Source organism: Castor canadensis, chromosome 8 (genome assembly GCF_047511655.1).
Source record: "Castor canadensis chromosome 8, mCasCan1.hap1v2, whole genome shotgun sequence".
Classification (NCBI taxonomy): Eukaryota; Metazoa; Chordata; class Mammalia; order Rodentia; family Castoridae; genus Castor; species Castor canadensis.
Genome location: NC_133393.1, coordinates 55,004,987 through 55,149,165, shown reverse-complemented (window position 1 = coordinate 55,149,165; position 144,179 = coordinate 55,004,987).

The following is a 144,179-nucleotide window of genomic DNA, read 5'->3' as shown; positions in this document are numbered from 1 at the left end:
ATTTGAATGTCCTTCCTGAGAGTTTCATGCTTATTCCATAGGTTGTGGTGTTCCTGAAATGTGCCGTTCTCCCGAGAGGTGGTAAGCATTTCAGTGACTAGAGAAACCTAAGCATTGGTTGGCTATAGCGTGTGTGTGCCTGTGTAGTTCTCAGATCAAAGTGAAGTAATTTCTGTGTCGAGAGGGCGTGAATTCATGTGGTCACGTTGAGGGTCTTGGCAGCCAGTGTGTGTGTTTGCGTGTTTTGTTCAAGTTAGGAACACTGTAGTCTGGAAGACAGCTCCAGGTTCTCACTCTGTGATATTTTGGGTCAAATAGGGGAATACCCTCCCAGATGATGGGAGATGTAGTTCTGAGAAGGAAGTTGCCTCATCCAAGGTTCAGGGAGTTTTCCTGGCTGATTTACCTTGAGAGGGCTTGAGGTGTTTGTGTACTCACCAGGTGAAAGCCTTCCTGTCCTCCACAGTGTGGGGTCCAGATGGGAGTACTTTGGAACAAGACAGAAGTGTCATGCCAGTTGAACCTTGAATGATCTGAGGAGGGAACATGGAGGAGACAAGCAATCCCCAGATCAGAAGTTCTTGCCAGGAAACTGCCACACAAGTGGCTGGAGACTGGAGGGAGAGGAGCCGTAGAGGCAGTGCTTACGTGGTCTGACCAATCAGGACAGACTTGGTTCTGATGTCACAGTGGGATCAGAGCCCCTGGAACATATACATTCCTGAGGCAGCTCCTGCCTGGCCTGTTGCTATGGTAGTGCAGCCAGCCAAGCATGAAGAAGCTGGAGGTAGGTGCCACTGTCTTGTGTGGAAGACTTCTCTTTAAATTGGGTCCTAGGTATACGGGGCATGCGTGGCGGGAGCACACGGGTGACCTGAGCACACCAGGATCGGGTGATTCCATTCGTCACAGCTAGCATAACCTTCCGTGCCACACAGCTTTTAGTGTCCATAGTCCTCTGTGTCATTTCGCAGGGAACTCACCAAGCAGAGTAGGCCTCCTGGTTGTCCCTGTGGTCACAGGAAGCCTTGGTTTCTGCTTCTAGTCCTGACCACGTGATCTCACGGTGTGGTTCTAGTGGACTGGCAAGGGAGGAAAAGGCTACATGGAGGTCCAGCACAGGCACTTGTTGATCTAACATAATTTCTTCTCTGGTCTGCAGGGTCCATTAAACCAAGGGCAGTGAAGGTTTCAAGAACATCACCTCATCACCAGTGTTTCCAGGTACCCATAAGTATGGGTTTGGCTGAAGGGTACTTTTCTTAGATGAAAGTCCAGAAATTCACTTACTCCAAAATAGTTAATATTCATGGATCATAGCTTATCTGTGGGTGTGTTTATGTGTGGGGGCGCATGTGTGGTTAAAAATGTTTCCTGGAACAGTGTCCTTTAGATGCTCAGATGCTAATAATGCCAGTGAGGAATACTACTCGGAAGACAGTGATTTCGGGGTTTTCTCTACGTTGTTATTCCCTAGATTAACTGTAATCGATTGTCTGAGGAGGAAAGATTCAGTATTCCTTCAGTATGGCCAGTGTATGTCAGGCTATCGTGATACATGTATATCCATGCGTCGTTACCCTGCTAGAATTGATTTCAATTCAAGTGATGGCTTCAGGCACTGACTCTGGATTAGTCTTACTCATTCCTTGACATAAAGGTGGTAGTATATCTTCCTTCCAAGGACATTGGTGGAACGGATGTCACTTCATGAGTTTTTCTAAGTTTGATCCTTTCTCAAGTGCTGAAAGTGTCCACTCAATAGGATAACGCAAGGATTTCCGCCTTTGCAGATAACATTCGACATGCCTTGAATACAGGCTGGGCTCCTGGGAGTGGGTTTGTGTGTGTGTGTGTATATGTGTGTGGGGGGGTCAGGCGTGCTGGTGCGTCAGGCGGAGGTGGTCCGGCTGCAGGCAGCGTGGGTCAGGCGGGAGGTGCGCCAGGATGCGGGCGGAGGTGGCTCAAGGAGTTAGAGTGCCTGAGTACCATGCATGAGGCTCTGAGTTCAAATTTCATTACCACTGCAAAAAGAAATAGAGTAAGGCTAGCCAGATGTAAAAGTTCAGGGTCTTAAAGAAACTCCTGTAGCTAGAAAGGAGATTTCAGACAAAGATATTTCAAAAGATGAAATACTTTTCTTCTCTATGAGTAGTATGTACTTATTTTAGCAAACTTGGAAAAGTATAAAAATTATAGTAAAGAATATATATACACACTCACATACTTTTGTCCCCTCTGTGCTGAGGATTAAACCCAGGACCTTTGCACATACTGGGCAAGTGTTCTACAACTGAGCTACATGTCTGACCCAAGAAGTAGTATTTTAAAGCCATCAATCAAAATAGTTGTGAGAATGATTAGTGATATAATTTGGCAAGAGGAATGGTAGTGGAAGAGAAGCATTTTGAGCAGGAAAAGAATGCAGTCTGATGCAAGTATGCAAGTGGAATCTAGATGTGAATAAACTGGGATTATACAGTTTTTTGTATCACTGGTTTTCAGACGTTCTTTTCTCTTTTTCACACACGAAAAGCCTGCCCTTTAAAAATACTTAGATGATATCACAAAAAGCAGAACAGCTGATGAGCTTCAGAAGCATATCAATGCCTGAGAGCCCTGACGTTGAAGATTATATTCACCTGGGTTATACTTTGTTGCAAAATATGAAAAAAGATTGGCAGGTAAAAGTGACGGCTCCTGAGGCCAAGTGATACAGCCTTGTTCAAAATGGTATTTATAATTCTATTTTTTGACAGCTTTTTGACATACTGAGCAAATTGACAGACAAAAAGCTTGATCTGGATTTGATGTCATCACATGTTTACTTAATGAACAAATTCATATTGTGTCTGCCTGGGTCACTGGGTCAGGTGCTGTTGGAAAGTCAATAATTTGAAGTCATCTCTTTCCATTGACATAATTGTGCTGTTACCGTTCCTCTGGATTATTAATGAATACATTAGAAGCCAGTCAATCAAATAGTAGTATTTGAGGAATGTATCCTTTGAGGCGGTTATGTTTTCATTTCTCCAAAGATTGTTAGAATTGTTTTGGAATTTCCTTTAGTGCACCTGATCATTGTTTTGAGTATCCTTAGTTTTGTTTCCTAATGAGTTGGTTTACAAAATAATGAGTTTGAAATTAAAAATTAAGTGTACGTGCATGTATTATCAATGTCAGAAGAGTTTTTCATTGAATGTTTGTTTTTTTTCCAGTGCTGGGGATTGAACCCAGTTCCTTGACTACGCTAGGCAAGTAATGCATTCTCAGATTCTGTTCATTTTACAAACTTTTGATAATAATGGTGTTTGAAGTCAGGGTCTCTTACTTGCTTGGTAGGTGCTCTAGCACTTGAGCCATACCCCTAGGCCGCTTTTCTTTCAGTAATTTTTCAGATATGGTCTTTTGAGTTTTCACCCAGGGTGGGCCCTCAGACCTTGATCCTCCTGCCTATGCCACGTCACACAGATTGGATTATTTTTGGGGTGGTGGGACTTGGGACACACATAAGGATACAGGCACACAATAACATGCTCAGCTTACTGGTTGAGATGGGGTCTTGCTAAGTTTGGGGATTTTATTTTGTAGTATTGGGGTTTGATCTCAGGGCGTTGTAATTGCTAGGCAGGCAGTCTACCATTTGAGCCGTATCACCAGCCTAGGTCTCATTAACTTTTTGCCTTCCCTGGATTAGAACTGTGATCCTCCTGATTTCTGCCTACCGAGTAGCTGGTATTGCTACAAGCATGAATCACTCTGCCCAGCCTCTATTCTTAACTATGGTTTTCATGACTTCTCAGCACTGTCTTAATGAGGAGTGTTCTTAACCATTTTATGAGCTCTAAAATTATATTGTGAAGCATGAATGTGTGGGCTCCATATTTAATTATTTTGAAGAAAATTAGTGGTGTTCGCTAATTTTGTTAACAATATACTCAATGCGTAAATTCTTTTTCTAAATTTCCTGAAGACTAGGGAGCTTCATAGACTTTTTTGTTTTTGGTGGGACGGTTGGGAGTGGTAATACTGGGGTTGGATGTCAGGGCTTTGCACTTGCAAAGCAGTTGCTCTTCCCCTTAGCAACACCACCTGTCCAATTCTACAAATCTTTAGGTTAAAGAAGTACAGTGAACCCCTAAAAGAATAAACAGAGCCAAACCATCCAAAACCAATCGCTATATTGTTTAGGAATGGATACATATGTGATAAAAAAACCAATAGTAATATATTGAAATTTGGGCTGTTTGCCTGTGATGTATACCTGCATTTCTCTCTACTCAGCAGGAAGAAACAGGAGGATCACAGTTCAAAGCCAGCTCTGGCAAATAGTTTCCACAACCCTATATTGAAAATACTCAAGGCACAAAAGGTCTGCTGGAGTGCTATGGTTTTTCTTTTTTTTAATATTTTTTATTGAGTACTGTTGTACTGGGTATATGTTGTTACATTTACAAAAGATTGTTACAATATGTCACAGTTAAATTCATCCCCTCCGTCATTTACTTTATTCCCTCTCTCCCTATTCCTGGAATAGTTTAACAGGTTTCATGTTTCCATTTTCATACATGAGTACATAATATTTCCGTCATATTCACCCTCACAACCCTTTCCTAATAATGCTCCCTGCTCCCAATGTAACTAACCCCCAGACAAGACCAGTTTTACTTTCTTGTGTTGTGTTTTTTATTAGTTTATTTCTTTGTTTTTGGTGGGACTGGGCCTGTTCTCTTTTTTTGAAAAAAAAATGATTTTTTTTGTTTAAGATAGCTCTCTGGGGCGGTTCACTGGGACATTTCCAGGTACATATGTATTATAATCCTACTTGTTTCATCCCTTCGTTTTGTCCTTTGTACTTTGTTCCCCTTCCATTCTTGATGTGTAGAAAATACATCCACCATATTCACATTATTAAGTTCATTCTTTTAAATGTTCTCCCTCCCATTAGGGACTTCCCGTCAGATTGAGTTGTTTTACATAATATTCTTTTTATTTTTACTGGGCCTATATTCTACATCTGAGAGGCAATACGCAGTGTTTGGTTTTCAGAACCTGGCTAATTTCACTTAAGATAATCTCCATTTCCATCCATTTCCCTGCAAAGGATAAAATCTCATTCTTTATTGTGGCTGAATAAAATTCCATTGAAAATTCTTGTTTTTGTAATTTTCAGATGTAAAGAATGTTATACAGTGACACGGATTATCAGGAAATTACCACATGGTTACTTTTCAACTTGAATTTCAGATTCTACAAATTCAGGTGAGTTAAGAAGCATGTTTGATCAGAGATCTTGCTTCTATGAGATAAACAACTCCCATACCTCAGCCTCTAGCAGTGACTGAGTTGAGGACGAGTTCATGAGCCCTGGGTCCCTTAGCATGTATGTATCATTGAAGAATTTTTTTGTCAGCACCCCACCCAATGCACTGGTAGGAGTTTTGCAGAGGCCCTAGATGCTTTATTGCAGTTCAGATGTGAAGATGCCCCTGGGCTTTCAGTGCAAGCCCCTCAGGTTGTGGAGCACTCTTGGATGCCACCAGTAGTTAGCAGATGGGCCTGTCATCTTCCATCTATTAGTTACATATATCTGTGTAACACATTTCTCCAACGTTTAGCATAGTAAAGAAGAAAAAATAATTCACTCATTTTCTGTGGGTCAGGCATTTGGGAACTGCCCAGTTGAGCAAAAGTGACCCAAAATGTTCGTAGAATGTTAGAACCCAAACTGACCTTATATGTCATTTAGAGCAACCTTCTTATTTTATAGGGAAATCTATGCACAGAGTTTGAATGATTACCTGTGCTGGTGCAGCTATTGTCAGAGGTGTTTGGAGCACAGGGCTCTGTCCCTCACATCTGCTGTTGGGTGATGTCAGTGCTATAATGTTTGTGAGGAGGTACGAGGTGATGAGAACTCACATGCATAGTAAGTCATATAGTTGTTAGTTTGTAGGAAAACTGGCCGATTAAGTGTGGTTGTGTAACTTCTCTCTGTGAAGCTCAGTGAAATGAACACAGTGATTAAAAAAACGTTTTTACATTACTGAGTTTTAAAAAACTTACTGTAGTGGGGGTACATTGTGACATTTGCAAAAGTTCTTATAATATGCCATAGTTGAATTCATCCCTCCATCATTCTCCTTTATCCTCTCTCACCCCATTCCTGGAATAGTTTCATCAGGTCTCGTTTTTCCATTTTCGTACATGAATATATAGTATTTATACCATATCCTACACCCTTTCCTTATATCCTCACCCCTCCCACAAGTAACAACTCCCTAGACAGGACGTATTTTCCAATTCTGTTCTCCATTTTTAACAACAAAAATCCATTTTTGTGTGTACTATTTTTGGTGTGGAGGGCAGAACTGGGGCTTGAACTCAGGGACTCTACCTTGAGGCAGTCCACCAGCCCTTTTTTGTGATAGGTGTTTTTGAGATAGGGTCTTGCAAACTATTTGCCCAAGCTGTCTTTGAACCATGATCTTCCTTATCTCTTCCTCCTGAGTCACAAGGATTGCAGGTGTGAGCCACTGGTGCCCAGCACATTTTTGTTTGTTTAATGAAGATAGCTATACAGGATATTTCATAGTGACCTTTTCACATATGTCTATAGATATATGCATATATATATAGATATATATGTATGTTATAACACAAATTGTGTCATACCCTCTATTTTTTGGTTTTCTACTTTATTCTCCTTCTTATGGTAGTCTCAAAAGATTTTAAAATTCTGCATTCTTCTACAGAAAGTACAACAACCATATTGACCTGATTAACCTCCTCCTTTTACCCTCTCTCTCTCGTAAATGAGCTCCCCTTAGACCTGTTGTTCATAATACTGCTTGTATGCGTATCAGGTCTCTAGTCCATGTGTGAGAGAAAACATGTGGCCTTTGGTTTCCCTAACCTTTCTAATTTCACTTAAGTTGATGTTGTCCAGTTCCATCCTTTTACCTACAAACAACAAAATTTCATTCTTATTTAAGGCTGAATAAAATTCCATTGTGTATAAACGCCACAGTTTTTGATCCATGTGTCAGTAGTGAGGCGTCTTGGCTGATTGACATATCTTAGCTGTTGTGAATAATGCTGCAGTAAACATGGATTTGCAGGTGTCTGTATTGTAACCTGACTTGCATTCATTCAGGGATGTCCCTATGAATGACAATGCTGGATCACACAGCAATTCTACTTTTAGTTTCAAGAAGCCTCCATATTGTTTTCCATACTTGTTGTACTAATTTACATTCCCACTAACTGCATATGAGGGTTCCGTTCTTTTAGACATCCTTGAAAATATTACTTGTTTGTATTCTTGATGATAGCCATTCTAATGGGAGTGAGTTGGAATCTTGGTATGGTTTTGATTTGTGTTTCCTTTCTGACTAGCGATGGTGAGCATTTCTTTATGTAGTTTTAGCTCCTTTGGACTTCTGCCTTGGAAAAAGCTTTGTTAAGTTCCTTTATGTATTTCTTCATTGGGTCATTGATTTTATGGGAATTTAGTTTTTGAGTATATACTCGGTATTAATTTCAGTCAGATGTATACATGGCAAAGATTTCGCCCTTTCTGAAGCCTAGGTGTCTGCGTCTAATCCTCACCACATGATCTCAGGATGTGGTTCTAGTGTACTGGCACGGGAGGAAAAGGTTACATGGAGGCAGAGCACAGGCACCTTTTGATCTGACATAAATTCTTCTCTGGTCTGCAGAGTTCATCAAAGCACCGACAGTGAAGGTTTGAAGAAACTCACCTCATTCACCAGTGTTTCCAGGTGTTCATAAGTATGGGTTCTGCTGAAAGGTACTTTTCTTCGATGAAAGGCCAGAAATTCACCTACTCAAAATAGTTAATATTCATGGATCACAGCCACTCTGTGGGTGGGTTTGTGTGTGGGGCCGCATGTGTGGTTAAAAATAGTTCCTGGATCAGTGTCCATTCGATGCTCTGTTCCTAATAATGCCAGTGAGGAATGCTTCAAAGGAAGGCAGTAATTTTGGGATTTTCTCTGCGTTGCTATTCCCTAGGTAAACTGTAATCAATTCTCTGAGGAGGAAAGATTCAGGGATCCTTGCATATGTCCAGAGCATGTCAGGCCATCAGGATGCATGTATATACGTGCATCGTTCCCCTGCAAGAACTGATTTCAGTTCAAGTGATGGCTTCAGGCACTGACTCTCGATTAGGCTTTAGTTGTTCCTTGGCATAATGGTGGTAGTATGTGTTCCTTCCAAGGACATTGGTGGAACCGATGTCACTTCACGTGTTTTTCTAAGTTTGATCCTTTCTAATGTGCTTAAAGGGTCCCCTCAGTAGGTTAACGCCAGGATATCAGCCTTTGCAGCTAACATTGGACTTGCGTTGAATAGAGGCCAGGTTCCTGGGTGTCTGTGTCAACCTGTCTGTCTGTCTTTCTTGTGTGTATGTGTCTGTCTTTGTCTCTGTGCTAAATATTTCTCATTTGTTCATGTATTAATTTCTTTGCTATTCCTCATAAATTCTCGTACTACCAACTGTTTCTCACTCGTTGAGTGTATGCGCTGCATAGGCATGCAGAAGTCACCTTGAATCAAAATCTATGATTAACGATGCGGAAATAGATCAATGCAAAAGGCTGTGTGATGTTCTATGCCTTCTGGTGTTGCTCAAAGTTGTAATTAACTCCATCGAATGTAAGAAATTCACATACAAGATAACTATTAGTATGTCACTCATTATCTGTGTGTGAGTGTGTGTGGGATATTTGTTGTTTAATTTCCCAACACTGGTTGGTAGAATTTAGGTTCCTTCCCCAAGTCACTTGAGGAACAGCCTTGTGTGGCACTGACTTTATGTCTTCGGTTCCATGAATGAAAGGTGTACTGTGATGTCCCTCAGAGAACCTTTGCAGATTTGAATGTCCTTCCTGAGAGTTTCATGCTTATTCCATAGGTTGTGGTGTTCCTGAAATGTGCCGTTCTCCCGAGAGGTGGTAAGCATTTCAGTGACTAGAGAAACCTAAGCATTGGTTGGCTATAGCGTGTGTGTGCCTGTGTAGTTCTCAGATCAAAATGAAGTAATTTCTGTGTCGAGAGGGCGTGAATTCATGTGGTCACGTTGAGGGTCTTGGCAGCCAGTGTGTGTGTTTGCGTGTTTTGTTCAAGTTAGGAACACTGTAGTCTGGAAGACAGCTCCAGGTTCTCACTCTGTGATATTTTGGGTCAAATAGGGGAATACCCTCCCAGATGATGGGAGATGTAGTTCTGAGAAGGAAGTTGCCTCATCCAAGGTTCAGGGAGTTTTCCTGGCTGATTTACCTTGAGAGGGCTTGAGGTGTTTGTGTACTCACCAGGTGAAAGCCTTCCTGTCCTCCACAGTGTGGGGTCCAGATGGGAGTACTTTGGAACAAGACAGAAGTGTCATGCCAGTTGAACCTTGAATGATCTGAGGAGGGAACATGGAGGAGACAAGCAATCCCCAGATCAGAAGTTCTTGCCAGGAAACTGCCACACAAGTGGCTGGAGACTGGAGGGAGAGGAGCCGTAGAGGCAGTGCTTACGTGGTCTGACCAATCAGGACAGACTTGGTTCTGATGTCACAGTGGGATCAGAGCCCCTGGAACATATACATTCCTGAGGCAGCTCCTGCCTGGCCTGTTGCTATGGTAGCGCAGCCAGCCAAGCATGAAGAAGCTGGAGGTAGGTGCCACTGTCTTGTGTGGAAGACTTCTCTTTAAATTGGGTCCTAGGTATACGGGGCATGCGTGGCGGGAGCACACGGGTGACCTGAGCACACCAGGATCGGGTGATTCCATTCGTCACAGCTAGCATAACCTTCCGTGCCACACAGCTTTTAGTGTCCATAGTCCTCTGTGTCATTTCGCAGGGAACTCACCAAGCAGAGTAGGCCTCCTGGTTGTCCCTGTGGTCACAGGAAGCCTTGGTTTCTGCTTCTAGTCCTGACCACGTGATCTCACGGTGTGGTTCTAGTGGACTGGCAAGGGAGGAAAAGGCTACATGGAGGTCCAGCACAGGCACTTGTTGATCTAACATAATTTCTTCTCTGGTCTGCAGGGTCCATTAAACCAAGGGCAGTGAAGGTTTCAAGAACATCACCTCATCACCAGTGTTTCCAGGTACCCATAAGTATGGGTTTGGCTGAAGGGTACTTTTCTTAGATGAAAGTCCAGAAATTCACTTACTCCAAAATAGTTAATATTCATGGATCATAGCTTATCTGTGGGTGTGTTTATGTGTGGGGGCGCATGTGTGGTTAAAAATGTTTCCTGGAACAGTGTCCTTTAGATGCTCAGATGCTAATAATGCCAGTGAGGAATACTACTCGGAAGACAGTGATTTCGGGGTTTTCTCTACGTTGTTATTCCCTAGATTAACTGTAATCGATTGTCTGAGGAGGAAAGATTCAGTATTCCTTCAGTATGGCCAGTGTATGTCAGGCTATCGTGATACATGTATATCCATGCGTCGTTACCCTGCTAGAATTGATTTCAATTCAAGTGATGGCTTCAGGCACTGACTCTGGATTAGTCTTACTCATTCCTTGACATAAAGGTGGTAGTATATCTTCCTTCCAAGGACATTGGTGGAACGGATGTCACTTCATGAGTTTTTCTAAGTTTGATCCTTTCTCAAGTGCTGAAAGTGTCCACTCAATAGGATAACGCAAGGATTTCCGCCTTTGCAGATAACATTCGACATGCCTTGAATACAGGCTGGGCTCCTGGGAGTGGGTTTGTGTGTGTGTGTGTATATGTGTGTGGGGGGGTCAGGCGTGCTGGTGCGTCAGGCGGAGGTGGTCCGGCTGCAGGCAGCGTGGGTCAGGCGGGAGGTGCGCCAGGATGCGGGCGGAGGTGGCTCAAGGAGTTAGAGTGCCTGAGTACCATGCATGAGGCTCTGAGTTCAAATATCATTACCACTGCAAAAAGAAATAGAGTAAGGCTAGCCAGATGTAAAAGTTCAGGGTCTTAAAGAAACTCCTGTAGCTAGAAAGGAGATTTCAGACAAAGATATTTCAAAAGATGAAATACTTTTCTTCTCTATGAGTAGTATGTACTTATTTTAGCAAACTTGGAAAAGTATAAAAATTATAGTAAAGAATATATATACACACTCACATACTTTTGTCCCCTCTGTGCTGAGGATTAAACCCAGGACCTTTGCACATACTGGGCAAGTGTTCTACAACTGAGCTACATGTCTGACCCAAGAAGTAGTATTTTAAAGCCATCAATCAAAATAGTTGTGAGAATGATTAGTGATATAATTTGGCAAGAGGAATGGTAGTGGAAGAGAAGCATTTTGAGCAGGAAAAGAATGCAGTCTGATGCAAGTATGCAAGTGGAATCTAGATGTGAATAAACTGGGATTATACAGTTTTTTGTATCACTGGTTTTCAGACGTTCTTTTCTCTTTTTCACACACGAAAAGCCTGCCCTTTAAAAATACTTAGATGATATCACAAAAAGCAGAACAGCTGATGAGCTTCAGAAGCATATCAATGCCTGAGAGCCCTGACGTTGAAGATTATATTCACCTGGGTTATACTTTGTTGCAAAATATGAAAAAAGATTGGCAGGTAAAAGTGACGGCTCCTGAGGCCAAGTGATACAGCCTTGTTCAAAATGGTATTTATAATTCTATTTTTTGACAGCTTTTTGACATACTGAGCAAATTGACAGACAAAAAGCTTGATCTGGATTTGATGTCATCACATGTTTACTTAATGAACAAATTCATATTGTGTCTGCCTGGGTCACTGGGTCAGGTGCTGTTGGAAAGTCAATAATTTGAAGTCATCTCTTTCCATTGACATAATTGTGCTGTTACCGTTCCTCTGGATTATTAATGAATACATTAGAAGCCAGTCAATCAAATAGTAGTATTTGAGGAATGTATCCTTTGAGGCGGTTATGTTTTCATTTCTCCAAAGATTGTTAGAATTGTTTTGGAATTTCCTTTAGTGCACCTGATCATTGTTTTGAGTATCCTTAGTTTTGTTTCCTAATGAGTTGGTTTACAAAATAATGAGTTTGAAATTAAAAATTAAGTGTACGTGCATGTATTATCAATGTCAGAAGAGTTTTTCATTGAATGTTTGTTTTTTTTCCAGTGCTGGGGATTGAACCCAGTTCCTTGACTACGCTAGGCAAGTAATGCATTCTCAGATTCTGTTCATTTTACAAACTTTTGATAATAATGGTGTTTGAAGTCAGGGTCTCTTACTTGCTTGGTAGGTGCTCTAGCACTTGAGCCATACCCCTAGGCCGCTTTTCTTTCAGTAATTTTTCAGATATGGTCTTTTGAGTTTTCACCCAGGGTGGGCCCTCAGACCTTGATCCTCCTGCCTATGCCACGTCACACAGATTGGATTATTTTTGGGGTGGTGGGACTTGGGACACACATAAGGATACAGGCACACAATAACATGCTCAGCTTACTGGTTGAGATGGGGTCTTGCTAAGTTTGGGGATTTTATTTTGTAGTATTGGGGTTTGATCTCAGGGCGTTGTAATTGCTAGGCAGGCAGTCTACCATTTGAGCCGTATCACCAGCCTAGGTCTCATTAACTTTTTGCCTTCCCTGGATTAGAACTGTGATCCTCCTGATTTCTGCCTACCGAGTAGCTGGTATTGCTACAAGCATGAATCACTCTGCCCAGCCTCTATTCTTAACTATGGTTTTCATGACTTCTCAGCACTGTCTTAATGAGGAGTGTTCTTAACCATTTTATGAGCTCTAAAATTATATTGTGAAGCATGAATGTGTGGGCTCCATATTTAATTATTTTGAAGAAAATTAGTGGTGTTCGCTAATTTTGTTAACAATATACTCAATGCGTAAATTCTTTTTCTAAATTTCCTGAAGACTAGGGAGCTTCATAGACTTTTTTGTTTTTGGTGGGACGGTTGGGAGTGGTAATACTGGGGTTGGATGTCAGGGCTTTGCACTTGCAAAGCAGTTGCTCTTCCCCTTAGCAACACCACCTGTCCAATTCTACAAATCTTTAGGTTAAAGAAGTACAGTGAACCCCTAAAAGAATAAACAGAGCCAAACCATCCAAAACCAATCGCTATATTGTTTAGGAATGGATACATATGTGATAAAAAAACCAATAGTAATATATTGAAATTTGGGCTGTTTGCCTGTGATGTATACCTGCATTTCTCTCTACTCAGCAGGAAGAAACAGGAGGATCACAGTTCAAAGCCAGCTCTGGCAAATAGTTTCCACAACCCTATATTGAAAATACTCAAGGCACAAAAGGTCTGCTGGAGTGCTATGGTTTTTCTTTTTTTTAATATTTTTTATTGAGTACTGTTGTACTGGGTATATGTTGTTACATTTACAAAAGATTGTTACAATATGTCACAGTTAAATTCATCCCCTCCGTCATTTTCCTTTATTCCCTCTCTCCCTATTCCTGGAATAGTTTAACAGGTTTCATGTTTCCATTTTCATACATGAGTACATAATATTTCCGTCATATTCACCCTCACAACCCTTTCCTAATAATGCTCCCTGCTCCCAATGTAACTAACCCCCAGACAAGACCAGTTTTACTTTCTTGTGTTGTGTTTTTTATTAGTTTATTTCTTTGTTTTTGGTGGGACTGGGCCTGTTCTCTTTTTTTGAAAAAAAAATGATTTTTTTTGTTTAAGATAGCTCTCTGGGGCGGTTCACTGGGACATTTCCAGGTACATATGTATTATAATCCTACTTGTTTCATCCCTTCGTTTTGTCCTTTGTACTTTGTTCCCCTTCCATTCTTGATGTGTAGAAAATACATCCACCATATTCACATTATTAAGTTCATTCTTTTAAATGTTCTCCCTCCCATTAGGGACTTCCCGTCAGATTGAGTTGTTTTACATAATATTCTTTTTATTTTTACTGGGCCTATATTCTACATCTGAGAGGCAATACGCAGTGTTTGGTTTTCAGAACCTGGCTAATTTCACTTAAGATAATCTCCATTTCCATCCATTTCCCTGCAAAGGATAAAATCTCATTCTTTATTGTGGCTGAATAAAATTCCATTGAAAATTCTTGTTTTTGTAATTTTCAGATGTAAAGAATGTTATACAGTGACACGGATTATCAGGAAATTACCACATGGTTACTTTTCAACTTGAATTTCAGATTCTACAAATTCAGGTGAGTTAAGAAGCATGTTTGATCAGAGATCTTGCTTCTATGAGATAAACAACTCCCATACCTCAGCCTCTAGCAGTGACTGAGTTGAGGACGAGTTCATGAGCCCTGGGTCCCTTAGCATGTATGTATCATTGAAGAATTTTTTTGTCAGCACCCCACCCAATGCACTGGTAGGAGTTTTGCAGAGGCCCTAGATGCTTTATTGCAGTTCAGATGTGAAGATGCCCCTGGGCTTTCAGTGCAAGCCCCTCAGGTTGTGGAGCACTCTTGGATGCCACCAGTAGTTAGCAGATGGGCCTGTCATCTTCCATCTATTAGTTACATATATCTGTGTAACACATTTCTCCAACGTTTAGCATAGTAAAGAAGAAAAAATAATTCACTCATTTTCTGTGGGTCAGGCATTTGGGAACTGCCCAGTTGAGCAAAAGTGACCCAAAATGTTCGTAGAATGTTAGAACCCAAACTGACCTTATATGTCATTTAGAGCAACCTTCTTATTTTATAGGGAAATCTATGCACAGAGTTTGAATGATTACCTGTGCTGGTGCAGCTATTGTCAGAGGTGTTTGGAGCACAGGGCTCTGTCCCTCACATCTGCTGTTGGGTGATGTCAGTGCTATAATGTTTGTGAGGAGGTACGAGGTGATGAGAACTCACATGCATAGTAAGTCATATAGTTGTTAGTTTGTAGGAAAACTGGCCGATTAAGTGTGGTTGTGTAACTTCTCTCTGTGAAGCTCAGTGAAATGAACACAGTGATTAAAAAAACGTTTTTACATTACTGAGTTTTAAAAAACTTACTGTAGTGGGGGTACATTGTGACATTTGCAAAAGTTCTTATAATATGCCATAGTTGAATTCATCCCTCCATCATTCTCCTTTATCCTCTCTCACCCCATTCCTGGAATAGTTTCATCAGGTCTCGTTTTTCCATTTTCGTACATGAATATATAGTATTTATACCATATCCTACACCCTTTCCTTATATCCTCACCCCTCCCACAAGTAACAACTCCCTAGACAGGACGTATTTTCCAATTCTGTTCTCCATTTTTAACAACAAAAATCCATTTTTGTGTGTACTATTTTTGGTGTGGAGGGCAGAACTGGGGCTTGAACTCAGGGACTCTACCTTGAGGCAGTCCACCAGCCCTTTTTTGTGATAGGTGTTTTTGAGATAGGGTCTTGCAAACTATTTGCCCAAGCTGTCTTTGAACCATGATCTTCCTTATCTCTTCCTCCTGAGTCACAAGGATTGCAGGTGTGAGCCACTGGTGCCCAGCACATTTTTGTTTGTTTAATGAAGATAGCTATACAGGATATTTCATAGTGACCTTTTCACATATGTCTATAGATATATGCATATATATATAGATATATATGTATGTTATAACACAAATTGTGTCATACCCTCTATTTTTTGGTTTTCTACTTTATTCTCCTTCTTATGGTAGTCTCAAAAGATTTTAAAATTCTGCATTCTTCTACAGAAAGTACAACAACCATATTGACCTGATTAACCTCCTCCTTTTACCCTCTCTCTCTCGTAAATGAGCTCCCCTTAGACCTGTTGTTCATAATACTGCTTGTATGCGTATCAGGTCTCTAGTCCATGTGTGAGAGAAAACATGTGGCCTTTGGTTTCCCTAACCTTTCTAATTTCACTTAAGTTGATGTTGTCCAGTTCCATCCTTTTACCTACAAACAACAAAATTTCATTCTTATTTAAGGCTGAATAAAATTCCATTGTGTATAAACGCCACAGTTTTTGATCCATGTGTCAGTAGTGAGGCGTCTTGGCTGATTGACATATCTTAGCTGTTGTGAATAATGCTGCAGTAAACATGGATTTGCAGGTGTCTGTATTGTAACCTGACTTGCATTCATTCAGGGATGTCCCTATGAATGACAATGCTGGATCACACAGCAATTCTACTTTTAGTTTCAAGAAGCCTCCATATTGTTTTCCATACTTGTTGTACTAATTTACATTCCCACTAACTGCATATGAGGGTTCCGTTCTTTTAGACATCCTTGAAAATATTACTTGTTTGTATTCTTGATGATAGCCATTCTAATGGGAGTGAGTTGGAATCTTGGTATGGTTTTGATTTGTGTTTCCTTTCTGACTAGCGATGGTGAGCATTTCTTTATGTAGTTTTAGCTCCTTTGGACTTCTGCCTTGGAAAAAGCTTTGTTAAGTTCCTTTGTGTATTTCTTCATTGGGTCATTGATTTTATGGGAATTTAGTTTTTGAGTATATACTCGGTATTAATTTCAGTCAGATGTATACATGGCAAAGATTTCGCCCTTTCTGAAGCCTAGGTGTCTGCGTCTAATCCTCACCACATGATCTCAGGATGTGGTTCTAGTGTACTGGCACGGGAGGAAAAGGTTACATGGAGGCAGAGCACAGGCACCTTTTGATCTGACATAAATTCTTCTCTGGTCTGCAGAGTTCATCAAAGCACCGACAGTGAAGGTTTGAAGAAACTCACCTCATTCACCAGTGTTTCCAGGTGTTCATAAGTATGGGTTCTGCTGAAAGGTACTTTTCTTCGATGAAAGGCCAGAAATTCACCTACTCAAAATAGTTAATATTCATGGATCACAGCCACTCTGTGGGTGGGTTTGTGTGTGGGGCCGCATGTGTGGTTAAAAATAGTTCCTGGATCAGTGTCCATTCGATGCTCTGTTCCTAATAATGCCAGTGAGGAATGCTTCAAAGGAAGGCAGTAATTTTGGGATTTTCTCTGCGTTGCTATTCCCTAGGTAAACTGTAATCAATTCTCTGAGGAGGAAAGATTCAGGGATCCTTGCATATGTCCAGAGCATGTCAGGCCATCAGGATGCATGTATATACGTGCATCGTTCCCCTGCAAGAACTGATTTCAGTTCAAGTGATGGCTTCAGGCACTGACTCTCGATTAGGCTTTAGTTGTTCCTTGGCATAATGGTGGTAGTATGTGTTCCTTCCAAGGACATTGGTGGAACCGATGTCACTTCACGTGTTTTTCTAAGTTTGATCCTTTCTAATGTGCTTAAAGGGTCCCCTCAGTAGGTTAACGCCAGGATATCAGCCTTTGCAGCTAACATTGGACTTGCGTTGAATAGAGGCCAGGTTCCTGGGTGTCTGTGTCAACCTGTCTGTCTGTCTTTCTTGTGTGTATGTGTCTGTCTTTGTCTCTGTGCTAAATATTTCTCATTTGTTCATGTATTAATTTCTTTGCTATTCCTCATAAATTCTCGTACTACCAACTGTTTCTCACTCAATGAGTGTATGCGCTGCATAGGCATGCAGAAGTCACCTTGAATCAAAATCTATGATTAACGATGCGGAAATAGATCAATGCAAAAGGCTGTGTGATGTTCTATGCCTTCTGGTGTTGCTCAAAGTTGTAATTAACTCCATCGAATGTAAGAAATTCACATACAAGATAACTATTAGTATGTCACTCATTATCTGTGTGTGAGTGTGTGTGGGATATTTGTTGTTTAATTTCCCAACACTGGTTGGTAGAATTTAGGTTCCTTCCCCAAGTCACTTGAGGAACAGCCTTGTGTGGCACTGACTTTATGTCTTCGGTTCCATGAATGAAAGGTGTACTGTGATGTCCCTCAGAGAACCTTTGCAGATTTGAATGTCCTTCCTGAGAGTTTCATGCTTATTCCATAGGTTGTGGTGTTCCTGAAATGTGCCGTTCTCCTGAGAGGTGGTAAGCATTTCAGTGACTAGAGAAACCTAAGCATTGGTTGGCTATAGCGTGTGTGTGCCTGTGTAGTTCTCAGATCAAAGTGAAGTAATTTCTGTGTCGAGAGGGAGTGAATTCATGTGGTCACGTTGAGGGTCTTGACAGCCAGTGTGTGCGTTTGCGTGTTTTGTTCAAGTTAGGAACACTGTAGTCTGGAAGACAGCTCCAGGTTCTCACTCTGTGATATTTTGGGTCAAATAGGGGAATACCCTCCCAGATGATGGGAGATGTAGTTCTGAGAAGGAAGTTGCCTCATCCAAGGTTCAGGGAGTTTTCCTGGCTGATTTACCTTGAGAGGGCTTGAGGTGTTTGTGTACTCACCAGGTGAAAGCCTTCCTGTCCTCCACAGTGTGGGGTCCAGATGGGAGTACTTTGGAACAAGACAGAAGTGTCATGCCAGTTGAACCTTGAATGATCTGAGGAGGGAACATGGAGGAGACAAGCAATCCCCAGATCAGAAGTTCTTGCCAGGAAACTGCCACACAAGTGGCTGGAGACTGGAGGGAGAGGAGCCCTAGAGGCAGTGCTTACGTGGTCTGACCAATCAGGACAGACTTGGTTCTGATGTCACAGTGGGATCAGAGCCCCTGGAACATATACATTCCTGAGGCAGCTCCTGCCTGGCCTGTTGCTATGGTAGCGCAGCCATCCAAGCATGAAGAAGCTGGAGGTAGGTGCCACTGTCTTGTGTGGAAGACTTCTCTTTAAATTGGGTCCTAGGTATACGGGTCACGTGTGGCAGGAGCACACGGGTGACCTGAGCACACCAGGATCGGGTGATTCCATTCTTCACAGCTAGCATAACCTTCCGTGCCACACAGCTTTTAGTGTCCATAGTCCTCTGTGTCATTTCGCAGGGAACTCACCAAGCAGAGTAGGCCTCCTGGTTGTCCCTGTGGTCACAGGAAGCCTTGGTTTCTGCTTCTAGTCCTGACCACGTGATCTCACGGTGTGGTTCTAGTGGACTGGCAAGGGAGGAAAAGGCTACATGGAGGTCCAGCACAGGCACTTGTTGATCTAACATAATTTCTTCTCTGGTCTGCAGGGTCCATTAAACCAAGGGCAGTGAAGGTTTCAAGAACATCACCTCATCACCAGTGTTTCCAGGTACCCATAAGTATGGGTTTGGCTGAAGGGTACTTTTCTTAGATGAAAGTCCAGAAATTCACTTACTCCAAAATAGTTAATATTCATGGATCATAGCTTATCTGTGGGTGTGTTTATGTGTGGGGGCGCATGTGTGGTTAAAAATGTTTCCTGGAACAGTGTCCTTTAGATGCTCAGATGCTAATAATGCCAGTGAGGAATACTACTCGGAAGACAGTGATTTCGGGGTTTTCTCTACGTTGTTATTCCCTAGATTAACTGTAATCGATTGTCTGAGGAGGAAAGATTCAGTATTCCTTCAGTATGGCCAGTGTATGTCAGGCTATCGTGATACATGTATATCCATGCGTCGTTACCCTGCTAGAATTGATTTCAATTCAAGTGATGGCTTCAGGCACTGACTCTGGATTAGTCTTACTCATTCCTTGACATAAAGGTGGTAGTATATCTTCCTTCCAAGGACATTGGTGGAACGGATGTCACTTCATGAGTTTTTCTAAGTTTGATCCTTTCTCAAGTGCTGAAAGTGTCCACTCAATAGGATAACGCAAGGATTTCCGCCTTTGCAGATAACATTCGACATGCCTTGAATACAGGCTGGGCTCCTGGGAGTGGGTTTGTGTGTGTGTGTGTATATGTGTGTGGGGGGGTCAGGCGTGCTGGTGCGTCAGGCGGAGGTGGTCCGGCTGCAGGCAGCGTGGGTCAGGCGGGAGGTGCGCCAGGATGCGGGCGGAGGTGGCTCAAGGAGTTAGAGTGCCTGAGTACCATGCATGAGGCTCTGAGTTCAAATTTCATTACCACTGCAAAAAGAAATAGAGTAAGGCTAGCCAGATGTAAAAGTTCAGGGTCTTAAAGAAACTCCTGTAGCTAGAAAGGAGATTTCAGACAAAGATATTTCAAAAGATGAAATACTTTTCTTCCCTATGAGTAGTATGTACTTATTTTAGCAAACTTGGAAAAGTATAAAAATTATAGTAAAGAATATATATACACACTCACATACTTTTGTGCCCTCTGTGCTGAGGATTAAACCCAGGACCTTTGCACATACTGGGCAAGTGTTCTACAACTGAGCTACATGTCTGACCCAAGAAGTAGTATTTTAAAGCCATCAATCAAAATAGTTGTGAGAATGATTAGTGATATAATTTGGCAAGAGGAATGGTAGTGGAAGAGAAGCATTTTGAGCAGGAAAAGAATGCAGTCTGATGCAAGTACGCAAGTGGAATCTAGATGTGAATAAACTGGGATTATACAGTTTTTTGTATCACTGGTTTTCAGACGTTCTTTTCTCTTTTTCACACACGAAAAGCCTGCCCTTTAAAAATACTTAGATGATATCACAAAAAGCAGAACAGCTGATGAGCTTCAGAAGCATATCAATGCCTGAGAGCCCTGACGTTGAAGATTATATTCACCTGGGTTATACTTTGTTGCAAAATATGAAAAAAGATTGGCAGGTAAAAGTGACGGCTCCTGAGGCCAAGTGATACAGCCTTGTTCAAAATGGTATTTATAATTCTATTTTTTGACAGCTTTTTGACATACTGAGCAAATTGACAGACAAAAAGCTTGATCTGGATTTGATGTCATCACATGTTTACTTAATGAACAAATTCATATTGTGTCTGCCTGGGTCACTGGGTCAGGTGCTGTTGGAAAGTCAATAATTTGAAGTCATCTCTTTCCATTGACATAATTGTGCTGTTACCGTTCCTCTGGATTATTAATGAATACATTAGAAGCCAGTCAATCAAATAGTAGTATTTGAGGAATGTATCCTTTGAGGCGGTTATGTTTTCATTTCTCCAAAGATTGTTAGAATTGTTTTGGAATTTCCTTTAGTGCACCTGATCATTGTTTTGAGTATCCTTAGTTTTGTTTCCTAATGAGTTGGTTTACAAAATAATGAGTTTGAAATTAAAAATTAAGTGTACGTGCATGTATTATCAATGTCAGAAGAGTTTTTCATTGAATGTTTTTTTTCCAGTGCTGGGGATTGAACCCAGTTCCTTGACTATGCTAGGCAAGTAATGCATTCTCAGATTCTGTTCATTTTACAAACTTTTGATAATAATGGTGTTTGAAGTCAGGGTCTCTTACTTGCTTGGTAGGTGCTCTAGCACTTGAGCCATACCCCTAGGCCGCTTTTCTTTCAGTAATTTTTCAGATATGGTCTTTTGAGTTTTCACCCAGGGTGGGCCCTCAGACCTTGATCCTCCTGCCTATGCCACGTCACACAGATTGGATTATTTTGGGGGTGGTGGGACTTGGGACACACATAAGGATACAGGCACACAATAACATGCTCAGCTTACTGGTTGAGATGGGGTCTTGCTAAGTTTGGGGATTTTATTTTGTAGTATTGGGGTTTGATCTCAGGGCGTTGTAATTGCTAGGCAGGCAGTCTACCATTTGAGCCGTATCACCAGCCTAGGTCTCATTAACTTTTTGCCTTCCCTGGATTAGAACTGTGATCCTCCTGATTTCTGCCTACCGAGTAGCTGGTATTGCTACAAGCATGAATCACTCTGCCCAGCCTCTATTCTTAACTATGGTTTTCATGACTTCTCAGCACTGTCTTAATGAGGAGTGTTCTTAACCATTTTATGAGCTCTAAAATTATATTGTGAAGCATGAATGTGTGGGCTCCATATTTGATTATTTTGAAGAAAATTAGTGGTGTTCGCTAATTTTGTTAACAATATACTCAATGCGTAAATTCTTTTTCTAAATTTCCTGAAGACTAGGGAGCTTCATAGACTTTTTTGTTTTTGGTGGGACGGTTGGGAGTGGTAATACTGGGGTTGGATGTCAGGGCTTTGCACTTGCAAAGCAGTTGCTCTTCCCCTTTAGCAACACCACCTGTCCAATTCTACAAATCTTTAGGTTAAAGAAGTACAGTGAACCCCTAAAAGAATAAACAGAGCCAAACCATCCAAAACCAATCGCTATATTGTTTAGGAATGGATACATATGTGATAAAAAACCAATAGTAATATATTGAAATTTGGGCTGTTTGACTGTGACGTATACCTGCATTTCTCTCTACTCAGCAGGAAGAAACGGGAGGATCACAGTTCAAAGCCAGCTCTGGCAAATAGTTTCCACAACCTTATATTGAAAATACTCAAGGCACAAAAGGTCTGCTGGAGTGCTATGGTTTTTCTTTTTTTTAATATTTTTTATTGAGTACTGTTGTACTGGGTATATGTTGTTACATTTACAAAAGATTGTTACAATATGTCACAGTTAAATTCATCCCTTCCGTCATTTTCCTTTATTCCCTCTCTCCCTATTCCTGGAATAGTTTAACAGGTTTCATGTTTCCATTTTCATACATGAGTACATAATATTTCCGTCATATTCACCCTCACAACCCTTTCCTAATAATGCTCCCTGCTCCCAATGTAACTAACCCCCAGACAAGACCAGTTTTACTTTCTTGTGTTGTGTTTTTTATTAGTTTATTTCTTTGTTTTTGGTGGGACTGGGCCTGTTCTCTTTTTTTGAAAAAAAAATGATTTTTTTTGTTTAAGATAGCTCTCTGGGGCGGTTCACTGGGACATTTCCAGGTACATATGTATTATAATCCTACTTGTTTCATCCCTTCGTTTTGTCCTTTGTACTTTGTTCCCCTTCCATTCTTGATGTGTAGAAAATACATCCACCGTATTCACATTCTTAAGTTCATTCTTTTAAATGTTCTCCCTCCCATTAGGGACTTCCCGTCAGATTGAGTTGTTTTACATCATATTCTTTTTATTTTTACTGGGCCTATATTCTACATCTGAGAGGCAATACGCAGTGTTTGGTTTTCAGAACCTGGCTAATTTCACTTAAGATAATCTCCATTTCCATCCATTTCCCTGCAAAGGATAAAATCTCATTCTTTATTGTGGCTGAATAAAATTCCATTGAAAATTCTTGTTTTTGTAATTTTCAGATGTAAAGAATGTTATACAGTGACACGGATTATCAGGAAATTACCACATGGTTACTTTTCAACTTGAATTTCAGATTCTACAAATTCAGGTGAGTTAAGAAGCATGTTTGATCAGAGATCTTGCTTCTATGAGATAAACAACTCCCATACCTCAGCCTCTAGCAGTGACTGAGTTGAGGACGAGTTCATGAGCCCTGGGTCCCTTAGCATGTATGTATCATTGAAGAATTTTTTTGTCAGCACCCCACCCAATGCACTGGTAGGAGTTTTGCAGAGGCCCTAGATGCTTTATTGCAGGGCAGATGTGAAGATGCCCCTGGGCTTTCAGTGCAAGCCCCTGAGGTTGTGGAGCACTCTTGGATGCCACCAGTAGTTAGCAGATGGGCCTGTCATCTTCCATCTAGTAGTTACCTATATCTGTGTAACACATTTCTCCAACGTTTAGCATAGTAAAGAAGAAAAAATAATTCACTCATTTTCTGTGGGTCAGGCATTTGGGAACTGCCCAGTTGAGCAAAAGTGACCCAAAATGTTCGTAGAATGTTAGAACCCAAACTGACCTTATATGTCATTTAGAGAAACCTTCTTATTTTATAGGGAAATCTATGCAGAGAGTTTGAATGATTACCTGTGCTGGTGCAGCTATTGTCAGAGGTGTTTGGAGCACAGGGCTCTGTCCCTCACATCTGCTGTTGGGTGATGTGAGTGCTATAATGTTTGTGAGGAGGTACGAGGTGATGAGAACTAACATGCATAGTAAGTCATATAGTTGTTAGTTTGTAGGAAAACTGGCCGATTAAGTGTGGTTGTGTAACTTCTCTCTGTGTAGCTCAGTGAAATGAACACAGTGATTAAAAAAACGTTTTTACATTACTGAATTTTAGAAACTTACTGTAGTGGGGGTACATTGTGACATTTGCAAAAGTTCTTATAATATGCCATAGTTGAATTCATCCCTCCATCATTCTCCTTTATCCTCTCTCACCCCATTCCTGGAATAATTTCATCAGGTCTCATTTTTCCATTTTTGTACATGAATATATAGTATTTATACCATATCCTACACCCTTTCCTTATATCCTCACTCCTCCCACAAGTAACAAGTCCCTAGACAGGACCTATTTTCGAATTCTATTCTCCATTTTTAACAACAAAAATCCATTTTTGTGTGTACTATTTTTGGTGTGGAGGGCAGAACTGGGGCTTGAACTCAGGGACTCTACCTTGAGGCAGTCCACCAGCCCTTTTTTGTGATAGGTGTTTTTGAGATAGGGTCTTGCAAACTATTTGCCCAAGCTGTCTTTGAACCATGATCTTCCTTATCTCTTCCTCCTGAGTCACAAGGATTGCAGGTGTGAGCCTCTGGTGCCCAGCACATTTTTGTTTGTTTAATGAAGATAGCTATACAGGATATTTCATTGTGACATTTTCACATACGTATATAGATATATGCATATATATATACATATATACATATATGTCCATGTTATAACACAAATTGTGTCATTCCCTCTATTTTTTGGTTTTCTACTTTATTCTCCTTATGGTAGTTTCAAAAGGTTTTAAAATTCTGCATTCTTCTACAGAAAGTACAACAACCATATTGACCTGATTAACCTCTTCCTTTTACCCTCTCTCTCTCGTAAATGAGCTCCCCTTAGACCTGTTGTTCATAATACTGCTTGTATGCGTATCAGGTCTCTAGTCCATGTGTGAGAGAAAACATGTGGCCTTTGGCTTCCCTAACCTTTGTAATTTCACTTAAGTTGATGTTGTCCAGTTCCATCCTTTTACCTACAAACAACAAAATTTCATTCTTATTTAAGGCTGAATAAAATTCCATTGTGTATGAACGCCACAGTTTTTGATCCATGTGTCAGTAGTGAGGCGTCTTGGCTGATTGACATATCTTAGCTGTTGTGAATAATGCTGCAGTAAACATGGATTTGCAGGTGTCTGTATTGTAACCTGACTTGCATTCATTCACGGATGTCCCTATGAATGACAATGCTGGATCACACAGCAATTCTACTTTTAGTTTCGAGAAGCCTCCATATTGTTTTCCATACTTGTTGTACTAATTTACATTCCCACTAACTGCATATGAGGGTTCCGTTCTTTTAGACATCCTTGAAAATATTACTTGTTTGTATTCTTGATGATAGCCATTCTAATGGGAGTGAGTTGGAATCTTGGTATGGTTTTGATTTGTGTTTCCTTTCTGACTAGCGATGGTGAGCATTTCTTTATGTAGTTTTAGGTCCTTTGGACTTCTGCCTTGGAAAAAGCTCTGTTAAGTTCCTTTGTGTATTTCTTCATTGGGTCATTGATTTTATGGGAATTTAGTTTTTGAGTATATTCTCGGTATTAATTTCAGTCAGATGTATACGTGGCAAAGATTTGGCCCATTCTGAAGCCTAGGTGTCTGCGTCTAATCCTCACCACGTGATCTCAGGATGTGGTTCTAGTGTACTGGCACGGGAGGAAAAGGTTACATGGAGGCAGAGCACAGGCACCTTTTGATCTGACATAAATTCTTCTCTGGTCTGCAGAGTTCATCAAAGCACAGACAGTGAAGGTTTGAAGAAACTCACCTCATTCACCAGTGTTTCCAGGTGTTCATAAGTATGGGTTCTGCTGAAAGGTACTTTTCTTCGATGAAAGGCCAGAAATTCACCTACTCAAAATAGTTAATATTCATGGATCACAGCCACTCTGTGGGTGGGTTTGTGTGTGGGGCCGCATGTGTGGTTAAAAATAGTTCCTGGATCAGTGTCCATTCGATGCTCTGTTCCTAATAATGCCAGTGAGGAATGCTTCAAAGGAAGGCAGTAATTTTGGGTTTTTCTCTGCGTTGCTATTCCCTAGGTAAACTGTAATCAATTCTCTGAGGAGGAAAGATTCAGGAATCCTTGCATATGTCCAGAGCATGTCAGGCCATCATGATGCATGTATACACGTGCATCGTGCCCCTGCTAGAACTGATTTCAGTTCAAGTGATGGCTTCAGGCACTGACTCTCGATTAGGCTTTAGTTGTTCCTTGGCATAATGGTGGTAGTATGTGTTCCTTCCAAGGACATTGGTGGAACTGATGTCACTTCACGTGTTTTTCTAAGTTTGATCCTTTCTAATGTGCTTAAAGGGTCCCCTCAGTAGGTTAACGCCAGGATATCAGCCTTTGCAGCTAACATTGGACTTGCGTTGAATAGAGGCCAGGTTCCTGGGTGTCTGTGTCAACCTGTCTGTCTGTCTTTCTTGTGTGTATGTGTCTGTCTTTGTCTCTGTGCTTAATATTTCTCATTTGTTCATGTATTAATTTCTTTGCTATTCCTCATAAATTCTCGTACTACCAACTGTTTCTCACTCGTTGAGTGTATCCGCTGCATAGGCATGCAGAAGCCTCCTTGAATCAAAATGTATGATTAACGATGCGGAAATAGATCAATGAAAAAGGGTGTGTGATGTTCTATGCCTTCTGGTGTTGCTCAAAGTTGTAATTAACTCCATCGAATGTAAGAAATTCACATACAAGATAACTATTAGTATGTCACTCATTATCTGTGTGTGAGTGTGTGTGGGATATTTGTTGTTTAATTTCCCAACACTGGTTGGTAGAATTTAGGTTCCTTCCCCAAGTCACTTGAGGAACAGCCTTGTGTGGCACTGACTTTATGTCTTCGGTTCCATGAATGAAAGGTGTACTGTGATGTCCCTCAGAGAACCTTTGCAGATTTGAATGTCCTTCCTGAGAGTTTCATGCTTATTCCATAGGTTGTGGTGTTCCTGAAATGTGCCGTTCTCCCGAGAGGTGGTAAGCATTTCAGTGACTAGAGAAACCTAAGCATTGGTTGGCTATAGCGTGTGTGTGCCTGTGTAGTTCTCAGATCAAAGTGAAGTAATTTCTGTGTCGAGAGGGAGTGAATTCATGTGGTCACGTTGAGGGTCTTGGCAGCCAGTGTGTGCGTTTGCGTGTTTTGTTCAAGTTAGGAACACTGTAGTCTGGAAGACAGCTCCAGGTTCTCACTCTGTGATATTTTGGGTCAAATAAGGGAATACCCTCCCAGATGATGGGAGATGTAGTTCTGAGAATGAAGTTGCCTCATCCAAGGTTCAGGGAGTTTTCCTGGCTGATTTACCTTGAGAGGGCTTGAGGTGTTTGTGTACTCACCAGGTGAAAGCCTTCCTGTCCTCCACAGTGTGGGGTCCAGATGGGAGTACTTTGGAACAAGACAGAAGTGTCATGCCAGTTGAACCTTGAATGATCTGAGGAGGGAACATGAAGGAGACAAGCAAACCCCAGATCAGAAGTTCTTGCCAGGAAACTGCCACACAAGTGGCTGGAGACTGGAGGGAGAGGAGCCGTAGAGGCAGTGCTTACGTGGTCTGACCAATCAGGACACACTTGGTTCTGATGTCACAGTGGGATCAGAGCCCCTCGAACATATACATTCCTGAGGCAGCTCCTGCCTGGCCTGTTGCTATGGTAGCGCAGCCAGCCAAGCCTGAAGAAGCTGGAGGTAGGTGCCACTATCTTGTGTGGAAGACTTCTCTTTAAATTGGGTCCTAGGTATACGGGGCATGCGTGGCGGGAGCACACGGGTGACCTGAGCACACCAGGATCGGGTGATTCCATTCGTCACAGCTAGCATAACCTTCCGTGCCACACAGCTTTTAGTGTCCATAGTCCTCTGTGTCATTTCGCAGGGAACTCACCAAGCAAAGTAGGCCTCCTGGTTGTCCCTGTGGTCACAGGAAGCCTTGGTTTCTGCTTCTATTCCTGACCACGTGATCTCACGGTGTGGTTCTAGTGGACTGGCAAGGGAGGAAAAGGCTACATGGAGGTCCAGCACAGGCACTTGTTGATCTAACATAATTTCTTCTCTGGTCTGTAGGGTCCATTAAACCAAGGGCAGTGAAGGTTTCAAGAAAATCACCTCATCACCAGTTGTTCCAGGTACCCATAAGTATGGGTTTGGCTGAAGGGTACTTTTCTTAGATGAAAGTCCAGAAATTCACTTACTCCAAAATAGTTAATATTCATGGATCACAGCCTATCTGTGGGTGTGTTTATGTGTGGGGGCGCATGTGGGTTAAAAATATTTCCGGGATCAGTGTCCTTTAGATGCTCAGATCCTAATAATGCCAGTGAGGAATACTACTCGGAAGACAGTGATTTCGGGGTTTTCTCTGCGTTGCTATTCCCTAGATCAACTGTAATCGATTGTCTGAGGAGGAAAGATTCAGTATTCCTTCCGTATGGCCAGTGTATGTCAGGCTATCATGATACATGTATATCCATGTATCGTTACCCTGCTAGAATTGATTTCAATTCAAGTGATGGCTTCAGGCACTGACTCTGGATTAGTCTTACTCATTCCTTGGCATAAAGGTGGTAGTATATCTTCCTTCCAAGGACATTGGTGGAACGGATGTCACTTCATGAGTTTTTCTAAGTTTGATCCTTTCTCAAGTGCTGAAAGTGTCCACTCAATAGGATAACGCAAGGATTTCCGCCTTTGCAGATAACATTCGACATGCCTTGAATACAGGCTGGGTCCCTGGGAGTGGCTTTGTGTGTGTGTGAGTGTGTATGTGTGTGTGGGGGTCAGGCGTGCTGGTGCGTCAGGCGAAGGTCAGGCGGGAGGTGGTCCGGCTGCAGGCAGCGTGGGTCTGGCGGGAGGAGCGCCAGGATGCGGGCAGAGGTGGCTCAAGGAGTTAGAGTGCCTCAGTACCATGCATGAGGCTCTGAGTTCAAATTTCATTACCACTGCAAAAAGAAATAGAGTAAGGCTAGCCAGATATAAAAGTTCAGGGTCTTAAAGAAACTCCTGTAGCTAGAAAGGAGATTTCAAAGATATTTCAAAAGATGAAATACTTTTCTTCTCTATGAGTAGTATGTACTTATTTTAGCAAACTTGGAAAAGAATAAAAATTATAGTAAAGAATATATATACACACTCACATACTTTTGTCCCCTCTGTGCTGAGGATTAAACCCAGGACCTTTGCACATACTGGGCAAGTGTTCTACAACTGAGCTACATGTCTGACCCAAGAAGTAGTATTTTAAAGCCATCAATCAAAATAGTTGTGAGAATGATTAGTGATATAATTTGGCAAGAGGAATGGTAGTGGAAGAGAAGCATTTTGAGCAGGAAAAGAATGCAGTCTGATGCAAGTATGCAAGTGGAATCTAGATGTGAATAAACTGGGATTATACAGTTTTTTGTATCACTGACTTTCAGACGTTCTTTTCTCTTTTTCACACACGAAAAGCCTGCCCTTTAAAAATACTTAGATGATACCACAAAAAGCAGAACAGCTGATGAGCTTCAGAAGCATATCAATGCCTGAGAGCCCTGACGTTGAAGATTATATTCACCTGGGTTATACTTTGTTGCAAAATATGAAAAAAGATTGGCAGGTAAAAGTGACGGCTCCTGAGGCCAAGTGATACAGCCTTGTTCAAAATGGTATTTATAATTCTATTTTTTGACAGCTTTTTGACATACTGAGCAAATTGACAGACAAAAAGCTTGATCTGGATTTGATGTCATCACATGTTTACTTAATGAACAAAATCATATTGTGTCTGCCTGGGTCACTGGGTCAGGTGCTGTTGGAAAGTCAATAATTTGAAGTCAGCTCTTTCCATTGACATAATTGTGCTGTTACCGTTCCTCTGGATTATTAATGAATACATTAGAAGCCAGTCAATCAAATAGTAGTATTTGAGGAATGTATCCTCTGAGGCGGTTATGTTTTCATTTCTCCAAAGATTGTTAGAATTGTTTTGGAATTTCCTTTAGTGCACCTGATCATTGTTTTGAGTATCCTTAGTTTTGTTTCCTAATGAGTTGGTTTACAAAATAATGAGTTTGAAATTAAAAATGAAGTGTACCTGCATGTATTATCAATGTCAGAAGAGTTTTTCATTGAATGTTTGTTTTTTTTCCAGTGCTGGGGATTGAACCCAGTTCCTTGACTATGCTAGGCAAGTAATGCATTCTCAGATTCTGTTCTTTTTACAAACTTTTGATAATAATGGTGTTTGAAGTCAGGGTCTCTTACTTGCTTGGTAGGTGCTCTAGCACTTGAGCCATACCCCTAGGCCGCTTTTCTTTCAGTAATTTTTCAGATATGGTCTTTTGAGTTTTCACCCAGGGTGGGCCCTCAGACCTTGATCCTCCTGTCTATTCCACGTCACACAGATTGGATTATTTTGGGGGTGGTGGGACTTGGGACACACATAAGAATACAGGCACACAATAACATGCTCAGCTTACTGGTTGAGATGGGGTCTTGCTAACTTTGGGGATTTTATTTTGTAGTATTGGGGTTTGATCTCAGGGCGTTGTAATTGCTAGGCAGGCAGTCTACCATTTGAGCTGTATCACCAGCCCAGGTCTCATTCACTTTTTGCCTTCCCTGGATTAGAACTGTGATCCTCCTGATTTCTGCCTACCGAGTAGCTGGTATTGCTACAAGCATGAATCACTCTGCCCAGCCTCTGTTCTTAACTATGGTTTTCATGACTTCTCAGCACTGTCCTAATGAGGAGTGTTCTTAACCATTTTATGAGCTCTAAAATTATATTGTGAAGCATGAATGTGTGGGCTCCATATTTGATTATTTTGAAGAAAATTAGTGGTGTTCGCTAATTTTGTTAACAATATACTCAATGCATAAATTCTTTTTCTAAATTTCCTGAAGACTAGGGAGCTTCATAGACTTTTTTGTTTTTGGTGGGACGGTTGGGAGTGGTAATACTGGGGTTGGATGTCAGGGCTTTGCCCTTGCAAAGCAGTTGCTCTTCCCCTTTAGCAACACCACCTGTCCTAGTCTACAAATCTTTAGGTTAAAGAAGTACAGTGAACCCCTAAAAGAATAAACAGAGCCAAACCATCCAAAACCACTCGGTATATTGTTTAGGAATGGATATATATGTGATAAAAAACCAATAGTAATATATTGAAATTTGGGCTATTTGCCTGTGACGTATACCTGCATTTCTCTCTACTCAGCAGGAAGAAACGGGAGGATCACAGTTCAAAGCCAGCTCTGGCAAATAGTTTCCACAACCCTATATTGAAAATACTCAAGGCACAAAAGGTCTGCTGGAGTGCTATGGTTTTTCTTTTTTTTAATATTTTTTATTGAGTACTGTTGTACTGGGTATATGTTGTTACATTTACAAAAGATTGTTACAATATGTCACAGTTAAATTCATCCCTTCCGTCATTTTCCTTTATTCCCTCTCTCCCTATTCCTGGAATAGTTTAACAGGTTTCATGTTTCCATTTTCATACATGAGTACATAATGTTTCCGTCATATTCACCCTCACAACCCTTTACTAATAATGCTCCCTGCTCCCAATGTAACTAACCCCCAGACAAGACCAGTTTTACTTTCTTGTGTTGTGTTTTTTATTAGTTTATTTCTTTGTTTTTGGTGGGACTGGGCCTGTTCTCTTTTTCTGAAAAAAAATGATATTTTATTGTTTAAAATAGCTCTCTGGGGCGGTTCACTGTGACATTTCCAGGTACATATGTATTATAATCCTACTTGTTTCATCCGTTCGTTTTGTCCTTTGTACTTTGTTCCGCTTCCATTCTTGACGTGTAGAAAATTCATCCACCGTATTCACATTCTTAAGTTCATTCTTTTAAATGTTCTCCCTCCCGTTAGGGACTTCCCGTCAGATTGAGTTGTTTTACATAATATTCTTAGTATTTTTATTGGGCCTATATTCTACATCTGAGAGACAATACACAGTGTTTGGTTTTCAGAACCTGTCTAATTTCACTTAAGATAATCTCCATTTCCATCCATTTGCCTGCAAAGGATAAAATCTCATTCTTTATTGTGGCTGAATAAAATTCCATTGAAAATTCTTGTTTTTGTAATTTTCAGATGTAAAGAACGTTATACAGTGACACGGATTATCAGGAAATTACCACATGGTTACTTTTCAACTTGAATTTCAGATTCTATAAATTCAGGTGAGTTAAGGAGCATTTTTGATCAGAGATCGTGCTTCTATGAGATATACAACTCCCATACCCCAGCCTTTAGCAGTGACTGAGTTGAGGACGAGTTCATGAGCCCTGGGTCCCTTAGCATGTATGTATCATTGAAGAATTTTTTTGTCAGCACCCCACCCAATGCACTGGTAGGATTTTTGCAGAGGCCCTAGATGCTTTATTGCAGGGCAGATGTGAAGGTTCCCCTGGGCTTTCAGTGCAAGCCCCTGAGGTTGTGGAGCACTCTTGGATGCCACCAGTAGATAGCAGATGGGCCTGTCACCTTCCATCTATTAGTTACCTATATCTGTGTAACAAATTTCTCCAACTTTTAGCATAGTAAAGAAGAAAAAATAATTCACTCATTTTCTGTGGATCAGTCATTTGGGAACTGCCCAGTTGAGCAAAAGTGACCCAAAATGTTCGTAGAATGTTACAACCCAAACTGACCTTATATGTCATTTAGAGCAACCTTCTTATTTTATAGGGAAATCTATGCAGAGAGTTTGAATGATTACCTGTGCTGGTGCAGCTATTGTCAGAGGTGTTTGGAGCACAGGGCTCTGTCCCTCACATCTGCTGTTGGGTGATGTCAGTGTGATGTCAGTGCTATAATGTTTGTGAGGAGGTACGAGGTGATGAGAACTCACATGCATAGTAAGTCACATAGTTGTTAGTTTGTAGGAAAACTGGCCGATTAAGTGTGGTTGTGTAACTTCTCTCTGTGAAGCTCAGTGAAATGAACACAGTGATTAAAAAAACGTCTTTACATTACTGAGTTTTAAAAAACTTATTGTAGTAGGGGTACATTGCGACATTTGCAAAAGTTCTTATAATGTGCCATAGTTGAATTCATCCCTCCATCATTCTCCTTTATCCTCTCTCACCCCATTCCTGGAATAGTTTCATCAGGTCTCGTTTTTCCATTTTCGTACATGAATATATAGTATTTATACCATATCCTACACCCTTTCCTTATATCCTCACCCCTCCCACAAGTAACAACTCCCTAGACAGGACCTATTTTCCAATTCTGTTCTCCATTTTTAACAACAAAATTCCATTTTTGTGTGTACTATTTTTGGTGTGGAGGGCAGAACTGGGGCTTGAACTCAGGGACTCTACCTTGAGGCAGTCCACCAGCCCTTTTTTGTGATAGGTGTTTGTGAGATAGGGTCTTGCAAACTATTTGCCCAAGCTGTCTTTGAACCATGATCTTCCTTATCTCTTCCTCCTGAGTCACAAGGATTGCAGGTGTGAGGCACTGGTGCCCAGCACATTTTTGTTTGTTTAATGAAGTTAGCTATACAGGATATTTCCTTGTGACATTTTCACATACGTATATGGATGTATGCATATATACATATACATATATACATATATGTCCATGTTATAACACAAATTGTGTCATTCCCTCTATTTTTTGGTTTTCTACTTTATTCTCCTTCTTATGGTAGTTTCAAAAGGTTTTAAAATTCTGCATTCTTCTACAGAAAGTCCAACAACCATATTGACCTGATTAACCTCCTCCTTTTACCCTCTCTCTCTCGTAAATGAGCTCCCCTTAGACCTGTTGTTCATAATACTGCTTGTATGCGTATCAGGTCTCTAGTCCATGTGTGAGAGAAAACATGTGGCCTTTGGTTTCCCTAACCTTTCTAATTTCAGTTAAGTTGATGTTGTCCTGTTCCATCCTTTTACCTACAAACAACAAAATTTCATTCTTATTTAAGGCTGAATAAAATTCCATTGTGTATAAACGCCACAGTTTTTGATCCATGTGTCAGTAGTGAGGCGTCTTGGCTGATTGACATATCTTAGCTGTTGTGAATAATGCTGCAGTAAACATGGATTTGCAGGTGTCTGTATTGTAACCTGACTTGCATTCATTCAGGGATGTCCCTATGAATGACAATGCTGGATCACACAGCAATTCTACTTTTAGTTTCGAGAAGCCTCCATATTGTTTTCCATACTTTTTGTGCTAATTTACATTCCCACTAACTGCATATGAGGGTTCCGTTCTTTTAGACATCCTTGAAAATATTACTTGTTTGTATTCTTGATGATAGCCATTCTAATGGGAGTGAGTTGGAATCTTGGTATGGTTTTGATTTGTGTTTCCTTTCTGACTAGCGATGGTGAGCATTTCTTTATATAGTTTTAGGTCCTTTGGACTTCTGCCTTGGAAAAAGCTCTGTTAAGTTCCTTTGTGTATTTCTTCATTGGGTCATTGATTTTATGGGAATTTAGTTTTTGAGTATATACTCGGTATTAATTTCAGTCAGATGTATACGTGGCAAAGATTTCGCCTATTCTTAAGCTTTGGTGTCTGCGTCTAATCCTCACCACGTGATCTCAGGATGTGGTTCTAGTGTACTGGCACGGGAGGAAAAGGTTACATGGAGGCAGAGCACAGGCACCTTTTGATCTGACATAAATTCTTCTCTGGTCTGCAGAGTTCATCAAAGCACCGACAGTGAAGGTTTGAAGAAACTCACCTCATTCACCAGTGTTTCCAGGTGTTCATAAGTATGGGTTCTGCTGAAAGGTACTTTTCTTCGATGAAAGGCCAGAAATTCACCTACTCAAAATAGTTAATATTCATGGATCACAGCCACTCTGTGGGTGGGTTTGTGTGTGGGGCCGCATGTGTGGTTAAAAATAGTTCCTGGATCAGTGTCCATTCGATGCTCTGTTCCTAATAATGCCAGTGAGGAATGCTTCAAAGGAAGGCAGTAATTTTGGGTTTTTCTCTGCGTTGCTATTCCCTAGGTAAACTGTAATCAATTCTCTGAGGAGGAAAGATTCAGGGATCCTTGCATATGTCCAGAGCATGTCAGGCCATCATGATGCATGTATATACGTGCATCGTGCCCCTGCTAGAACTGATTTCAGTTCAAGTGATGGCTTCAGGCACTGACTCTCGATTAGGCTTTAGTTGTTCCTTGGCATAATGGTGGTAGTATGTGTTCCTTCCAAGGACATTGGTGGAACCGATGTCACTTCACGTGTTTTTCTAAGTTTGATCCTTTCTAATGTGCTTAAAGGGTCCCCTCAGTAGGTTAACGCCAGGATATCAGCCTTTGCAGCTAACATTGGACATGCGTTGAATAGAGGCCAGGTTCCTGGGTGTCTGTGTCAACCTGTCTGTCTGTCTTTCTTGTGTGTATGTGTCTGTCTTTGTCTCTGTGCTTAATATTTCTCATTTGTTCATGTATTAATTTCTTTGCTATTCCTCATAAATTCTCGTACTACCAACTGTTTCTCACTCGTTGAGTGTATGCGCTGCATAGGCATGCAGAAGTCACCTTGAATCAAAATCTATGATTAACGATGCGGAAATAGATCAATGAAAAAGGCTGTGTGATGTTCTATGCCTTCTGGTGTTGCTCAACGTTGTAATTAACTCCATCGAATGTAAGAAATTCACATACAAGATAACTATTAGTATGTCACTCATTATCTGTGTGTGAGTGTGTGTGGGATATTTGTTGTTTAATTTCCCAACACTGGTTGGTAGAATTTAGGTTCCTTCCCCAAGTCACTTGAGGAACAGCCTTGTGTGGCACTGACTTTATGTCTTCGGTTCCATGAATGAAAGGTGTACTGTGATGTCCCTCAGAGAACCTTTGCAGATTTGAATGTCCTTCCTGAGAGTTTCATGCTTATTCCACAGGTTGTGGTGTTCCTGAAATGTGCCGTTCTCCCGAGAGGTGGTAAGCATTTCAGTGACTAGAGAAACCTAAGCACTGGTTGGCTATAGAGTGTGTGTGCCTGTGTAGTTCTCAGATCAAAGTGAAGTAATTTCTATGTCTAGAGGGAGTGAATTCATGTGGTCACGTTGAGGGTCTTGGCAGCCAGTGTGTGCGTTTGCGTGTTTTGTTCAAGTTAGGAACACTGTAGTCTGGAAGACAGCTCCAGGTTCTCACTCTGTGATATTTTGGGTCAAATAAGGGAATACCCTCCCAGATGATGGGAGATGTAGTTCTGAGAAGGAAGTTGCCTCATCCAAGGTTCAGGGAGTTTTCCTGGCTGATTTACCTTGAGAGGGCTTGAGGTGTTTGTGTACTCACCAGGTGAAAGCCTTCCTGTCCTCCACAGTGTGGGGTCCAGATGGGAGTACTTTGGAACAAGACAGAAGTGTCATGCCAGTTGAACCTTGAATGATCTGAGGAGGGAACATGGAGGAGACAAGCAATCCCCAGATCAGAAGTTCTTGCCAGGAAACTGCCACACAAGTGGCTGGAGACCGGAGGGAGAGGAGCCGTAGAGGCAGTGCTTACGTGGTCTGACCAATCAGGACAGACTTGGTTGTGATGTCACAGTGGGATCAGAGCCCCTGGAACATATACATTCCTGAGGCAGCTCCTGCCTGGCCTGTTGCTATGGTAGCACAGCCAGCCAAGCATGAAGAAGCTGGAGGTAGGTGCCACTGTCTTGTGTGGAAGACTTCTCTTTAAATTGGGTCCTAGGTATACGGGGCACGCATGGCAGGAGGACACGGGTGACCTGAGCACACCAGGATCGGGTGATTCCATTCTTCACAGCTAGCATAACCTTCCGTGCCACAGAGCTTTTAGTGTCCATAGTCCTCTGTGTCATTTCGCAGGGAACTCACCAAGCAGAGTAGGCCTCCTGGTTGTCCCTGTGGTCACAGGAAGCCTTGGTTTCTGCTTCTAGTCCTGACCACGTGATCTCACGGTGTGGTTCTAGTGGACTGGCAAGGGAGGAAAAGGCTACATGGAGGTCCAGCACAGGCACTTGTTGATCTAACATAATTTCTTCTCTGGTCTGCAGGGTCCATTAAACCAAGGGCAGTGAAGGTTTCAAGAACATCACCTCATCACCAGTGTTTCCAGGTACCCATAAGTATGGGTTTGGCTGAAGGGTACTTTTCTTAGATGAAAGTCCAGAAATTCACTTACTCCAAAATAGTTAATATTCATGGATCATAGCTTATCTGTGGGTGTGTTTATGTGTGGGGGCGCATGTGTGGTTAAAAATGTTTCCTGGATCAGTGTCCTTTAGATGCTCAGATGCTAATAATGCCAGTGAGGAATACTACTTGGAAGACAGTGATTTCGGGGTTTTCTCTACGTTGTTATTCCCTAGATTAACTGTAATCGATTGTCTGAGGAGGAAAGATTCAGTATTCCTTCAGTATGGCCAGTGTATGTCAGGCTATCGTGATACATGTATATCCATGCGTCGTTACCCTGCTAGAATTGATTTCAATTCAAGTGATGGCTTCAGGCACTGACTCTGGATTAGTCTTACTCATTCCTTGACATAAAGGTGGTAGTATATCTTCCTTCCAAGGACTTTGGTGGAACGGATGTCACTTCATGAGTTTTTCTAAGTTTGATCCTTTCTCAAGTGCTGAAAGTGTCCACTCAATAGGATAACGCAAGGATTTCCGCCTTTGCAGATAACATTCGACATGCCTTGAATACAGGCTGGGCTCCTGGGAGTGGGTTTGTGTGTGTGTGTGTATATGTGTGTGTGGGGGTCAGGCGTGCTGGTGCGTCAGGCGGAGGTGGTCCGGCTGCAGGCAGCGTGGGTCAGGCGGGAGGTGCGCCAGGATGCGGGCGGAGGTGGCTCAAGGAGTTAGAGTGCCTGAGTACCATGCATGAGGCTCTGAGTTCAAATTTCATTACCACTGCAAAAAGAAATAGAGTAAGGCTAGCCAGATGTAAAAGTTCAGGGTCTTAAAGAAACTCCTGTAGCTAGAAAGGAGATTTCAGACAAAGATATTTCAAAAGATGAAATACTTTTCTTCTCTGTGAGTAGTATGTACTTATTTTAGCAAACTTGGAAAAGTATAAAAATTATAGTAAAGAATATATATACACACTCACATACTTTTGTCCCCTCTGTGCTGAGGATTAAACCCAGGACCTTTGCACATACTGGGCAAGTGTTCTACAACTGAGCTACATGTCTGACCCAAGAAGTAGTATTTTAAAGCCATCAATCAAAATAGTTGTGAGAATGATTAGTGATATAATTTGGCAAGAGGAATGGTAGTGGAAGAGAAGCATTTTGAGCAGGAAAAGAATGCAGTCTGATGCAAGTACGCAAGTGGAATCTAGATGTGAATAAACTGGGATTATACAGTTTTTTGTATCACTGGTTTTCAGACGTTCTTTTCTCTTTTTCACACACGAAAAGCCTGCCCTTTAAAAATACTTAGATGATATCACAAAAAGCAGAACAGCTGATGAGCTTCAGAAGCATATCAATGCCTGAGAGCCCTGACGTTGAAGATTATATTCACCTGGGTTATACTTTGTTGCAAAATATGAAAAAAGATTGGCAGGTAAAAGTGACGGCTCCTGAGGCCAAGTGATACAGCCTTGTTCAAAATGGTATTTATAATTCTATTTTTTGACAGCTTTTTGACATACTGAGCAAATTGACAGACAAAAAGCTTGATCTGGATTTGATGTCATCACATGTTTACTTAATGAACAAAATCATATTGTGTCTGCCTGGGTCACTGGGTCAGGTGCTGTTGGAAAGTCAATAATTTGAAGTCATCTCTTTCCATTGACATAATTGTGCTGTTACCGTTCCTCTGGATTATTAATGAATACATTAGAAGCCAGTCAATCAAATAGTAGTATTTGAGGAATGTATCCTTTGAGGCGGTTATGTTTTCATTTCTCCAAAGATTGTTAGAATTGTTTTGGAATTTCCTTTAGTGCACCTGATCATTGTTTTGAGTATCCTTAGTTTTGTTTCCTAATGAGTTGGTTTACAAAATAATGAGTTTGAAATTAAAAATTAAGTGTACGTGCATGTATTATCAATGTCAGAAGAGTTTTTCATTGAATGTTTGTTTTTTTTCCAGTGCTGGGGATTGAACCCAGTTCCTTGACTATGCTAGGCAAGTAATGCATTCTCAGATTCTGTTCTTTTTACAAACTTTTGATAATAATGGTGTTTGAAGTCAGGGTCTCTTACTTGCTTGGTAGGTGCTCTAGCACTTGAGCCATACCCCTAGGCCGCTTTTCTTTCAGTAATTTTTCAGATATGGTCTTTTGAGTTTTCACCCAGGGTGGGCCCTCAGACCTTGATCCTCCTGCCTATGCCACGTCACACAGATTGGATTATTTTGGGGGTGGTGGGACTTGGGACACACATAAGGATACAGGCACACAATAACATGCTCAGCTTACTGGTTGAGATGGGGTCTTGCTAACTTTGGGGATTTTATTTTGTACTATTGGGGTTTGATCTCAGGGTGTTGTAATTGCTAAGCAGGCAGTCTACCATTTGAGCCGTATCACCAGCCTAGGTCTCATTAACTTTTTGCCTTCCCTGGATTAGAACTGTGATCCTCCTGATTTCTGCCTACCGAGTAGCTGGTATTGCTACAAGCATGAATCACTCTGCCCAGCCTCTATTCTTAACTATGGTTTTCATGACTTCTCAGCACTGTCCTAATGAGGAGTGTTCTTAACCATTTTATGAGCTCTAAAATTATATTGTGAAGCATGAATGTGTGGGCTCCATATTTGATTATTTTGAAGAAAATTAGTGGTGTTCGCTAATTTTGTTAACAATATACTCAATGCATAATTCTTTTTCTAAATTTCCTGAAGACTAGGGAGCTTCATAGACTTTTTTGTTTTTGGTGGGACGGTTGGGAGTGGTAATACTGGGGTTGGATGTCAGGGCTTTGCACTTGCAAAGCAGTTGCTCTTCCCCTTTAGCAACACCACCTGTCCAATTCTACAAATCTTTAGGTTAAAGAAGTACAGTGAACCCCTAAAAGAATAAACAGAGCCAAACCATCCAAAACCAATCGCTATATTGTTTAGGAATGGATACATATGTGATAAAAACACCAATAGTAATATATTGAAATTTGGGCTGTTTGCCTGTGATGTATACCTGCATTTCTCTCTACTCAGCAGGAAGAAACGGGAGGATCACAGTTCAAAGCCAGCTCTGGCAAATAGTTTCCACAACCCTATATTGAAAATACTCAAGGCACAAAAGGTCTGCTGGAGTGCTATGGTTTTTCTTTTTTTTAATATTTTTTATTGAGTACTGTTGTACTGGGTATATGTTGTTACATTTACAAAAGATTGTTACAATATGTCACAGTTAAATTCATCCCTTCCGTCATTTTCCTTTATTCCCTCTCTCCCTATTCCTGGAATAGTTTAACAGGTTTCATGTTTCCATTTTCATACATGAGTACATAATGTTTCCGTCATATTCACCCTCACAACCCTTTACTAATAATGCTCCCTGCTCCCAATGTAACTAACCCCCAGACAAGACCAGTTTTACTTTCTTGTGTTGTGTTTTTTATTAGTTTATTTCTTTGTTTTTGGTGGGACTGGGCCTGTTCTCTTTTTTTGAAAAAAAATGATATTTTATTGTTTAAGATAGCTCTCTGGGGCGGTTCACTGTGACATTTCCAGGTACATATGTATTATAATCCTACTTGTTTCATCCCTTCGTTTTGTCCTTTGTACTTTGTTCCGCTTCCATTCTTGACGTGTAGAAAATTCATCCACCGTATTCACATTCTTAAGTTCATTCTTTTAAATGTTCTCCCTCCCGTTAGGGACTTCCCGTCAGATTGATTTGTTTTACATAATATTCTTAGTATTTTTATTGGGCCTATATTCTACATCTGAGAGACAATACACAGTGTTTGGTTTTCAGAACCTGTCTAATTTCACTTAAGATAATCTCCATTTCCATCCATTTGCCTGCAAAGGATAAAATCTCATTCTTTATTGTGGCTGAATAAAATTCCATTGAAAATTCTTGTTTTTGTAATTTTCAGATGTAAAGAACGTTATACAGTGACACGGATTATCAGGAAATTACCACATGGTTGCTTTTCAACTTGAATTTCAGATTCTATAAATTCAGGTGAGTTAAGGAGCATTTTTGATCAGAGATCGTGCTTCTATGAGATATACAACTCCCATACCCCAGCCTTTAGCAGTGACTGAGTTGAGGACGAGTTCATGAGCCCTGGGTCCCTTAGCATGTATGTATCATTGAAGAATTTTTTTGTCAGCACCCCACCCAATGCACTGGTAGGATTTTTGCAGAGGCCCTAGATGCTTTATTGCAGGGCAGATGTGAAGGTGCCCCTGGGCTTTCAGTGCAAGCCCCTGAGGTTGTGGAGCACTCTTGGATGCCACCAGTAGTTAGCAGATGGGCCTGTCACCTTCCATCTATTAGTTACCTATATCTGTGTTACAAATTTCTCCAACTTTTAGCATAGTAAAGAAGAAAAAATAATTCACTCATTTTCTGTGGGTCAGGCATTTGGGAACTGCCCAGTTGAGCAAAAGTGACCCAAAATGTTCGTAGAATGTTAGAACCCAAACTGACCTTATATGTCATTTAGAGCAACCTTCTTATTTTATAGGGAAATCTATGCAGAGAGTTTGAATGATTACCTGTGCTGGTGCAGCTATTGTCAGAGGTGTTTGGAGCACAGGGCTCTGTCCCTCACATCTGCTGTTGGGTGATGTCAGTGTGATGTCAGTGCTATAATGTTTGTGAGGAGGTACGAGGTGATGAGAACTCACATGCATAGTAAGTCACATAGTTGTTAGTTTGTAGGAAAACTGGCCGATTAAGTGTGGTTGTGTAACTTCTCTCTGTGAAGCTCAGTGAAATGAACACAGTGATTAAAAAAACGTTTTTACATTACTGAGTTTTAAAAAACTTATTGTAGTGGGGGTACATTGCGACATTTGCAAAAGTTCTTATAATGTGCCATAGTTGAATTCATCCCTCCATCATTCTCCTTTATCCTCTCTCACCCCATTCCTGGAATAGTTTCATCAGGTCTCGTTTTTCCATTTTCGTACATGAATATATAGTATTTATACCATATCCTACACCCTTTCCTTATATCCTCACCCCTCCCACAAGTAACAACTCCCTAGACAGGACCTATTTTCCAATTCTGTTCTCCATTTTTAACAACAAAATTCCATTTTTGTGTGTACTATTTTTGGTGTGGAGGGCAGAACTGGGGCTTGAACTCAGGGACTCTACCTTGAGGCAGTCCACCAGCCCTTTTTTGTGATAGGTGTTTGTGAGATAGGGTCTTGCAAACTATTTGCCCAAGCTGTCTTTGAACCATGATCTTCCTTATCTCTTCCTCCTGAGTCACAAGGATTGCAGGTGTGAGGCACTGGTGCCCAGCACATTTTTGTTTGTTTAATGAAGTTAGCTATACAGGATATTTCATTGTGACATTTTCACATACGTATATGGATGTATGCATATATACATATACATATATACATATATGTCCATGTTATAACACAAATTGTGTCATTCCCTCTATTTTTTGGTTTTCTACTTTATTTTCCTTCTTATGGTAGTTTCAAAAGGTTTTAAAATTCTGCATTCTTCTACAGAAAGTCCAACAACCATATTGACCTGATTAACCTCCTCCTTTTACCCTCTCTCTCTCGTAAATGAGCTCCCCTTAGACCTGTTGTTCATAATACTGCTCGTATGCGTATCAGGTCTCTAGTCCATGTGTGAGAGAAAACATGTGGCCTTTGGTTTCCCTAACCTTTCTAATTTCAGTTAAGTTGATGTTGTCCTGTTCCATCCTTTTACCTACAAACAACAAAATTTCATTCTTATTTAAGGCTGAATAAAATTCCATTGTGTATAAACGCCACAGTTTTTGATCCATGTGTCAGTAGTGAGGCGTCTTGGCTGATTGACATATCTTAGCTGTTGTGAATAATGCTGCAGTAAACATGGATTTGCAGGTGTCTGTATTGTAACCTGACTTGCATTCATTCAGGGATGTCCCTATGAATGACAATGCTGGATCACACAGCAATTCTACTTTTAGTTTCGAGAAGCCTCCATATTGTTTTCCATACTTTTTGTGCTAATTTACATTCCCACTAACTGCATATGAGGGTTCCGTTCTTTTAGACATCCTTGAAAATATTACTTGTTTGTATTCTTGATGATAGCCATTCTAATGGGAGTGAGTTGGAATCTTGGTATGGTTTTGATTTGTGTTTCCTTTCTGACTAGCGATGGTGAGCATTTCTTTATATAGTTTTAGGTCCTTTGGACTTCTGCCTTGGAAAAAGCTCTGTTAAGTTCCTTTGTGTATTTCTTCATTGGGTCATTGATTTTATGGGAATTTAGTTTTTGAGTATATACTCGGTATTAATTTCAGTCAGATGTATACGTGGCAAAGATTTCGCCTATTCTGAAGCTTTGGTGTCTGCGTCTAGTCCTCACCACGTGATCTCAGGATGTGGTTCTAGTGTACTGGCACGGGAGGAAAAGGTTACATGGAGGCAGAGCACAGGCACCTTTTGATCTGACATAAATTCTTCTCTGGTCTGCAGAGTTCATCAAAGCACCGACAGTGAAGGTTTGAAGAAACTCACCTCATTCACCAGTGTTTCCAGGTGTTCATAAGTATGGGTTCTGCTGAAAGGTACTTTTCTTCGATGAAAGGCCAGAAATTCACCTACTCCAAATAGTTAATATTCATGGATCACAGCCACTCTGTGGGTGGGTTTGTGTGTGGGGCCGCATGTGTGGTTAAAAATAGTTCCTGGATCAGTGTCCATTCGATGCTCTGTTCCTAATAATGCCAGTGAGGAATGCTTCAAAGGAAGGCAGTAATTTTGGGTTTTTCTCTGCGTTGCTATTCCCTAGGTAAACTGTAATCAATTCTCTGAGGAGGAAAGATTCAGGGATCCTTGCATATGTCCAGAGCATGTCAGGCCATCATGATGCATGTATATACGTGCATCGTGCCCCTGCTAGAACTGATTTCAGTTCAAGTGATGGCTTCAGGCACTGACTCTCGATTAGGCTTTAGTTGTTCCTTGGCATAATGGTGGTAGTATGTGTTCCTTCCAAGGACATTGGTGGAACCGATGTCACTTCACGTGTTTTTCTAAGTTTGATCCTTTCTAATGTGCTTAAAGGGTCCCCTCAGTAGGTTAACGCCAGGATATCAGCCTTTGCAGCTAACATTGGACATGCGTTGAATAGAGGCCAGGTTCCTGGGTGTCTGTGTCAACCTGTCTGTCTGTCTTTCTTGTGTGTATGTGTCTGTCTTTGTCTCTGTGCTTAATATTTCTCATTTGTTCATGTATTAATTTCTTTGCTATTCCTCATAAATTCTCGTACTACCAACTGTTTCTCACTCGTTGAGTGTATGCGCTGCATAGGCATGCAGAAGTCACCTTGAATCAAAATCTATGATTAACGATGCGGAAATAGATCAATGAAAAAGGCTGTGTGATGTTCTATGCCTTCTGGTGTTGCTCAAAGTTGTAATTAACTCCATCGAATGTAAGAAATTCACATACAAGATAACTATTAGTATGTCACTCATTATCTGTGTGTGAGTGTGTGTGGGATATTTGTTGTTTAATTTCCCAACACTGGTTGGTAGAATTTAGGTTCCTTCCCCAAGTCACTTGAGGAACAGCCTTGTGTGGCACTGACTTTATGTCTTCGGTTCCATGAATGAAAGGTGTACTGTGATGTCCCTCAGAGAACCTTTGCAGATTTGAATGTCCTTCCTGAGAGTTTCATGCTTATTCCACAGGTTGTGGTGTTCCTGAAATGTGCCGTTCTCCCGAGAGGTGGTAAGCATTTCAGTGACTAGAGAAACCTAAGCACTGGTTGGCTATAGAGTGTGTGTGCCTGTGTAGTTCTCAGATCAAAGTGAAGTAATTTCTGTGTCTAGAGGGAGTGAATTCATGTGGTCACGTTGAGGGTCTTGGCAGCCAGTGTGTGCGTTTGCGTGTTTTGTTCAAGTTAGGAACACTGTAGTCTGGAAGACAGCTCCAGGTTCTCACTCTGTGATATTTTGGGTCAAATAAGGGAATACCCTCCCAGATGATGGGAGATGTAGTTCTGAGAAGGAAGTTGCCTCATCCAAGGTTCAGGGAGTTTTCCTGGCTGATTTACCTTGAGAGGGCTTGAGGTGTTTGTGTACTCACCAGGTGAAAGCCTTCCTGTCCTCCACAGTGTGGGGTCCAGATGGGAGTACTTTGGAACAAGACAGAAGTGTCATGCCAGTTGAACCTTGAATGATCTGAGGAGGGAACATGGAGGAGACAAGCAATCCCCAGATCAGAAGTTCTTGCCAGGAAACTGCCACACAAGTGGCTGGAGACCGGAGGGAGAGGAGCCGTAGAGGCAGTGCTTACGTGGTCTGACCAATCAGGACAGACTTGGTTGTGATGTCACAGTGGGATCAGAGCCCCTGGAACATATACATTCCTGAGGCAGCTCCTGCCTGGCCTGTTGCTATGGTAGCACAGCAAGCCAAGCATGAAGAAGCTGGAGGTAGGTGCCACTGTCTTGTGTGGAAGACTTCTCTTTAAATTGGGTCCTAGGTATACGGGGCACGCATGGCAGGAGGACACGGGTGACCTGAGCACACCAGGATCGGGTGATTCCATTCTTCACAGCTAGCATAACCTTCCGTGCCACAGAGCTTTTAGTGTCCATAGTCCTCTGTGTCATTTCGCAGGGAACTCACCAAGCAGAGTAGGCCTCCTGGTTGTCCCTGTGGTCACAGGAAGCCTTGGTTTCTGCTTCTAGTCCTGACCACGTGATCTCACGGTGTGGTTCTAGTGGACTGGCAAGGGAGGAAAAGGCTACATGGAGGTCCAGCACAGGCACTTGTTGATCTAACATAATTTCTTCTCTGGTCTGCAGGGTCCATTAAACCAAGGGCAGTGAAGGTTTCAAGAACATCACCTCATCACCAGTGTTTCCAGGTACCCATAAGTATGGGTTTGGCTGAAGGGTACTTTTCTTAGATGAAAGTCCAGAAATTCACTTACTCCAAAATAGTTAATATTCATGGATCATAGCTTATCTGTGGGTGTGTTTATGTGTGGGGGCGCATGTGTGGTTAAAAATGTTTCCTGGATCAGTGTCCTTTAGATGCTCAGATGCTAATAATGCCAGTGAGGAATACTACTTGGAAGACAGTGATTTCGGGGTTTTCTCTACGTTGTTATTCCCTAGATTAACTGTAATCGATTGTCTGAGGAGGAAAGATTCAGTATTCCTTCAGTATGGCCAGTGTATGTCAGGCTATCGTGATACATGTATATCCATGCGTCGTTACCCTGCTAGAATTGATTTCAATTCAAGTGATGGCTTCAGGCACTGACTCTGGATTAGTCTTACTCATTCCTTGACATAAAGGTGGTAGTATATCTTCCTTCCAAGGACTTTGGTGGAACGGATGTCACTTCATGAGTTTTTCTAAGTTTGATCCTTTCTCAAGTGCTGAAAGTGTCCACTCAATAGGATAACGCAAGGATTTCCGCCTTTGCAGATAACATTCGACATGCCTTGAATACAGGCTGGGCTCCTGGGAGTGGGTTTGTGTGTGTGTGTGTATATGTGTGTGTGGGGGTCAGGCGTGCTGGTGCGTCAGGCGGAGGTGGTCCGGCTGCAGGCAGCGTGGGTCAGGCGGGAGGTGCGCCAGGATGCGGGCGGAGGTGGCTCAAGGAGTTAGAGTGCCTGAGTACCATGCATGAGGCTCTGAGTTCAAATTTCATTACCACTGCAAAAAGAAATAGAGTAAGGCTAGCCAGATGTAAAAGTTCAGGGTCTTAAAGAAACTCCTGTAGCTAGAAAGGAGATTTCAGACAAAGATATTTCAAAAGATGAAATACTTTTCTTCTCTGTGAGTAGTATGTACTTATTTTAGCAAACTTGGAAAAGTATAAAAATTATAGTAAAGAATATCTATACACACTCACATACTTTTGTCCCCTCTGTGCTGAGGATTAAACCCAGGACCTTTGCACATACTGGGCAAGTGTTCTACAACTGAGCTACATGTCTGACCCAAGAAGTAGTATTTTAAAGCCATCAATCAAAATAGTTGTGAGAATGATTAGTGATATAATTTGGCAAGAGGAATGGTAGTGGAAGAGAAGCATTTTGAGCAGGAAAAGAATGCAGTCTGATGCAAGTACGCAAGTGGAATCTAGATGTGAATAAACTGGGATTATACAGTTTTTTGTATCACTGGTTTTCAGACGTTCTTTTCTCTTTTTCACACACGAAAAGCCTGCCCTTTAAAAATACTTAGATGATATCACAAAAAGCAGAACAGCTGATGAGCTTCAGAAGCATATCAATGCCTGAGAGCCCTGACGTTGAAGATTATATTCACCTGGGTTATACTTTGTTGCAAAATATGAAAAAAGATTGGCAGGTAAAAGTGACGGCTCCTGAGGCCAAGTGATACAGCCTTGTTCAAAATGGTATTTATAATTCTATTTTTTGACAGCTTTTTGACATACTGAGCAAATTGACAGACAAAAAGCTTGATCTGGATTTGATGTCATCACATGTTTACTTAATGAACAAAATCATATTGTGTCTGCCTGGGTCACTGGGTCAGGTGCTGTTGGAAAGTCAATAATTTGAAGTCATCTCTTTCCATTGACATAATTGTGCTGTTACCGTTCCTCTGGATTATTAATGAATACATTAGAAGCCAGTCAATCAAATAGTAGTATTTGAGGAATGTATCCTTTGAGGCGGTTATGTTTTCATTTCTCCAAAGATTGTTAGAATTGTTTTGGAATTTCCTTTAGTGCACCTGATCATTGTTTTGAGTATCCTTAGTTTTGTTTCCTAATGAGTTGGTTTACAAAATAATGAGTTTGAAATTAAAAATTAAGTGTACGTGCATGTATTATCAATGTCAGAAGAGTTTTTCATTGAATGTTTGTTTTTTTTCCAGTGCTGGGGATTGAACCCAGTTCCTTGACTATGCTAGGCAAGTAATGCATTCTCAGATTCTGTTCATTTTACAAACTTTTGATAATAATGGTGTTTGAAGTCAGGGTCTCTTACTTGCTTGGTAGGTGCTCTAGCACTTGAGCCATACCCCTAGGCCGCTTTTCTTTCAGTAATTTTTCAGATATGGTCTTTTGAGTTTTCACCCAGGGTGGGCCCTCAGACCTTGATCCTCCTGTCTATGCCACGTCACACAGATTGGATTATTTTGGGGGTGGTGGGACTTGGGACACACATAAGAATACAGGCACACAATAACATGCTCAGCTTACTGGTTGAGATGGGGTCTTGCTAACTTTGGGGATTTTATTTTGTAGTATTGGGGTTTGATCTCAGGGCGTTGTAATTGCTAGGCAGGCAGTCTACCATTTGAGCTGTATCACCAGCCCAGGTCTCATTCACTTTTTGCCTTCCCTGGATTAGAACTGTGATCCTCCTGATTTCTGCCTACCGAGTAGCTGGTATTGCTACAAGCATGAATCACTCTGCCCAGCCTCTGTTCTTAACTATGGTTTTCATGACTTCTCAGCACTGTCCTAATGAGGAGTGTTCTTAACCATTTTATGAGCTCTAAAATTATATTGTGAAGCATGAATGTGTGGGCTCCATATTTGATTATTTTGAAGAAAATTAGTGGTGTTCGCTAATTTTGTTAACAATATACTCAATGCATAAATTCTTTTTCTAAATTTCCTGAAGACTAGGGAGCTTCATAGACTTTTTTGTTTTTGGTGGGACGGTTGGGAGTGGTAATACTGGGGTTGGATGTCAGGGCTTTGCACTTGCAAAGCAGTTGCTCTTCCCCTTTAGCAACACCACCTGTCCTAGTCTACAAATCTTTAGGTTAAAGAAGTACAGTGAACCCCTAAAAGAATAAACAGAGCCAAACCATCCAAAACCACTCGGTATATTGTTTAGGAATGGATATATATGTGATAAAAAACCAATAGTAATATATTGAAATTTGGGCTATTTGCCTGTGACGTATACCTGCATTTCTCTCTACTCAGCAGGAAGAAACGGGAGGATCACAGTTCAAAGCCAGCTCTGGCAAATAGTTTCCACAACCCTATATTGAAAATACTCAAGGCACAAAAGGTCTGCTGGAGTGCTATGGTTTTTCTTTTTTTTAATATTTTTTATTGAGTACTGTTGTACTGGGTATATGTTGTTACATTTACAAAAGATTGTTACAATATGTCACAGTTAAATTCATCCCTTCCGTCATTTTCCTTTATTCCCTCTCTCCCTATTCCTGGAATAGTTTAACAGGTTTCATGTTTCCATTTTCATACATGAGTACATAATGTTTCCGTCATATTCACCCTCACAACCCTTTACTAATAATGCTCCCTGCTCCCAATGTAACTAACCCCCAGACAAGACCAGTTTTACTTTCTTGTGTTGTGTTTTTTATTAGTTTATTTCTTTGTTTTTGGTGGGACTGGGCCTGTTCTCTTTTTTTGAAAAAAAATGATATTTTATTGTTTAAAATAGCTCTCTGGGGCGGTTCACTGTGACATTTCCAGGTACATATGTATTATAATCCTACTTGTTTCATCCGTTCGTTTTGTCCTTTGTACTTTGTTCCGCTTCCATTCTTGACGTGTAGAAAATTCATCCACCGTATTCACATTCTTAAGTTCATTCTTTTAAATGTTCTCCCTCCCGTTAGGGACTTCCCGTCAGATTGAGTTGTTTTACATAATATTCTTAGTATTTTTATTGGGCCTATATTCTACATCTGAGAGACAATACACAGTGTTTGGTTTTCAGAACCTGTCTAATTTCACTTAAGATAATCTCCATTTCCATCCATTTGCCTGCAAAGGATAAAATCTCATTCTTTATTGTGGCTGAATAAAATTCCATTGAAAATTCTTGTTTTTGTAATTTTCAGATGTAAAGAACGTTATACAGTGACACGGATTATCAGGAAATTACCACATGGTTACTTTTCAACTTGAATTTCAGATTCTATAAATTCAGGTGAGTTAAGGAGCATTTTTGATCAGAGATCGTGCTTCTATGAGATATACAACTCCCATACCCCAGCCTTTAGCAGTGACTGAGTTGAGGACGAGTTCATGAGCCCTGGGTCCCTTAGCATGTATGTATCATTGAAGAATTTTTTTGTCAGCACCCCACCCAATGCACTGGTAGGATTTTTGCAGAGGCCCTAGATGCTTTATTGCAGGGCAGATGTGAAGGTTCCCCTGGGCTTTCAGTGCAAGCCCCTGAGGTTGTGGAGCACTCTTGGATGCCACCAGTAGATAGCAGATGGGCCTGTCACCTTCCATCTATTAGTTACCTATATCTGTGTAACAAATTTCTCCAACTTTTAGCATAGTAAAGAAGAAAAAATAATTCACTCATTTTCTGTGGATCAGTCATTTGGGAACTGCCCAGTTGAGCAAAAGTGACCCAAAATGTTCGTAGAATGTTACAACCCAAACTGACCTTATATGTCATTTAGAGCAACCTTCTTATTTTATAGGGAAATCTATGCAGAGAGTTTGAATGATTACCTGTGCTGGTGCAGCTATTGTCAGAGGTGTTTGGAGCACAGGGCTCTGTCCCTCACATCTGCTGTTGGGTGATGTCAGTGTGATGTCAGTGCTATAATGTTTGTGAGGAGGTACGAGGTGATGAGAACTCACATGCATAGTAAGTCATATAGTTGTTAGTTTGTAGGAAAACTGGCCGATTAAGTGTGGTTGTGTAACTTCTCTCTGTGAAGCTCAGTGAAATGAACACAGTGATTAAAAAAACGTCTTTACATTACTGAGTTTTAAAAAACTTATTGTAGTAGGGGTACATTGCGACATTTGCAAAAGTTCTTATAATGTGCCATAGTTGAATTCATCCCTCCATCATTCTCCTTTATCCTCTCTCACCCCATTCCTGGAATAGTTTCATCAGGTCTCGTTTTTCCATTTTCGTACATGAATATATAGTATTTATACCATATCCTACACCCTTTCCTTATATCCTCACCCCTCCCACAAGTAACAACTCCCTAGACAGGACCTATTTTCCAATTCTGTTCTCCATTTTTAACAACAAAATTCCATTTTTGTGTGTACTATTTTTGGTGTGGAGGGCAGAACTGGGGCTTGAACTCAGGGACTCTACCTTGAGGCAGTCCACCAGCCCTTTTTTGTGATAGGTGTTTGTGAGATAGGGTCTTGCAAACTATTTGCCCAAGCTGTCTTTGAACCATGATCTTCCTTATCTCTTCCTCCTGAGTCACAAGGATTGCAGGTGTGAGGCACTGGTGCCCAGCACATTTTTGTTTGTTTAATGAAGTTAGCTATACAGGATATTTCCTTGTGACATTTTCACATACGTATATGGATGTATGCATATATACATATACATATATACATATATGTCCATGTTATAACACAAATTGTGTCATTCCCTCTATTTTTTGGTTTTCTACTTTATTCTCCTTCTTATGGTAGTTTCAAAAGGTTTTAAAATTCTGCATTCTTCTACAGAAAGTCCAACAACCATATTGACCTGATTAACCTCCTCCTTTTACCCTCTCTCTCTCGTAAATGAGCTCCCCTTAGACCTGTTGTTCATAATACTGCTTGTATGCGTATCAGGTCTCTAGTCCATGTGTGAGAGAAAACATGTGGCCTTTGGTTTCCCTAACCTTTCTAATTTCAGTTAAGTTGATGTTGTCCTGTTCCATCCTTTTACCTACAAACAACAAAATTTCATTCTTATTTAAGGCTGAATAAAATTCCATTGTGTATAAACGCCACAGTTTTTGATCCATGTGTCAGTAGTGAGGCGTCTTGGCTGATTGACATATCTTAGCTGTTGTGAATAATGCTGCAGTAAACATGGATTTGCAGGTGTCTGTATTGTAACCTGACTTGCATTCATTCAGGGATGTCCCTATGAATGACAATGCTGGATCACACAGCAATTCTACTTTTAGTTTCGAGAAGCCTCCATATTGTTTTCCATACTTTTTGTGCTAATTTACATTCCCACTAACTGCATATGAGGGTTCCGTTCTTTTAGACATCCTTGAAAATATTACTTGTTTGTATTCTTGATGATAGCCATTCTAATGAGAGTGAGTTGGAATCTTGGTATGGTTTTGATTTGTGTTTCCTTTCTGACTAGCGATGGTGAGCATTTCTTTATATAGTTTTAGGTCCTTTGGACTTCTGCCTTGGAAAAAGCTCTGTTAAGTTCCTTTGTGTATTTCTTCATTGGGTCATTGATTTTATGGGAATTTAGTTTTTGAGTATATACTCGGTATTAATTTCAGTCAGATGTATACGTGGCAAAGATTTCGCCTATTCTGAAGCTTTGGTGTCTGCGTCTAGTCCTCACCACGTGATCTCAGGATGTGGTTCTAGTGTACTGGCACGGGAGGAAAAGGTTACATGGAGGCAGAGCACAGGCACCTTTTGATCTGACATAAATTCTTCTCTGGTCTGCAGAGTTCATCAAAGCACCGACAGTGAAGGTTTGAAGAAACTCACCTCATTCACCAGTGTTTCCAGGTGTTCATAAGTATGGGTTCTGCTGAAAGGTACTTTTCTTCGATGAAAGGCCAGAAATTCACCTACTCCAAATAGTTAATATTCATGGATCACAGCCACTCTGTGGGTGGGTTTGTGTGTGGGGCCGCATGTGTGGTTAAAAATAGTTCCTGGATCAGTGTCCATTCGATGCTCTGTTCCTAATAATGCCAGTGAGGAATGCTTCAAAGGAAGGCAGTAATTTTGGGTTTTTCTCTGCGTTGCTATTCCCTAGGTAAACTGTAATCAATTCTCTGAGGAGGAAAGATTCAGGGATCCTTGCATATGTCCAGAGCATGTCAGGCCATCATGATGCATGTATATACGTGCATCGTGCCCCTGCTAGAACTGATTTCAGTTCAAGTGATGGCTTCAGGCACTGACTCTCGATTAGGCTTTAGTTGTTCCTTGGCATAATGGTGGTAGTATGTGTTCCTTCCAAGGACATTGGTGGAACCGATGTCACTTCACGTGTTTTTCTAAGTTTGATCCTTTCTAATGTGCTTAAAGGGTCCCCTCAGTAGGTTAACGCCAGGATATCAGCCTTTGCAGCTAACATTGGACATGCGTTGAATAGAGGCCAGGTTCCTGGGTGTCTGTGTCAACCTGTCTGTCTGTCTTTCTTGTGTGTATGTGTCTGTCTTTGTCTCTGTGCTTAATATTTCTCATTTGTTCATGTATTAATTTCTTTGCTATTCCTCATAAATTCTCGTACTACCAACTGTTTCTCACTCGTTGAGTGTATGCGCTGCATAGGCATGCAGAAGTCACCTTGAATCAAAATCTATGATTAACGATGCGGAAATAGATCAATGAAAAAGGCTGTGTGATGTTCTATGCCTTCTGGTGTTGCTCAAAGTTGTAATTAACTCCATCGAATGTAAGAAATTCACATACAAGATAACTATTAGTATGTCACTCATTATCTGTGTGTGAGTGTGTGTGGGATATTTGTTGTTTAATTTCCCAACACTGGTTGGTAGAATTTAGGTTCCTTCCCCAAGTCACTTGAGGAACAGCCTTGTGTGGCACTGACTTTATGTCTTCGGTTCCATGAATGAAAGGTGTACTGTGATGTCCCTCAGAGAACCTTTGCAGATTTGAATGTCCTTCCTGAGAGTTTCATGCTTATTCCATAGGTTGTGGTGTTCCTGAAATGTGCCGTTCTCCCGAGAGGTGGTAAGCATTTCAGTGACTAGAGAAACCTAAGCATTGGTTGGCTATAGCGTGTGTGTGCCTGTGTAGTTCTCAGATCAAAGTGAAGTAATTTCTGTGTCTAGAGGGAGTGAATTCATGTGGTCACGTTGAGGGTCTTGGCAGCCAGTGTGTGCGTTTGCGTGTTTTGTTCAAGTTAGGAACACTGTAGTCTGGAAGACAGCTCCAGGTTCTCACTCTGTGATATTTTGGGTCAAATAAGGGAATACCCTCCCAGATGATGGGAGATGTAGTTCTGAGAAGGAAGTTGCCTCATCCAAGGTTCAGGGAGTTTTCCTGGCTGATTTACCTTGAGAGGGCTTGAGGTGTTTGTGTACTCACCAGGTGAAAGCCTTCCTGTCCTCCACAGTGTTTGGTCCAGATGGGAGTACTTTGGAACAAGACAGAAGTGTCATGCCAGTTGAACCTTGAATGATCTGAGGAGGGAACATGGAGGAGACAAGCAATCCCCAGATCAGAAGTTCTTGCCAGGAAACTGCCACACAAGTGGCTGGAGACCGGAGGGAGAGGAGCCGTAGAGGCAGTGCTTACGTGGTCTGACCAATCAGGACAGACTTGGTTGTGATGTCACAGTGGGATCAGAGCCCCTGGAACATATACATTCCTGAGGCAGCTCCTGCCTGGCCTGTTGCTATGGTAGCACAGCCAGCCAAGCATGAAGAAGCTGGAGGTAGGTGCCACTGTCTTGTGTGGAAGACTTCTCTTTAAATTGGGTCCTAGGTATACGGGGCACGCATGGCAGGAGGACACGGGTGACCTGAGCACACCAGGATCGGGTGATTCCATTCTTCACAGCTAGCATAACCTTCCGTGCCACAGAGCTTTTAGTGTCCATAGTCCTCTGTGTCATTTCGCAGGGAACTCACCAAGCAGAGTAGGCCTCCTGGTTGTCCCTGTGGTCACAGGAAGCCTTGGTTTCTGCTTCTAGTCCTGACCACGTGATCTCACGGTGTGGTTCTAGTGGACTGGCAAGGGAGGAAAAGGCTACATGGAGGTCCAGCACAGGCACTTGTTGATCTAACATAATTTCTTCTCTGGTCTGCAGGGTCCATTAAACCAAGGGCAGTGAAGGTTTCAAGAACATCACCTCATCACCAGTGTTTCCAGGTACCCATAAGTATGGGTTTGGCTGAAGGGTACTTTTCTTAGATGAAAGTCCAGAAATTCACTTACTCCAAAATAGTTAATATTCATGGATCATAGCTTATCTGTGGGTGTGTTTATGTGTGGGGGCGCATGTGTGGTTAAAAATGTTTCCTGGATCAGTGTCCTTTAGATGCTCAGATGCTAATAATGCCAGTGAGGAATACTACTTGGAAGACAGTGATTTCGGGGTTTTCTCTACGTTGTTATTCCCTAGATTAACTGTAATCGATTGTCTGAGGAGGAAAGATTCAGTATTCCTTCAGTATGGCCAGTGTATGTCAGGCTATCGTGATACATGTATATCCATGCGTCGTTACCCTGCTAGAATTGATTTCAATTCAAGTGATGGCTTCAGGCACTGACTCTGGATTAGTCTTACTCATTCCTTGACATAAAGGTGGTAGTATATCTTCCTTCCAAGGACTTTGGTGGAACGGATGTCACTTCATGAGTTTTTCTAAGTTTGATCCTTTCTCAAGTGCTGAAAGTGTCCACTCAATAGGATAACGCAAGGATTTCCGCCTTTGCAGATAACATTCGACATGCCTTGAATACAGGCTGGGCTCCTGGGAGTGGGTTTGTGTGTGTGTGTGTATATGTGTGTGTGGGGGTCAGGCGTGCTGGTGCGTCAGGCGGAGGTGGTCCGGCTGCAGGCAGCGTGGGTCAGGCGGGAGGTGCGCCAGGATGCGGGCGGAGGTGGCTCAAGGAGTTAGAGTGCCTGAGTACCATGCATGAGGCTCTGAGTTCAAATTTCATTACCACTGCAAAAAGAAATAGAGTAAGGCTAGCCAGATGTAAAAGTTCAGGGTCTTAAAGAAACTCCTGTAGCTAGAAAGGAGATTTCAGACAAAGATATTTCAAAAGATGAAATACTTTTCTTCTCTGTGAGTAGTATGTACTTATTTTAGCAAACTTGGAAAAGTATAAAAATTATAGTAAAGAATATCTATACACACTCACATACTTTTGTCCCCTCTGTGCTGAGGATTAAACCCAGGACCTTTGCACATACTGGGCAAGTGTTCTACAACTGAGCTACATGTCTGACCCAAGAAGTAGTATTTTAAAGCCATCAATCAAAATAGTTGTGAGAATGATTAGTGATATAATTTGGCAAGAGGAATGGTAGTGGAAGAGAAGCATTTTGAGCAGGAAAAGAATGCAGTCTGATGCAAGTACGCAAGTGGAATCTAGATGTGAATAAACTGGGATTATACAGTTTTTTGTATCACTGGTTTTCAGACGTTCTTTTCTCTTTTTCACACACGAAAAGCCTGCCCTTTAAAAATACTTAGATGATATCACAAAAAGCAGAACAGCTGATGAGCTTCAGAAGCATATCAATGCCTGAGAGCCCTGACGTTGAAGATTATATTCACCTGGGTTATACTTTGTTGCAAAATATGAAAAAAGATTGGCAGGTAAAAGTGACGGCTCCTGAGGCCAAGTGATACAGCCTTGTTCAAAATGGTATTTATAATTCTATTTTTTGACAGCTTTTTGACATACTGAGCAAATTGACAGACAAAAAGCTTGATCTGGATTTGATGTCATCACATGTTTACTTAATGAACAAAATCATATTGTGTCTGCCTGGGTCACTGGGTCAGGTGCTGTTGGAAAGTCAATAATTTGAAGTCATCTCTTTCCATTGACATAATTGTGCTGTTACCGTTCCTCTGGATTATTAATGAATACATTAGAAGCCAGTCAATCAAATAGTAGTATTTGAGGAATGTATCCTTTGAGGCGGTTATGTTTTCATTTCTCCAAAGATTGTTAGAATTGTTTTGGAATTTCCTTTAGTGCACCTGATCATTGTTTTGAGTATCCTTAGTTTTGTTTCCTAATGAGTTGGTTTACAAAATAATGAGTTTGAAATTAAAAATTAAGTGTACGTGCATGTATTATCAATGTCAGAAGAGTTTTTCATTGAATGTTTGTTTTTTTTCCAGTGCTGGGGATTGAACGCAGTTCCTTGACTATGCTAGGCAAGTAATGCATTCTCAGATTCTGTTCTTTTTACAAACTTTTGATAATAATGGTGTTTGAAGTCAGGGTCTCTTACTTGCTTGGTAGGTGCTCTAGCACTTGAGCCATACCCCTAGGCCGCTTTTCTTTCAGTAATTTTTCAGATATGGTCTTTTGAGTTTTCACCCAGGGTGGGCCCTCAGACCTTGATCCTCCTGCCTATGCCACGTCACACAGATTGGATTATTTTGGGGGTGGTGGGACTTGGGACACACATAAGGATACAGGCACACAATAACATGCTCAGCTTACTGGTTGAGATGGGGTCTTGCTAACTTTGGGGATTTTATTTTGTACTATTGGGGTTTGATCTCAGGGTGTTGTAATTGCTAAGCAGGCAGTCTACCATTTGAGCCGTATCACCAGCCTAGGTCTCATTAACTTTTTGCCTTCCCTGGATTAGAACTGTGATCCTCCTGATTTCTGCCTACCGAGTAGCTGGTATTGCTACAAGCATGAATCACTCTGCCCAGCCTCTATTCTTAACTATGGTTTTCATGACTTCTCAGCACTGTCCTAATGAGGAGTGTTCTTAACCATTTTATGAGCTCTAAAATTATATTGTGAAGCATGAATGTGTGGGCTCCATATTTGATTATTTTGAAGAAAATTAGTGGTGTTCGCTAATTTTGTTAACAATATACTCAATGCATAATTCTTTTTCTAAATTTCCTGAAGACTAGGGAGCTTCATAGACTTTTTTGTTTTTGGTGGGACGGTTGGGAGTGGTAATACTGGGGTTGGATGTCAGGGCTTTGCACTTGCAAAGCAGTTGCTCTTCCCCTTTAGCAACACCACCTGTCCAATTCTACAAATCTTTAGGTTAAAGAAGTACAGTGAACCCCTAAAAGAATAAACAGAGCCAAACCATCCAAAACCAATCGCTATATTGTTTAGGAATGGATACATATGTGATAAAAACACCAATAGTAATATATTGAAATTTGGGCTGTTTGCCTGTGATGTATACCTGCATTTCTCTCTACTCAGCAGGAAGAAACGGGAGGATCACAGTTCAAAGCCAGCTCTGGCAAATAGTTTCCACAACCCTATATTGAAAATACTCAAGGCACAAAAGGTCTGCTGGAGTGCTATGGTTTTTCTTTTTTTTAATATTTTTTATTGAGTACTGTTGTACTGGGTATATGTTGTTACATTTACAAAAGATTGTTACAATATGTCACAGTTAAATTCATCCCTTCCGTCATTTTCCTTTATTCCCTCTCTCCCTATTCCTGGAATAGTTTAACAGGTTTCATGTTTCCATTTTCATACATGAGTACATAATGTTTCCGTCATATTCACCCTCACAACCCTTTACTAATAATGCTCCCTGCTCCCAATGTAACTAACCCCCAGACAAGACCAGTTTTACTTTCTTGTGTTGTGTTTTTTATTAGTTTATTTCTTTGTTTTTGGTGGGACTGGGCCTGTTCTCTTTTTTTGAAAAAAAATGATATTTTATTGTTTAAGATAGCTCTCTGGGGCGGTTCACTGTGACATTTCCAGGTACATATGTATTATAATCCTACTTGTTTCATCCCTTCGTTTTGTCCTTTGTACTTTGTTCCGCTTCCATTCTTGACGTGTAGAAAATTCATCCACCGTATTCACATTCTTAAGTTCATTCTTTTAAATGTTCTCCCTCCCGTTAGGGACTTCCCGTCAGATTGATTTGTTTTACATAATATTCTTAGTATTTTTATTGGGCCTATATTCTACATCTGAGAGACAATACACAGTGTTTGGTTTTCAGAACCTGTCTAATTTCACTTAAGATAATCTCCATTTCCATCCATTTGCCTGCAAAGGATAAAATCTCATTCTTTATTGTGGCTGAATAAAATTCCATTGAAAATTCTTGTTTTTGTAATTTTCAGATGTAAAGAACGTTATACAGTGACACGGATTATCAGGAAATTACCACATGGTTGCTTTTCAACTTGAATTTCAGATTCTATAAATTCAGGTGAGTTAAGGAGCATTTTTGATCAGAGATCGTGCTTCTATGAGATATACAACTCCCATACCCCAGCCTTTAGCAGTGACTGAGTTGAGGACGAGTTCATGAGCCCTGGGTCCCTTAGCATGTATGTATCATTGAAGAATTTTTTTGTCAGCACCCCACCCAATGCACTGGTAGGATTTTTGCAGAGGCCCTAGATGCTTTATTGCAGGGCAGATGTGAAGGTGCCCCTGGGCTTTCAGTGCAAGCCCCTGAGGTTGTGGAGCACTCTTGGATGCCACCAGTAGTTAGCAGATGGGCCTGTCACCTTCCATCTATTAGTTACCTATATCTGTGTTACAAATTTCTCCAACTTTTAGCATAGTAAAGAAGAAAAAATAATTCACTCATTTTCTGTGGGTCAGGCATTTGGGAACTGCCCAGTTGAGCAAAAGTGACCCAAAATGTTCGTAGAATGTTAGAACCCAAACTGACCTTATATGTCATTTAGAGCAACCTTCTTATTTTATAGGGAAATCTATGCAGAGAGTTTGAATGATTACCTGTGCTGGTGCAGCTATTGTCAGAGGTGTTTGGAGCACAGGGCTCTGTCCCTCACATCTGCTGTTGGGTGATGTCAGTGTGATGTCAGTGCTATAATGTTTGTGAGGAGGTACGAGGTGATGAGAACTCACATGCATAGTAAGTCACATAGTTGTTAGTTTGTAGGAAAACTGGCCGATTAAGTGTGGTTGTGTAACTTCTCTCTGTGAAGCTCAGTGAAATGAACACAGTGATTAAAAAAACGTTTTTACATTACTGAGTTTTAAAAAACTTATTGTAGTGGGGGTACATTGCGACATTTGCAAAAGTTCTTATAATGTGCCATAGTTGAATTCATCCCTCCATCATTCTCCTTTATCCTCTCTCACCCCATTCCTGGAATAGTTTCATCAGGTCTCGTTTTTCCATTTTCGTACATGAATATATAGTATTTATACCATATCCTACACCCTTTCCTTATATCCTCACCCCTCCCACAAGTAACAACTCCCTAGACAGGACCTATTTTCCAATTCTGTTCTCCATTTTTAACAACAAAATTCCATTTTTGTGTGTACTATTTTTGGTGTGGAGGGCAGAACTGGGGCTTGAACTCAGGGACTCTACCTTGAGGCAGTCCACCAGCCCTTTTTTGTGATAGGTGTTTGTGAGATAGGGTCTTGCAAACTATTTGCCCAAGCTGTCTTTGAACCATGATCTTCCTTATCTCTTCCTCCTGAGTCACAAGGATTGCAGGTGTGAGGCACTGGTGCCCAGCACATTTTTGTTTGTTTAATGAAGTTAGCTATACAGGATATTTCATTGTGACATTTTCACATACGTATATGGATGTATGCATATATACATATACATATATACATATATGTCCATGTTATAACACAAATTGTGTCATTCCCTCTATTTTTTGGTTTTCTACTTTATTCTCCTTCTTATGGTAGTTTCAAAAGGTTTTAAAATTCTGCATTCTTCTACAGAAAGTCCAACAACCATATTGACCTGATTAACCTCCTCCTTTTACCCTCTCTCTCTCGTAAATGAGCTCCCCTTAGACCTGTTGTTCATAATACTGCTCGTATGCGTATCAGGTCTCTAGTCCATGTGTGAGAGAAAACATGTGGCCTTTGGTTTCCCTAACCTTTCTAATTTCAGTTAAGTTGATGTTGTCCTGTTCCATCCTTTTACCTACAAACAACAAAATTTCATTCTTATTTAAGGCTGAATAAAATTCCATTGTGTATAAACGCCACAGTTTTTGATCCATGTGTCAGTAGTGAGGCGTCTTGGCTGATTGACATATCTTAGCTGTTGTGAATAATGCTGCAGTAAACATGGATTTGCAGGTGTCTGTATTGTAACCTGACTTGCATTCATTCAGGGATGTCCCTATGAATGACAATGCTGGATCACACAGCAATTCTACTTTTAGTTTCGAGAAGCCTCCATATTGTTTTCCATACTTTTTGTGCTAATTTACATTCCCACTAACTGCATATGAGGGTTCCGTTCTTTTAGACATCCTTGAAAATATTACTTGTTTGTATTCTTGATGATAGCCATTCTAATGGGAGTGAGTTGGAATCTTGGTATGGTTTTGATTTGTGTTTCCTTTCTGACTAGCGATGGTGAGCATTTCTTTATATAGTTTTAGGTCCTTTGGACTTCTGCCTTGGAAAAAGCTCTGTTAAGTTCCTTTGTGTATTTCTTCATTGGGTCATTGATTTTATGGGAATTTAGTTTTTGAGTATATACTCGGTATTAATTTCAGTCAGATGTATACGTGGCAAAGATTTCGCCTATTCTGAAGCTTTGGTGTCTGCGTCTAGTCCTCACCACGTGATCTCAGGATGTGGTTCTAGTGTACTGGCACGGGAGGAAAAGGTTACATGGAGGCAGAGCACAGGCACCTTTTGATCTGACATAAATTCTTCTCTGGTCTGCAGAGTTCATCAAAGCACCGACAGTGAAGGTTTGAAGAAACTCACCTCATTCACCAGTGTTTCCAGGTGTTCATAAGTATGGGTTCTGCTGAAAGGTACTTTTCTTCGATGAAAGGCCAGAAATTCACCTACTCCAAATAGTTAATATTCATGGATCACAGCCACTCTGTGGGTGGGTTTGTGTGTGGGGCCGCATGTGTGGTTAAAAATAGTTCCTGGATCAGTGTCCATTCGATGCTCTGTTCCTAATAATGCCAGTGAGGAATGCTTCAAAGGAAGGCAGTAATTTTGGGTTTTTCTCTGCGTTGCTATTCCCTAGGTAAACTGTAATCAATTCTCTGAGGAGGAAAGATTCAGGGATCCTTGCATATGTCCAGAGCATGTCAGGCCATCATGATGCATGTATATACGTGCATCGTTCCCCTGCTAGAACTGATTTCAGTTCAAGTGATGGCTTCAGGCACTGACTCTCGATTAGGCTTTAGTTGTTCCTTGGCATAATGGTGGTAGTATGTGTTCCTTCCAAGGACATTGGTGGAACCGATGTCACTTCACGTGTTTTTCTAAGTTTGATCCTTTCTAATGTGCTTAAAGGGTCCCCTCAGTAGGTTAACGCCAGGATATCAGCCTTTGCAGCTAACATTGGACTTGCGTTGAATAGAGGCCAGGTTCCTGGGTGTCTGTGTCAACCTGTCTGTCTGTCTTTCTTGTGTGTATGTGTCTGTCTTTGTCTCTGTGCTTAATATTTCTCATTTGTTCATGTATTAATTTCTTTGCTATTCCTCATAAATTCTCGTACTACCAACTGTTTCTCACTCGTTGAGTGTATGCGCTGCATAGGCATGCAGAAGTCACCTTGAATCAAAATCTATGATTAACGATGCAGAAATAGATCAATGAAAAAGGCTGTGTGATGTTCTATGCCTTCTGGTGTTGCTCAAAGTTGTAATTAACTCCATCGAATGTAAGAAATTCACATACAAGATAACTATTAGTATGTCACTCATTATCTGTGTGTGAGTGTGTGTGGGATATTTGTTGTTTAATTTCCCAACACTGGTTGGTAGAATTTAGGTTCCTTCCCCAAGTCACTTGAGGAACAGCCTTGTGTGGCACTGACTTTATGTCTTCGGTTCCATGAATGAAAGGTGTACTGTGATGTCCCTCAGAGAACCTTTGCAGATTTGAATGTCCTTCCTGAGAGTTTCATGCTTATTCCATAGGTTGTGGTGTTCCTGAAATGTGCCGTTCTCCCGAGAGGTGGTAAGCATTTCAGTGACTAGAGAAACCTAAGCATTGGTTGGCTATAGCGTGTGTGTGCCTGTGTAGTTCTCAGATCAAAGTGAAGTAATTTCTGTGTCTAGAGGGAGTGAATTCATGTGGTCACGTTGAGGGTCTTGGCAGCCAGTGTGTGCGTTTGCGTGTTTTGTTCAAGTTAGGAACACTGTAGTCTGGAAGACAGCTCCAGGTTCTCACTCTGTGATATTTTGGGTCAAATAAGGGAATACCCTCCCAGATGATGGGAGATGTAGTTCTGAGAAGGAAGTTGCCTCATCCAAGGTTCAGGGAGTTTTCCTGGCTGATTTACCTTGAGAGGGCTTGAGGTGTTTGTGTACTCACCAGGTGAAAGCCTTCCTGTCCTCCACAGTGTGGGGTCCAGATGGGAGTACTTTGGAACAAGACAGAAGTGTCATGCCAGTTGAACCTTGAATGATCTGAGGAGGGAACATGGAGGAGACAAGCAATCCCCAGATCAGAAGTTCTTGCCAGGAAACTGCCACACAAGTGGCTGGAGACCGGAGGGAGAGGAGCCGTAGAGGCAGTGCTTACGTGGTCTGACCAATCAGGACAGACTTGGTTGTGATGTCACAGTGGGATCAGAGCCCCTGGAACATATACATTCCTGAGGCAGCTCCTGCCTGGCCTGTTGCTATGGTAGCACAGCCAGCCAAGCATGAAGAAGCTGGAGGTAGGTGCCACTGTCTTGTGTGGAAGACTTCTCTTTAAATTGGGTCCTAGGTATACGGGGCACGCGTGGCTGGAGGACACGGGTGACCTGAGCACACCAGGATCGGGTGATTCCATTCTTCACAGCTAGCATAACCTTCCGTGCCACAGAGCTTTTAGTGTCCATAGTCCTCTGTGTCATTTCGCAGGGAACTCACCAAGCAGAGTAGGCCTCCTGGTTGTCCCTGTGGTCACAGGAAGCCTTGGTTTCTGCTTCTAGTCCTGACCACGTGATCTCACGGTGTGGTTCTAGTGGACTGGCAAGGGAGGAAAAGGCTACATGGAGGTCCAGCACAGGCACTTGTTGATCTAACATAATTTCTTCTCTGGTCTGCAGGGTCCATTAAACCAAGGGCAGTGAAGGTTTCAAGAACATCACCTCATCACCAGTGTTTCCAGGTACCCATAAGTATGGGTTTGGCTGAAGGGTACTTTTCTTAGATGAAAGTCCAGAAATTCACTTACTCCAAAATAGTTAATATTCATGGATCATAGCTTATCTGTGGGTGTGTTTATGTGTGGGGGCGCACGTGTGGTTAAAAATGTTTCCTGGATCAGTGTCCTTTAGATGCTCAGATGCTAATAATGCCAGTGAGGAATACTACTTGGAAGACAGTGATTTCGGGGTTTTCTCTACGTTGTTATTCCCTAGATTAACTGTAATCGATTGTCTGAGGAGGAAAGATTCAGTATTCCTTCAGTATGGCCAGTGTATGTCAGGCTATCGTGATACATGTATATCCATGCGTCGTTACCCTGCTAGAATTGATTTCAATTCAAGTGATGGCTTCAGGCACTGACTCTGGATTAGTCTTACTCATTCCTTGACATAAAGGTGGTAGTATATCTTCCTTCCAAGGACTTTGGTGGAACGGATGTCACTTCATGAGTTTTTCTAAGTTTGATCCTTTCTCAAGTGCTGAAAGTGTCCACTCAATAGGATAACGCAAGGATTTCCGCCTTTGCAGATAACATTCGACATGCCTTGAATACAGGCTGGGCTCCTGGGAGTGGGTTTGTGTGTGTGTGTGTATATGTGTGTGTGGGGGTCAGGCGTGCTGGTGCGTCAGGCGGAGGTGGTCCGGCTGCAGGCAGCGTGGGTCAGGCGGGAGGTGCGCCAGGATGCGGGCGGAGGTGGCTCAAGGAGTTAGAGTGCCTGAGTACCATGCATGAGGCTCTGAGTTCAAATTTCATTACCACTGCAAAAAGAAATAGAGTAAGGCTAGCCAGATGTAAAAGTTCAGGGTCTTAAAGAAACTCCTGTAGCTAGAAAGGAGATTTCAGACAAAGATATTTCAAAAGATGAAATACTTTTCTTCTCTGTGAGTAGTATGTACTTATTTTAGCAAACTTGGAAAAGTATAAAAATTATAGTAAAGAATATCTGTACACACTCACATACTTTTGTCCCCTCTGTGCTGAGGATTAAACCCAGGACCTTTGCACATACTGGGCAAGTGTTCTACAACTGAGCTACATGTCTGACCCAAGAAGTAGTATTTTAAAGCCATCAATCAAAATAGTTGTGAGAATGATTAGTGATATAATTTGGCAAGAGGAATGGTAGTGGAAGAGAAGCATTTTGAGCAGGAAAAGAATGCAGTCTGATGCAAGTACGCAAGTGGAATCTAGATGTGAATAAACTGGGATTATACAGTTTTTTGTATCACTGGTTTTCAGACGTTCTTTTCTCTTTTTCACACACGAAAAGCCTGCCCTTTAAAAATACTTAGATGATATCACAAAAAGCAGAACAGCTGATGAGCTTCAGAAGCATATCAATGCCTGAGAGCCCTGTTGAAGATTATATTCACCTGGGTTATACTTTGTTGCAAAATATGAAAAAAGATTGGCAGGTAAAAGTGACGGCTCCTGAGGCCAAGTGATACAGCCTTGTTCAAAATGGTATTTATAATTCTATTTTTTGACAGCTTTTTGACATACTGAGCAAATTGACAGACAAAAAGCTTGATCTGGATTTGATGTCATCACATGTTAACTTAATGAACAAAATCATATTGTGTCTGCCTGGGTCACTGGGTCAGGTGCTGTTGGAAAGTCAATAATTTGAAGTCATCTCTTTCCATTGACATAATTGTGCTGTTACCGTTCCTCTGGATTATTAATGAATACATTAGAAGCCAGTCAATCAAATAGTAGTATTTGAGGAATGTATCCTTTGCGGCGGTTATGTTTTCATTTCTCCAAAGATTGTTAGAATTGTTTTGGAATTTCCTTTAGTGCACCTGATCATTGTTTTGAGTATCCTTAGTTTTGTTTCCTAATGAGTTGGTTTACAAAATACTGAGTTTGAAATTAAAAATTAAGTGTACGTGCATGTATTATCAATGTCAGAAGAGTTTTTCATTGAATGTTTGTTTTTTTTCCAGTGCTGGGGATTGAACCCAGTTCCTTGACTATGCTAGGCAAGTAATGCATTCTCAGATTCTGTTCATTTTACAAACTTTTGATAATAATGGTGTTTGAAGTCAGGGTCTCTTACTTGCTTGGTAGGTGCTCTAGCACTTGAGCCATACCCCTAGGCCGCTTTTCTTTCAGTAATTTTTCAGATATGGTCTTTTGAGTTTTCACCCAGGGTGGGCCCTCAGACCTTGATCCTCCTGCCTATGCCACGTCACACAGATTGGATTATTTTGGGGGTGGTGGGACTTGGGACACACATAAGGATACAGGCACACAATAACATGCTCAGCTTACTGGTTGAGATGGGGTCTTGCTAAGTTTGGGGATTTTATTTTGTACTATTGGGGTTTGATCTCAGGGCGTTGTAATTGCTAGGCAGGCAGTCTACCATTTGAGCCGTATCACCAGCCTAGGTCTCATTAACTTTTTGCCTTCCCTTTATTAGAACTGTGATCCTCCTGATTTCTGCCTACCGAGTAGCTGGTATTGCTACAAGCATGAATCACTCTGCCCAGCCTCTATTCTTAACTATGGTTTTCATGACTTCTCAGCACTGTCCTAATGAGGAGTGTTCTTAACCATTTTATGAGCTCTAAAATTATATTGTGAAGCATGAATGTGTGGGCTCCATATTTGATTATTTTGAAGGAAATTAGTGGTGTTCGCTAATTTTGTTAACAATATACTCAATGCGTAAATTCTTTTTCTAAATTTCCTGAAGACTAGGGAGCTTCATAGACTTTTTTGTTTTTGGTGGGACGGTTGGGAGTGGTAATACTGGGGTTGGATGTCAGGGCTTTGCACTTGCAAAGCAGTTGCTCTTCCCCTTAGCAACACCACCTGTCCAATTCTACAAATCTTTAGGTTAAAGAAGTACAGTGAACCCCTAAAAGAATAAACAGAGCCAAACCATCCAAAACCAATCGCTATATTGTTTAGGAATGGATACATATGTGATAAAAAAACCAATAGTAATATATTGAAATTTGGGCTGTTTGCCTGTGACGTATACCTGCATTTCTCTCTACTCAGCAGGAAGAAACGGGAGGATCACAGTTCAAAGCCAGCTCTGGCAAATAGTTTCCACAACCCTATATTGAAAATACTCAAGGCACAAAAGGTCTGCTGGAGTGCTATGGTTTTTCTTTTTTTTAATATTTTTTATTGAGTACTGTTGTACTGGGTATATGTTGTTACATTTACAAAAGATTGTTACAATATGTCACAGTTAAATTCATCCCTTCCGTCATTTTCCTTTATTCCCTCTCTCCCTATTCCTGGAATAGTTTAACAGGTTTCATGTTTCCATTTTCATACATGAGTACATAATATTTCCGTCATATTCACCCTCACAACCCTTTACTAATAATGCTCCCTGCTCCCAATGTAACTAACCCCCAGACAAGACCAGTTTTACTTTCTTGTGTTGTGTTTTTTATTAGTTTATTTCTTTGTTTTTGGTGGGACTGGGCCTGTTCTCTTTTTTTGAAAAAAGAATGATATTTTTTTGTTTAAGATAGCTCTCTGGGGCGGTTCACTGGGACATTTCCAGGTACATATGTATTATAATCCTACTTGTTTCATCCCTTCGTTTTGTCCTTTGTACTTTGTTCCCCTTCCATTCTTGATGTGTAGAAAATACATCCACCGTATTCACATTCTTAAGTTCATTCTTTTAAATGTTCTCCCTCCCATTAGGGTCTTCCCATCAGATTGAGTTGTTTTACATCATATTCTTTTTATTTTTACTGGGCCTATATTCTACATCTGAGAGGCAATACGCAGTGTTTGGTTTTCAGAACCTGGCTAATTTCACTTAAGATAATCTCCATTTCCATCCATTTCCCTGCAAAGGATAAAATCTCATTCTTTATTGTGGCTGAATAAAATTCCATTGAAAATTCTTGTTTTTGTAATTTTCAGATGTAAAGAATGTTATACAGTGACACGGATTATCAGGAAATTACCACATGGTTACTTTTCAACTTGAATTTCAGATTCTACAAATTCAGGTGAGTTAAGAAGCATGTTTGATCAGAGATCTTGCTTCTATGAGATAAACAACTCCCATACCTCAGCCTCTAGCAGTGACTGAGTTGAGGACGAGTTCATGAGCCCTGGGTCCCTTAGCATGTATGTATCATTGAAGAATTTTTTTGTCAGCACCCCACCCAATGCACTGGTAGGAGTTTTGCAGAGGCCCTAGATGCTTTTTGCAGGGCAGATGTGAAGATGCCCCTGGGCTTTCAGTGCAAGCCCCTGAGGTTGTGGAGCACTCTTGGATGCCACCAGTAGTTAGCAGATGGGCCTGTCATCTTCCATCTATTAGTTACCTATATCTGTGTAACACATTTCTCCAACGTTTAGCATAGTAAAGAAGAAAAAATAATTCACTCATTTTCTGTGGGTCAGGCATTTGGGAACTGCCCAGTTGAGCAAAAGTGACCCAAAATGTTCGTAGAATGTTAGAACCCAAACTGACCTTATATGTCATTTAGAGCAACCTTCTTATTTTATAGGGAAATCTATGCAGAGAGTTTGAATGATTACCTGTGCTGGTGCAGCTATTGTCAGCGGTGTTTGGAGCACAGGGCTCTGTCCCTCACATCTGCTGTTGGGTGATGTCAGTGTGATGTCAGTGCTATAATGTTTGTGAGGAGGTACGAGGTGATGAGAACTCACATGCATAGTAAGTCACATAGTTGTTAGTTTGTAGGAAAACTGGCCGATTAAGTGTGGTTGTGTAACTTCTCTCTGTGAAGCTCAGTGAAATGAACACAGTGATTAAAAAAACGTTTTTACATTACTGAGTTTTAAAAAACTTATTGTAGTGGGGGTACATTGCGACATTTGCAAAAGTTCTTATAATGTGCCATAGTTGAATTCATCCCTCCATCATTCTCCTTTATCCTCTCTCACCCCATTCCTGGAATAGTTTCATCAGGTCTCGTTTTTCCATTTTCGTACATGAATATATAGTATTTATACCATATCCTACACCCTTTCCTTATATCCTCACCCCTCCCACAAGTAACAACTCCCTAGACAGGACCTATTTTCCAATTCTGTTCTCCATTTTTAACAACAAAATTCCATTTTTGTGTGTACTATTTTTGGTGTGGAGGGCAGAACTGGGGCTTGAACTCAGGGACTCTACCTTGAGGCAGTCCACCAGCCCTTTTTTGTGATAGGTGTTTGTGAGATAGGGTCTTGCAAACTATTTGCCCAAGCTGTCTTTGAACCATGATCTTCCTTATCTCTTCCTCCTGAGTCACAAGGATTGCAGGTGTGAGGCACTGGTGCCCAGCACATTTTTGTTTGTTTAATGAAGTTAGCTATACAGGATATTTCATTGTGACATTTTCACATACGTATATGGATGTATGCATATATACATATACATATATACATATATGTCCATGTTATAACACAAATTGTGTCATTCCCTCTATTTTTTGGTTTTCTACTTTATTCTCCTTCTTATGGTAGTTTCAAAAGGTTTTAAAATTCTGCATTCTTGTACAGAAAGTCCAACAACCATATTGACCTGATTAACCTCCTCCTTTTACCCTCTCTCTCTCGTAAATGAGCTCCCCTTAGACCTGTTGTTCATAATACTGCTCGTATGCGTATCAGGTCTCTAGTCCATGTGTGAGAGAAAACATGTGGCCTTTGGTTTCCCTAACCTTTCTAATTTCAGTTAAGTTGATGTTGTCCTGTTCCATCCTTTTACCTACAAACAACAAAATTTCATTCTTATTTAAGGCTGAATAAAATTCCATTGTGTATAAACGCCACAGTTTTTGATCCATGTGTCAGTAGTGAGGCGTCTTGGCTGATTGACATATCTTAGCTGTTGTGAATAATGCTGCAGTAAACATGGATTTGCAGGTGTCTGTATTGTAACCTGACTTGCATTCATTCAGGGATGTCCCTATGAATGACAATGCTGGATCACACAGCAATTCTACTTTTAGTTTCGAGAAGCCTCCATATTGTTTTCCATACTTTTTGTGCTAATTTACATTCCCACTAACTGCATATGAGGGTTCCGTTCTTTTAGACATCCTTGAAAATATTACTTGTTTGTATTCTTGATGATAGCCATTCTAATGGGAGTGAGTTGGAATCTTGGTATGGTTTTGATTTGTGTTTCCTTTCTGACTAGCGATGGTGAGCATTTCTTTATATAGTTTTAGGTCCTTTGGACTTCTGCCTTGGAAAAAGCTCTGTTAAGTTCCTTTGTGTATTTCTTCATTGGGTCATTGATTTTATGGGAATTTAGTTTTTGAGTATATACTCGGTATTAATTTCAGTCAGATGTATACGTGGCAAAGATTTCGCCTATTCTGAAGCTTTGGTGTCTGCGTCTAGTCCTCACCACGTGATCTCAGGATGTGGTTCTAGTGTACTGGCACGGGAGGAAAAGGTTACATGGAGGCAGAGCACAGGCACCTTTTGATCTGACATAAATTCTTCTCTGGTCTGCAGAGTTCATCAAAGCACCGACAGTGAAGGTTTGAAGAAACTCACCTCATTCACCAGTGTTTCCAGGTGTTCATAAGTATGGGTTCTGCTGAAAGGTACTTTTCTTCGATGAAAGGCCAGAAATTCACCTACTCCAAATAGTTAATATTCATGGATCACAGCCACTCTGTGGGTGGGTTTGTGTGTGGGGCCGCATGTGTGGTTAAAAATAGTTCCTGGATCAGTGTCCATTCGATGCTCTGTTCCTAATAATGCCAGTGAGGAATGCTTCAAAGGAAGGCAGTAATTTTGGGTTTTTCTCTGCGTTGCTATTCCCTAGGTAAACTGTAATCAATTCTCTGAGGAGGAAAGATTCAGGGATCCTTGCATATGTCCAGAGCATGTCAGGCCATCATGATGCATGTATATACGTGCATCGTTCCCCTGCTAGAACTGATTTCAGTTCAAGTGATGGCTTCAGGCACTGACTCTCGATTAGGCTTTAGTTGTTCCTTGGCATAATGGTGGTAGTATGTGTTCCTTCCAAGGACATTGGTGGAACCGATGTCACTTCACGTGTTTTTCTAAGTTTGATCCTTTCTAATGTGCTTAAAGGGTCCCCTCAGTAGGTTAACGCCAGGATATCAGCCTTTGCAGCTAACATTGGACTTGCGTTGAATAGAGGCCAGGTTCCTGGGTGTCTGTGTCAACCTGTCTGTCTGTCTTTCTTGTGTGTATGTGTCTGTCTTTGTCTCTGTGCTTAATATTTCTCATTTGTTCATGTATTAATTTCTTTGCTATTCCTCATAAATTCTCGTACTACCAACTGTTTCTCACTCGTTGAGTGTATGCGCTGCATAGGCATGCAGAAGTCACCTTGAATCAAAATCTATGATTAACGATGCGGAAATAGATCAATGAAAAAGGCTGTGTGATGTTCTATGCCTTCTGGTGTTGCTCAAAGTTGTAATTAACTCCATCGAATGTAAGAAATTCACATACAAGATAACTATTAGTATGTCACTCATTATCTGTGTGTGAGTGTGTGTGGGATATTTGTTGTTTAATTTCCCAACACTGGTTGGTAGAATTTAGGTTCCTTCCCCAAGTCACTTGAGGAACAGCCTTGTGTGGCACTGACTTTATGTCTTCGGTTCCATGAATGAAAGGTGTACTGTGATGTCCCTCAGAGAACCTTTGCAGATTTGAATGTCCTTCCTGAGAGTTTCATGCTTATTCCATAGGTTGTGGTGTTCCTGAAATGTGCCGTTCTCCCGAGAGGTGGTAAGCATTTCAGTGACTAGAGAAACCTAAGCATTGGTTGGCTATAGCGTGTGTGTGCCTGTGTAGTTCTCAGATCAAAGTGAAGTAATTTCTGTGTCTAGAGGGAGTGAATTCATGTGGTCACGTTGAGGGTCTTGGCAGCCAGTGTGTGCGTTTGCGTGTTTTGTTCAAGTTAGGAACACTGTAGTCTGGAAGACAGCTCCAGGTTCTCACTCTGTGATATTTTGGGTCAAATAAGGGAATACCCTCCCAGATGATGGGAGATGTAGTTCTGAGAAGGAAGTTGCCTCATCCAAGGTTCAGGGAGTTTTCCTGGCTGATTTACCTTGAGAGGGCTTGAGGTGTTTGTGTACTCACCAGGTGAAAGCCTTCCTGTCCTCCACAGTGTGGGGTCCAGATGGGAGTACTTTGGAACAAGACAGAAGTGTCATGCCAGTTGAACCTTGAATGATCTGAGGAGGGAACATGGAGGAGACAAGCAATCCCCAGATCAGAAGTTCTTGCCAGGAAACTGCCACACAAGTGGCTGGAGACCGGAGGGAGAGGAGCCGTAGAGGCAGTGCTTACGTGGTCTGACCAATCAGGACAGACTTGGTTGTGATGTCACAGTGGGATCAGAGCCCCTGGAACATATACATTCCTGAGGCAGCTCCTGCCTGGCCTGTTGCTATGGTAGCACAGCCAGCCAAGCATGAAGAAGCTGGAGGTAGGTGCCACTGTCTTGTGTGGAAGACTTCTCTTTAAATTGGGTCCTAGGTATACGGGGCACGCGTGGCTGGAGGACACGGGTGACCTGAGCACACCAGGATCGGGTGATTCCATTCTTCACAGCTAGCATAACCTTCCGTGCCACAGAGCTTTTAGTGTCCATAGTCCTCTGTGTCATTTCGCAGGGAACTCACCAAGCAGAGTAGGCCTCCTGGTTGTCCCTGTGGTCACAGGAAGCCTTGGTTTCTGCTTCTAGTCCTGACCACGTGATCTCACGGTGTGGTTCTAGTGGACTGGCAAGGGAGGAAAAGGCTACATGGAGGTCCAGCACAGGCACTTGTTGATCTAACATAATTTCTTCTCTGGTCTGCAGGGTCCATTAAACCAAGGGCAGTGAAGGTTTCAAGAACATCACCTCATCACCAGTGTTTCCAGGTACCCATAAGTATGGGTTTGGCTGAAGGGTACTTTTCTTAGATGAAAGTCCAGAAATTCACTTACTCCAAAATAGTTAATATTCATGGATCATAGCTTATCTGTGGGTGTGTTTATGTGTGGGGGCGCACGTGTGGTTAAAAATGTTTCCTGGATCAGTGTCCTTTAGATGCTCAGATGCTAATAATGCCAGTGAGGAATACTACTTGGAAGACAGTGATTTCGGGGTTTTCTCTACGTTGTTATTCCCTAGATTAACTGTAATCGATTGTCTGAGGAGGAAAGATTCAGTATTCCTTCAGTATGGCCAGTGTATGTCAGGCTATCGTGATACATGTATATCCATGCGTCGTTACCCTGCTAGAATTGATTTCAATTCAAGTGATGGCTTCAGGCACTGACTCTGGATTAGTCTTACTCATTCCTTGACATAAAGGTGGTAGTATATCTTCCTTCCAAGGACTTTGGTGGAACGGATGTCACTTCATGAGTTTTTCTAAGTTTGATCCTTTCTCAAGTGCTGAAAGTGTCCACTCAATAGGATAACGCAAGGATTTCCGCCTTTGCAGATAACATTCGACATGCCTTGAATACAGGCTGGGCTCCTGGGAGTGGGTTTGTGTGTGTGTGTGTATATGTGTGTGTGGGGGTCAGGCGTGCTGGTGCGTCAGGCGGAGGTGGTCCGGCTGCAGGCAGCGTGGGTCAGGCGGGAGGTGCGCCAGGATGCGGGCGGAGGTGGCTCAAGGAGTTAGAGTGCCTGAGTACCATGCATGAGGCTCTGAGTTCAAATTTCATTACCACTGCAAAAAGAAATAGAGTAAGGCTAGCCAGATGTAAAAGTTCAGGGTCTTAAAGAAACTCCTGTAGCTAGAAAGGAGATTTCAGACAAAGATATTTCAAAAGATGAAATACTTTTCTTCTCTGTGAGTAGTATGTACTTATTTTAGCAAACTTGGAAAAGTATAAAAATTATAGTAAAGAATATCTGTACACACTCACATACTTTTGTCCCCTCTGTGCTGAGGATTAAACCCAGGACCTTTGCACATACTGGGCAAGTGTTCTACAACTGAGCTACATGTCTGACCCAAGAAGTAGTATTTTAAAGCCATCAATCAAAATAGTTGTGAGAATGATTAGTGATATAATTTGGCAAGAGGAATGGTAGTGGAAGAGAAGCATTTTGAGCAGGAAAAGAATGCAGTCTGATGCAAGTACGCAAGTGGAATCTAGATGTGAATAAACTGGGATTATACAGTTTTTTGTATCACTGGTTTTCAGACGTTCTTTTCTCTTTTTCACACACGAAAAGCCTGCCCTTTAAAAATACTTAGATGATATCACAAAAAGCAGAACAGCTGATGAGCTTCAGAAGCATATCAATGCCTGAGAGCCCTGTTGAAGATTATATTCACCTGGGTTATACTTTGTTGCAAAATATGAAAAAAGATTGGCAGGTAAAAGTGACGGCTCCTGAGGCCAAGTGATACAGCCTTGTTCAAAATGGTATTTATAATTCTATTTTTTGACAGCTTTTTGACATACTGAGCAAATTGACAGACAAAAAGCTTGATCTGGATTTGATGTCATCACATGTTAACTTAATGAACAAAATCATATTGTGTCTGCCTGGGTCACTGGGTCAGGTGCTGTTGGAAAGTCAATAATTTGAAGTCATCTCTTTCCATTGACATAATTGTGCTGTTACCGTTCCTCTGGATTATTAATGAATACATTAGAAGCCAGTCAATCAAATAGTAGTATTTGAGGAATGTATCCTTTGCGGCGGTTATGTTTTCATTTCTCCAAAGATTGTTAGAATTGTTTTGGAATTTCCTTTAGTGCACCTGATCATTGTTTTGAGTATCCTTAGTTTTGTTTCCTAATGAGTTGGTTTACAAAATACTGAGTTTGAAATTAAAAATTAAGTGTACGTGCATGTATTATCAATGTCAGAAGAGTTTTTCATTGAATGTTTGTTTTTTTTCCAGTGCTGGGGATTGAACCCAGTTCCTTGACTATGCTAGGCAAGTAATGCATTCTCAGATTCTGTTCATTTTACAAACTTTTGATAATAATGGTGTTTGAAGTCAGGGTCTCTTACTTGCTTGGTAGGTGCTCTAGCACTTGAGCCATACCCCTAGGCCGCTTTTCTTTCAGTAATTTTTCAGATATGGTCTTTTGAGTTTTCACCCAGGGTGGGCCCTCAGACCTTGATCCTCCTGCCTATGCCACGTCACACAGATTGGATTATTTTGGGGGTGGTGGGACTTGGGACACACATAAGGATACAGGCACACAATAACATGCTCAGCTTACTGGTTGAGATGGGGTCTTGCTAAGTTTGGGGATTTTATTTTGTACTATTGGGGTTTGATCTCAGGGCGTTGTAATTGCTAGGCAGGCAGTCTACCATTTGAGCCGTATCACCAGCCTAGGTCTCATTAACTTTTTGCCTTCCCTTTATTAGAACTGTGATCCTCCTGATTTCTGCCTACCGAGTAGCTGGTATTGCTACAAGCATGAATCACTCTGCCCAGCCTCTATTCTTAACTATGGTTTTCATGACTTCTCAGCACTGTCCTAATGAGGAGTGTTCTTAACCATTTTATGAGCTCTAAAATTATATTGTGAAGCATGAATGTGTGGGCTCCATATTTGATTATTTTGAAGGAAATTAGTGGTGTTCGCTAATTTTGTTAACAATATACTCAATGCGTAAATTCTTTTTCTAAATTTCCTGAAGACTAGGGAGCTTCATAGACTTTTTTGTTTTTGGTGGGACGGTTGGGAGTGGTAATACTGGGGTTGGATGTCAGGGCTTTGCACTTGCAAAGCAGTTGCTCTTCCCCTTAGCAACACCACCTGTCCAATTCTACAAATCTTTAGGTTAAAGAAGTACAGTGAACCCCTAAAAGAATAAACAGAGCCAAACCATCCAAAACCAATCGCTATATTGTTTAGGAATGGATACATATGTGATAAAAAAACCAATAGTAATATATTGAAATTTGGGCTGTTTGCCTGTGACGTATACCTGCATTTCTCTCTACTCAGCAGGAAGAAACGGGAGGATCACAGTTCAAAGCCAGCTCTGGCAAATAGTTTCCACAACCCTATATTGAAAATACTCAAGGCACAAAAGGTCTGCTGGAGTGCTATGGTTTTTCTTTTTTTTAATATTTTTTATTGAGTACTGTTGTACTGGGTATATGTTGTTACATTTACAAAAGATTGTTACAATATGTCACAGTTAAATTCATCCCTTCCGTCATTTTCCTTTATTCCCTCTCTCCCTATTCCTGGAATAGTTTAACAGGTTTCATGTTTCCATTTTCATACATGAGTACATAATATTTCCGTCATATTCACCCTCACAACCCTTTACTAATAATGCTCCCTGCTCCCAATGTAACTAACCCCCAGACAAGACCAGTTTTACTTTCTTGTGTTGTGTTTTTTATTAGTTTATTTCTTTGTTTTTGGTGGGACTGGGCCTGTTCTCTTTTTTTGAAAAAAGAATGATATTTTTTTGTTTAAGATAGCTCTCTGGGGCGGTTCACTGGGACATTTCCAGGTACATATGTATTATAATCCTACTTGTTTCATCCCTTCGTTTTGTCCTTTGTACTTTGTTCCCCTTCCATTCTTGATGTGTAGAAAATACATCCACCGTATTCACATTCTTAAGTTCATTCTTTTAAATGTTCTCCCTCCCATTAGGGTCTTCCCATCAGATTGAGTTGTTTTACATCATATTCTTTTTATTTTTACTGGGCCTATATTCTACATCTGAGAGGCAATACGCAGTGTTTGGTTTTCAGAACCTGGCTAATTTCACTTAAGATAATCTCCATTTCCATCCATTTCCCTGCAAAGGATAAAATCTCATTCTTTATTGTGGCTGAATAAAATTCCATTGAAAATTCTTGTTTTTGTAATTTTCAGATGTAAAGAATGTTATACAGTGACACGGATTATCAGGAAATTACCACATGGTTACTTTTCAACTTGAATTTCAGATTCTACAAATTCAGGTGAGTTAAGAAGCATGTTTGATCAGAGATCTTGCTTCTATGAGATAAACAACTCCCATACCTCAGCCTCTAGCAGTGACTGAGTTGAGGACGAGTTCATGAGCCCTGGGTCCCTTAGCATGTATGTATCATTGAAGAATTTTTTTGTCAGCACCCCACCCAATGCACTGGTAGGAGTTTTGCAGAGGCCCTAGATGCTTTTTGCAGGGCAGATGTGAAGATGCCCCTGGGCTTTCAGTGCAAGCCCCTGAGGTTGTGGAGCACTCTTGGATGCCACCAGTAGTTAGCAGATGGGCCTGTCATCTTCCATCTATTAGTTACCTATATCTGTGTAACACATTTCTCCAACGTTTAGCATAGTAAAGAAGAAAAAATAATTCACTCATTTTCTGTGGGTCAGGCATTTGGGAACTGCCCAGTTGAGCAAAAGTGACCCAAAATGTTCGTAGAATGTTAGAACCCAAACTGACCTTATATGTCATTTAGAGCAACCTTCTTATTTTATAGGGAAATCTATGCAGAGAGTTTGAATGATTACCTGTGCTGGTGCAGCTATTGTCAGCGGTGTTTGGAGCACAGGGCTCTGTCCCTCACATCTGCTGTTGGGTGATGTCAGTGTGATGTCAGTGCTATAATGTTTGTGAGGAGGTACGAGGTGATGAGAACTCACATGCATAGTAAGTCACATAGTTGTTAGTTTGTAGGAAAACTGGCCGATTAAGTGTGGTTGTGTAACTTCTCTCTGTGAAGCTCAGTGAAATGAACACAGTGATTAAAAAAACGTTTTTACATTACTGAGTTTTAAAAAACTTATTGTAGTGGGGGTACATTGCGACATTTGCAAAAGTTCTTATAATGTGCCATAGTTGAATTCATCCCTCCATCATTCTCCTTTATCCTCTCTCACCCCATTCCTGGAATAGTTTCATCAGGTCTCGTTTTTCCATTTTCGTACATGAATATATAGTATTTATACCATATCCTACACCCTTTCCTTATATCCTCACCCCTCCCACAAGTAACAACTCCCTAGACAGGACCTATTTTCCAATTCTGTTCTCCATTTTTAACAACAAAATTCCATTTTTGTGTGTACTATTTTTGGTGTGGAGGGCAGAACTGGGGCTTGAACTCAGGGACTCTACCTTGAGGCAGTCCACCAGCCCTTTTTTGTGATAGGTGTTTGTGAGATAGGGTCTTGCAAACTATTTGCCCAAGCTGTCTTTGAACCATGATCTTCCTTATCTCTTCCTCCTGAGTCACAAGGATTGCAGGTGTGAGGCACTGGTGCCCAGCACATTTTTGTTTGTTTAATGAAGTTAGCTATACAGGATATTTCATTGTGACATTTTCACATACGTATATGGATGTATGCATATATACATATACATATATACATATATGTCCATGTTATAACACAAATTGTGTCATTCCCTCTATTTTTTGGTTTTCTACTTTATTCTCCTTCTTATGGTAGTTTCAAAAGGTTTTAAAATTCTGCATTCTTGTACAGAAAGTCCAACAACCATATTGACCTGATTAACCTCCTCCTTTTACCCTCTCTCTCTCGTAAATGAGCTCCCCTTAGACCTGTTGTTCATAATACTGCTCGTATGCGTATCAGGTCTCTAGTCCATGTGTGAGAGAAAACATGTGGCCTTTGGTTTCCCTAACCTTTCTAATTTCAGTTAAGTTGATGTTGTCCAGTTCCATCCTTTTACCTACAAACAACAAAATTTCATTCTTATTTAAGGCTGAATAAAATTCCATTGTGTATAAACGCCACAGTTTTTGATCCATGTGTCAGTAGTGAGGCGTCTTGGCTGATTGACATATCTTAGCTGTTGTGAATAATGCTGCAGTAAACATGGATTTGCAGGTGTCTGTATTGTAACCTGACTTGCATTCTTCCAGGGATATCCCTATGAATGACAATGCTGGATCACACAGCAATTCTACTTTTAATTTCTAGAAGCCTCCATATTGTTTTCCATACTTGTTGTACTAATTTACATTCCCACTAACTGCATATGAGGGTTCCGTTCTTTTAGACATCCTTGAAAATATTACTTGTTTGTATTCTTGATGATAGCCATTCTAATGGGAGTGAGTTGGAATCTTGGTATGGTTTTGATTTGTGTTTCCTTTCTGACTAGCGATGGTGAGCATTTCTTTATGTAGTTTTAGGTCCTTTGGACTTCTGCCTTGGAAAAAGCTCTGTTAAGTTCCTTTGTGTATTTCTTCATTGCGTCATTGATTTTATGGGAATTTAGTTTTTGAGTATATACTCGGTATTAATTTCAGTCAGATGTATACATGGCAAAGATTTCGCCTATTCTGAAGCTTTGGTGTCTGCGTCTAATCCTCACCACGTGATCTCAGGATGTGGTTCTAGTGTACTGGCACGGGAGGAAAAGGTTACATGGAGGCAGAGCACAGGCACCTTTTGATCTGACATAAATTCTTCTCTGGTCTGCAGATTTAATCAAAGCACCGACAGTGAAGGTTTGAAGAAACTCACCTCATTCACCAGTGTTTCCAGGTGTTCATAAGTATGGGTTCTGCTGAAAGGTACTTTTCTTCTATGAAAGGCCAGAAATTCACCTACTCCAAATAGTTAATATTCATGGATCACAGCCACTCTGTGGGTGGGTTTGTGTGTGGGGCCGCATGTGTGGTTAAAAATAGTTCCTGGATCAGTGTCCATTCGATGCTCTGTTCCTAATAATGCCAGTGAGGAATGCTTCAAAGGAAGGCAGTAATTTTGGGTTTTTCTCTGCGTTGCTATTCCCTAGGTAAACTGTAATCAATTCTCTGAGGAGGAAAGATTCAGGGATCCTTGCATATGTCCAGAGCATGTCAGGCCATCATGATGCATGTATATACGTGCATCGTTCCCCTGCTAGAACTGATTTCAGTTCAAGTGATGGCTTCAGGCACTGACTCTCGATTAGGCTTTAGTTGTTCCTTGGCATAATGGTGGTAGTATGTGTTCCTTCCAAGGACATTGGTGGAACCGATGTCACTTCACGTGTTTTTCTAAGTTTGATCCTTTCTAATGTGCTTAAAGGGTCCCCTCAGTAGGTTAACGCCAGGATATCAGCCTTTGCAGCTAACATTGGACTTGCGTTGAATAGAGGCCAGGTTCCTGGGTGTCTGTGTCAACCTGTCTGTCTGTCTTTCTTGTGTGTATGTGTCTGTCTTTGTCTCTGTGCTTAATATTTCTCATTTGTTCATGTATTAATTTCTTTGCTATTCCTCATAAATTCTCGTACTACCAACTGTTTCTCACTCGTTGAGTGTATGCGCTGCATAGGCATGCAGAAGTCACCTTGAATCAAAATCTATGATTAACGATGCGGAAATAGATCAATGAAAAAGGCTGTGTGATGTTCTATGCCTTCTGGTGTTGCTCAAAGTTGTAATTAACTCCATCGAATGTAAGAAATTCACATACAAGATAACTATTAGTATGTCACTCATTATCTGTGTGTGAGTGTGTGTGGGATATTTGTTGTTTAATTTCCCAACACTGGTTGGTAGAATTTAGGTTCCTTCCCCAAGTCACTTGAGGAACAGCCTTGTGTGGCACTGACTTTATGTCTTCGGTTCCATGAATGAAAGGTGTACTGTGATGTCCCTCAGAGAACCTTTGCAGATTTGAATGTCCTTCCTGAGAGTTTCATGCTTATTCCATAGGTTGTGGTGTTCCTGAAATGTGCCGTTCTCCCGAGAGGTGGTAAGCATTTCAGTGACTAGAGAAACCTAAGCATTGGTTGGCTATAGCGTGTGTGTGCCTGTGTAGTTCTCAGATCAAAGTGAAGTAATTTCTGTGTCTAGAGGGAGTGAATTCATGTGGTCACGTTGAGGGTCTTGGCAGCCAGTGTGTGCGTTTGCGTGTTTTGTTCAAGTTAGGAACACTGTAGTCTGGAAGACAGCTCCAGGTTCTCACTCTGTGATATTTTGGGTCAAATAAGGGAATACCCTCCCAGATGATGGGAGATGTAGTTCTGAGAAGGAAGTTGCCTCATCCAAGGTTCAGGGAGTTTTCCTGGCTGATTTACCTTGAGAGGGCTTGAGGTGTTTGTGTACTCACCAGGTGAAAGCCTTCCTGTCCTCCACAGTGTGGGGTCCAGATGGGAGTACTTTGGAACAAGACAGAAGTGTCATGCCAGTTGAACCTTGAATGATCTGAGGAGGGAACATGGAGGAGACAAGCAATCCCCAGATCAGAAGTTCTTGCCAGGAAACTGCCACACAAGTGGCTGGAGACCGGAGGGAGAGGAGCCGTAGAGGCAGTGCTTACGTGGTCTGACCAATCAGGACAGACTTGGTTGTGATGTCACAGTGGGATCAGAGCCCCTGGAACATATACATTCCTGAGGCAGCTCCTGCCTGGCCTGTTGCTATGGTAGCACAGCCAGCCAAGCATGAAGAAGCTGGAGGTAGGTGCCACTGTCTTGTGTGGAAGACTTCTCTTTAAATTGGGTCCTAGGTATACGGGGCACGCGTGGCTGGAGGACACGGGTGACCTGAGCACACCAGGATCGGGTGATTCCATTCTTCACAGCTAGCATAACCTTCCGTGCCACAGAGCTTTTAGTGTCCATAGTCCTCTGTGTCATTTCGCAGGGAACTCACCAAGCAGAGTAGGCCTCCTGGTTGTCCCTGTGGTCACAGGAAGCCTTGGTTTCTGCTTCTAGTCCTGACCACGTGATCTCACGGTGTGGTTCTAGTGGACTGGCAAGGGAGGAAACGGCTACATGGAGGTCCAGCACAGGCACTTGTTGATCTAACATAATTTCTTCTCTGGTCTGCAGGGTCCATTAAACCAAGGGCAGTGAAGGTTTCAAGAACATCACCTCATCACCAGTGTTTCCAGGTACCCATAAGTATGGGTTTGGCTGAAGGGTACTTTTCTTAGATGAAAGTCCAGAAATTCACTTACTCCAAAATAGTTAATATTCATGGATCATAGCTTATCTGTGGGTGTGTTTATGTGTGGGGGCGCACGTGTGGTTAAAAATGTTTCCTGGATCAGTGTCCTTTAGATGCTCAGATGCTAATAATGCCAGTGAGGAATACTACTTGGAAGACAGTGATTTCGGGGTTTTCTCTACGTTGTTATTCCCTAGATTAACTGTAATCGATTGTCTGAGGAGGAAAGATTCAGTATTCCTTCAGTATGGCCAGTGTATGTCAGGCTATCGTGATACATGTATATCCATGCGTCGTTACCCTGCTAGAATTGATTTCAATTCAAGTGATGGCTTCAGGCACTGACTCTGGATTAGTCTTACTCATTCCTTGACATAAAGGTGGTAGTATATCTTCCTTCCAAGGACTTTGGTGGAACGGATGTCACTTCATGAGTTTTTCTAAGTTTGATCCTTTCTCAAGTGCTGAAAGTGTCCACTCAATAGGATAACGCAAGGATTTCCGCCTTTGCAGATAACATTCGACATGCCTTGAATACAGGCTGGGCTCCTGGGAGTGGGTTTGTGTGTGTGTGTGTATATGTGTGTGTGGGGGTCAGGCGTGCTGGTGCGTCAGGCGGAGGTGGTCCGGCTGCAGGCAGCGTGGGTCAGGCGGGAGGTGCGCCAGGATGCGGGCGGAGGTGGCTCAAGGAGTTAGAGTGCCTGAGTACCATGCATGAGGCTCTGAGTTCAAATTTCATTACCACTGCAAAAAGAAATAGAGTAAGGCTAGCCAGATGTAAAAGTTCAGGGTCTTAAAGAAACTCCTGTAGCTAGAAAGGAGATTTCAGACAAAGATATTTCAAAAGATGAAATACTTTTCTTCTCTGTGAGTAGTATGTACTTATTTTAGCAAACTTGGAAAAGTATAAAAATTATAGTAAAGAATATCTATACACACTCACATACTTTTGTCCCCTCTGTGCTGAGGATTAAACCCAGGACCTTTGCACATACTGGGCAAGTGTTCTACAACTGAGCTACATGTCTGACCCAAGAAGTAGTATTTTAAAGCCATCAATCAAAATAGTTGTGAGAATGATTAGTGATATAATTTGGCAAGAGGAATGGTAGTGGAAGAGAAGCATTTTGAGCAGGAAAAGAATGCAGTCTGATGCAAGTACGCAAGTGGAATCTAGATGTGAATAAACTGGGATTATACAGTTTTTTGTATCACTGGTTTTCAGACGTTCTTTTCTCTTTTTCACACACGAAAAGCCTGCCCTTTAAAAATACTTAGATGATATCACAAAAAGCAGAACAGCTGATGAGCTTCAGAAGCATATCAATGCCTGAGAGCCCTGACGTTGAAGATTATATTCACCTGGGTTATACTTTGTTGCAAAATATGAAAAAAGATTGGCAGGTAAAAGTGACGGCTCCTGAGGCCAAGTGATACAGCCTTGTTCAAAATGGTATTTATAATTCTATTTTTTGACAGCTTTTTGACATACTGAGCAAATTGACAGACAAAAAGCTTGATCTGGATTTGATGTCATCACATGTTTACTTAATGAACAAATTCATATTGTGTCTGCCTGGGTCACTGGGTCAGGTGCTGTTGGAAAGTCAATAATTTGAAGTCATCTCTTTCCATTGACATAATTGTGCTGTTACCGTTCCTCTGGATTATTAATGAATACATTAGAAGCCAGTCAATCAAATAGTAGTATTTGAGGAATGTATCCTTTGAGGCGGTTATGTTTTCATTTCTCCAAAGATTGTTAGAATTGTTTTGGAATTTCCTTTAGTGCACCTGATCATTGTTTTGAGTATCCTTAGTTTTGTTTCCTAATGAGTTGGTTTACAAAACAATGAGTTTGAAATTAAAAATTAAGTGTACGTGCATGTATTATCAATGTCAGAAGAGTTTTTCATTGAATGTTTGTTTTTTTTCCAGTGCTGGGGATTGAACCCAGTTCCTTGACTATGCTAGGCAAGTAATGCATTCTCAGATTCTGTTCATTTTACAAACTTTTGATAATAATGGTGTTTGAAGTCAGGGTCTCTTACTTGCTTGGTAGGTGCTCTAGCACTTGAGCCATACCCCTAGGCCGCTTTTCTTTCAGTAATTTTTCAGATATGGTCTTTTGAGTTTTCACCCAGGGTGGGCCCTCAGACCTTGATCCTCCTGCCTATGCCACGTCACACAGATTGGATTATTTTGGGGGTGGTGGGACTTGGGACACACATAAGGATACAGGCACACAATAACATGCTCAGCTTACTGGTTGAGATGGGGTCTTGCTAAGTTTGGGGATTTTATTTTGTAGTATTGGGGTTTGATCTCAGGGCGTTGTAATTGCTAGGCAGGCAGTCTACCATTTGAGCCGTATCACCAGCCTAGGTCTCATTAACTTTTTGCCTTCCCTGGATTAGAACTGTGATCCTCCTGATTTCTGCCTACCGAGTAGCTGGTATTGCTACAAGCATGAATCACTCTGCCCAGCCTCTATTCTTAACTATGGTTTTCATGACTTCTGAGCACTGTCCTAATGAGGAGTGTTCTTAACCATTTTATGAGCTCTAAAATTATATTGTGAAGCATGAATGTGTGGGCTCCATATTTGTTTATTTTGAAGAAAATTAGTGGTGTTTGCTAATTTTGTTAACAATATACTCAATGCGTAAATTCTTTTTCTAAATTTCCTGAAGACTAGGGAGCTTCATAGACTTTTTTGTTTCTGGTGGGACGGTTGGGAGTGGTAATACTGGGGTTGGATGTCAGGGCTTTGCACTTGCAAAGCAGTTGCTCTTCCCCTTTAGCAACACCACCTGTCCAATTCTACAAATCTTTAGGTTAAAGAAGTACAGTGAACCCCTAAAAGAATAAACAGAGCGAAACCATCCAGAACCAATCGCTATATTGTTTAGGAATGGATACATATGTGATAAAAAACCAATAGTAATATATTGAAATTTGGGCTGTTTGCCTGTGACGTATACCTGCATTTCTCTCTACTCAGCAGGAAGAAACGGGAGGATCACAGTTCAAAGCCAGCTCTGGCAAATAGTTTCCACAACCCTATATTGAAAATACTCAAGGCACAAAAGGTCTGCTGGAGTGCTATGGTTTTTCTTTTTTTTAATATTTTTTATTGAGTACTGTTGTACTGGGTATATGTTGTTACATTTCCAAAAGATTGTTACAAAATGTCACAGTTAAATTCATCCCTTCCGTCATTTTCCTTTATTCCCTCTCTCCCTATTCCTGGAATAGTTTAACAGGTTTCATGTTTCCATTTTCATACATGAGTACATAATATTTCCGTCATATTCACCCTCACAACCCTTTACTAATAATGCTCCCTGCTCCCAATGTAACTAACCCCCAGACAAGACCAGTTTTACTTTCTTGTGTTGTGTTTTTTATTAGTTTATTTCTTTGTTTTTGGTGGGACTGGGCCTGTTCTCTTTTTTTGAAAAAAGAATGATATTTTTTTGTTTAAGATAGCTCTCTGGGGCGGTTCACTGGGACATTTCCAGGTACATATGTATTAAAATCCTACTTGTTTCATCCCTTCGTTTTGTCCTTTGTACTTTGTTCCCCTTCCATTCTTGATGTGTAGAAAATACATCCACCGTATTCACATTCTTAAGTTCATTCTTTTAAATGTTCTCCCTCCCATTAGGGACTTCCCGTCAGATTGAGTTGTTTTACATCATATTCTTTTTATTTTTACTGGGCCTATATTCTACATCTGAGACGCAATACGCAGTGTTTGGATTTCAGAACCTGGCTAATTTCACTTAAGATAATCTCCATTTCCATCCATTTCCCTGCAAAGGATAAAATCTCATTCTTTATTGTGGCTGAATAAAATTCCATTGAAAATTCTTGTTTTTGTAATTTTCAGATGTAAAGAATGTTATACAGTGACACGGATTATCAGGAAATTACCACATGGTTACTTTTCAACTTGAATTTCAGATTCTACAAATTCAGGTGAGTTAAGAAGCATGTTTGATCAGAGATCTTGCTTCTATGAGATAAACAACTCCCATACCTCAGCCTCTAGCAGTGACTGAGTTGAGGACGAGTTCATGAGCCCTGGGTCCCTTAGCATGTATGTATCATTGAAGAATTTTTTTGTCAGCACCCCACCCAATGCACTGGTAGGAGTTTTGCAGAGGCCCTAGATGCTTTATTGCAGGGCAGATGTGAAGATGCCCCTGGGCTTTCAGTGCAAGCCCCTGAGGTTGTGGAGCACTCTTGGATGCCACCAGTAGTTAGCAGATGGGCCTGTCATCTTCCATCTATTAGTTACCTATATCTGTGTAACACATTTCTCCAACGTTTAGCATAGTAAAGAAGAAAAAATAATTCACTCATTTTCTGTGGGTCAGGCATTTGGGAACTGCCCAGTTGAGCAAAAGTGACCCAAAATGTTCGTAGAATGTTAGAACCCAAACTGACCTTATATGTCATTTAGAGCAACCTTCTTATTTTATAGGGAAATCTATGCAGAGAGTTTGAATGATTACCTGTGCTGGTGCAGCTATTGTCAGAGGTGTTTGGAGCACAGGGCTCTGTCCCTCACATCTGCTGTTGGGTGATGTCAGTGTGATGTCAGTGCTATAATGTTTGTGAGGAGGTACGAGGTGATGAGAACTCACATGCATAGTAAGTCATATAGTTGTTAGTTTGTAGGAAAACTGGCCGATTAAGTGTGGTTGTGTAACTTCTCTCTGTGAAGCTCAGTGAAATGAACACAGTGATTAAAAAAACGTTTTTACATTACTGAGTTTTAAAAAACTTACTGTAGTGGGGGTACATTGTGACATTTGCAAAAGTTCTTATAATATGCCATAGTTGAATTCATCCCTCCATCATTCTCCTTTATCCTCTCTCACCCCATTCCTGGAATAGTTTCATCAGGTCTCGTTTTTCCATTTTCGTACATGAATATATAGTATTTATACCATATCCTACACCCTTTCCTTATATCCTCACCCCTCCCACAAGTAACAACTCCCTAGACAGGACCTATTTTCGAATTCTGTTCTCCATTTTTAACAACAAAAATCCATTTTTGTGTGTACTATTTTTGGTGTGGAGGGCAGAACTGGGGCTTGAACTCAGGGACTCTACCTTGAGGCAGTCCACCAGCCCTTTTTTGTGATAGGTGTTTTTGAGATAGGGTCTTGCAAACTATTTGCCCAAGCTGTCTTTGAACCATGATCTTCCTTATCTCTTCCTCCTGAGTCACAAGGATTGCAGGTGTGAGCCACTGGTGCCCAGCACATTTTTGTTTGTTTAATGAAGATAGCTATACAGGATATTTCATAGTGACCTTTTCACATATGTCTATAGATATATGCATATGTATATACATATATACATATATGTCCATGTTATAACACAAATTGTGTCATGATCTCTATTTTTTGGTTTTCTACTTTATTCTCCTTCTTATGGTAGTTTCAAAAGGTTTTAAAATTCTGCATTCTTCTACAGAAAGTCCAACAACCATATTGACCTGATTAACCTCCTCCTTTTACCCTCTCTCTCTCGTAAATGAGCTCCCCTTAGATCTGTTGTTCATAATACTGCTTGTATGCGTATCAGGTCTCTAGTCCATGTGTGAGAGAAAACATGTGGCCTTTGGTTTCCCTAACCTTTCTAATTTCAGTTAAGTTGATGTTGTCCAGTTCCATCCTTTTACCTACAAACAACAAAATTTCATTCTTATTTAAGGCTGAATAAAATTCCATTGTGTATAAACGCCACAGTTTTTGATCCATGTGTCAGTAGTGAGGCGTCTTGGCTGATTGACATATCTTAGCTGTTGTGAATAATGCTGCAGTAAACATGGATTTGCAGGTGTCTGTATTGTAACCTGACTTGCATTCATGCAGGGATGTCCCTATGAATGACAATGCTGGATCACACAGCAATTCTACTTTTAATTTCGAGAAGCCTCCATATTGTTTTCCATACTTGTTGTACTAATTTACATTCCCACTAACTGCATATGAGGGTTCCGTTCTTTTAGACATCCTTGAAAATATTACTTGTTTGTATTCTTGATGATAGCCATTCTAATGGGAGTGAGTTGGAATCTTGGTATGGTTTTGATTTGTGTTTCCTTTCTGACTAGCGATGGTGAGCATTTCTTTATGTAGTTTTAGGTCCTTTGGACTTCTGCCTTGGAAAAAGCTTTGTTAAGCTCCTTTGTGTATTTCTTCATTGGGTCATTGATTTTATGGGAATTTAGTTTTTGAGTATATTCTCGGTATTAATTTCAGTCAGATGTATACGTGGCAAAGATTTCGCCCATTCTGAAGCCTAGGTGTCTGCGTCTAATCCTCACCAAGTGATCTCAGGATGTGGTTCTAGTGTACTGGCACGGGAGGAAAAGGTTACATGGAGGCAGAGCACATGCACCTTTTGATCTGACATAAATTCTTCTCTGGTCTGCAGAGTTCATCAAAGCACCGACAGTGAAGGTTTGAAGAAACTCACCTCATTCACCAGTGTCCTCACCAAGTGATCTCAGGATGTGGTTCTAGTGTACTGGCACGGGAGGAAAAGGTTACATGGAGGCAGAGCACATGCACCTTTTGATCTGACATAAATTCTTCTCTGGTCTGCAGAGTTCATCAAAGCACCGACAGTGAAGGTTTGAAGAAACTCACCTCATTCACCAGTGTTTCCAGGTGTTCATAAGTATGGGTTCTGCTGAAAGGTACTTTTCTTCTATGAAAGGCCAGAAATTCACCTACTCAAAATAGTTAATATTCATGGATCACAGCCACTCTGTGGGTGGGTTTGTGTGTGGGGCCGCATGTGTGGTTAAAAATAGTTCCTGGATCAGTGTCCATTCTATGCTCTGTTCCTAATAATGCCAGTGAGGAATGCTTCAAAGGAAGGCAGTAATTTTGGGTTTTTCTCTTCGTTGCTATTCCCTAGGTAAACTGTAATCAATTCTCTGAGGAGGAAAGATTCAGGGATCCTTGCATATGTCCAGAGCATGTCAGGCCATCATGATGCATGTATATACGTGCATCGTTCCCCTGCTAGAACTGATTTCAGTTCAAGTGATGGCTTCAGGCACTGACTCTCGATTAGGCTTTAGTTGTTCCTTGGCATAATGGTGGTAGTATGTGTTCCTTCCAAGGACATTGGTGGAACCGATGTCACTTCACGTGTTTTTCTAAGTTTGATCCTTTCTAATGTGCTTAAAGGGTCCCCTCAGTAGGTTAACGCCAGGATATCAGCCTTTGCAGCTGACATTGGACTTGCGTTGAATAGAGGCCAGGTTCCTGGGTGTCTGTGTCAACCTGTCTGTCTGTCTTTCTTGTGTGTATGTGTCTGTCTTTGTCTCTGTGCTTAATATTTCTCATTTGTTCATGTATTAATTTCTTTGCTATTCCTCATAAATTCTCGTACTACCAACTGTTTCTCACTCGTTGAGTGTATGCGCTGCATAGGCATGCAGAAGTCTCCTTGAATCAAAATCTATGATTAACAATGCGGAAATAGATCAATGAAAAAGGCTGTGTGATGTTCTATGCCTTCTGGTGTTGCTCAAAGTTGTAATTAACTCCATCGAATGTAAGAAATTCACATACAAGATAACTATTAGTATGTCACTCATTATCTGTGTGTGAGTGTGTGTGGGATATTTGTTGTTTAATTTCCCAACACTGGTTGGTAGAATTTAGGTTCCTTCCCCAAGTCACTTGAGGAACAGCCTTGTGTGGCACTGACTTTATGTCTTCGGTTCCATGAATGAAAGGTGTACTGTGATGTCCCTCAGAGAACCTTTGCAGATTTGAATGTCCTTCCTGAGAGTTTCATGCTTATTCCATAGGTTGTGGTGTTCCTGAAATGTGCCGTTCTCCCGAGAGGTGGTAAGCATTTCAGTGACTAGAGAAACCTAAGCATTGGTTGGCTATAGCGTGTGTGTGCCTGTGTAGTTCTCAGATCAAAGTGAAGTAATTTCTGTGTCGAGAGGGAGTGAATTCATGTGGTCACGTTGAGGGTCTTGGCAGCCAGTGTGTGCGTTTGCGTGTTTTGTTCAAGTTAGGAACACTGTAGTCTGGAAGACAGCTCCAGGTTCTCACTCTGTGATATTTTGGGTCAAATAAGGGAATACCCTCCCAGATGATGGGAGATGTAGTTCTGAGAATGAAGTTGCCTCATCCAAGGTTCAGGGAGTTTTCCTGGCTGATTTACCTTGAGAGGGCTTGAGGTGTTTGTGTACTCACCAGGTGAAAGCCTTCCTGTCCTCCACAGTGTGGGGTCCAGATGGGAGTACTTTGGAACAAGACAGAAGTGTCATGCCAGTTGAACCTTGAATGATCTGAGGAGGGAACATGGAGGAGACAAGCAATCCCCAGATCAGAAGTTCTTGCCAGGAAACTGCCACACAAGTGGCTGGAGACTGGAGGGAGAGGAGCCGTAGAGGCAGTGCTTATGTGGTCTGACCAATCAGGACAGACTTGGTTGTGATGTCACAGTGGGATCAGAGCCCCTGGAACATATACATTCCTGAGGCAGCTCCTGCCTGGCCTGTTGCTATGGTAGCGCAGCCATCCAAGCATGAAGAAGCTGGAGGTAGGTGCCACTGTCTTGTGTGGAAGACTTCTCTTTAAATTGGGTCCTAGGTATACGGGTCACGTGTGGCAGGAGCACACGGGTGACCTGAGCACACCAGGATCGGGTGATTCCATTCTTCACAGCTAGCATAACCTTCCGTGCCACACAGCTTTTAGTGTCCATAGTCCTCTGTGTCATTTCGCAGGGAACTCACCAAGCAGAGTAGGCCTCCTGGTTGTCCCTGTGGTCACAGGAAGCCTTGGTTTCTGCTTCTAGTCCTGACCACGTGATCTCACGGTGTGGTTCTAGTGGACTGGCAAGGGAGGAAACGGCTACATGGAGGTCCAGCACAGGCACTTGTTGATCTAACATAATTTCTTCTCTGGTCTGCAGGGTCCATTAAACCAAGGGCAGTGAAGGTTTCAAGAACATCACCTCATCACCAGTGTTTCCAGGTACCCATAAGTATGGGTTTGGCTGAAGGGTACTTTTCTTAGATGAAAGTCCAGAAATTCACTTACTCCAAAATAGTTAATATTCATGGATCATAGCTTATCTGTGGGTGTGTTTATGTGTGGGGGCGCATGTGTGGTTAAAAATGTTTCCTGGAACAGTGTCCTTTAGATGCTCAGATGCTAATAATGCCAGTGAGGAATACTACTCGGAAGACATTGATTTCGGGGTTTTCTCTACGTTGTTATTCCCCAGATTAACTGTAATCGATTGTCTGAGGAGGAAAGATTCAGTATTCCTTCAGTATGGCCAGTGTATGTCAGGCTATCGTGATACATGTATATCCATGCGTCGTTACCCTGCTAGAATTGATTTCAATTCATGTGATTGCTTCAGGCACTGACTCTGGATTAGTCTTACTCATTCCTTGACATAAAGGTGGTAGTATATCTTCCTTCCAAGGACATTGGTGGAACGGATGTCACTTCATGAGTTTTTCTAAGTTTGATCCTTTCTCAAGAGCTGAAAGTGTCCACTCAATAGGATAACGCAAGGATTTCCGCCTTTGCAGATAACATTCGACATGCCTTGAATACAGGCTGGGCTCCTGGGAGTGGGTTTGTGTGTGTGTGTGTATATGTGTGTGTGGGGGTCAGGCGTGCTGGTGCGTCAGGCGGAGGTGGTCCGGCTGCAGGCAGCGTGGGTCAGGCGGGAGGTGCGCCAGGATGCGGGCGGAGGTGGCTCAAGGAGTTAGAGTGCCTGAGTACCATGCATGAGGCTCTGAGTTCAAATTTCATTACCACTGCAAAAAGAAATAGAGTAAGGCTAGCCAGATGTAAAAGTTCAGGGTCTTAAAGAAACTCCTGTAGCTAGAAAGGAGATTTCAGACAAAGATATTTCAAAAGATGAAATACTTTTCTTCTCTATGAGTAGTATGTACTTATTTTAGCAAACTTGGAAAAGTATAAAAATTATAGTAAAGAATATATATACACACTCACATACTTTTGTCCTCTCTGTGCTGAGGATTAAACCCAGGACCTTTGCACATACTGGGCAAGTGTTCTACAACTGAGCTACATGTCTGACCCAAGAAGTAGTATTTTAAAGCCATCAATCAAAATAGTTGTGAGAATGATTAGTGATATAATTTGGCAAGAGGAATGGTAGTGGAAGAGAAGCATTTTGAGCAGGAAAAGAATGCAGTCTGATGCAAGTATGCAAGTGGAATCTAGATGTGAATAAACTGGGATTATACAGTTTTTTGTATCACTGGTTTTCAGACGTTCTTTTCTCTTTTTCACACACGAAAAGCCTGCCCTTTAAAAATACTTAGATGATATCACAAAAAGCAGAACAGCTGATGAGCTTCAGAAGCATATCAATGCCTGAGAGCCCTGACGTTGAAGATTATATTCACCTGGGTTATACTTTGTTGCAAAATATGAAAAAAGATTGGCAGGTAAAAGTGACGGCTCCTGAGGCCAAGTGATACAGCCTTGTTCAAAATGGTATTTATAATTCTATTTTTTGACAGCTTTTTGACATACTGAGCAAATTGACAGACAAAAAGCTTGATCTGGATTTGATGTCATCACATGTTTACTTAATGAACAAAATCATATTGTGTCTGCCTGGGTCACTGGGTCAGGTGCTGTTGGAAAGTCAATAATTTGAAGTCATCTCTTTCCATTGACATAATTGTGCTGTTACCGTTCCTCTGGATTATTAATGAATACATTAGAAGCCAGTCAATCAAATAGTAGTATTTGAGGAATGTATCCTTTGAGGCGGTTATGTTTTCATTTCTCCAAAGATTGTTAGAATTGTTTTGGAATTTCCTTTAGTGCACCTGATCATTGTTTTGAGTATCCTTAGTTTTGTTTCCTAATGAGTTGGTTTACAAAATAATGAGTTTGAAATTAAAAATTAAGTGTACGTGCATGTATTATCAATGTGAGAAGAGTTTTTCATTGAAAGTTTGTTTTTTTTCCAGTGCTGGGGATTGAACCCAGTTCCTTGACTATGCTAGGCAAGTAATGCATTCTCAGATTCTGTTCATTTTACAAACTTTTGATAATAATGGTGTTTGAAGTCAGGGTCTCTTACTTGCTTGGTAGGTGGTCTAGCACTTGAGCCATACCCCTAGGCCGCTTTTCTTTCAGTAATTTTTCAGATATGGTCTTTTGAGTTTTCACCCAGGGTGGGCCCTCAGACCTTGATCCTCCTGCCTATGCCACGTCACACAGATTGGATTATTTTGGGGGTGGTGGGACTTGGGACACACATAAGGATACAGGCACACAATAACATGCTCAGCTTACTGGTTGAGATGGGGTCTTGCTAAGTTTGGGGATTTTATTTTGTAGTATTGGGGTTTGATCTCAGGGCATTGTAATTGCTAGGCAGGCAGTCTACCATTTGAGCCGTATCACCAGCCTAGGTCTCATTAACTTTTTGCCTTCCCTGGATTAGAACTGTGATCCTCCTGATTTCTGCCTACCGAGTAGCTGGTATTGCTACAAACATGAATCACTCTGCCCAGCCTCTATTCTTAACTATGGTTTTCATGACTTCTCAGCACTGTCTTAATGAGGAGTGTTCTTAACCATTTTATGAGCTCTAAAATTATATTGTGAAGCATGAATGTGTGGGCTCCATATTTGATTATTTTGAAGAAAATTAGTGGTGTTCGCTAATTTTGTTAACAATATACTCAATGCGTAAATTCTTTTTCTAAATTTCCTGAAGACTAGGGAGCTTCATAGACTTTTTTGTTTTTGGTGGGACGGTTGGGAGTGGTAATACTGGGGTTGGATGTCAGGGCTTTGCACTTGCAAAGCAGTTGCTCTTCCCCTTTAGCAACACCACCTGTCCAATTCTACAAATCTTTAGGTTAAAGAAGTACAGTGAACCCCTAAAAGAATAAACAGAGCCAAACCATCCAAAACCAATCGCTATATTGTTTAGGAATGGATACATATGTGATAAAAAACCAATAGTAATATACTGAAATTTGGGCTGTTTGCCTGTGACGTATACCTGCATTTCTCTCTACTCAGCAGGAAGAAACGGGAGGATCACAGTTCAAAGCCAGCTCTGGCAAATAGTTTCCACAACCCTATATTGAAAATACTCAAGGCACAAAAGGTCTGCTGGAGTGCTATGGTTTTTCTTTTTTTTAATATTTTTTATTGAGTACTGTTGTACTGGGTATATGTTGTTACATTTACAAAAGATTGTTACAATATGTCACAGTTAAATTCATCCCTTCCGTCATTTTCCTTTATTCCCTCTCTCCCTATTCCTGGAATAGTTTAACAGGTTTCATGTTTCCATTTTCATACATGAGTACATAATATTTCCGTCATATTCACCCTCACAACCCTTTACTAATAATGCTCCCTGCTCCCAATGTAACTAACCCCCAGACAAGACCAGTTTTACTTTCTTGTGTTGTGTTTTTTATTAGTTTATTTCTTTGTTTTTGGTGGGACTGGGCCTGTTCTCTTTTTTTGAAAAAAAAATGATTTTTTTGGTTTAAGATAGCTCTCTGGGGCGGTTCACTGGGACATTTCCAGGTACATATGTATTATAATCCTACTTGTTTCATCCCTTCGTTTTGTCCTTTGTACTTTGTTCCCCTTCCATTCTTGATGTGTAGAAAATACATCCACCATATTCACATTATTAAGTTCATTCTTTTAAATGTTCTCCCTCCCATTAGGGACTTCCCGTCAGATTGAGTTGTTTTACATCATATTCTTTTTATTTTTACTGGGCCTATATTCTACATCTGAGAGGCAATACGCAGTGTTTGGTTTTCAGAACCTGGCTAATTTCACTTAAGATAATCTCCATTTCCATCCATTTCCCTGCAAAGGATAAAATCTCATTCTTTATTGTGGCTGAATAAAATTCCATTGAAAATTCTTGTTTTTGTAATTTTCAGATGTAAAGAATGTTATACAGTGACATGGATTATCAGGAAATTACCACATGGTTACTTTTCAACTTGAATTTCAGATTCTACAAATTCAGGTGAGTTAAGAAGCATGTTTGATCAGAGATCTTGCTTCTATGAGATAAACAACTCCCATACCTCAGACTCTAGCAGTGACTGAGTTGAGGACGAGTTCATGAGCCCTGGGTCCCTTAGCATGTATGTATCATTGAAGAATTTTTTTGTCAGCACCCCACCCAATGCACTGGTAGGAGTTTTGCAGAGGCCCTAGATGCTTTATTGCAGGGCAGATGTGAAGATGCCCCTGGGCTTTCAGTGCAAGCCCCTGAGGTTGTGGAGCACTCTTGGATGCCACCAGTAGTTAGCAGATGGGCCTGTCATCTTCCATCTATTAGTTACCTATATCTGTGTAACACATTTCTCCAACGTTTAGCATAGTAAAGAAGAAAAAATAATTCACTCATTTTCTGTGGGTCAGGCATTTGGGAACTGCCCAGTTGAGCAAAAGTGACCCAAAATGTTCGTAGAATGTTAGAACCCAAACTGACCTTATATGTCATTTAGAGCAACCTTCTTATTTTATAGGGAAATCTATGCAGAGAGTTTGAATGATTACCTGTGCTGGTGCAGCTATTGTCAGAGGTGTTTGGAGCACAGGGCTCTGTCCCTCACATCTGCTGTTGGGTGATGTCAGTGTGATGTCAGTGCTATAATGTTTGTGAGGAGGTACGAGGTGATGAGAACTCACATGCATAGTAAGTCACATAGTTGTTAGTTTGTAGGAAAACTGGCCGATTAAGTGTGGTTGTGTAACTTCTCTCTGTGAAGCTCAGTGAAATGAACACAGTGATTAAAAAAACGTCTTTACATTACTGAGTTTTAAAAAACTTATTGTAGTGGGGGTACATTGCGACATTTGCAAAAGTTCTTATAATGTGCCATAGTTGAATTCATCCCTCCATCATTCTCCTTTATCCTCTCTCACCCCATTCCTGGAATAGTTTCATCAGGTCTCGTTTTTCCATTTTCGTACATGAATATATAGTATTTATACCATATCCTACACCCTTTCCTTATATCCTCACCCCTCCCACAAGTAACAACTCCCTAGACAGGACCTATTTTCCAATTCTGTTCTCCATTTTTAACAACAAAAATCCATTTTTGTGTGTACTATTTTTGGTGTGGAGGGCAGAACTGGGGCTTGAACTCAGGGACTCTACCTTGAGGCAGTCCACCAGCCCTTTTTTGTGATAGGTGTTTTTGAGATAGGGTCTTGCAAACTATTTGCCCAAGCTGTCTTTGAACCATGATCTTCCTTATCTCTTCCTCCTGAGTCACAAGGATTGCAGGTGTGAGGCACTGGTGCCCAGCACATTTTTGTTTGTTTAATGAAGATAGCTATACAGGATATTTCATAGTGACCTTTTCACATACGTATATGGATATATGCATATATACATATACATATATACATATATGTCCATGTTATAACACAAATTGTGTCATTCCCTCTATTTTTTGGTTTTCTACTTTATTCTCCTTCTTATGGTAGTTTCAAAAGGTTTTAAAATTCTGCATTCTTCTACAGAAAGTACAACAACCATATTGACCTGATTAACCTCCTCCTTTTACCCTCTCTCTCTCGTAAATGAGCTCCCCTTAGACCTGTTGTTCATAATACTGCTTGTATGCGTATCAGGTCTCTAGTCCATGTGTGAGAGAAAACATGTGGCCTTTGGTTTCCCTAACCTTTCTAATTTCACTTAAGTTGATGTTGTCCAGTTCCATCCTTTTACCTACAAACAACAAAATTTCATTCTTATTTAAGGCTGAATAAAATTCCATTGTGTATAAACGCCACAGTTTTTGATCCATGTGTCAGTAGTGAGGCGTCTTGGCTGATTGACATATCTTAGCTGTTGTGAATAATGCTGCAGTAAACATGGATTTGCAGGTGTCTGTATTGTAACCTGACTTGCATTCATTCACGGATGTCCCTATGAATGACAATGCTGGATCACACAGCAATTCTACTTTTAGTTTCGAGAAGCCTCCATATTGTTTTCCATACTTGTTGTACTAATTTACATTCCCACTAACTGCATATGAGGGTTCCGTTCTTTTAGACATCCTTGAAAATATTACTTGTTTGTATTCTTGATGATAGCCATTCTAATGGGAGTGAGTTGGAATCTTGGTATGGTTTTGATTTGTGTTTCCTTTCTGACTAGCGATGGTGAGCATTTCTTTATGTAGTTTTAGGTCCTTTGGACTTCTGCCTTGGAAAAAGCTCTGTTAAGTTCCTTTGTGTATTTCTTCATTGGGTCATTGATTTTATGGGAATTTAGTTTTTGAGTATATACTCGGTATTAATTTCAGTCAGATGTATACGTGGCAAAGATTTCGCCTATTCTGAAGCTTTGGTGTCTGCGTCTAATCCTCACCACGTGATCTCAGGATGTGGTTCTAGTGTACTGGCACGGGAGGAAAAGGTTACATGGAGGCAGAGCACAGGCACCTTTTGATCTGACATAAATTCTTCTCTGGTCTGCAGAGTTCATCAAAGCACAGACAGTGAAGGTTTGAAGAAACTCACCTCATTCACCAGTGTTTCCAGGTGCTCATAAGTATGGGTTCTGCTGAAAGATACTTTTCTTCGATGAAAGGCCAGAAATTCACCTACTCAAAATAGTTAATATTCATGGATCACAGCCACTCTGTGGGTGGGTTTGTGTGTGGGGCCGCATGTGTGGTTAAAAATAGTTCCTGGATCAGTGTCCATTCTATGCTCTGTTCCTAATAATGCCACTGAGGAATGCTTCAAAGGAAGGCAGTAATTTTGGGTTTTTCTCTGCGTTGCTATTCCCTAGGTAAACTGTAATCAATTCTCTGAGGAGGAAAGATTCAGGGATCCTTGCATATGTCCAGAGCATGTCAGGCCATCATGATGCATGTATATACGTGCATCGTTCCCCTGCTAGAACTGATTTCAGTTCAAGTGATGGCTTCAGGCACTGACTCTCGATTAGGCTTTAGTTGTTCCTTGGCATAATGGTGGTAGTATGTATTCCTTCCAAGGACATTGGTGGAACCGATGTCACTTCACGTGTTTTTCTAAGTTTGATCCTTCCTAATGGGCTTAAAGGGTCCCCTCAGTAGGTTAACGCCAGGATATCAGCCTTTGCAGCTAATATTGGACTTGCGTTGAATAGAGGCCAGGTTCCTGGGTATCTGTGTCAACCTGTCTGTCTGTCTTTCTTGTGTGTATGTGTCTGTCTTTGTCTCTGTGCTTAATATTTCTCATTTGTTCATGTATTAATTTCTTTGCTATTCCTCATAAATTCTCGTACTACCAACTGTTTCTCACTCGTTGAGTGTATGCGCTGCATAGGCATGCAGAAGTCACCTTGAATCAAAATCTATGATTAACGATGCGGAAATAGATCAATGAAAAAGGCTGTGTGATGTTCTATGCCTTCTGGTGTTGCTCAAAGTTGTAATTAACTCCATCGAATGTAAGAAATTCACATACAAGATAACTATTAGTATGTCACTCATTATCTGTGTGTGAGTGTGTGTGGGATATTTGTTGTTTAATTTCCCAACACTGGTTTTTAGAATTTAGGTTCCTTCCCCAAGTCACTTGAGGAACAGCCTTGTGTGGCACTGACTTTATGTCTTCGGTTCCATGAATGAAAGGTGTACTGTGATGTCCCTCAGAGAACCTTTGCAGATTTGAATGTCCTTCCTGAGAGTTTCATGCTTATTCCATAGGTTGTGGTGTTCCTGAAATGTGCCGTTCTCCCGAGAGGTGGTAAGCATTTCAGTGACTAGAGAAACCTAAGCATTGGTTGGCTATAGCGTGTGTGTGCCTGTGTAGTTCTCAGATCAAAGTGAAGTAATTTCTGTGTCGAGAGGGCGTGAATTCATGTGGTCACGTTGAGGGTCTTGGCAGCCAGTGTGTGCGTTTGCGTGTTTTGTTCAAGTTAGGAACACTGTAGTCTGGAAGACAGCTCCAGGTTCTCACTCTGTGATATTTTGGGTCAAATAGGGGAATACCCTCCCAGATGATGGGAGATGTAGTTCTGAGAAGGAAGTTGCCTCATCCAAGGTTCAGGGAGTTTTCCTGGCTGATTTACCTTGAGAGGGCTTGAGGTGTTTGTGTACTCACCAGGTGAAAGCCTTCCTGTCCTCCACAGTGTGGGGTCCAGATGGGAGTACTTTGGAACAAGACAGAAGTGTCATGCCAGTTGAACCTTGAATGATCTGAGGAGGGAACATGGAGGAGACAAGCAATCCCCAGATCAGAAGTTCTTGCCAGGAAACTGCCACACAAGTGGCTGGAGACTGGAGGGAGAGGAGCCGTAGAGGCAGTGCTTACGTGGTCTGACCAATCAGGACAGACTTGGTTCTGATGTCACAGTGGGATCAGAGCCCCTGGAACATATACATTCCTGAGGCAGCTCCTGCCTGGCCTGTTGCTATGGTAGCGCAGCCAGCCAAGCATGAAGAAGCTGGAGGTAGGTGCCACTGTCTTGTGTGGAAGACTTCTCTTTAAATTGGGTCCTAGGTATACGGGGCATGCGTGGCGGGAGCACACGGGTGACCTGAGCACACCAGGATCGGGTGATTCCATTCGTCACAGCTAGCATAACCTTCCGTGCCACACAGCTTTTAGTGTCCATAGTCCTCTGTGTCATTTCGCAGGGAACTCACCAAGCAGAGTAGGCCTCCTGGTTGTCCCTGTGGTCACAGGAAGCCTTGGTTTCTGCTTCTAGTCCTGACCACGTGATCTCACGGTGTGGTTCTAGTGGACTGGCAAGGGAGGAAAAGGCTACATGGAGGTCCAGCACAGGCACTTGTTGATCTAACATAATTTCTTCTCTGGTCTGTAGGGTCCATTAAACCAAGGGCAGTGAAGGTTTCAAGAAAATCACCTCATCACCAGTTGTTCCAGGTACCCATAAGTATGGGTTTGGCTGAAGGGTACTTTTCTTAGATGAAAGTCCAGAAATTCACTTACTCCAAAATAGTTAATATTCATGGATCACAGCCTATCTGTGGGTGTGTTTATGTGTGGGGGCGCATGTGGGTTAAAAATATTTCCTGGATCAGTGTCCTTTAGATGCTCAGATCCTAATAATGCCAGTGAGGAATACTACTCGGAAGACAGTGATTTCAGGGTTTTCTCTGCGTTGCTATTCCCTAGATCAACTGTAATCGATTGTCTGAGGAGGAAAGATTCAGTATTCCTTCCGTATGGCCAGTGTATGTCAGGCTATCATGATACATGTATATCCATGTATCGTTACCCTGCTAGAATTGATTTCAATTCAAGTGATGGCTTCAGGCACTGACTCTGGATTAGTCTTACTCATTCCTTGGCATAAAGGTGGTAGTATATCTTCCTTCCAAGGACATTGGTGGAACGGATGTCACTTCATGAGTTTTTCTAAGTTTGATCCTTTCTCAAGTGCTGAAAGTGTCCACTCAATAGGATAACGCAAGGATTTCCGCCTTTGCCGATAACATTCGACATGCCTTGAATACAGGCTGGGTCCCTGGGAGTGGCTTTGTGTGTGTGTGAGTGTGTATGTGTGTGTGGGGGTCAGGCGTGCTGGTGCGTCAGGCGGAGGTGGTCCGGCTGCAGGCAGCGTGGGTCAGGCGGGAGGTGCGCCAGGATGCGGGCGGAGGTGGCTCAAGGAGTTAGAGTGCCTGAGTACCATGCATGAGGCTCTGAGTTCAAATTTCATTACCACTGCAAAAAGAAATAGAGTAAGGCTAGCCAGATGTAAAAGTTCAGGGTCTTAAAGAAACTCCTGTAGCTAGAAAGGAGATTTCAGACAAAGATATTTCAAAAGATGAAATACTTTTCTTCTCTATGAGTAGTATGTACTTATTTTAGCAAACTTGGAAAAGTATAAAAATTATAGTAAAGAATATATATACACACTCACATACTTTTGTCCCCTCTGTGCTGAGGATTAAACCCAGGACCTTTGCACATACTGGGCAAGTGTTCTACAACTGAGCTACATGTCTGACCCAAGAAGTAGTATTTTAAAGCCATCAATCAAAATAGTTGTGAGAATGATTAGTGATATAATTTGGCAAGAGGAATGGTAGTGGAAGAGAAGCATTTTGAGCAGGAAAAGAATGCACTCTGATGCAAGTATGCAAGTGGAATCTAGATGTGAATAAACTGGGATTATACAGTTTTTTGTATCACTGGTTTTCAGACGTTCTTTTCTCTTTTTCACACACGAAAAGCCTGCCCTTTAAAAATACTTAGATGATATCAGAAAAAGCAGAACAGCTGATGAGCTTCAGAAGCATATCAATGCCTGAGAGCCCTGACGTTGAAGATTATATTCACCTGGGTTATACTTTGTTGCAAAATATGAAAAAAGATTGGCAGGTAAAAGTGACGGCTCCTGAGGCCAAGTGATACAGCCTTGTTCAAAATGGTATTTATAATTCTATTTTTTGACAGCTTTTTGACATACTGAGCAAATTGACAGACAAAAAGCTTGATCTGGATTTGATGTCATCACATGTTTACTTAATGAACAAATTCATATTGTGTCTGCCTGGGTCACTGGGTCAGGTGCTGTTGGAAAGTCAATAATTTGAAGTCATCTCTTTCCATTGACATAATTGTGCTGTTACCGTTCCTCTGGATTATTAATGAATACATTAGAAGCCAGTCAATCAAATAGTAGTATTTGAGGAATGTATCCTTTGAGGCGGTTATGTTTTCATTTCTCCAAAGATTGTTAGAATTGTTTTGGAATTTCCTTTAGTGCACCTGATCATTGTTTTGAGTATCCTTAGTTTTGTTTCCTAATGAGTTGGTTTACAAAATAATGAGTTTGAAATTAAAAATTAAGTGTACGTGCATGTATTATCAATGTCAGAAGAGTTTTTCATTGAATGTTTGTTTTTTTTCCAGTGCTGGGGATTGAACCCAGTTCCTTGACTATGCTAGGCAAGTAATGCATTCTCAGATTCTGTTCATTTTACAAACTTTTGATAATAATGGTGTTTGAAGTCAGGGTCTCTTACTTGCTTGGTAGGTGCTCTAGCACTTGAGCCATACCCCTAGGCCGCTTTTCTTTCAGTAATTTTTCAGATATGGTCTTTTGAGTTTTCACCCAGGGTGGGCCCTCAGACCTTGATCCTCCTGCCTATGCCACGTCACACAGATTGGATTATTTTGGGGGTGGTGGGACTTGGGACACACATAAGGATACAGGCACACAATAACATGCTCAGCTTACTGGTTGAGATGGGGTCTTGCTAAGTTTGGGGATTTTATTTTGTAGTATTGGGGTTTGATCTCAGGGCGTTGTAATTGCTAGGCAGGCAGTCTACCATTTGAGCCGTATCACCAGCCTAGGTCTCATTAACTTTTTGCCTTCCCTGGATTAGAACTGTGATCCTCCTGATTTCTGCCTACCGAGTAGCTGGTATTGCTACAAGCATGAATCACTCTGCCCAGCCTCTATTCTTAACTATGGTTTTCATGACTTCTGAGCACTGTCCTAATGAGGAGTGTTCTTAACCATTTTATGAGCTCTAAAATTATATTGTGAAGCATGAATGTGTGGGCTCCATATTTGTTTATTTTGAAGAAAATTAGTGGTGTTTGCTAATTTTGTTAACAATATACTCAATGCGTAAATTCTTTTTCTAAATTTCCTGAAGACTAGGGAGCTTCATAGACTTTTTTGTTTCTGGTGGGACGGTTGGGAGTGGTAATACTGGGGTTGGATGTCAGGGCTTTGCACTTGCAAAGCAGTTGCTCTTCCCCTTTAGCAACACCACCTGTCCAATTCTACAAATCTTTAGGTTAAAGAAGTACAGTGAACCCCTAAAAGAATAAACAGAGCGAAACCATCCAGAACCAATCGCTATATTGTTTAGGAATGGATACATATGTGATAAAAAACCAATAGTAATATATTGAAATTTGGGCTGTTTGCCTGTGACGTATACCTGCATTTCTCTCTACTCAGCAGGAAGAAACGGGAGGATCACAGTTCAAAGCCAGCTCTGGCAAATAGTTTCCACAACCCTATATTGAAAATACTCAAGGCACAAAAGGTCTGCTGGAGTGCTATGGTTTTTCTTTTTTTTAATATTTTTTATTGAGTACTGTTGTACTGGGTATATGTTGTTACATTTCCAAAAGATTGTTACAAAATGTCACAGTTAAATTCATCCCTTCCGTCATTTTCCTTTATTCCCTCTCTCCCTATTCCTGGAATAGTTTAACAGGTTTCATGTTTCCATTTTCATACATGAGTACATAATATTTCCGTCATATTCACCCTCACAACCCTTTACTAATAATGCTCCCTGCTCCCAATGTAACTAACCCCCAGACAAGACCAGTTTTACTTTCTTGTGTTGTGTTTTTTATTAGTTTATTTCTTTGTTTTTGGTGGGACTGGGCCTGTTCTCTTTTTTTGAAAAAAGAATGATATTTTTTTGTTTAAGATAGCTCTCTGGGGCGGTTCACTGGGACATTTCCAGGTACATATGTATTAAAATCCTACTTGTTTCATCCCTTCGTTTTGTCCTTTGTACTTTGTTCCCCTTCCATTCTTGATGTGTAGAAAATACATCCACCGTATTCACATTCTTAAGTTCATTCTTTTAAATGTTCTCCCTCCCATTAGGGACTTCCCGTCAGATTGAGTTGTTTTACATCATATTCTTTTTATTTTTACTGGGCCTATATTCTACATCTGAGACGCAATACGCAGTGTTTGGATTTCAGAACCTGGCTAATTTCACTTAAGATAATCTCCATTTCCATCCATTTCCCTGCAAAGGATAAAATCTCATTCTTTATTGTGGCTGAATAAAATTCCATTGAAAATTCTTGTTTTTGTAATTTTCAGATGTAAAGAATGTTATACAGTGACACGGATTATCAGGAAATTACCACATGGTTACTTTTCAACTTGAATTTCAGATTCTACAAATTCAGGTGAGTTAAGAAGCATGTTTGATCAGAGATCTTGCTTCTATGAGATAAACAACTCCCATACCTCAGCCTCTAGCAGTGACTGAGTTGAGGACGAGTTCATGAGCCCTGGGTCCCTTAGCATGTATGTATCATTGAAGAATTTTTTTGTCAGCACCCCACCCAATGCACTGGTAGGAGTTTTGCAGAGGCCCTAGATGCTTTATTGCAGGGCAGATGTGAAGATGCCCCTGGGCTTTCAGTGCAAGCCCCTGAGGTTGTGGAGCACTCTTGGATGCCACCAGTAGTTAGCAGATGGGCCTGTCATCTTCCATCTATTAGTTACCTATATCTGTGTAACACATTTCTCCAACGTTTAGCATAGTAAAGAAGAAAAAATAATTCACTCATTTTCTGTGGGTCAGGCATTTGGGAACTGCCCAGTTGAGCAAAAGTGACCCAAAATGTTCGTAGAATGTTAGAACCCAAACTGACCTTATATGTCATTTAGAGCAACCTTCTTATTTTATAGGGAAATCTATGCAGAGAGTTTGAATGATTACCTGTGCTGGTGCAGCTATTGTCAGAGGTGTTTGGAGCACAGGGCTCTGTCCCTCACATCTGCTGTTGGGTGATGTCAGTGTGATGTCAGTGCTATAATGTTTGTGAGGAGGTACGAGGTGATGAGAACTCACATGCATAGTAAGTCACATAGTTGTTAGTTTGTAGGAAAACTGGCCGATTAAGTGTGGTTGTGTAACTTCTCTCTGTGAAGCTCAGTGAAATGAATACAGTGATTAAAAAAACGTTTTTACATTACTGAGTTTTAAAAAACTTACTGTAGTGGGGGTACATTGTGACATTTGCAAAAGTTCTTATAATATGCCATAGTTGAATTCATCCCTCCATCATTCTCCTTTATCCTCTCTCACCCCATTCCTGGAATAGTTTCATCAGGTCTCGTTTTTCCATTTTCGTACATGAATATATAGTATTTATACCATATCCTACACCCTTTCCTTATATCCTCACCCCTCCCACAAGTAACAACTCCCTAGACAGGACCTATTTTCGAATTCTGTTCTCCATTTTTAACAACAAAAATCCATTTTTGTGTGTACTATTTTTGGTGTGGAGGGCAGAACTGGGGCTTGAACTCAGGGACTCTACCTTGAGGCAGTCCACCAGCCCTTTTTTGTGATAGGTGTTTTTGAGATAGGGTCTTGCAAACTATTTGCCCAAGCTGTCTTTGAACCATGATCTTCCTTATCTCTTCCTCCTGAGTCACAAGGATTGCAGGTGTGAGCCACTGGTGCCCAGCACATTTTTGTTTGTTTAATGAAGATAGCTATACAGGATATTTCATAGTGACCTTTTCACATATGTCTATAGATATATGCATATGTATATACATATATACATATATGTCCATGTTATAACACAAATTGTGTCATGATCTCTATTTTTTGGTTTTCTACTTTATTCTCCTTCTTATGGTAGTTTCAAAAGGTTTTAAAATTCTGCATTCTTCTACAGAAAGTCCAACAACCATATTGACCTGATTAACCTCCTCCTTTTACCCTCTCTCTCTCGTAAATGAGCTCCCCTTAGATCTGTTGTTCATAATACTGCTTGTATGCGTATCAGGTCTCTAGTCCATGTGTGAGAGAAAACATGTGGCCTTTGGTTTCCCTAACCTTTCTAATTTCAGTTAAGTTGATGTTGTCCAGTTCCATCCTTTTACCTACAAACAACAAAATTTCATTCTTATTTAAGGCTGAATAAAATTCCATTGTGTATAAACGCCACAGTTTTTGATCCATGTGTCAGTAGTGAGGCGTCTTGGCTGATTGACATATCTTAGCTGTTGTGAATAATGCTGCAGTAAACATGGATTTGCAGGTGTCTGTATTGTAACCTGACTTGCATTCATGCAGGGATGTCCCTATGAATGACAATGCTGGATCACACAGCAATTCTACTTTTAGTTTCGAGAAGCCTCCATATTGTTTTCCATACTTGTTGTACTAATTTACATTCCCACTAACTGCATATGAGGGTTCCGTTCTTTTAGACATCCTTGAAAATATTACTTGTTTGTATTCTTGATGATAGCCATTCTAATGGGAGTGAGTTGGAATCTTGGTATGGTTTTGATTTGTGTTTCCTTTCTGACTAGCGATGGTGAGCATTTCTTTATGTAGTTTTAGGTCCTTTGGACTTCTGCCTTGGAAAAAGCTTTGTTAAGCTCCTTTGTGTATTTCTTCATTGGGTCATTGATTTTATGGGAATTTAGTTTTTGAGTATATTCTCGGTATTAATTTCAGTCAGATGTATACGTGGCAAAGATTTCGCCCATTCTGAAGCCTAGGTGTCTGCGTCTAATCCTCACCAAGTGATCTCAGGATGTGGTTCTAGTGTACTGGCACGGGAGGAAAAGGTTACATGGAGGCAGAGCACATGCACCTTTTGATCTGACATAAATTCTTCTCTGGTCTGCAGAGTTCATCAAAGCACCGACAGTGAAGGTTTGAAGAAACTCACCTCATTCACCAGTGTTTCCAGGTGCTCATAAGTATGGGTTCTGCTGAAAGATACTTTTCTTCGATGAAAGGCCAGAAATTCACCTACTCAAAATAGTTAATATTCATGGATCACAGCCACTCTGTGGGTGGGTTTGTGTGTGGGGCCGCATGTGTGGTTAAAAATAGTTCCTGGATCAGTGTCCATTCTATGCTCTGTTCCTAATAATGCCACTGAGGAATGCTTCAAAGGAAGGCAGTAATTTTGGGTTTTTCTCTGCGTTGCTATTCCCTAGGTAAACTGTAATCAATTCTCTGAGGAGGAAAGATTCAGGGATCCTTGCATATGTCCAGAGCATGTCAGGCCATCATGATGCATGTATATACGTGCATCGTTCCCCTGCTAGAACTGATTTCAGTTCAAGTGATGGCTTCAGGCACTGACTCTCGATTAGGCTTTAGTTGTTCCTTGGCATAATGGTGGTAGTATGTATTCCTTCCAAGGACATTGGTGGAACCGATGTCACTTCACGTGTTTTTCTAAGTTTGATCCTTCCTAATGGGCTTAAAGGGTCCCCTCAGTAGGTTAACGCCAGGATATCAGCCTTTTCAGCTAATATTGGACTTGCGTTGAATAGAGGCCAGGTTCCTGGGTATCTGTGTCAACCTGTCTGTCTGTCTTTCTTGTGTGTATGTGTCTGTCTTTGTCTCTGTGCTTAATATTTCTCATTTGTTCATGTATTAATTTCTTTGCTATTCCTCATAAATTCTCGTACTACCAACTGTTTCTCACTCGTTGAGTGTATGCGCTGCATAGGCATGCAGAAGTCACCTTGAATCAAAATCTATGATTAACGATGCGGAAATAGATCAATGAAAAAGGCTGTGTGATGTTCTATGCCTTCTGGTGTTGCTCAAAGTTGTAATTAACTCCATCGAATGTAAGAAATTCACATACAAGATAACTATTAGTATGTCACTCATTATCTGTGTGTGAGTGTGTGTGGGATATTTGTTGTTTAATTTCCCAACACTGGTTGGTAGAATTTAGGTTCCTTCCCCAAGTCACTTGAGGAACAGCCTTGTGTGGCACTGACTTTATGTCTTCGGTTCCATGAATGAAAGGTGTACTGTGATGTCCCTCAGAGAACCTTTGCAGATTTGAATGTCCTTCCTGAGAGTTTCATGCTTATTCCATAGGTTGTGGTGTTCCTGAAATGTGCCGTTCTCCCGAGAGGTGGTAAGCATTTCAGTGACTAGAGAAACCTAAGCATTGGTTGGCTATAGCGTGTGTGTGCCTGTGTAGTTCTCAGATCAAAGTGAAGTAATTTCTGTGTCGAGAGGGCGTGAATTCATGTGGTCACGTTGAGGGTCTTGGCAGCCAGTGTGTGCGTTTGCGTGTTTTGTTCAAGTTAGGAACACTGTAGTCTGGAAGACAGCTCCAGGTTCTCACTCTGTGATATTTTGGGTCAAATAGGGGAATACCCTCCCAGATGATGGGAGATGTAGTTCTGAGAAGGAAGTTGCCTCATCCAAGGTTCAGGGAGTTTTCCTGGCTGATTTACCTTGAGAGGGCTTGAGGTGTTTGTGTACTCACCAGGTGAAAGCCTTCCTGTCCTCCACAGTGTGGTGTCCAGATGGGAGTACTTTGGAACAAGACAGAAGTGTCATGCCAGTTGAACCTTGAATGATCTGAGGAGGGAACATGGAGGAGACAAGCAATCCCCAGATCAGAAGTTCTTGCCAGGAAACTGCCACACAAGTGGCTGGAGACTGGAGGGAGAGGAGCCGTAGAGGCAGTGCTTACGTGGTCTGACCAATCAGGACAGACTTGGTTCTGATGTCACAGTGGGATCAGAGCCCCTGGAACATATACATTCCTGAGGCAGCTCCTGCCTGGCCTGTTGCTATGGTAGCGCAGCCAGCCAAGCATGAAGAAGCTGGAGGTAGGTGCCACTGTCTTGTGTGGAAGACTTCTCTTTAAATTGGGTCCTAGGTATACGGGGCATGCGTGGCGGGAGCACACGGGTGACCTGAGCACACCAGGATCGGGTGATTCCATTCGTCACAGCTAGCATAACCTTCCGTGCCACACAGCTTTTAGTGTCCATAGTCCTCTGTGTCATTTCGCAGGGAACTCACCAAGCAGAGTAGGCCTCCTGGTTGTCCCTGTGGTCACAGGAAGCCTTGGTTTCTGCTTCTAGTCCTGACCACGTGATCTCACGGTGTGGTTCTAGTGGACTGGCAAGGGAGGAAAAGGCTACATGGAGGTCCAGCACAGGCACTTGTTGATCTAACATAATTTCTTCTCTGGTCTGTAGGGTCCATTAAACCAAGGGCACTGAAGGTTTCAAGAAAATCACCTCATCACCAGTTGTTCCAGGTACCCATAAGTATGGGTTTGGCTGAAGGGTACTTTTCTTAGATGAAAGTCCAGAAATTCACTTACTCCAAAATAGTTAATATTCATGGATCACAGCCTATCTGTGGGTGTGTTTATGTGTGGGGGCGCATGTGGGTTAAAAATATTTCCTGGATCAGTGTCCTTTAGATGCTCAGATCCTAATAATGCCAGTGAGGAATACTACTCGGAAGACAGTGATTTCAGGGTTTTCTCTGCGTTGCTATTCCCTAGATCAACTGTAATCGATTGTCTGAGGAGGAAAGATTCAGTATTCCTTCCGTATGGCCAGTGTATGTCAGGCTATCATGATACATGTATATCCATGTATCGTTACCCTGCTAGAATTGATTTCAATTCAAGTGATGGCTTCAGGCACTGACTCTGGATTAGTCTTACTCATTCCTTGGCATAAAGGTGGTAGTATATCTTCCTTCCAAGGACATTGGTGGAACGGATGTCACTTCATGAGTTTTTCTAAGTTTGATCCTTTCTCAAGTGCTGAAAGTGTCCACTCAATAGGATAACGCAAGGATTTCCGCCTTTGCCGATAACATTCGACATGCCTTGAATACAGGCTGGGTCCCTGGGAGTGGCTTTGTGTGTGTGTGAGTGTGTATGTGTGTGTGGGGGTCAGGCGTGCTGGTGCGTCAGGCGGAGGTGGTCCGGCTGCAGGCAGCGTGGGTCAGGCGGGAGGTGCGCCAGGATGCGGGCGGAGGTGGCTCAAGGAGTTAGAGTGCCTGAGTACCATGCATGAGGCTCTGAGTTCAAATTTCATTACCACTGCAAAAAGAAATAGAGTAAGGCTAGCCAGATGTAAAAGTTCAGGGTCTTAAAGAAACTCCTGTAGCTAGAAAGGAGATTTCAGACAAAGATATTTCAAAAGATGAAATACTTTTCTTCTCTATGAGTAGTATGTACTTATTTTAGCAAACTTGGAAAAGTATAAAAATTATAGTAAAGAATATATATACACACTCACATACTTTTGTCCCCTCTGTGCTGAGGATTAAACCCAGGACCTTTGCACATACTGGGCAAGTGTTCTACAACTGAGCTACATGTCTGACCCAAGAAGTAGTATTTTAAAGCCATCAATCAAAATAGTTGTGAGAATGATTAGTGATATAATTTGGCAAGAGGAATGGTAGTGGAAGAGAAGCATTTTGAGCAGGAAAAGAATGCAGTCTGATGCAAGTATGCAAGTGGAATCTAGATGTGAATAAACTGGGATTATACAGTTTTTTGTATCACTGGTTTTCAGACGTTCTTTTCTCTTTTTCACACACGAAAAGCCTGCCCTTTAAAAATACTTAGATGATATCACAAAAAGCAGAACAGCTGATGAGCTTCAGAAGCATATCAATGCCTGAGAGCCCTGACGTTGAAGATTATATTCACCTGGGTTATACTTTGTTGCAAAATATGAAAAAAGATTGGCAGGTAAAAGTGACGGCTCCTGAGGCCAAGTGATACAGCCTTGTTCAAAATGGTATTTATAATTCTATTTTTTGACAGCTTTTTGACATACTGAGCAAATTGACAGACAAAAAGCTTGATCTGGATTTGATGTCATCACATGTTTACTTAATGAACAAATTCATATTGTGTCTGCCTGGGTCACTGGGTCAGGTGCTGTTGGAAAGTCAATAATTTGAAGTCATCTCTTTCCATTGACATAATTGTGCTGTTACCGTTCCTCTGGATTATTAATGAATACATTAGAAGCCAGTCAATCAAATAGTAGTATTTGAGGAATGTATCCTTTGAGGTGGTTATGTTTTCATTTCTCCAAAGATTGTTAGAATTGTTTTGGAATTTCCTTTAGTGCACCTGATCATTGTTTTGAGTATCCTTAGTTTTGTTTCCTAATGAGTTGGTTTACAAAATAATGAGTTTGAAATTAAAAATTAAGTGTACGTGCATGTATTATCAATGTCAGAAGAGTTTTTCATTGAATGTTTGTTTTTTTTCCAGTGCTGGGGATTGAACCCAGTTCCTTGACTATGCTAGGCAAGTAATGCATTCTCAGATTCTGTTCATTTTACAAACTTTTGATAATAATGGTGTTTGAAGTCAGGGTCTCTTACTTGCTTGGTAGGTGCTCTAGCACTTGAGCCATACCCCTAGGCCGCTTTTCTTTCAGTAATTTTTCAGATATGGTCTTTTGAGTTTTCACCCAGGGTGGGCCCTCAGACCTTGATCCTCCTGCCTATGCCACGTCACACAGATTGGATTATTTTCGGGGTGGTGGGACTTGGGACACACATAAGGATACAGGCACACAATAACATGCTCAGCTTACTGGTTGAGATGGGGTCTTGCTAAGTTTGGGGATTTTATTTTGTAGTATTGGGGTTTGATCTCAGGGCGTTGTAATTGCTAGGCAGGCAGTCTACCATTTGAGCCGTATCACCAGCCTAGGTCTCATTAACTTTTTGCCTTCCCTGGATTAGAACTGTGATCCTCCTGATTTCTGCCTACCGAGTAGCTGGTATTGCTACAAGCATGAATCACTCTGCCCAGCCTCTATTCTTAACTATGGTTTTCATGACTTCTCAGCACTGTCTTAATGAGGAGTGTTCTTAACCATTTTATGAGCTCTAAAATTATATTGTGAAGCATGAATGTGTGGGCTCCATATTTAATTATTTTGAAGAAAATTAGTGGTGTTCGCTAATTTTGTTAACAGTATACTCAATGCGTAAATTCTTTTTCTAAATTTCCTGAAGACTAGGGAGCTTCATAGACTTTTTTGTTTTTGATGGGACGGTTGGGAGTGGTAATACTGGGGTTGGATGTCAGGGCTTTGCACTTGCAAAGCAGTTGCTCTTCCCCTTTAACAACACCACCTGTCCAATTCTACAAATCTTTAGGTTAAAGAAGTACAGTGAACCCCTAAAAGAATAAACAGAGCCAAACCATCCAAAACCAATCGCTATATTGTTTAGGAATGGATACATATGTGATAAAAAACCAATAGTAATATATTGAAATTTGGGCTGTTTGCCTGTGACGTATACCTGCATTTCTCTCTACTCAGCAGGAAGAAACGGGAGGATCACAGTTCAAAGCCAGCTGTGGCAAATAGTTTCCACAACCCTATATTGAAAATACTCAAGGCACAAAAGGTCTGCTGGAGTGCTATGGTTTTTCTTTTTTTTAATATTTTTTATTGAGTACTGTTGTACTGGGTATATGTTGTTACATTTACAAAAGATTGTTACAATATGTCACAGTTAAATTCATCCCTTCCGTCATTTTCCTTTATTCCCTCTCTCCCTATTCCTGGAATAGTTTAACAGGTTTCATGTTTCCATTTTCATACATGAGTACATAATATTTCCGTCATATTCACCCTCACAACCCTTTACTAATAATGCTCCCTGCTCCCAATGTAACTAACCCCCAGACAAGACCAGTTTTACTTTCTTGTGTTGTGTTTTTTATTAGTTTATTTCTTTGTTTTTGGTGGGACTGGGCCTGTTCTCTTTTTTTGAAAAAAAAATGATTTTTTTGGTTTAAGATAGCTCTCTGGGGCGGTTCACTGGGACATTTCCAGGTACATATGTATTATAATCCTACTTGTTTCATCCCGTCGTTTTGTCCTTTGTACATTGTTCCCCTTCCATTCTTGATGTGTAGAAAATACATCCACCATATTCACATTATTAAGTTCATTCTTTTAAATGTTCTCCCTCCCATTAGGGACTTCCCGTCAGATTGAGTTGTTTTACATCATATTCTTTTTATTTTTACTGGGCCTATATTCTACATCTGAGAGGCAATACGCAGTGTTTGGTTTTCAGAACCTGGCTAATTTCACTTAAGATAATCTCCATTTCCATCCATTTCCCTGCAAAGGATAAAATCTCATTCTTTATTGTGGCTGAATAAAATTCCATTGAAAATTCTTGTTTTTGTAATTTTCAGATGTAAAGAATGTTATACAGTGACATGGATTATCAGGAAATTACCACATGGTTACTTTTCAACTTGAATTTCAGATTCTACAAATTCAGGTGAGTTAAGAAGCATGTTTGATCAGAGATCTTGCTTCTATGAGATAAACAACTCCCATACCTCAGACTCTAGCAGTGACTGAGTTGAGTACGAGTTCATGAGCCCTGGGTCCCTTAGCATGTATGTATCATTGAAGAATTTTTTTGTCAGCACCCCACCCAATGCACTGGTAGGAGTTTTGCAGAGGCCCTAGATGCTTTATTGCAGGGCAGATGTGAAGATGCCCCTGGGCTTTCAGTGCAAGCCCCTGAGGTTGTGGAGCACTCTTGGATGCCACCAGTAGTTAGCAGATGGGCCTGTCATCTTCCATCTATTAGTTACCTATATCTGTGTAACACATTTCTCCAACGTTTAGCATAGTAAAGAAGAAAAAATAATTCACTCATTTTCTGTGGGTCAGGCATTTGGGAACTGCCCAGTTGAGCAAAAGTGACCCAAAATGTTCGTAGAATGTTAGAACCCAAACTGACCTTATATGTCATTTAGAGCAACCTTCTTATTTTATAGGGAAATCTATGCAGAGAGTTTGAATGATTACCTGTGCTGGTGCAGCTATTGTCAGAGGTGTTTGGAGCACAGGGCTCTGTCCCTCACATCTGCTGTTGGGTGATGTCAGTGTGATGTCAGTGCTATAATGTTTGTGAGGAGGTACGAGGTGATGAGAACTCACATGCATAGTAAGTCACATAGTTGTTAGTTTGTAGGAAAACTGGCCGATTAAGTGTGGTTGTGTAACTTCTCTCTGTGAAGCTCAGTGAAATGAACACAGTGATTAAAAAAACGTCTTTACATTACTGAGTTTTAAAAAACTTATTGTAGTGGGGGTACATTGCGACATTTGCAAAAGTTCTTATAATGTGCCATAGTTGAATTCATCCCTCCATCATTCTCCTTTATCCTCTCTCACCCCATTCCTGGAATAGTTTCATCAGGTCTCGTTTTTCCATTTTCGTACATGAATATATAGTATTTATACCATATCCTACACCCTTTCCTTATATCCTCACCCCTCCCACAAGTAACAACTCCCTAGACAGGACCTATTTTCCAATTCTGTTCTCCATTTTTAACAACAAAAATCCATTTTTGTGTGTACTATTTTTGGTGTGGAGGGCAGAACTGGGGCTTGAACTCAGGGACTCTACCTTGAGGCAGTCCACCAGCCCTTTTTTGTGATAGGTGTTTTTGAGATAGGGTCTTGCAAACTATTTGCCCAAGCTGTCTTTGAACCATGATCTTCCTTATCTCTTCCTCCTGAGTCACAAGGATTGCAGGTGTGAGGCACTGGTGCCCAGCACATTTTTGTTTGTTTAATGAAGATAGCTATACAGGATATTTCATAGTGACCTTTTCACATACGTATATGGATATATGCATATATACATATACATATATACATATATGTCCATGTTATAACACAAATTGTGTCATTCCCTCTATTTTTTGGTTTTCTACTTTATTCTCCTTCTTATGGTAGTTTCAAAAGGTTTTAAAATTCTGCATTCTTCTACAGAAAGTACAACAATCATATTGACCTGATTAACCTCCTCCTTTTACCCTCTCTCTCTCGTAAATGAGCTCCCCTGAGACCTGTTGTTCATAATACTGCTTGTATGCGTATCAGGTCTCTAGTCCATGTGTGAGAGAAAACATGTGGCCTTTGGTTTCCCTAACCTTTCTAATTTCACTTAAGTTGATGTTGTCCAGTTCCATCCTTTTACCTACAAACAACAAAATTTCATTCTTATTTAAGGCTGAATAAAATTCCATTGTGTATAAACGCCACAGTTTTTGATCCATGTGTCAGTAGTGAGGCGTCTTGGCTGATTGACATATCTTAGCTGTTGTGAATAATGCTGCAGTAAACATGGATTTGCAGGTGTCTGTATTGTAACCTGACTTGCATTCATTCACGGATGTCCCTATGAATGACAATGCTGGATCACACAGCAATTCTACTTTTAGTTTCGAGAAGCCTCCATATTGTTTTCCATACTTGTTGTACTAATTTACATTCCCACTGACTGCATATGAGGGTTCCGTTCTTTTAGACATCCTTGAAAATATTACTTGTTTGTATTCTTGATGATAGCCATTCTAATGGGAGTGAGTTGGAATCTTGGTATGGTTTTGATTTGTGTTTCCTTTCTGACTAGCGATGGTGAGCATTTCTTTATGTAGTTTTAGGTCCTTTGGACTTCTGCCTTGGAAAAAGCTCTGTTAAGTTCCTTTGTGTATTTCTTCATTGGGTCATTGATTTTATGGGAATTTAGTTTTTGAGTATATACTCGGTATTAATTTCAGTCAGATGTATACGTGGCAAAGATTTCGCCTATTCTGAAGCTTTGGTGTCTGCGTCTAATCCTCACCACGTGATCTCAGGATGTGGTTCTAGTGTACTGGCACGGGAGGAAAAGGTTACATGGAGGCAGAGCACAGGCACCTTTTGATCTGACATAAATTCTTCTCTGGTCTGCAGAGTTCATCAAAGCACAGACAGTGAAGGTTTGAAGAAACTCACCTCATTCACCAGTGTTTCCAGGTGCTCATAAGTATGGGTTCTGCTGAAAGATACTTTTCTTCGATGAAAGGCCAGAAATTCACCTACTCAAAATAGTTAATATTCATGGATCACAGCCACTCTGTGGGTGGGTTTGTGTGTGGGGCCGCATGTGTGGTTAAAAATAGTTCCTGGATCAGTGTCCATTCTATGCTCTGTTCCTAATAATGCCAGTGAGGAATGCTTCAAAGGAAGGCAGTAATTTTGGGTTTTTCTCTGCGTTGCTATTCCCTAGGTAAACTGTAATCAATTCTCTGAGGAGGAAAGATTCAGGGATCCTTGCATATGTCCAGAGCATGTCAGGCCATCATGATGCATGTATATACGTGCATCGTTCCCCTGCTAGAACTGATTTCAGTTCAAGTGATGGCTTCAGGCACTGACTCTCGATTAGGCTTTAGTTGTTCCTTGGCATAATGGTGGTAGTATGTGTTCCTTCCAAGGACATTGGTGGAACCGATGTCACTTCACGTGTTTTTCTAAGTTTGATCCTTCCTAATGGGCTTAAAGGGTCCCCTCAGTAGGTTAACGCCAGGATATCAGCCTTTGCAGCTAATATTGGACTTGCGTTGAATAGAGGCCAGGTTCCTGGGTATCTGTGTCAACCTGTCTGTCTGTCTTTCTTGTGTGTATGTGTCTGTCTTTGTCTCTGTGCTTAATATTTCTCATTTGTTCATGTATTAATTTCTTTGCTATTCCTCATAAATTCTCGTACTACCAACTGTTTCTCACTCGTTGAGTGTATGCGCTGCATAGGCATGCAGAAGTCACCTTGAATCAAAATCTATGATTAACGATGCGGAAATAGATCAATGAAAAAGGCTGTGTGATGTTCTATGCCTTCTGGTGTTGCTCAAAGTTGTAATTAACTCCATCGAATGTAAGAAATTCACATACAAGATAACTATTAGTATGTCACTCATTATCTGTGTGTGAGTGTGTGTGGGATATTTGTTGTTTAATTTCCCAACACTGGTTGGTAGAATTTAGGTTCCTTCCCCAAGTCACTTGAGGAACAGCCTTGTGTGGCACTGACTTTATGTCTTCGGTTCCATGAATGAAAGGTGTACTGTGATGTCCCTCAGAGAACCTTTGCAGATTTGAATGTCCTTCCTGAGAGTTTCATGCTTATTCCATAGGTTGTGGTGTTCCTGAAATGTGCCGTTCTCCCGAGAGGTGGTAAGCATTTCAGTGACTAGAGAAACCTAAGCATTGGTTGGCTATAGCGTGTGTGTGCCTGTGTAGTTCTCAGATCAAAGTGAAGTAATTTCTGTGTCGAGAGGGCGTGAATTCATGTGGTCACGTTGAGGGTCTTGGCAGCCAGTGTGTGCGTTTGCGTGTTTTGTTCAAGTTAGGAACACTGTAGTCTGGAAGACAGCTCCAGGTTCTCACTCTGTGATATTTTGGGTCAAATAGGGGAATACCCTCCCAGATGATGGGAGATGTAGTTCTGAGAAGGAAGTTGCCTCATCCAAGGTTCAGGGAGTTTTCCTGGCTGATTTACCTTGAGAGGGCTTGAGGTGTTTGTGTACTCACCAGGTGAAAGCCTTCCTGTCCTCCACAGTGTGGGGTCCAGATGGGAGTACTTTGGAACAAGACAGAAGTGTCATGCCAGTTGAACCTTGAATGATCTGAGGAGGGAACATGGAGGAGACAAGCAATCCCCAGATCAGAAGTTCTTGCCAGGAAACTGCCACACAAGTGGCTGGAGACTGGAGGGAGAGGAGCCGTAGAGGCAGTGCTTACGTGGTCTGACCAATCAGGACAGACTTGGTTCTGATGTCACAGTGGGATCAGAGCCCCTGGAACATATACATTCCTGAGGCAGCTCCTGCCTGGCCTGTTGCTATGGTAGCGCAGCCAGCCAAGCATGAAGAAGCTGGAGGTAGGTGCCACTGTCTTGTGTGGAAGACTTCTCTTTAAATTGGGTCCTAGGTATACGGGGCATGCGTGGCGGGAGCACACGGGTGACCTGAGCACACCAGGATCGGGTGATTCCATTCGTCACAGCTAGCATAACCTACCGTGCCACACAGCTTTTAGTGTCCATAGTCCTCTGTGTCATTTCGCAGGGAACTCACCAAGCAGAGTAGGCCTCCTGGTTGTCCCTGTGGTCACAGGAAGCCTTGGTTTCTGCTTCTAGTCCTGACCACGTGATCTCACGGTGTGGTTCTAGTGGACTGGCAAGGGAGGAAAAGGCTACATGGAGGTCCAGCACAGGCACTTGTTGATCTAACATAATTTCTTCTCTGGTCTGTAGGGTCCATTAAACCAAGGGCACTGAAGGTTTCAAGAAAATCACCTCATCACCAGTTGTTCCAGGTACCCATAAGTATGGGTTTGGCTGAAGGGTACTTTTCTTAGATGAAAGTCCAGAAATTCACTTCAAAATAGTTAATATTCATGGATCACAGCCTATCTGTGGGTGTGTTTATGTGTGGGGGCGCATGTGGGTTAAAAATATTTCCTGGATCAGTGTCCTTTAGATGCTCAGATCCTAATAATGCCAGTGAGGAATACTACTCGGAAGACAGTGATTTCAGGGTTTTCTCTGCGTTGCTATTCCCTAGATCAACTGTAATCGATTGTCTGAGGAGGAAAGATTCAGTATTCCTTCCGTATGGCCAGTGTATGTCAGGCTATCATGATACATGTATATCCATGTATCGTTACCCTGCTAGAATTGATTTCAATTCAAGTGATGGCTTCAGGCACTGACTCTGGATTAGTCTTACTCATTCCTTGGCATAAAGGTGGTAGTATATCTTCCTTCCAAGGACATTGGTGGAACGGATGTCACTTCATGAGTTTTTCTAAGTTTGATCCTTTCTCAAGTGCTGAAAGTGTCCACTCAATAGGATAACGCAAGGATTTCCGCCTTTGCCGATAACATTCGACATGCCTTGAATACAGGCTGGGTCCCTGGGAGTGGCTTTGTGTGTGTGTGAGTGTGTATGTGTTTGTGGGGGTCAGGCGTGCTGGTGCGTCAGGCGGAGGTGGTCCGGCTGCAGGCAGCGTGGGTCAGGCGGGAGGTGCGCCAGGATGCGGGCGGAGGTGGCTCAAGGAGTTAGAGTGCCTGAGTACCATGCATGAGGCTCTGAGTTCAAATTTCATTACCACTGCAAAAAGAAATAGAGTAAGGCTAGCCAGATGTAAAAGTTCAGGGTCTTAAAGAAACTCCTGTAGCTAGAAAGGAGATTTCAGACAAAGATATTTCAAAAGATGAAATACTTTTCTTCTCTATGAGTAGTATGTACTTATTTTAGCAAACTTGGAAAAGTATAAAAATTATAGTAAAGAATATATATACACACTCACATACTTTTGTCCCCTCTGTGCTGAGGATTAAACCCAGGACCTTTGCACATACTGGGCAAGTGTTCTACAACTGAGCTACATGTCTGACCCAAGAAGTAGTATTTTAAAGCCATCAATCAAAATAGTTGTGAGAATGATTAGTGATATAATTTGGCAAGAGGAATGGTAGTGGAAGAGAAGCATTTTGAGCAGGAAAAGAATGCAGTCTGATGCAAGTATGCAAGTGGAATCTAGATGTGAATAAACTGGGATTATACAGTTTTTTGTATCACTGGTTTTCAGACGTTCTTTTCTCTTTTTCACACACGAAAAGCCTGCCCTTTAAAAATACTTAGATGATATCACAAAAAGCAGAACAGCTGATGAGCTTCAGAAGCATATCAATGCCTGAGAGCCCTGACGTTGAAGATTATATTCACCTGGGTTATACTTTGTTGCAAAATATGAAAAAAGATTGGCAGGTAAAAGTGACGGCTCCTGAGGCCAAGTGATACAGCCTTGTTCAAAATGGTATTTATAATTCTATTTTTTGACAGCTTTTTGACATACTGAGCAAATTGACAGACAAAAAGCTTGATCTGGATTTGATGTCATCACATGTTTACTTAATGAACAAATTCATATTGTGTCTGCCTGGGTCACTGGGTCAGGTGCTGTTGGAAAGTCAATAATTTGAAGTCATCTCTTTCCATTGACATAATTGTGCTGTTACCGTTCCTCTGGATTATTAATGAATACATTAGAAGCCAGTCAATCAAATAGTAGTATTTGAGGAATGTATCCTTTGAGGCGGTTATGTTTTCATTTCTCCAAAGATTGTTAGAATTGTTTTGGAATTTCCTTTAGTGCACCTGATCATTGTTTTGAGTATCCTTAGTTTTGTTTCCTAATGAGTTGGTTTACAAAATAATGAGTTTGAAATTAAAAATTAAGTGTACGTGCATGTATTATCAATGTCAGAAGAGTTTTTCATTGAATGTTTGTTTTTTTTCCAGTGCTGGGGATTGAACCCAGTTCCTTGACTATGCTAGGCAAGTAATGCATTCTCAGATTCTGTTCATTTTACAAACTTTTGATAATAATGGTGTTTGAAGTCAGGGTCTCTTACTTGCTTGGTAGGTGCTCTAGCACTTGAGCCATACCCCTAGGCCGCTTTTCTTTCAGTAATTTTTCAGATATGGTCTTTTGAGTTTTCACCCAGGGTGGGCCCTCAGACCTTGATCCTCCTGCCTATGCCACGTCACACAGATTGGATTATTTTGGGGGTGGTGGGACTTGGGACACACATAAGGATACAGGCACACAATAACATGCTCAGCTTACTGGTTGAGATGGGGTCTTGCTAAGTTTGGGGATTTTATTTTGTACTATTGGGGTTTGATCTCAGGGCGTTGTAATTGCTAGGCAGGCAGTCTACCATTTGAGCCGTATCACCAGCCTAGGTCTCATTAACTTTTTGCCTTCCCTGGATTAGAACTGTGATCCTCCTGATTTCTGCCTACCGAGTAGCTGGTATTGCTACAAGCATGAATCACTCTGCCCAGCCTCTATTCTTAACTATGGTTTTCATGACTTCTTAGCACTGTCTTAATGAGGAGTGTTCTTAACCATTTTATGAGCTCTAAAATTATATTGTGAAGCATGAATGTGTGGGCTCCATATTTAATTATTTTGAAGAAAATTAGTGGTGTTCGCTAATTTTGTTAACAGTATACTCAATGCGTAAATTCTTTTTCTAAATTTCCTGAAGACTAGGGAGCTTCATAGACTTTTTTGTTTTTGATGGGACGGTTGGGAGTGGTAATACTGGGGTTGGATGTCAGGGCTTTGCACTTGCAAAGCAGTTGCTCTTCCCCTTTAGCAACACCACCTGTCCAATTCTACAAATCTTTAGGTTAAAGAAGTACAGTGAACCCCTAAAAGAATAAACAGAGCCAAACCATCCAGAACCAATCGCTATATTGTTTAGGAATGGATACATATGTGATAAAAAACCAATAGTAATATATTGAAATTTGGGCTGTTTGCCTGTGACGTATACCTGCATTTCTCTCTACTCAGCAGGAAGAAACGGGAGGATCACAGTTCAAAGCCAGCTGTGGCAAATAGTTTCCACAACCCTATATTGAAAATACTCAAGGCACAAAAGGTCTGCTGGAGTGCTATGGTCTTTCTTTTTTTTAATATTTTTTATTGAGTACTGTTGTACTGGGTATATGTTGTTACATTTACAAAAGATTGTTACAATATGTCACAGTTAAATTCATCCTTTCCGTCATTTTCCTTTATTCCCTCTCTCCCTATTCCTGGAATAGTTTAACAGGTTTCATGTTTCCATTTTCATACATGAGTACATAATATTTCCGTCATATTCACCCTCACAACCCTTTACTAATAATGCTCCCTGGTCCCAATGTAACTAACCCCCAGACAAGACCAGTTTTACTTTCTTGTGTTGTGTTTTTTATTAGTTTATTTCTTTGTTTTTGGTGGGACTGGGCCTGTTCTCTTTTTTTGAAAAAAAAAATGATTTTTTTTGTTTAAGATAGCTCTCTGGGGCGGTTCACTGGGACATTTCCAGGTACATATGTATTATAATCCTACTTGTTTCATCCCTTCGTTTTGTCCTTTGTACTTTGTTCCCCTTCCATTCTTGATGTGTAGAAAATACATCCACCATATTCACATTCTTAAGTTCATTCTTTTAAATGTTCTCCCTCCCATTAGGGACTTCCCGTCAGATTGAGTTGTTTTACATCATATTCTTTTTATTTTTACTGGGCCTATATTCTACATCTGAGAGGCAATACGCAGTGTTTGGTTTTCAGAAACTGGCTAATTTCACTTAAGATAATCTCCATTTCCATCCATTTCCCTGCAAAGGATAAAATCTCATTCTTTATTGTGGCTGAATAAAATTCCATTGAAAATTCTTGTTTTTGTAATTTTCAGATGTAAAGAATGTTATACAGTGACACGGATTATCAGGAAATTACCACATGGTTACTTTTCAACTTGAATTTCAGATTCTACAAATTCAGGTGAGTTAAGAAGCATGTTTGATCAGAGATCTTGCTTCTATGAGATAAACAACTCCCATACCTCAGCCTCTAGCAGTGACTGAGTTGAGGACGAGTTCATGAGCCCTGGGTCCCTTAGCATGTATGTATCATTGAAGAATTTTTTTGTCAGCACCCCACCCAATGCACTGGTAGGAGTTTTGCAGAGGCCCTAGATGCTTTATTGCAGGGCAGATGTGAAGATGCCCCTGGGCTTTCAGTGCAAGCCCCTGAGGTTGTGGAGCACTCTTGGATGCCACCAGTAGTTAGCAGATGGGCCTGTCATCTTCCATCTATTAGTTACCTATATCTGTGTAACACATTTCTCCAACGTTTAGCATAGTAAAGAAGAAAAAATAATTCACTCATTTTCTGTGGGTCAGGCATTTGGGAACTGCCCAGTAGAGCAAAAGTGACCCAAAATGTTCGTAGAATGTTAGAACCCAAACTGACCTTATATGTCATTTAGAGCAACCTTCTTATTTTATAGGGAAATCTATGCAGAGAGTTTGAATGATTACCTGTGCTGGTGCAGCTATTGTCAGAGGTGTTTGGAGCACAGGGCTCTGTCCCTCACATCTGCTGTTGGGTGATGTCAGTGCTATAATGTTTGTGAGGAGGTACGAGGTGATGAGAACTCACATGCATAGTAAGTCATATAGTTGTTAGTTTGTAGGAAAACTGGCCGATTAAGTGTGGTTGTGTAACTTCTCTCTGTGAAGCTCAGTGAAATGAACACAGTGATTAAAAAAACGTTTTTACATTACTGAGTTTTAAAAAACTTACTGTAGTGGGGGTACATTGTGACATTTGCAAAAGTTCTTATAATATGCCATAGTTGAATTCATCCCTCCATCATTCTCCTTTATCCTCTCTCACCCCATTCCTGGAATAGTTTCATCAGGTCTCGTTTTTCCATTTTCGTACATGAATATATAGTATTTATACCATATCCTACACCCTTTCCTTATATCCTCACCCCTCCCACAAGTAACAACTCCCTAGACAGGACCTATTTTCCAATTCTGTTCTCCATTTTTAACAACAAAAATCCATTTTTGTGTGTACTATTTTTGGTGTGGAGGGCAGAACTGGGGCTTGAACTCAGGGACTCTACCTTGAGGCAGTCCACCAGCCCTTTTTTGTGATAGGTGTTTTTGAGATAGGGTCTTGCAAACTATTTGCCCAAGCTGTCTTTGAACCATGATCTTCCTTATCTCTTCCTCCTGAGTCACAAGGATTGCAGGTGTGAGCCACTGGTGCCCAGCACATTTTTGTTTGTTTAATGAAGATAGCTATACAGGATATTTCATAGTGACCTTTTCACATATGTCTATAGATATATGCATATATATATAGATATATATGTATGTTATAACACAAATTGTGTCATGCCCTCTATTTTTTGGTTTTCTACTTTATTCTCCTTCTTATGGTAGTTTCAAAAGGTTTTAAAATTCTGCATTCTTCTACAGAAAGTACAACAACCATATTGACCTGATTAACCTCCTCCTTTTACCCTCTCTCTCTCGTAAATGTGCTCCCCTCAGACCTGTTGTTCATAATACTGCTTGTATGCGTATCAGGTCTCTAGTCCATGTGTGAGAGAAAACATGTGGCCTTTGGTTTCCCTAACCTTTCTAATTTCACTTAAGTTGATGTTGTCCAGTTCCATCCTTTTACCTACAAACAACAAAATTTCATTCTTATTTAAGGCTGAATAAAATTCCATTGTGTATAAACGCCACAGTTTTTGATCCATGTGTTAGTAGTGAGGCGTCTTGGCTGATTGACATATCTTAGCTGTTGTGAATAATGCTGCAGTAAACATGGATTTGCAGGTGTCTGTATTGTAACCTGACTTGCATTCATTCACGGATGTCCCTATGAATGACAATGCTGGATCACACAGCAATTCTACTTTTAGTTTCGAGAAGCCTCCATATTGTTTTCCATACTTGTTGTACTAATTTACATTCCCACTAACTGCATATGAGGGTTCCTTTCTTTTAGACATCCTTGAAAATATTACTTGTTTGTATTCTTGATGATAGCCATTCTAATGGGAGTGAGTTGGAATCTTGGTATGGTTTTGATTTGTGTTTCCTTTCTGACTAGCGATGGTGAGCATTTCTTTATGTAGTTTTAGGTCCTTTGGACTTCTGCCTTGGAAAAAGCTCTGTTAAGTTCCTTTGTGTATTTCTTCATTGGGTCATTGATTTTATGGGAATTTAGTTTTTGAGTATATTCTCGGTATTAATTTCAGTCAGATGTATACGTGGCAAAGATTTCGCCCATTCTGAAGCCTAGGTGTCTGCGTCTAATCCTCACCACGTGATCTCAGGATGTGGTTCTAGTGTACTGGCACGGGAGGAAAAGGTTACATGGAGGCAGAGCACAGGCACCTTTTGATCTGACATAAATTCTTCTCTGGTCTGCAGAGTTCATCAAAGCACAGACAGTGAAGGTTTGAAGAAACTCACCTCATTCACCAGTGTTTCCAGGTGTTCATAAGTATGGGTTCTGCTGAAAGGTACTTTTCTTCGATGAAAGGCCAGAAATTCACCTACTCAAAATAGTTAATATTCATGGATCACAGCGACTCTGTGGGTGGGTTTGTGTGTGGGGCCGCATGTGTGGTTAAAAATAGTTCCTGGATCAGTGTCCATTCGATGCTCTGTTCCTAATAATGCCAGTGAGGAATGCTTCAAAGGAAGGCAGTAATTTTGGGTTTTTCTCTGCGTTGCTATTCCCTAGGTAAACTGTAATCAATTCTCTGAGGAGGAAAGATTCAGGGATCCTTGCATATGTCCAGAGCATGTCAGGCCATCATGATGCATGTATATACGTGCATCGTTCCCCTGCTAGAACTGATTTCGGTTCAAGTGATGGCTTCAGGCACTGACTCTCGATTAGGCTTTAGTTGTTCCTTGGCATAATGGTGGTAGTATGTGTTCCTTCCAAGGACATTGGTGGAACCGATGTCACTTCACGTGTTTTTCTAAGTTTGATCCTTTCTAATGTGCTTAAAGGGTCCCCTCAGTAGGTTAACGCCAGGATATCAGCCTTTGCAGCTAACATTGGACTTGCGTTGAATAGAGGCCAGGTTCCTGGGTGTCTGTGTCAACCTGTCTGTCTGTCTTTCTTGTGTGTATGTGTCTGTCTTTGTCTCTGTGCTTAATATTTCTCATTTGTTCATGTATTAATTTCTTTGCTATTCCTCATAAATTCTCGTACTACCAACTGTTTCTCACTCGTTGAGTGTATGCGCTGCATAGGCATGCAGAAGTCTCCTTGAATCAACATCTATGATTAACGATGCGGAAATAGATCAATGAAAAAGGCTGTGTGATGTTCTATGCCTTCTGGTGTTGCTCAAAGTTGTAATTAACTCCATCGAATGTAAGAAATTCACATACAAGATAACTATTAGTATGTCACTCATTATCTGTGTGTGAGTGTGTGTGGGATATTTGTTGTTTAATTTCCCAACACTGGTTGGTAGAATTTAGGTTCCTTCCCCAAGTCACTTGAGGAACAGCCTTGTGTGGCACTGACTTTATGTCTTCGGTTCCATGAATGAAAGGTGTACTGTGATGTCCCTCAGAGAACCTTTGCAGATTTGAATGTCCTTCCTGAGAGTTTCATGCTTATTCCATAGGTTGTGGTGTTCCTGAAATGTGCCGTTCTCCCGAGAGGTGGTAAGCATTTCAGTGACTAGAGAAACCTAAGCATTGGTTGGCTATAGCGTGTGTGTGCCTGTGTAGTTCTCAGATCAAAGTGAAGTAATTTCTGTGTCGAGAGGGCGTGAATTCATGTGGTCACGTTGAGGGTCTTGGCAGCCAGTGTGTGTGTTTGCGTGTTTTGTTCAAGTTAGGAACACTGTAGTCTGGAAGACAGCTCCAGGTTCTCACTCTGTGATATTTTGGGTCAAATAGGGGAATACCCTCCCAGATGATGGGAGATGTAGTTCTGAGAAGGAAGTTGCCTCATCCAAGGTTCAGGGAGTTTTCCTGGCTGATTTACCTTGAGAGGGCTTGAGGTGTTTGTGTACTCACCAGGTGAAAGCCTTCCTGTCCTCCACAGTGTGGGGTCCAGATGGGAGTACTTTGGAACAAGACAGAAGTGTCATGCCAGTTGAACCTTGAATGATCTGAGGAGGGAACATGGAGGAGACAAGCAATCCCCAGATCAGAAGTTCTTGCCAGGAAACTGCCACACAAGTGGCTGGAGACTGGAGGGAGAGGAGCCGTAGAGGCAGTGCTTACGTGGTCTGACCAATCAGGACAGACTTGGTTCTGATGTCACAGTGGGATCAGAGCCCCTGGAACATATACATTCCTGAGGCAGCTCCTGCCTGGCCTGTTGCTATGGTAGCGCAGCCAGCCAAGCATGAAGAAGCTGGAGGTAGGTGCCACTGTCTTGTGTGGAAGACTTCTCTTTAAATTGGGTCCTAGGTATACGGGTCACGTGTGGCAGGAGCACACGGGTGACCTGAGCACACCAGGATCGGGTGATTCCATTCTTCACAGCTAGCATAACCTTCCGTGCCACACAGCTTTTAGTGTCCATAGTCCTCTGTGTCATTTCGCAGGGAACTCACCAAGCAGAGTAGGCCTCCTGGTTGTCCCTGTGGTCACAGGAAGCCTTGGTTTCTGCTTCTAGTCCTGACCACGTGATCTCACGGTGTGGTTCTAGTGGACTGGCAAGGGAGGAAAAGGCTACATGGAGGTCCAGCACAGGCACTTGTTGATCTAACATAATTTCTTCTCTGGTCTGCAGGGTCCATTAAACCAAGGGCAGTGAAGGTTTCAAGAACATCACCTCATCACCAGTGTTTCCAGGTACCCATAAGTATGGGTTTGGCTGAAGGGTACTTTTCTTAGATGAAAGTCCAGAAATTCACTTACTCCAAAATAGTTAATATTCATGGATCATAGCTTATCTGTGGGTGTGTTTATGTGTGGGGGCGCATGTGTGGTTAAAAATGTTTCCTGGAACAGTGTCCTTTAGATGCTCAGATGCTAATAATGCCAGTGAGGAATACTACTCGGAAGACAGTGATTTCGGGGTTTTCTCTACGTTGTTATTCCCTAGATTAACTGTAATCGATTGTCTGAGGAGGAAAGATTCAGTATTCCTTCAGTATGGCCAGTGTATGTCAGGCTATCGTGATACATGTATATCCATGCGTCGTTACCCTGCTAGAATTGATTTCAATTCAAGTGATGGCTTCAGGCACTGACTCTGGATTAGTCTTACTCATTCCTTGACATAAAGGTGGTAGTATATCTTCCTTCCAAGGACATTGGTGGAACGGATGTCACTTCATGAGTTTTTCTAAGTTTGATCCTTTCTCAAGTGCTGAAAGTGTCCACTCAATAGGATAACGCAAGGATTTCCGCCTTTGCAGATAACATTCGACATGCCTTGAATACAGGCTGGGCTCCTGGGAGTGGGTTTGTGTGTGTGTGTGTATATGTGTGTGGGGTGGTCAGGCGTGCTGGTGCGTCAGGCGGAGGTGGTCCGGCTGCAGGCAGCGTGGGTCAGGCGGGAGGTGCGCCAGGATGCGGGCGGAGGTGGCTCAAGGAGTTAGAGTGCCTGAGTACCATGCATGAGGCTCTGAGTTCAAATTTCATTACCACTGCAAAAAGAAATAGAGTAAGGCTAGCCAGATGTAAAAGTTCAGGGTCTTAAAGAAACTCCTGTAGCTAGAAAGGAGATTTCAGACAAAGATATTTCAAAAGATGAAATACTTTTCTTCTCTATGAGTAGAATGTACTTATTTTAGCAAACTTGGAAAAGTATAAAAATTATAGTAAAGAATATCTATACACACTCACATACTTTTGTCCCCTCTGTGCTGAGGATTAAACCCAGGACCTTTGCACATACTGGGCAAGTGTTCTACAACTGAGCTACATGTCTGACCCAAGAAGTAGTATTTTAAAGCCATCAATCAAAATAGTTGTGAGAATGATTAGTGATATAATTTGGCAAGAGGAATGGTAGTGGAAGAGAAGCATTTTGAGCAGGAAAAGAATGCAGTCTGATGCAAGTATGCAAGTGGAATCTAGATGTGAATAAACTGGGATTATACAGTTTTTTGTATCACTGGTTTTCAGACGTTCTTTTCTCTTTTTCACACACGAAAAGCCTGCCCTTTAAAAATACTTTGATGATATCACAAAAAGCAGAACAGCTGATGAGCTTCAGAAGCATATCAATGCCTGAGAGCCCTGACGTTGAAGATTATATTCACCTGGGTTATACTTTGTTGCAAAATATGAAAAAAGATTGGCAGGTAAAAGTGACGGCTCCTGAGGCCAAGTGATACAGCCTTGTTCAAAATGGTATTTATAATTCTATTTTTTGACAGCTTTTTGACATACTGAGCAAATTGACAGACAAAAAGCTTGATCTGGATTTGATGTCATCACATGTTTACTTAATGAACAAATTCATATTGTGTCTGCCTGGGTCACTGGGTCAGGTGCTGTTGGAAAGTCAATAATTTGAAGTCATCTCTTTCCATTGACATAATTGTGCTGTTACCGTTCCTCTGGATTATTAATGAATACATTAGAAGCCAGTCAATCAAATAGTAGTATTTGAGGAATGTATCCTTTGAGGCGGTTATGTTTTCATTTCTCCAAAGATTGTTAGAATTGTTTTGGAATTTCCTTTAGTGCACCTGATCATTGTTTTGAGTATCCTTAGTTTTGTTTCCTAATGAGTTGGTTTACAAAATAATGAGTTTGAAATTAAAAATTAAGTGTACGTGCATGTATTATCAATGTCAGAAGAGTTTTTCATTGAATGTTTGTTTTTTTTCCAGTGCTGGGGATTGAACCCAGTTCCTTGACTATGCTAGGCAAGTAATGCATTCTCAGATTCTGTTCATTTTACAAACTTTTGATAATAATGGTGTTTGAAGTCAGGGTCTCTTACTTGCTTGGTAGGTGCTCTAGCACTTGAGCCATACCCCTAGGCCGCTTTTCTTTCAGTAATTTTTCAGATATGGTCTTTTGAGTTTTCACCCAGGGTGGGCCCTCAGACCTTGATCCTCCTGCCTATGCCACGTCACACAGATTGGATTATTTTGGGGGTGGTGGGACTTGGGACACACATAAGGATACAGGCACACAATAACATGCTCAGCTTACTGGTTGAGATGGGGTCTTGCTAAGTTTGGGGATTTTATTTTGTAGTATTGGGGTTTGATCTCAGGGCGTTGTAATTGCTAGGCAGGCAGTCTACCATTTGAGCCGTATCACCAGCCTAGGTCTCATTAACTTTTTGCCTTCCCTGGATTAGAACTGTGATCCTCCTGATTTCTGCCTACCGAGTAGCTGGTATTGCTACAAGCATGAATCACTCTGCCCAGCCTCTATTCTTAACTATGGTTTTCATGACTTCTCAGCACTGTCTTAATGAGGAGTGTTCTTAACCATTTTATGAGCTCTAAAATTATATTGTGAAGCATGAATGTGTGGGCTCCATATTTAATTATTTTGAAGAAAATTAGTGGTGTTCGCTAATTTTGTTAACAGTATACTCAATGCGTAAATTCTTTTTCTAAATTTCCTGAAGACTAGGGAGCTTCATAGACTTTTTTGTTTTTGATGGGACGGTTGGGAGTGGTAATACTGGGGTTGGATGTCAGGGCTTTGCACTTGCAAAGCAGTTGCTCTTCCCCTTTAGCAACACCACCTGTCCAATTCTACAAATCTTTAGGTTAAAGAAGTACAGTGAACCCCTAAAAGAATAAACAGAGCCAAACCATCCAAAACCAATCGCTATATTGTTTAGGAATGGATACATATGTGATAAAAAACCAATAGTAATATATTGAAATTTGGGCTGTTTGCCTGTGACGTATACCTGCATTTCTCTCTACTCAGCAGGAAGAAACGGGAGGATCACAGTTCAAAGCCAGCTGTGGCAAATAGTTTCCACAACCCTATATTGAAAATACTCAAGGCACAAAAGGTCTGCTGGAGTGCTATGGTTTTTCTTTTTTTTAATATTTTTTATTGAGTACTGTTGTACTGGGTATATGTTGTTACATTTACAAAAGATTGTTACAATATGTCACAGTTAAATTCATCCCTTCCGTCATTTTCCTTTATTCCCTCTCTCCCTATTCCTGGAATAGTTTAACAGGTTTCATGTTTCCATTTTCATACATGAGTACATAATATTTCCGTCATATTCACCCTCACAACCCTTTACTAATAATGCTCCCTGCTCCCAATGTAACTAACCCCCAGACAAGACCAGTTTTACTTTCTTGTGTTGTGTTTTTTATTAGTTTATTTCTTTGTTTTTGGTGGGACTGGGCCTGTTCTCTTTTTTTGAAAAAAAAATGATTTTTTTGGTTTAAGATAGCTCTCTGGGGCGGTTCACTGGGACATTTCCAGGTACATATGTATTATAATCCTACTTGTTTCATCCCTTCGTTTTGTCCTTTGTACTTTGTTCCCCTTCCATTCTTGATGTGTAGAAAATACATCCACCATATTCACATTATTAAGTTCATTCTTTTAAATGTTCTCCCTCCCATTAGGGACTTCCCGTCAGATTGAGTTGTTTTACATCATATTCTTTTTATTTTTACTGGGCCTATATTCTACATCTGAGAGGCAATACGCAGTGTTTGGTTTTCAGAACCTGGCTAATTTCACTTAAGATAATCTCCATTTCCATCCATTTCCCTGCAAAGGATAAAATCTCATTCTTTATTGTGGCTGAATAAAATTCCATTGAAAATTCTTGTTTTTGTAATTTTCAGATGTAAAGAATGTTATACAGTGACATGGATTATCAGGAAATTACCACATGGTTACTTTTCAACTTGAATTTCAGATTCTACAAATTCAGGTGAGTTAAGAAGCATGTTTGATCAGAGATCTTGCTTCTATGAGATAAACAACTCCCATACCTCAGACTCTAGCAGTGACTGAGTTGAGGACGAGTTCATGAGCCCTGGGTCCCTTAGCATGTATGTATCATTGAAGAATTTTTTTGTCAGCACCCCACCCAATGCACTGGTAGGAGTTTTGCAGAGGCCCTAGATGCTTTATTGCAGGGCAGATGTGAAGATGCCCCTGGGCTTTCAGTGCAAGCCCCTGAGGTTGTGGAGCACTCTTGGATGCCACCAGTAGTTAGCAGATGGGCCTGTCATCTTCCATCTATTAGTTACCTATATCTGTGTAACACATTTCTCCAACGTTTAGCATAGTAAAGAAGAAAAAATAATTCACTCATTTTCTGTGGGTCAGGCATTTGGGAACTGCCCAGTTGAGCAAAAGTGACCCAAAATGTTCGTAGAATGTTAGAACCCAAACTGACCTTATATGTCATTTAGAGCAACCTTCTTATTTTATAGGGAAATCTATGCAGAGAGTTTGAATGATTACCTGTGCTGGTGCAGCTATTGTCAGAGGTGTTTGGAGCACAGGGCTCTGTCCCTCACATCTGCTGTTGGGTGATGTCAGTGTGATGTCAGTGCTATAATGTTTGTGAGGAGGTACGAGGTGATGAGAACTCACATGCATAGTAAGTCACATAGTTGTTAGTTTGTAGGAAAACTGGCCGATTAAGTGTGGTTGTGTAACTTCTCTCTGTGAAGCTCAGTGAAATGAACACAGTGATTAAAAAAACGTCTTTACATTACTGAGTTTTAAAAAACTTATTGTAGTGGGGGTACATTGCGACATTTGCAAAAGTTCTTATAATGTGCCATAGTTGAATTCATCCCTCCATCATTCTCCTTTATCCTCTCTCACCCCATTCCTGGAATAGTTTCATCAGGTCTCGTTTTTCCATTTTCGTACATGAATATATAGTATTTATACCATATCCTACACCCTTTCCTTATATCCTCACCCCTCCCACAAGTAACAACTCCCTAGACAGGACCTATTTTCCAATTCTGTTCTCCATTTTTAACAACAAAAATCCATTTTTGTGTGTACTATTTTTGGTGTGGAGGGCAGAACTGGGGCTTGAACTCAGGGACTCTACCTTGAGGCAGTCCACCAGCCCTTTTTTGTGATAGGTGTTTTTGAGATAGGGTCTTGCAAACTATTTGCCCAAGCTGTCTTTGAACCATGATCTTCCTTATCTCTTCCTCCTGAGTCACAAGGATTGCAGGTGTGAGGCACTGGTGCCCAGCACATTTTTGTTTGTTTAATGAAGATAGCTATACAGGATATTTCATAGTGACCTTTTCACATACGTATATGGATATATGCATATATACATATACATATATACATATATGTCCATGTTATAACACAAATTGTGTCATTCCCTCTATTTTTTGGTTTTCTACTTTATTCTCCTTCTTATGGTAGTTTCAAAAGGTTTTAAAATTCTGCATTCTTCTACAGAAAGTACAACAATCATATTGACCTGATTAACCTCCTCCTTTTACCCTCTCTCTCTCGTAAATGAGCTCCCCTTAGACCTGTTGTTCATAATACTTCTTGTATGCGTGTCAGGTCTCTAGTCCATGTGTGAGAGAAAATATGTGGCCTTTGGTTTCCCTAACCTTTCTAATTTCACTTAAGTTGATGTTGTCCAGTTCCATCCTTTTACCTACAAACAACAAAATTTCATTCTTATTTAAGGCTGAATAAAATTCCATTGTGTATAAACGCCACAGTTTTTGATCCATGTGTCAGTAGTGAGGCGTCTTGGCTGATTGACATATCTTAGCTGTTGTGAATAATGCTGCAGTAAACATGGATTTGCAGGTGTCTGTATTGTAACCTGACTTGCATTCATTCACGGATGTCCCTATGAATGACAATGCTGGATCACACAGCAATTCTACTTTTAGTTTCGAGAAGCCTCCATATTGTTTTCCATACTTGTTGTACTAATTTACATTCCCACTAACTGCATATGAGGGTTCCGTTCTTTTAGACATCCTTGAAAATATTACTTGTTTGTATTCTTGATGATAGCCATTCTAATGGGAGTGAGTTGGAATCTTGGTATGGTTTTGATTTGTGTTTCCTTTCTGACTAGCGATGGTGAGCATTTCTTTATGTAGTTTTAGGTCCTTTGGACTTCTGCCTTGGAAAAAGCTCTGTTAAGTTCCTTTGTGTATTTCTTCATTGGGTCATTGATTTTATGGGAATTTAGTTTTTGAGTATATACTCGGTATTAATTTCAGTCAGATGTATACGTGGCAAAGATTTCGCCTATTCTGAAGCTTTGGTGTCTGCGTCTAATCCTCACCACGTGATCTCAGGATGTGGTTCTAGTGTACTGGCACGGGAGGAAAAGGTTACATGGAGGCAGAGCACAGGCACCTTTTGATCTGACATAAATTCTTCTCTGGTCTGCAGAGTTCATCAAAGCACAGACAGTGAAGGTTTGAAGAAACTCACCTCATTCACCAGTGTTTCCAGGTGCTCATAAGTATGGGTTCTGCTGAAAGATACTTTTCTTCGATGAAAGGCCAGAAATTCACCTACTCAAAATAGTTAATATTCATGGATCACAGCCACTCTGTGGGTGGGTTTGTGTGTGGGGCCGCATGTGTGGTTAAAAATAGTTCCTGGATCAGTGTCCATTCTATGCTCTGTTCCTAATAATGCCAGTGAGGAATGCTTCAAAGGAAGGCAGTAATTTTGGGTTTTTCTCTGCGTTGCTATTCCCTAGGTAAACTGTAATCAATTCTCTGAGGAGGAAAGATTCAGGGATCCTTGCATATGTCCAGAGCATGTCAGGCCATCATGATGCATGTATATACGTGCATCGTTCCCCTGCTAGAACTGATTTCAGTTCAAGTGATGGCTTCAGGCACTGACTCTCGATTAGGCTTTAGTTGTTCCTTGGCATAATGGTGGTAGTATGTATTCCTTCCAAGGACATTGGTGGAACCGATGTCACTTCACGTGTTTTTCTAAGTTTGATCCTTCCTAATGGGCTTAAAGGGTCCCCTCAGTAGGTTAACGCCAGGATATCAGCCTTTGCAGCTAATATTGGACTTGCGTTGAATAGAGGCCAGGTTCCTGGGTATCTGTGTCAACCTGTCTGTCTGTCTTTCTTGTGTGTATGTGTCTGTCTTTGTCTCTGTGCTTAATATTTCTCATTTGTTCATGTATTAATTTCTTTGCTATTCCTCATAAATTCTCGTACTACCAACTGTTTCTCACTCGTTGAGTGTATGCGCTGCATAGGCATGCAGAAGTCACCTTGAATCAAAATCTATGATTAACGATGCGGAAATAGATCAATGAAAAAGGCTGTGTGATGTTCTATGCCTTCTGGTGTTGCTCAAAGTTGTAATTAACTCCATCGAATGTAAGAAATTCACATACAAGATAACTATTAGTATGTCACTCATTATCTGTGTGTGAGTGTGTGTGGGATATTTGTTGTTTAATTTCCCAACACTGGTTGGTAGAATTTAGGTTCCTTCCCCAAGTCACTTGAGGAACAGCCTTGTGTGGCACTGACTTTATGTCTTCGGTTCCATGAATGAAAGGTGTACTGTGATGTCCCTCAGAGAACCTTTGCAGATTTGAATGTCCTTCCTGAGAGTTTCATGCTTATTCCATAGGTTGTGGTGTTCCTGAAATGTGCCGTTCTCCCGAGAGGTGGTAAGCATTTCAGTGACTAGAGAAACCTAAGCATTGGTTGGCTATAGCGTGTGTGTGCCTGTGTAGTTCTCAGATCAAAGTGAAGTAATTTCTGTGTCGAGAGGGCGTGAATTCATGTGGTCACGTTGAGGGTCTTGGCAGCCAGTGTGTGCGTTTGCGTGTTTTGTTCAAGTTAGGAACACTGTAGTCTGGAAGACAGCTCCAGGTTCTCACTCTGTGATATTTTGGGTCAAATAGGGGAATACCCTCCCAGATGATGGGAGATGTAGTTCTGAGAAGGAAGTTGCCTCATCCAAGGTTCAGGGAGTTTTCCTGGCTGATTTACCTTGAGAGGGCTTGAGGTGTTTGTGTACTCACCAGGTGAAAGCCTTCCTGTCCTCCACAGTGTGGGGTCCAGATGGGAGTACTTTGGAACAAGACAGAAGTGTCATGCCAGTTGAACCTTGAATGATCTGAGGAGGGAACATGGAGGAGACAAGCAATCCCCAGATCAGAAGTTCTTGCCAGGAAACTGCCACACAAGTGGCTGGAGAATGGAGGGAGAGGAGCCGTAGAGGCAGTGCTTACGTGGTCTGACCAATCAGGACAGACTTGGTTCTGATGTCACAGTGGGATCAGAGCCCCTGGAACATATACATTCCTGAGGCAGCTCCTGCCTGGCCTGTTGCTATGGTAGCGCAGCCAGCCAAGCATGAAGAAGCTGGAGGTAGGTGCCACTGTCTTGTGTGGAAGACTTCTCTTTAAATTGGGTCCTAGGTATACGGGGCATGCGTGGCGGGAGCACACGGGTGACCTGAGCACACCAGGATCGGGTGATTCCATTCGTCACAGCTAGCATAACCTTCCGTGCCACACAGCTTTTAGTGTCCATAGTCCTCTGTGTCATTTCGCAGGGAACTCACCAAGCAGAGTAGGCCTCCTGGTTGTCCCTGTGGTCACAGGAAGCCTTGGTTTCTGCTTCTATTCCTGACCACGTGATCTCACGGTGTGGTTCTAGTGGACTGGCAAGGGAGGAAAAGGCTACATGGAGGTCCAGCACAGGCACTTGTTGATCTAACATAATTTCTTCTCTGGTCTGTAGGGTCCATTAAACCAAGGGCAGTGAAGGTTTCAAGAAAATCACCTCATCACCAGTTGTTCCAGGTACCCATAAGTATGGGTTTGGCTGAAGGGTACTTTTCTTAGATGAAAGTCCAGAAATTCACTTCAAAATAGTTAATATTCATGGATCACAGCCTATCTGTGGGTGTGTTTATGTGTGGGGGCGCATGTGGGTTAAAAATATTTCCTGGATCAGTGTCCTTTAGATGCTCAGATCCTAATAATGCCAGTGAGGAATACTACTCGGAAGACAGTGATTTCAGGGTTTTCTCTGCGTTGCTATTCCCTAGATCAACTGTAATCGATTGTCTGAGGAGGAAAGATTCAGTATTCCTTCCGTATGGCCAGTGTATGTCAGGCTATCATGATACATGTATATCCATGTATCGTTACCCTGCTAGAATTGATTTCAATTCAAGTGATGGCTTCAGGCACTGACTCTGGATTAGTCTTACTCATTCCTTGGCATAAAGGTGGTAGTATATCTTCCTTCCAAGGACATTGGTGGAACGGATGTCACTTCATGAGTTTTTCTAAGTTTGATCCTTTCTCAAGTGCTGAAAGTGTCCACTCAATAGGATAACGCAAGGATTTCCGCCTTTGCCGATAACATTCGACATGCCTTGAATACAGGCTGGGTCCCTGGGAGTGGCTTTGTGTGTGTGTGAGTGTGTATGTGTGTGTGGGGGTCAGGCGTGCTGGTGCGTCAGGCGGAGGTGGTCCGGCTGCAGGCAGCGTGGGTCAGGCGGGAGGTGCGCCAGGATGCGGGCGGAGGTGGCTCAAGGAGTTAGAGTGCCTGAGTACCATGCATGAGGCTCTGAGTTCAAATTTCATTACCACTGCAAAAAGAAATAGAGTAAGGCTAGCCAGATGTAAAAGTTCAGGGTCTTAAAGAAACTCCTGTAGCTAGAAAGGAGATTTCAGACAAAGATATTTCAAAAGATGAAATACTTTTCTTCTCTATGAGTAGTATGTACTTATTTTAGCAAACTTGGAAAAGTATAAAAATTATAGTAAAGAATATATATACACACTCACATACTTTTGTCCCCTCTGTGCTGAGGATTAAACCCAGGACCTTTGCACATACTGGGCAAGTGTTCTACAACTGAGCTACATGTCTGACCCAAGAAGTAGTATTTTAAAGCCATCAATCAAAATAGTTGTGAGAATGATTAGTGATATAATTTGGCAAGAGGAATGGTAGTGGAAGAGAAGCATTTTGAGCAGGAAAAGAATGCAGTCTGATGCAAGTACGCAAGTGGAATCTAGATGTGAATAAACTGGGATTATACAGTTTTTTGTATCACTGGTTTTCAGACGTTCTTTTCTCTTTTTCACACACGAAAAGCCTGCCCTTTAAAAATACTTAGATGATATCACAAAAAGCAGAACAGCTGATGAGCTTCAGAAGCATATCAATGCCTGAGAGCCCTGACGTTGAAGATTATATTCACCTGGGTTATACTTTGTTGCAAAATATGAAAAAAGATTGGCAGGTAAAAGTGACGGCTCCTGAGGCCAAGTGATACAGCCTTGTTCAAAATGGTATTTATAATTCTATTTTTTGACAGCTTTTTGACATACTGAGCAAATTGACAGACAAAAAGCTTGATCTGGATTTGATGTCATCACATGTTTACTTAATGAACAAATTCATATTGTGTCTGCCTGGGTCACTGGGTCAGGTGCTGTTGGAAAGTCAATAATTTGAAGTCATCTCTTTCCATTGACATAATTGTGCTGTTACCGTTCCTCTGGATTATTAATGAATACATTAGAAGCCAGTCAATCAAATAGTAGTATTTGAGGAATGTATCCTTTGAGGCGGTTATGTTTTCATTTCTCCAAAGATTGTTAGAATTGTTTTGGAATTTCCTTTAGTGCACCTGATCATTGTTTTGAGTATCCTTAGTTTTGTTTCCTAATGAGTTGGTTTACAAAATAATGAGTTTGAAATTAAAAATTAAGTGTACGTGCATGTATTATCAATGTCAGAAGAGTTTTTCATTGAATGTTTGTTTTTTTTCCAGTGCTGGGGATTGAACCCAGTTCCTTGACTATGCTAGGCAAGTAATGCATTCTCAGATTCTGTTCATTTTACAAACTTTTGATAATAATGGTGTTTGAAGTCAGGGTCTCTTACTTGCTTGGTAGGTGCTCTAGCACTTGAGCCATACCCCTAGGCCGCTTTTCTTTCAGTAATTTTTCAGATATGGTCTTTTGAGTTTTCACCCAGGGTGGGCCCTCAGACCTTGATCCTCCTGCCTATGCCACGTCACACAGATTGGATTATTTTGGGGGTGGTGGGACTTGGGACACACATAAGGATACAGGCACACAATAACATGCTCAGCTTACTGGTTGAGATGGGGTCTTGCTAAGTTTGGGGATTTTATTTTGTAGTATTGGGGTTTGATCTTAGGGCGTTGTAATTGCTAGGCAGGCAGTCTACCATTTGAGCCGTATCACCAGCCTAGGTCTCATTAACTTTTTGCCTTCCCTGGATTAGAACTGTGATCCTCCTGATTTCTGCCTACCGAGTAGCTGGTATTGCTACAAGCATGAATCACTCTGCCCAGCCTCTATTCTTAACTATGGTTTTCATGACTTCTCAGCACTGTCTTAATGAGGAGTGTTCTTAACCATTTTATGAGCTCTAAAATTATATTGTGAAGCATGAATGTGTGGGCTCCATATTTAATTATTTTGAAGAAAATTAGTGGTGTTCGCTAATTTTGTTAACAGTATACTCAATGCGTAAATTCTTTTTCTAAATTTCCTGAAGACTAGGGAGCTTCATAGACTTTTTTGTTTTTGGTGGGACGGTTGGGAGTGGTAATACTGGGGTTGGATGTCAGGGCTTTGCACTTGCAAAGCAGTTGCTCTTCCCCTTTAGCAACACCACCTGTCCAATTCTACAAATCTTTAGGTTAAAGAAGTACAGTGAACCCCTAAAAGAATAAACAGAGCCAAACCATCCAAAACCAATCGCTATATTGTTTAGGAATGGATACATATGTGATAAAAAACCAATAGTAATATATTGAAATTTGGGCTGTTTGCCTGTGACGTATACCTGCATTTCTCTCTACTCAGCAGGAAGAAACGGGAGGATCACAGTTCAAAGCCAGCTGTGGCAAATAGTTTCCACAACCCTATATTGAAAATACTCAAGGCACAAAAGGTCTGCTGGAGTGCTATGGTTTTTCTTTTTTTTAATATTTTTTATTGAGTACTGTTGTACTGGGTATATGTTGTTACATTTACAAAAGATTGTTACAATATGTCACAGTTAAATTCATCCCTTCCGTCATTTTCCTTTATTCCCTCTCTCCCTATTCCTGGAATAGTTTAACAGGTTTCATGTTTCCATTTTCATACATGAGTACATAATATTTCCGTCATATTCACCCTCACAACCCTTTACTAATAATGCTCCCTGCTCCCAATGTAACTAACCCCCAGACAAGACCAGTTTTACTTTCTTGTGTTGTGTTTTTTATTAGTTTATTTCTTTGTTTTTGGTGGGACTGGGCCTGTTCTCTTTTTTTGAAAAAAAAATGATTTTTTTTGTTTAAGATAGCTCTCTGGGGCGGTTCACTGTGACATTTCCAGGTACATATGTATTATAATCCTACTTGTTTCATCCCTTCGTTTTGTCCTTTGTACTTTGTTCCCCTTCCATTCTTGATGTGTAGAAAATACATCCACCATATTCACATTCTTAAGTTCATTCTTTTAAATGTTCTCCCTCCCATTAGGGACTTCCCGTCAGATTGAGTTGTTTTACATCATATTCTTTTTATTTTTACTGGGCCTATATTCTACATCTGAGAGGCAATACGCAGTGTTTGGTTTTCAGAACCTGGCTAATTTCACTTAAGATAATCTCCATTTCCATCCATTTCCCTGCAAAGGATAAAATCTCATTCTTTATTGTGGCTGAATAAAATTCCATTGAAAATTCTTGTTTTTGTAATTTTCAGATGTAAAGAATGTTATACAGTGACACGGATTATCAGGAAATTACCACATGGTTACTTTTCAACTTGAATTTCAGATTCTACAAATTCAGGTGAGTTAAGAAGCATGTTTGATCAGAGATCTTGCTTCTATGAGATAAACAACTCCCATACCTCAGCCTCTAGCAGTGACTGAGTTGAGGACGAGTTCATGAGCCCTGGGTCCCTTAGCATGTATGTATCATTGAAGAATTTTTTTGTCAGCACCCCACCCAATGCACTGGTAGGAGTTTTGCAGAGGCCCTAGATGCTTTATTGCAGGGCAGATGTGAAGATGCCCCTGGGCTTTCAGTGCAAGCCCCTGAGGTTGTGGAGCACTCTTGGATGCCACCAGTAGTTAGCAGATGGGCCTGTCATCTTCCATCTATTAGTTACCTATATCTGTGTAACACATTTCTCCAACGTTTAGCATAGTAAAGAAGAAAAAATAATTCACTCATTTTCTGTGGGTCAGGCATTTGGGAACTGCCCAGTTGAGCAAAAGTGACCCAAAATGTTCGTAGAATGTTAGAACCCAAACTGACCTTATATGTCATTTAGAGCAACCTTCTTATTTTATAGGGAAATCTATGCAGAGAGTTTGAATGATTACCTGTGCTGGTGCAGCTATTGTCAGAGGTGTTTGGAGCACAGGGCTCTGTCCCTCACATCTGCTGTTGGGTGATGTCAGTGCTATAATGTTTGTGAGGAGGTACGAGGTGATGAGAACTCACATGCATAGTAAGTCATATAGTTGTTAGTTTGTAGGAAAACTGGCCGATTAAGTGTGGTTGTGTAACTTCTCTCTGTGAAGCTCAGTGAAATGAACACAGTGATTAAAAAAACGTTTTTACATTACTGAGTTTTAAAAAACTTACTGTAGTGGGGGTACATTGTGACATTTGCAAAAGTTCTTATAATATGCCATAGTTGAATTCATCCCTCCATCATTCTCCTTTATCCTCTCTCACCCCATTCCTGGAATAGTTTCATCAGGTCTCGTTTTTCCATTTTCGTACATGAATATATAGTATTTATACCATATCCTACACCCTTTCCTTATATCCTCACCCCTCCCACAAGTAACAACTCCCTAGACAGGACGTATTTTCCAATTCTGTTCTCCATTTTTAACAACAAAAATCCATTTTTGTGTGTACTATTTTTGGTGTGGAGGGCAGAACTAGGGCTTGAACTCAGGGACTCTACCTTGAGGCAGTCCACCAGCCCTTTTTTGTGATAGGTGTTTTTGAGATAGGGTCTTGCAAACTATTTGCCCAAGCTGTCTTTGAACCATGATCTTCCTTATCTCTTCCTCCTGAGTCACAAGGATTGCAGGTGTGAGCCACTGGTGCCCAGCACATTTTTGTTTGTTTAATGAAGATAGCTATACAGGATATTTCATAGTGACCTTTTCACATATGTCTATAGATATATGCATATATATATAGATATATATGTATGTTATAACACAAATTGTGTCATGCCCTCTATTTTTTGGTTTTCTACTTTATTCTCCTTCTTATGGTAGTTTCAAAAGGTTTTAAAATTCTGCATTCTTCTACAGAAAGTACAACAACCATATTGACCTGATTAACCTCCTCCTTTTACCCTCTCTCTCTCGTAAATGAGCTCCCCTCAGACCTGTTGTTCATAATACTGCTTGTATGCGTATCAGGTCTCTAGTCCATGTGTGAGAGAAAACATGTGGCCTTTGGTTTCCCTAACCTTTCTAATTTCACTTAAGTTGATGTTGTCCAGTTCCATCCTTTTACCTACAAGCAACAAAATTTCATTCTTATTTAAGGCTGAATAAAATTCCATTGTGTATAAACGCCACAGTTTTTGATCCATGTGTCAGTAGTGAGGCGTCTTGGCTGATTGACATATCTTAGCTGTTGTGAATAATGCTGCAGTAAACATGGATTTGCAGGTGTCTGTATTGTAACCTGACTTGCATTCATTCACGGATGTCCCTATGAATGACAATGCTGGATCACACAGCAATTCTACTTTTAGTTTCGAGAAGCCTCCATATTGTTTTCCATACTTGTTGTACTAATTTACATTCCCACTAACTGCATATGAGGGTTCCTTTCTTTTAGACATCCTTGAAAATATTACTTGTTTGTATTCTTGATGATAGCCATTCTAATGGGAGTGAGTTGGAATCTTGGTATGGTTTTGATTTGTGTTTCCTTTCTGACTAGCGATGGTGAGCATTTCTTTATGTAGTTTTAGGTCCTTTGGACTTCTGCCTTGGAAAAAGCTCTGTTAAGTTCCTTTGTGTATTTCTTCATTGGGTCATTGATTTTATGGGAATTTAGTTTTTGAGTATATTCTCGGTATTAATTTCAGTCAGATGTATACGTGGCAAAGATTTCGCCCATTCTGAAGCCTAGGTGTCTGCGTCTAATCCTCACCACGTGATCTCAGGATGTGGTTCTAGTGTACTGGCACGGGAGGAAAAGGTTACATGGAGGCAGAGCACAGGCACCTTTTGATCTGACATAAATTCTTCTCTGGTCTGCAGAGTTCATCAAAGCACAGACAGTGAAGGTTTGAAGAAACTCACCTCATTCACCAGTGTTTCCAGGTGTTCATAAGTATGGGTTCTGCTGAAAGGTACTTTTCTTCGATGAAAGGCCAGAAATTCACCTACTCAAAATAGTTAATATTCATGGATCACAGCCACTCTGTGGGTGGGTTTGTGTGTGGGGCCGCATGTGTGGTTAAAAATAGTTCCTGGATCAGTGTCCATTCGATGCTCTGTTCCTAATAATGCCAGTGAGGAATGCTTCAAAGGAAGGCAGTAATTTTGGGTTTTTCTCTGCGTTGCTATTCCCTAGGTAAACTGTAATCAATTCTCTGAGGAGGAAAGATTCAGGGATCCTTGCATATGTCCAGAGCATGTCAGGCCATCATGATGCATGTATATACGTGCATCGTTCCCCTGCTAGAACTGATTTCGGTTCAAGTGATGGCTTCAGGCACTGACTCTCGATTAGGCTTTAGTTGTTCCTTGGCATAATGGTGGTAGTATGTGTTCCTTCCAAGGACATTGGTGGAACCGATGTCACTTCACGTGTTTTTCTAAGTTTGATCCTTTCTAATGTGCTTAAAGGGTCCCCTCAGTAGGTTAACGCCAGGATATCAGCCTTTGCAGCTAACATTGGACTTGCGTTGAATAGAGGCCAGGTTCCTGGGTGTCTGTGTCAACCTGTCTGTCTGTCTTTCTTGTGTGTATGTGTCTGTCTTTGTCTCTGTGCTTAATATTTCTCATTTGTTCATGTATTAATTTCTTTGCTATTCCTCATAAATTCTCGTACTACCAACTGTTTCTCACTCGTTGAGTGTATGCGCTGCATAGGCATGCAGAAGTCACCTTGAATCAAAATCTATGATTAACGATGCGGAAATAGATCAATGAAAAAGGCTGTGTGATGTTCTATGCCTTCTGGTGTTGCTCAAAGTTGTAATTAACTCCATCGAATGTAAGAAATTCACATACAAGATAACTATTAGTATGTCACTCATTATCTGTGTGTGAGTGTGTGTGGGATATTTGTTGTTTAATTTCCCAACACTGGTTGGTAGAATTTAGGTTCCTTCCCCAAGTCACTTGAGGAACAGCCTTGTGTGGCACTGACTTTATGTCTTCGGTTCCATGAATGAAAGGTGTACTGTGATGTCCCTCAGAGAACCTTTGCAGATTTGAATGTCCTTCCTGAGAGTTTCATGCTTATTCCATAGGTTGTGGTGTTCCTGAAATGTGCCGTTCTCCCGAGAGGTGGTAAGCATTTCAGTGACTAGAGAAACCTAAGCATTGGTTGGCTATAGCGTGTGTGTGCCTGTGTAGTTCTCAGATCAAAGTGAAGTAATTTCTGTGTCGAGAGGGCGTGAATTCATGTGGTCACGTTGAGGGTCTTGGCAGCCAGTGTGTGTGTTTGCGTGTTTTGTTCAAGTTAGGAACACTGTAGTCTGGAAGACAGCTCCAGGTTCTCACTCTGTGATATTTTGGGTCAAATAGGGGAATACCCTCCCAGATGATGGGAGATGTAGTTCTGAGAAGGAAGTTGCCTCATCCAAGGTTCAGGGAGTTTTCCTGGCTGATTTACCTTGAGAGGGCTTGAGGTGTTTGTGTACTCACCAGGTGAAAGCCTTCCTGTCCTCCACAGTGTGGGGTCCAGATGGGAGTACTTTGGAACAAGACAGAAGTGTCATGCCAGTTGAACCTTGAATGATCTGAGGAGGGAACATGGAGGAGACAAGCAATCCCCAGATCAGAAGTTCTTGCCAGGAAACTGCCACACAAGTGGCTGGAGACTGGAGGGAGAGGAGCCGTAGAGGCAGTGCTTACGTGGTCTGACCAATCAGGACAGACTTGGTTCTGATGTCACAGTGGGATCAGAGCCCCTGGAACATATACATTCCTGAGGCAGCTCCTGCCTGGCCTGTTGCTATGGTAGCGCAGCCAGCCAAGCATGAAGAAGCTGGAGGTAGGTGCCACTGTCTTGTGTGGAAGACTTCTCTTTAAATTGGGTCCTAGGTATACGGGTCACGTGTGGCAGGAGCACACGGGTGACCTGAGCACACCAGGATCGGGTGATTCCATTCTTCACAGCTAGCATAACCTTCCGTGCCACACAGCTTTTAGTGTCCATAGTCCTCTGTGTCATTTCGCAGGGAACTCACCAAGCAGAGTAGGCCTCCTGGTTGTCCCTGTGGTCAAAGGAAGCCTTGGTTTCTGCTTCTAGTCCTGACCACGTGATCTCACGGTGTGGTTCTAGTGGACTGGCAAGGGAGGAAAAGGCTACATGGAGGTCCAGCACAGGCACTTGTTGATCTAACATAATTTCTTCTCTGGTCTGCAGGGTCCATTAAACCAAGGGCAGTGAAGGTTTCAAGAACATCACCTCATCACCAGTGTTTCCAGGTACCCATAAGTATGGGTTTGGCTGAAGGGTACTTTTCTTAGATGAAAGTCCAGAAATTCACTTACTCCAAAATAGTTAATATTCATGGATCATAGCCTATCTGTGGGTGTGTTTATGTGTGGGGGCGCATGTGTGGT